This window comes from Coregonus clupeaformis, unplaced genomic scaffold (assembly GCF_020615455.1).
Source record: "Coregonus clupeaformis isolate EN_2021a unplaced genomic scaffold, ASM2061545v1 scaf0351, whole genome shotgun sequence".
NCBI lineage: Eukaryota > Metazoa > Chordata > Actinopteri > Salmoniformes > Salmonidae > Coregonus > Coregonus clupeaformis.
In genome coordinates, this window is record NW_025533806.1 from 267,286 (window position 1) to 411,464 (window position 144,179).

General features: G+C 43.8%; 2 protein-coding genes across 2 annotated transcripts; both read left to right on the forward strand.

Moving 5' to 3' along the window:
- Positions 1-29,475: 29,475 nt before the first annotated feature.
- ahr2 (aryl hydrocarbon receptor 2) lies at positions 29,476-97,194 on the forward strand. The gene is made up of 13 exons (XM_041870286.2): positions 29,476-29,946; positions 37,906-38,093; positions 84,146-84,291; positions 86,982-87,071; positions 88,507-88,630; positions 89,741-89,886; positions 90,149-90,351; positions 91,698-91,807; positions 92,021-92,162; positions 92,263-92,488; positions 92,714-92,925; positions 93,994-95,560; positions 96,013-97,194. Exons 1-13 carry the CDS (start codon positions 29,888-29,890, stop codon positions 96,118-96,120), a joined length of 3,321 nt encoding a protein of 1,106 aa, XP_041726220.2. The 5' UTR covers positions 29,476-29,887; the 3' UTR covers positions 96,121-97,194.
- A 9,522-nt stretch (positions 97,195-106,716) lies between these two features.
- Positions 106,717-142,538, forward strand: ahr1b (aryl hydrocarbon receptor 1b). The gene is made up of 10 exons (XM_045215007.1): positions 106,717-107,391; positions 108,177-108,197; positions 108,322-108,512; positions 130,926-131,041; positions 135,722-135,811; positions 137,767-137,890; positions 138,836-138,969; positions 139,569-139,678; positions 140,592-140,718; positions 142,503-142,538. Exons 1-10 carry the CDS (start codon positions 107,351-107,353, stop codon positions 142,536-142,538), a joined length of 990 nt encoding a protein of 329 aa, XP_045070942.1. The 5' UTR covers positions 106,717-107,350.
- The last annotated feature ends 1,641 nt before the right edge of the window (positions 142,539-144,179 follow it).

Genomic DNA, 144,179 nt, shown 5'->3' on the forward strand with positions numbered 1-144,179 from the left:
AAATTCCCCTTCTTCTTATGCAAGTCTCTGCAACTAATATATTACCATATGATTAAAGAGAACGACCTCGTTTTGCCTGATGAAAACAGTGTCTAATTAGCAATGAAACACTCATTCCAGAGAGGAAGGACTTTTTGTGTCAACAAGGTAACAACAGGGAAGTTTCAAAGGGAAACTGAAAATAGCTGAATCACAAGGGGGTTTGTTCCTTAGACACTGGCCCAGCTAGGTAGAAAGGCTTCCATGTAGTTCAGAGAGGGCATATCAACAGGAATGCCATGATATATGCTTAAAGTATTAACATCCCAAAATACTGTATCGGTGACAAAATGTGGTCAAGTTTATGTTGAAGATGAAGCATGTCTGTTGTTTTATGACATCAAAATGCCATTCGATTAGGTGTGGGTATGTATCAAGCTACACATTTGATACATTTGCATTGTCATGGACTAAATCAGCCAAACTTTTTTCCCTATTAAGAGTTTACATGTACTTGTATACTCAGTCGAAAAATATGATTATTTAACACAACATCTGGGTTCAGGAAACCACGATATAGGGGCACTTCAATAATATGTGTTAATGTGATTTAGCAAAGAAGCTTATGGGTGGTGGGGTTGGAAAGTAATAAAGGGGAATATATATATTTTTTTAAGGATATGTTTGTGTATGAATGTATATGTATGTATGTATGTATGTATATGTATGTATGTGTGTATATGTGTGTATGTATATATGTATATGTATGTATAAAACATGGGGGATTGGAAGTGATGCAGACAATTACATTGATGGAAGTTACAATCTATCTGCAATATTAAGCTGATCTACCCCCCAAAAAAATATATAAAAAAGAAGCTTATGGAGGATTTTCTCTTTTCTATTTTCATCAAGCTAGAGTAGAGCGATGCTATGCCTGAGGGTGCTGCAGGGCAGTTCTGAATGTTTGAGTAGCGCCAGGCAACGCCATGTGGGTTTAATGCAATTCTAACAACCCCAGAAACGTTCCTGCAGAGCTGAGCCAGCAGACTTTCCAAAAAACCATGGTGCCTCTGGGAAATTGTTTTACTCTAATTGTGCATTATTCTTGGTTGGGATGCAAGACAATGCAAGCCAATCTCAAGATCATACACCACCTGATGTACGGGCTGGCAAAGAGCACTTACTTACTAATTCACAAAATAGTCTGGGATTTTGGCCATTTGATTGCAAGTTGAAAGTATTTATTTCCATTTGTCTTTCTAATCAAAGTATGGGACAATTGCTAACCTTTCTCCAAACTGATTTTTCCTTCAATTCTCTAATCAAGTCCAACTTCAAAGCCAGTGACTCAGTGTGTGTTTGAGTGAAGTAGCTTGAGTGATCTGTCTGATTGAGGTAAAGACAATAACGCCATTGAGACATCTATCCAACTGCCGTCCTCACTGACAACATATCAAATCCTATTGATCAGGGGACCAACCATCAGAGAGGAAAACGTTTACATAATGTGTGTCCCAAATGGCACCCTATTTCTTATTTAGTGCACTAGGTTACTTTTGACCAGGGCAATATGGGGGAATAGGGTGCCACTTGGGATCTGGTCGTGACTTCAGCAGGTCCACTGACACCTCTCAAGGAGATGGAAAAACTTTTCTAAATGCCATGGCTTGGCCTATTATTATGTTTTTTTATTATTAGAAATCAAATGACAGTTCAAAAGGCACCCATCATGTTCTCTTACAATTGTATCCCAGCTTTCCTCCTGGCCTTGGTGTGCAGAGAACATAATTTTATATTGCGACAATAAGCCATACTTTGATATGGCCTTGAAGGCATCAACATTAATTAATTTCATTTCAACTGCTCTGTGAAGCTTGAACAATGGCAAACTCAAAGCTGGTGACTTTTCCATCTCTTATCCTACTGTCTACAAAATGGCATAAAATAAAAATAAATGCTATCATTATCCATGGATGAATGTGGCATGCGACTGTATTCACCTAAAGACATCAACGATGAAAGGTGCAATGTATTGAAAATGCATTGAATTACTTTTGAATAATGTAGCTACCTCACTCTCTTTGAGTTGTAGCTACTGTAATTCCAGTCAAAGAGGATACAGTACATGGATTAATGAATGACTTGACTTGGAAACCCATGGTACTGTAGTCTGAGTTGTGTGGATTATCTCCCTTGTTAGACAATATGCTAAATCATGGGTATGTCCCAAACAGCACCCAAGAGCTCTAGTCAAAAGTAGTGCACTACAGTATGTACAGGAAATAGGGTGCCATTTGGGATGCAGCGCTGGATGTGGTCAGACAAATGGAAGAAGAATGGGAACAGGAAACTAATTGAATCATCTTGTTAGAATATCCCTATGGCTTAGGCTGTGTCCCAAATGCAACCCTCTTCCCTATTGACCCTGGTCAAAAGTAGTGCACTGTGTAGGGATTAGGGTGCCATTTGGAATGGACAATTTGGAATTCACACTTAAGGTTCTGGGGCTCTTGAGAAAGGAGAGTTTTATGTCATACAGCCGTTATAAAACAAAGAAAAGCTAAACTCCAGCTCGTCCGAGTGTTGTCCTATTCTATTCTTCAGCGAATATCCTACAAGCTATAATGAAGATATAATGTGACTTAGCCCCTGACATGGTAAGCTTCCTAGGAGAAAGGACTTCCATTCCAGACTCAATTACTATTTTCCGCTATGGATATTGAATATTGCAAGATAAGCAGTTCTCGCAAAATTGCGAGCACAAAGTCTGCGCCGGGGTTTATGTAAAGGCTTTTTATGCTTCTGTTCAGAGGTGCATTGGGAAGGTTATGAAGTTAAAAAAAATTGGGGCCAGGGTTACAGGAATAAATAATACAGTACCTGCCTGTGAAGATGGATGCTACATTGTTACAGCCAGGAATAGTTCCTGCACTCAGCACTTCCCCAAAGAGTTGTGAATGTCAAGCCTGCAGAGAGAGGGGATCCCCAACAGAACAGCGTTAGAGAACTGTTAAACCAACTCAGTGTTAAAGCTCAAATCCGCATAAGGTGAAACAGCGCCACTGTTCGCCCCCCAGTGCAGTTGTCATTATTTATGTTTTGTTGATGAAACGGAGGAGAGGAGCATTCAGCATTGTGGTAAAAAAATATGCTCCAGTACATACTCTACATACTCTCCAGTGCAATGATGAGTAATGATATCAGCGGGAGAAAAAACGGTGTTCGTTGTTTGAAGTAACTTCTTTGTTGTTGTAATATCGCAAACGGTCGTGTAGTTTCACCAAGTACGAATTCCAGCTTTAAAACAGTTTTTTTTTAAGAATTCACAAGCTTGTAATTGCAAAACTAGGCAGAAATGAAGAAGAAAAGTGATTCAGAAAAGAGGGAACAAATGGTGTTATTCTTTGAACTGCGTTTAATTAAGTCTGTTCCTTTCTGTTCACTTTGATGAATCATTGTTTCCCTATTAGGCTCACTGTACCAAAGAGAGCTGCATCTCCATAAAACTAAAGGGGACATCATCCCCATTAACAACTGTTGCTAATTTATATACCTAAAGTTTGGTTTTGAAAGATTCATACAACACAGAAACAGTACACTGCCCTCTGATCCCAGAGATCATAATAACCATGTGTCTCACTCCCACTATCCTCCGTGCATTTACCCTCCCTGAGGCAGCTGCCTGCCTGCCTGTTTTCCTGCCTGCATACCTGCCTTCTTGCCTTGCTGCCTGTGTGGCTGGCTGCCTGTACAGATAGCCCAGCAGGAGAGGAGCCAAAGAGTCCATAATTGGAAATAGCCCTGGCTCCTTACCCCCCTCCCTGCCTACCTCTCTGCCTGCCTGCCTGGTGCGCTCAGCAGTAAGAGGTGATATAGGCCTAATCATTATTACTCTATGATAACTGATAAATCATCCTCATATGAACGGTCACTAGGGGAAATTGGCTTTTGTTATTTCACATTTAACTGCATTGCACCTGCAGAAACCCCATCAGCACAGCAAGTCAGCCAGCACTGAATCATCTGCAGGTAGTCTGCTAGGCTATATTGTCATTAACAAACTACTGGAGTTGTGTTTGCGTGTATATGGATGGGTTACTTTGGGTCCTAGAGTATGTTAACTTTTTTTCATGTACTGTAGTTCAATCCTATTTTTGTATTTTTTATTACTGTTTTTTGAATGCAGGTCTCTGTACTTTTATTTTTTTTCGCTGTGTGAGAAGCCAGTTCCGAGTTCCATTAAAGTTGTCTTTCCAGACTTAGTTGTTGTGACAAACTTTCGACCAGATAATTCAGTTCCCTGGGTGCAATTACTCAGTTGACTGCAGGCCCATTTAGATTTAATTAAAAGTGAGAGCCCAGTATCACTTGTCATTGCACCTGACACCCTGTCGTTAACTTTGCAGCTTTGCATTCATTAGAGCAGGCAGTCATTTTGTTACATCTCCTTTAGAATTGCCTAAAGTTGTATCTTATTTACAGCATAATCCTGCCAGACAAATATAGTGCTGTAAATTGTACATCCTTAGGCATGAAAGTAACAAAACTGAGGTGTGTGTGTGTGTTGGCGGAGGCCTTCCAGGTTCCCCGCAGTCATAACACAGTAGGAGCATGGCTGTGTCTTTGCACTGCCAATTATCACTCCGGAAATTCACTAAACAGACTAACTACATCCCTCACACACACACACACACACACCCACACACAGTGTGTGGGGTGATTGATGTGAGAAATCTGCTATAAAGCTTTGTCTCTAATTAGATGGAACAGGAACAATAGATCTCACAAAACATCTTGCTCACCTTACATGGCCTCTGCCATGTTTTGCTTGAAAGGCAGAGGCATCTTCAGCATCTATTCTACACTCTCTTTGAAGACCAGATACATTTCCACTGTCATTTCCGCTGTGGACTGACTCAATGTTACCGGATTGTCAAAATTAAATTGAATTCTTTAGGAGAGATAGCTACAACTCTTCAGGGAAATAGCCAGAGACAATACACTGTCTATAATCTGTAAAAGTCTACAACAGCAATGAATCCAAATGAATAAAGATAGTGCTAAAGTAACTATTCCTAATATTGAGTACATTCCAGTGCTTAATGGTAGACACAGCGCCTTGATGTGTGATCTGCCTTTTTATTAACACTATTTTCCTGTGGACAAAGGGAATTAGGCCACTGACTGGACCAATAGCCTTGTTTGGTATGCAGGTCCACCGGAGGCCCCAAACATAACAATTAATTGGCTCTAGTTCTCCTTTGTGTCAGATCCCACATTTCAACGCTATTAAACCCCATTTTATTAAAGAGCTGCATCTGCGGCATGAGTGAGACTAATTGAAAAGTGGATGAACAAGGAAAGCTATTTTCTCACCTAGAAATGACTACTTTTCATCACACAACAATGCCTTTTTTTCCAATCGAACAAATGGTTCAAGCCTCTGCTCAAACTTCTTAGGGACAGTGAGCCCCATTATCACGTTGGAAGGGTGGATGAATGATGCCTATTTATCCATCATAACATATCATAGGGCTTTCTCTCTTTGTGCTCATTTGCTATTAGATGAGAAAATAATAATTACATAATTTCACACAGACAGGACAAATACAGTATATTGTTAAAGTTTTATTGTTAAAGCCTCTTAATCCTAAAACCTAAGAGTGATTAACATTATTCATACCATAAGATTTAACAATGGAATAAATGCTGTCATGTTAATTACAAGACATTCTTATAAACTGGGAGAATTTGTTATTTTATGTAATGGTTAGCACCAATCAGTGCTGAAAGCCCTGCACTCTCCTGGATAAGGTCTTGAAATGTAAGTCCATTCATAAAAGCAAATCTATTTTTACTTTGCCTTTGACTCAATCCAATGGTCCACCTTCACTACAGGATTAGCAATGAGTTTTATAACTAACCCAAGATTGACCAGAGTTTGTCGTTTCCAATGGGAGCAAATTAATCATAGTGGGCAGAACAGGCAAGGAGGTGGGCAGAGCCAAGCACGAGCTAGTGAGATCTTATTGGCGCGTTCTAGCAATTATTTGCATATTTCAGTTAGGGAACGCCTACTCTGTGAGGTGCGCGTGTGCACTCTGAACGCCATTATTTTTGAAACTTTGGCAAAGGGTAAAGTCTACAAAATGCAGTCCACTCTGTTTGTTACAGATTTTAGTTTGGAAACTGAAACCTGTATGGAGATCAAATGTTTCATCGATAAGAAAATTAGCAGAATGTCGGCCAAAGTCCATCTCGCTCGATCTTCTCCCACTGCCGGCCACTGGGCTTCCTTCCTCTCATCACCATACTTGGTGTTGAGTGGAAACGCCAACCGGATGCTTCACATTTATACATCCAGTTTAATAAATCTGGCTCATTGTTCTGTGGTATTAGATTTGCTGTGATAGTGAGACACTTCCCTCTTGTGGTGAAAAGGATACAGTAGCGGTATGGAAGTCAAATGTTGTGACTGCGCCACCCTGTTGTAAATTCTAAGTACTGCAATGAGAATACTGGAACACTACTGATCAACATTCATTCAATACAATCACTCCTTATGAAAGTAACGTGTGTTCAACAGAGACGTGACAGTTGGTGATAGGAGTGGTGAAATTACTAGTAAGGAGCATCCTTTTCAGTCAACCTTGACGTTCAGTTTGCATTTTGATGTGCTGTACAGAGGTTAGGTTTAGAGTTGAGGTTAGGTTAGGGAATGTGTTAAGGTTAGGGTTGGAGGGGTTAACAAAGACTCTGGCCATGGTAACCTCTTTGTACATTTGAACTGTAAGTTGTCCCTGTATGAAAAATGTATGCACTCACTAACTGTAAGTCGCTCTGGATAAGAGCGTCTGCTAAATGACAAAAATGTAAATGTAATGACCGTACAGTGAGGGAAAAAAGTATTTGATCCCCTGCTGATTTTGTACGTTTTCCCACTGACAAAGAAATGATCAGTCTATAATTTTAATGGTAGGTTTATTTGAACAGTGAGAGACAGAATAACAACAAAACAATCCAGAAAAACGAATGTCAAAAATGTTATAAATTGATTTGCATTTTAATGAGGGAAAGAAGTATTTGACCCCTCTGCAAAACATGACTTAGTACTTGGTGGCAAAACCCTTGTTGGCAATCACAGAGGTCAGAGGTTTCTTGTAGTTGGCCACCAGGTTTGCACACATCTCAGGAGGGATTTTGTTCCACTCCTCTTTGCAGATCTTCTCCAAGTCATTAAGGTTTCGAGGCTGACGTTTGGCAACTCGAACCTTCAGCTCCCTCCACAGATTTTCTATGGGATTAAGGTCTGGAGACTGGCTAGGCCACTCCAGGACCTTAATGTGCTTCTTCTTGAGCCACTCCTTTGTTGCCTTGGCCGTGTGTTTTGGGTCATTGTCATGCTGGAATACCCATCCACGACCCATTTTCAATGCCCTAGCTGAGGGAAGGAGGTTCTCACCCAAGATTTGACGGTACATGGCCCCGTCCATCGTCCCTTTTATGCGGTGAAGTTGTCCTGTCCCCTTAGCAGAAAAACACCCCCAAAGCATAATCTTTCCACCTCCATGTTTGACGGTGGAGATGGTGTTCTTGGGGTCATAAGCATCATTCCTCCTCCTCCAAACACGGCCGGTTGAGTTGATGCCAAAGAGCTCGATTTTGGTCTCATCTGACCACAACACTTTCACCCAGTTCTCCTCTGAATCATTCAGATGTTCATTGGCAAATTTCAGACGGGCCTGTATATGTGCTTTCTTGAGCAGGGGGACCTTGCGGGCGCTGCAGGATTTCAGTCCTTCACGGCATAGTGTGTTACCAATTGTTTTCTTGGTGTCTATGGTTCCAGCTGCCTTGAGATCATTGACAAGATCCTCCTGTGTAGTTCTGGGCTGATTCCTCACCGTTCTCATGATCATTGCAACTCCACGAGGTGAGATCTTGCATGGAGCCCCAGGCCAAGGGAGATTGACAGTTCTTTTGTGTTTCTTCCATCTGCGAATAATCGCACCAACTGTTGTCACCTTCTCACCAAGCTGCTTGGCGATGGTCTTGTAGCCCATTCCAGCCTTATGTAGGTCTACAATCTTGTCCCTGACATCCTTGGAGAGCTCTTTGGTCTTGGCCATGGTGGAGAGTTTGGAATCTGATTGATTGATTGCTTCTGTGGACAGGTGTATTTTATACAGGTAACAAGCTGAGATTAAGAGCACTCCCTTTAAGAGTGTGCTCCTAATCTCAGATCGTTACCTGTATAAAAGACACCTGGGAGCCAGAAGTCTTTCTGATTGAGAGGGCGTCAAATACTTATTTCCCTCATTAAAATGCAAATCAATGTATAACATTTTTGACATGCGTTTTTCTGGATTTTTTTGTTGTTATTCTGTCTCTCACTGTTCAAATAAACCTACCATTAAAATTATAGACCGATCATTTCTTTGTCAGTGGGCAAACGTACAAAATCAGCAGGGGATCAAATACTTTTTTCCCTCACTGTATATGACCATGCTGAGTATCACTCCCTGACCAAATGTTATAAAGTGCCTGGGGAAGTGAGCGCCTCCACTGTGGGAGATTTATGATATGGATTTATTTTATTATCAAGTAATAAAAGTGGTCTGAACATCTGTTTGATTACTTTTATAAAACAGGGGTGCCAATACTGATGGAGAATTACGAGGCGATAGACTGATTTACTGGACATCAGGATTTACAGCTGACTTGTTGTGAAGGTTGTACACTGGGTGACATACCTCAAAATTCCAAGCATGGCAGTACCAAGTACCTCTAGTAAGCAATGCATAATGGATACCATGCCAAACAAGCAAAAGCAAAAGGCTGTTGTAGGCTCAGAAAAAAGTGTTGGCAGCAAAATACAAAGGACGCTTTATGTTGCTGTTTACCATTGAGCAAAACACAGCAGACCAGTCTAGCCCAATTGAAATCTTACCCTGAATTCAGGGGTATACTCTGCCAATAACAGAGTGGACTAGACTGGCATAGACAGAGGGTTTGTTTCTAGAAATAAGGGTGTTTTGGGTGGGCACATTCTGCTAGTATTGATGAGCAGAGCTGTTGGCAGGCGACTGGTGTGGGCAGGGCCGAAGAGACAGCCAGGGGTTTGAGTTAGCTCAGACGCTCAGACGCTCAGACCGTTCTGTTGGAGGGACGCCAGTGAAATTCTCTGGCCTGCTAGAGGCAAACTATTATGTGAAGAAGAAGAGGGGTCCGGGCCTGCCAAGAGCATAACTTCCCGTTAGAATGGGAGTTAGAGGACCACACACTTAGTTCAATCCCATCAGTCACTAGGAAAACGGATCGATGAAGGAAGAATGGACGATGTGCAGATGTGCTGAGTCACAGGCCATTGTGACATCCCATCCTCTGTCTCAAAACAACAAAGATCCATCTATGTGGTCCAAGCCAGGACAAAGGAAGATTTAAGAGAAGAGGACAGAGTGGAGGACTGGAGGTGTTGGGACGAGGTCAAAAATTCCCTCACTCTGTCTGGACCTAATAAGACAGTTATTGATAACACATTACACACACACACACCAATGGAGGCTCCTCAGAGGAGGAAGGGGAGGACCATCCTTCTCAGTGAATTTCATAAAAATACAAATAGTGAAACAATAATAAAATGTAATCCTTTTTAGATAAAACTATAGTAAATATATTCAAACGTCACCAAATACCTAATTAAAACACACTGTTTTGCAATGGTCTACAGTAATCTCAACAGCACCCTCTAGGGTAGCACCATGGTGTAGTCGGAGGACAGCTATTTTCCATCCTCCTCTGGCTACATTGACTTCAATACAAAACCTAGAAGGCACGTGCTCCACACCCCCTTCCATAGACCTTCCGGAGGACGTCCTCCAACCAATCAAAGCTTTTGCAGTATGAACTAACATGTTGTCCACTCAATCAAAGGATCAGAGAACTAACCTAGTACTACACATGTGTGATTTAGAAGCTTGGTGAGTTGGTGACGTTGTTGGATAGATTGAAAGATTGAGATATTGAATAGTGATAGATTAGCATTTTTAGGATATTATTCAATTCAAATGAGTTTCTTCAAACTACAGGAGACGGAGGAGGTAGATTAATCCTTGCTTGGAATAACACATTCTTAGCACTTCTGTCTAACTGTGTTGTGTTATTGTTTTTTGTCTTCCCAGTCAAATCCTGTCCTACCCTCAGTGGAAGAGTTGAGCTCTCCAACCGCATCCATCCATGATGAGCATGTCCTGCACTGAAACCTAGCCACTGAACACCTCAACCCCTGTCCTGCACTGAAGCCTCTGAGCACCTCAACTCATGTCTTATAACCTCATTCAGTCACTGCTATGATCCCTTCCCAACACTGTGTAAGTAGCCCTTTCATTCCCATTCCCCATACTATTTAACAAAAACTGTCTTTATTAAATCTTTGGGTTAAAATAATTAGTCTTTGACGATTTTTTAAACACGCTTTGTCGTCTCCGTGCGGTCTGCGCTTATACTGTGGGTCTCCCATACTCCTACATTTTCAAGTCACCAGCCTCAACTGACACACATAATCATATTAAACCCCTATACAACCAGAGCCTCCCAGCCTCTGAGGCAGAATAGTTCAGATGTGTTAAATAGCAAATAAAAAGGAGGATTAAAAACGAGTTAATGAAAACATCCAATGAGTTTACTGACCTCTCTCTGTCTGCCCCAATCCCTGCAATCCCCTCTCCACAGGAGCAAAGAACAGCTTTATGAATACCTCCACACACACACACACCGCCAAGTCTTGAGTGAACTGAAACACTACAGGCCAGCTTTACGAATGCCACCAGAAAAAAAGTAGCTAAGTAGCTTAGAATGCAGAAAGCCGTTTAGTGCTCATTGTTATTTCTGGATATTGTGAGAAAAAGTGCCAGAGGCAATTAAGGCCATTGCCCTTGAGTGGCTGTGTGGTCGCTTGTTTTTATGACAAGTCTGAAGCAGTGAAATAGTACATAATGATGTCTGGTTTGAGTAACAAACACACACACACACACACACACACACGCACACACACACACACACACACACACACACACACACACACACACACACACACACACACACACACACACACACACACACACACACACACACACACACAAGTCCTGAGTGAAGTGAAGTGAAACACTACTACTGGACGTCTGATCAGAGGAACGGACCTCACCTGGGTTTGAAAACCTACCAAGTCTGCCAACGCCTATTCCTGTTCAAACAACTTCTCTCTCATTTTCCACCCAGATCATCTTGTCCCAATTTTACACATTACTTGTGATTTCACTTTGAGGTTGGTCCCAGACTGGCAGTTGGTTTTTCTGGGCCAAATAAAACAATAGCCTGATCTGCACTTTGTCAAGTGTAACGCAATAGGGGCAGGGCTTTTTTATTTTTTGTGTGGTGCTAGTGAATTTCTCCACCTAATGTACTGCCTTCAGCAAGCTTATAAAACTTAAAACATTTTGAAGAATTTAACACTAAGAGGGTACAGGTCTAAAATGAAACATAGAGGCCTTTAACTTCTTAAGATGACCCAGAAGATGACTTATTTGACTTATTAGGAACCTTTGGCTCCTATAAGGAGCATAGCAGACCACTGATAAATGTCCTCCATCTCACTCAGTTTTGGGCAAGTTTTTCCAGGTCACACCAGGCCGCTCTCAGTCATTTCTACCTGGATGTCTCTCTATGGGAGAATCTCAATTGCATCCTCCTCGAGTCCTCTCTCATCTCTCCTCGCTTCCTTCTCAAAACCCATTGGAGGAGAAGGTCATAGGGGTGGGACCTCTGGCTTTCTCATCCAATGGGTTGTGAGAAGGAAGCGAGGAGAGAGGATGCGAGGGGTATGCAATTGAGATTCTCTCCAAGCCTTTCTGGGTCAAGAAGATACATCATGAGATACAGAAGACATCTAATTTGGGTTAAAATACAAGTTCAAAAATTTTACTAAAACATTTCACAGCTCTACATGCTTTCAGACAGAAGAAATATCACTGACTCTAGGCTAGTTTATGAAATGTGTTTAATATTAGGGTTATATGAGTGTTTACAGCAGGCTTAGTGCCAAATTAGATTTACAGTACTTTCCATATTCTAAACCTGTTAAAAAGCAATGTAAGTGTTTATTGAGCTAACACTGTACAGCCGAGAATGCATCAAAGGGAAATGTATCCACACCTGAACTACCACCAGAGATACTGGCTGAGAAGAGTTTATCTCTCTCTCTCTCTCTCTCTCTCTCTCTCTCGCTCTCTCTCTGATTCGTTGACTGACAGAGGTTATAAGGCACCTCTGGCCACCTAGAGAGACAGAGGCACGATTCAGTAAACGCCTTCCTCAATTTGTCAAATAGTCGGCAGTAGGCTACATGCCAAGTTCATCTGGGCTAACCCAAATAGCTAGCTACACTCTTAGAAAAAAGGGTTCCAAAAGGGTTCTTCGGCTGTCCCCATATGATAACCTTTTTGGTTCCAGGTAGAACCCTTTTTGGTTCCAAGTAGAACTCTTTTGAGTTTCATGTAGAACCCTCTCCGAAAAAGGGTTCTACCTGGAACCAAAAAGGGTTCTTCAAAAGGTTCTCCTATGGAGACATCCAAAGAACCCTTTTAGGTTCTAGATAGCACCTTTTTTTGTATAATAGCTTGTTAAATAAGAGGCCAAACATTTCATGAAACGTTGTTACATAAAGCATTTCATATTTCTTCTCCATTTTACCAATATTTTGGGATATGTTTTTTTTTCTTGCTCTTACCAGTTAGAGGTTGGCCTCTCCTTGTAAACTTCAGTCAGGTTTTGGGTGATTTCAAATTTGAATTCAGTGATGTCACACAACATCCGGGAATGACCGTCTTTGGCTTTACCTTGAAGACCAGCTCCTAGACGTTGAACTGATGTGCCCAGTGGGTAGCTAGCTCAGCTAGCTTGCTAGCTGTGTTGATGGACGTATACAGAAAGTTAACAAAAAACTGTAAAGTAAGTTAAGGACAGATAAACATTAAACACACAAAGAAATGATTGAAAACATGGTTCTTGTAAGCTGGTAGAGCACGCGTGTCGCCAAGGTAGTGGATCAGGGACCACCCATACACAAAAAATGTATGCACACATGACTGTAAGTCGCTTTGGATAAAAGCGTCTGCTAAATGGCATATTATTATTATTATTATGGTACGAAAAAGTATATGCTTTTGGCTCAGTATATGGAGGGCCAAAACGTATTTCCTCTCAAACATTATCAATATTATGAAATGACCATCAGCCCTTTTAAGAGTAGAGGGTTTTTGTTAAACTGCTATGCAGCTAATCTAGTAGTTCCCCCTTCCTCCTTTTTTTCAGCCCAAATAGTTTCAAAATGCTCATTCTTGGCTAAGTCTATTGCAACCATTATTCAGTATATCTTGCCTCATTAATCTAATATATCCAACCCTTTGAACATTTGAATAAATTGTTGAATGTCCTTTTAAATCACAAGAAGACATATTTCCCATATAGTAAGAGTAGTGATAGAATGTGGGATATCCTAAATCCATTTGTAAATTGACCTCAGAATTTGTTTTGTAATTTAGGCCCACACTGTGCCTCTCTACACATACCCAGCTGGCTTTCATGCCTCTAAGAGGAAAGAGGGAAAAGACTGCCAAGAAAAGCACGGCCTTACCATAATTTGCCTTGAACAATGTGATGGTTGATTAACATTTGACTTTTACAAGACTGTGTGTTGAACAGCGGTCCTATGCGTGTGAGTTTTGGGAAAATATTGACATGAGCAAGTGTTCAGTGATGCAGAGGAGCGAAGGGCCAATGGAAAAGGAACCTGTCATGTTCCCAGGAAAAATATTTCCCAGTCAGCGACCATAATTACATCCACTGAAATGCATGGATGAAGCCAATAGGCATGGAGAGAGAGCGAGAGAGTGCAGGCCTGTAGTGGGGAATTTGCACTTTAACTCACACACCTTATCAGATCAATTTATGCAACTAAAGTAATAATGACGTCCACTGACTAATAGTGAGAATTGAACTTTACATAACGTCGCTGTCTGATAACCGCGTAACTCAATTTTTGCCAATTTTAACTTTTGTATACTTATTGAAAGCATCAACACCCCTCAATGTACTCCGAACATTTCATAACTAGGACCAAGATGTAAAATGTATTCAAAATAGCTTCTGAAGTTTTATAATGATATGTTCGTTAATGGGAAAATATGGTCATTTCTTATTTCCTGAAAGCATTCTGTTTTGGAGATAAGAAGTTTTCATCAGACAGTTACTTGATGAAAACCAAGGTTAAACACCCAAAGGAAACCAAATGTGACATTCTAAGTTGCCTAAGGAAAAAAATAAACATAAAAGGACTAGGCTATATTTCCACATAGGTATAATGTATTTACTGTAAAATATTTTCTACAAGGATGCTGTTATTGTATGCAATAGGAAGTGTCAGCTCCTTGCTTGTCCCGTTGTGTTTTTTGACAGGTACTCAAAGCCACATGGTATAGTGTAGCAGAAAGACTTGCTATGGCATAGTACCACATGCTTGCTACTGTAACACAACCTCAGTTATCAAATCCATCCCCTATCAAACCAACACCAATAATGACAAACTACATCAACAAATATGACAGACAGCCTCGTATACAACAACATTAACATTAATAGGGATCTTTTATCACTCTCTGTTCTGCTTGAAGTGAGTGTTAACTGTTAGGTCTAAAGTGTTTGATTTTTCATTCAGTACAAGGGTATGCATGAGTTCATGGGAAGTCGTCATGTTTATCGTTGTGAGTGTAGCCTGGGCCTCGCTAGGCCCATACTTCATGTCAGCGCTGGGGAACCAGGGAGAAACCAACCGACCGACCGGGGCTCTAATCAACTACAGATGAGTGGAGGGACGGAGCCCGGCCAAAAGCAGAGGAGGCCCCACTCTTCAATAACACTGGAAATAACAGACTGGGGCTGGGAGGCTGTGGATGGCGGGTCCCAATGGGCCAGAGAGGCCTGGCCCATGCTCAGTTCTTCAGCTCCAGCTTCACAGTCTTCTCCTGAAGTCACCAGCTGAGAATGCTGGGACATGGGGCCCCTCGCTTGCGAACACAGTTTTCCGAGGGAAGGGGCTCACTCTACCCACTTAGAGTCAGGCAGCCCGAGCCGAGACAGCCTCAACACCAGGCACTGCTGTTGACTCAACGCAATCACCTCTCCTCTCATGTCCAAGCATGGCTACAGTAGGCCACCATGCAGTGAGGCACTGCAGCACACTCTTATATGAAAATGCAAAGCCGCGGAGGTTAGGGACTTTGACTTTGTGCTGGTCACATATAATACAACCACATGTTTGTGTATACTACTATCCTAACTCAAAAAGAGACAGAATTATTCTGAGCATTTTCTCAAAACAGGTCATTTTGACATGCAAGTAGCACCATTAGAAATAAGTACCGTAGGACTAATGTCCCTCAGATTGCAGATTGCATGCAATACCACATATACACGTATAGACATTAGTCCCACAGAATCAAAACGTTATTGACTTACTGTACAAAAAGGGTATTGATCTGAGTTCTTGTAGATGTGTTACTAAACACACTTAATCACCACACATGTCCATTAAAATGCATGAGGTAAACCCACATAATAGATCCTAAAGTAGTCGGGGGGGGAAAGTGTGGAGTGCAGAAAGCACCCAAACACAAGTGTTCCCCTTTGGAGTGTTCCCATCTGTTGGTCGGGCTGAGGGGGAGATCATTCCTTCATACGTATTTATTTGTGCTGGCTTTTCCAACTTCTGATTATCCATACTGATTACTGGGCTTATGCGAATGAAAAACGAGGCCCTGTTTCTACTGTAGCTGCCAGCGTTGAACAGTAGTCCTACTCTTCAATGGCACTGCTGCTGCTGTATGCTAAGAGAACAAGCATCGTAAGTGACATTTGTAATTTTTTCTCTCTGTAAATATATTTTATGTAGTTACTGTTGATCCTTAAGGGGCCTCCTTAATTGCATTCTTCGTTAGAAACATTTACATGATTCTGTAAGGTGGTGTCCATGCCTTTTGTGCGACCACAACATACAGTATCTGTGTCTATGCTACTTGTCCAGAGTGAGTGGTGGTCATCAGTTGGGAAAACCCAAAGGTTGGGGATCTAGGCCAGACCCAGGTGTCATAAACCCAATGCCCTAGGACCAAAGGTGAGCTGTTTGTCTCCCTCCAAGATCACTGTAGTGCCCCACCTTCTGGATGCCACAGTTAGCAGATGGTCAAGTAGAGGAAAGTAGATGTCTGAAGACTGCTGTCATGGATTATATATTATTCTGTTATTTAAATTCCAACTCTGATCTTGAAAACACTTCCAGTCAGATAAACATGAGAGAAGAACATTCCTCATAAATCATATTATCCTATCTCTCAAAGTTGTGCCAGGCAGGTAGGCGTGATATTCAATATAATGATACATTACACAGCTGAGCTTGGCAGTAAGATCAAGAGGACGGGGCAGGGTGGGAGTTTATTATTTTGGGAACTGGGAAAATAAGATATGCCTATCCCACTGGGCACACACTGGTTGAATCAATTTTGTTTCCATGTAATTTCAATGAAATAGACGTGGAATAGACGTTGAATTGACGTCTGTGCCCAGTGGGATGTTGTTGCCATGAAATTCTGATAGTGATGAAAACTATGCATCTCTTCTTCATAATTCATGCTGTTTGGTCCATGTCAGTCCACCAGAATTTTATGGAGTTGAGTGAAGGAAGAAAGGGGACTTACAAATCAAATCAAATTGTATTGGTCACGTACACATATTTTGCAGATGTTATCGTGGGTGCAGCGAAATGCTTCTAGCTCCACCAGTGCAGTAATATCTAACAATACAAAACAATACACCAAATCCCCAAAATAAAAAGAAAGGAATAAGTTAAGAAATATATAAATATTAGAATGAGCAATGTCAGAGTCTGGAATATAAATATATATATTATATGATGGTGTGTATAGACAGTATGGACAGTATATGAATAGAAAAGGTGTGTACAGCAGTAGTTATGATGAGCCTCGACTAGAACACAGTATATACATAGTGGGTAAAACAGTATGTAAACATTATTAAAGTGACCAGTGTTTAATGACTATGTACATAGGGCAGCAGTCACTAAGGTTCAGGGTAGAGTACCGGGTGCCAGCCGGCTAGTAACAGTGACTAAAGTTCAAGGCAGGGTACTGGGTGGAGGCCGGCTAGTGGTGACTATTTAAAAGTCTGATTGCCTGGAGATAAGGTGAGTCTACTGCCCAGTCTGCACTCCATCAGGTACAAAAAAAATGGTGGTAATATTTTTCAATCTGAAAAGCATGATTACATTCATGTGTTATGTTATGTTACATATCATCACTAGGAATTCCGTGGTTGCCAAGGTGCCGATATGGCAGCCTTGGATGATTACTCCTGTACATGTATCATGTATTAGTTATTCACTGTTTTAAGTGTTGTTGTTTTTTTAAGTGTTTGATTTAGGAAGCTGATTAAGAATATATTACTTTGATCTAGACAATCTGAGAATATATCAGTCTGATTCATGTCATGTTTTGATTCGAATTCTCTCAACAATGACAACCTGCACCTAAATGATTACCAAGGCAAGTTGGATCAATTATAACATATGTGGTATATTCCCCCCTCAATCCAATTCAGAAGATCAATTTATCCAACATGGTGATTTTAACCATGTTGATGTGTCTGGACTATGCTCAGATTACAACAACTTGTTAATATTCCAACTAGACAGAATGCCATCCTTGACTTTGTCATTATCAACCTAGAGGACTTTTATAGTAACCCTTCAACAATGTCACCTTTGGGTCTCAGTGATCATAATATTGTAGTTATCACACCCAAGTCTCATTCTGTCACTAACACAACCAGGAAAGAAGTTATTAAACCAATGAAAGAGTCAAGCATCAGAGCATGTGGTCAGTGGCTTTCCCTCCATAAATGTCCGGAAGTAATAAATGTGGAGAACACACAGGAGAAAACAGACAACTTTCATAACACCCTGAATCACACCATTGCAGCTTACGTCCCAAAATGGGTGGTTAGGATGCATGCACAGGATGAGGATTGGATTTCACCTAGAATCAATGAGCTGATTAAAAGCAGACAGAAAGCCTTCAGTGAAAAAGACTGGCCTTCATGGCACACACTGAGGAACACAACCCAGAGAGAGATCAAGGCAGTAAGATCAACATTCTACCACACCAAAATCCAGAAAAACAAGAGGGAGAACCCAGCCACAGCAGTAAAAAGACGGGCTGGACCCAGACAACCCTTCTGCCATTGCCAATGCTATAAATGACAAGTTTTCCTCTTTCATCACATCATTACCACCACTAAACCTGTCAGACCTACCTGGATTCTTGCCAGCTATGCCACTCCCTACTGTTGAACCATGGGAAATGCATAGGAAACTACTTGCCGTTCCAACCAGAAAAGCCCCAGGTCCTAGCCTCATCAGTGGCAGATTCATCAGGGAATTTGCTGTTGAAATATCCATCCCCCTGATTGACATCTTCAACACCTCCCTGCGTGAAAGAGTGGTTCCACATCAATGGAAGGAGGCAATAGTGATCCCCCTGCTGAAGAGTAATCCACCGAGCATTGACCAGCTACGGTCTGTATCGCTCACGCCACTTCTGGCAAACGTGTGTGATGGTTTTGTTGCTGAATGGGTAACAGGATATCCAAAAGAACATCTCCAACCAACAGTTTGGCTGCCTCAAGTGACACTCAACCACCCACTGCCTTATAAACATGGCAGACCAGCTGTACAGAACAGACACCAGAGGCACCTCCAGCACATGGGTCCTGACAGACTACAGCAAGGCCTTTGGTCTAGTGCATGGCTGCCCAACCCTCTTCCTGGAGATCTACTGTCCTGCAGGTTTTCAGTCCAACCCTAATTTAGCATATCTGATTCAGCTAGTTAAGGTCTTGTTGAGCAGCTAATAAGTAGAATCAGGTGTGTTAAATTAGGGTTGGACTGAAAACCCACAGGACGGTAGATCTCCAGGAAGAGGGTTGGGCAGCCCTGGTCTAGTTGATCACACCATTGCAATGAAACACCTTTTGAAATGATCTGTCCGACCAGAGATCATGCTATGGATTTGTAACTTCCATTCCGGCCGTAGCCAGGTGACAAGATACTATTAGACTCTATCCCAGGCCCAAAAACTCTCCTGTGGCTTCCCCCAGGGCACACGGCTTGGTCCAATTGTAAACTCCTGGCCTTTGTGGATGACCTGAACCTCATTAAATCAAGACACTTCCACCATACAGCAGGGCCTCAACCAACTAGCCGACTGGTAAGAACAAAACAAGATGAAGCTCAACCTAACAAACTGCAAAGTCATGTACACCTGTTTCAGCCACAATCCTGACTCACCTCTGCAATGATCCATCTCCGGCCACACACTTGAGGTGGTGTCCAGTGCCAAAGCGCTCAGTGTGACATTCCAAGCCAACCTAAAATGGGACACACACATCTCCGACATTAACACCAAAGGGAACCGAAGGCTCTTCATGATGAACCATCTTCGCCACTTCAACCTTCCGACCGAAGACCTTCTGACAGTCTATACCTGCTTTGAAGAGACCAGTGCTCGAGTACACCACTCCAGTATGGCACCCAGGTCTCACAGCCTACCAACACCACCAACTTGAGAAGATCCAACTACGTACAACCGAAATCATCATGGGCCCCACCTACACCTCCTACGACTCTGTATGCAATGACCTGGACTTGCCGTCCTTGGAGTCCCGCCGCACCCACCTCTGCAGATCCTTTGCCCAGAAACGTAAAAAAAATTCCAGGATTACAACAAATGGCTGCTTCAGACGGAAGGCCATCTCAGTGGCAGATCTACACGATCCAGTTACAAACTGAACCTTCCCCCTACTCTGACTGACAGATACTACAACAGTCCTATGCCTTACTTTTTGAGACTGCTTAATGCTGCTTAACTGTAATATTGTATACTACATCTGATATTTTTTATTTACTTACTTACGTAGGCCTATGTATGCTGCAATTCAGTTTTTAGCTGCAAATGTTTATAATTCAAAATAAACATTATATATATATACATCGCCAAAAGAGTGGATTCGGCTATTTCAGCCACATCCATTGCTGACAGGTGTATAAAATCGAGCACACAGCCATGCAATCTCCATAGACAAAATTGGCAGTAGAATGGCCCATACTGAAGAGCTAAGCTAAATTTTTGCCCTGCTAGAGCTGCCCCGGTCAACTGTAAGTGCTGTTATTGTGAATTGGAAAAGTCTAGGAGCAACAACGGCTCAGCCGCGAAGTGGTAGGCCACACAAGCTCACAAAATGGGACCGCTGAAGCGCATAGCACGTTAAAATAATCTGTCCTCGGTTGCAACACTCCCTACCGAGTTCCAAAATACCTCTGGAAGCTACAGTTGAAGTCAGAAGTTTACATACACTTAGGTTGGAGTCATTAAAACTTGTTTTTCAACCACTCCACAAATTTCTTGTTAACAAACTATAGTTTTGGCAAGTCGGTTAGGACGTCTACTTTGTGCATGACACAAGTAATTTTTCCAACAATTGTTTACAGACAGATTATTTCACTTATAATTCACTGTATCACAATTCCAGTGGGTCAGAAGATTACATACACTAAGTTGACTGTGCCTTTAAACAGCTTGGAAAATTCCAGAAAATGATGTCATGGCTTTAGAAGCTTCTGATAGGCTAATTGACATAATTTCAGTCAATTGGAGGTGTACCTGTGGATGTATTTCAAGGCCTACCTTCAAACTCAGTGCCTCTTTGCTTGACATCATGGGAAAATCTAAAGAAATCAGCCAAGACCTCAGCAAAAGAATTGTAGACCTCCACAAGTCTGGTTCATCCTTGGGAGTAATTTCCAAACGCCTGAAGGTACCACGTTCATCTGTACAAATAATAGTACGCAAGTATAAACACCATGGGACCATGCAGCCGTCATACCGCTCAGGAAGGAGACGCGTTCTGTCTCCTAGAGATGAACGTACTTTGGTGCGAAAAGTGCAAATCAATCACAGAACAACAGCAAAGGACCTTGTGAAGATGCTGGAGGAAACAGGTATAAAAGTATCTATATCCACAGTAAAACGAGTCCTATATCGACATAACCTGAAAGGCCGCTCAGAAAGGAAGAAGCCACTGCTCCAAAACCGCCATAAAAAAGCCAGACTACGGTTTGCAACTGCACATGGGGACAAAGATCGTACTTTTTGGAGAAATGTCCTCTGGTCTGATGAAACAAAAATAGAACTGTTAATGACCATTGCTATGTTTGGAGGAAAAACGGGAAGGCTTGCAAGCCGAAGAAAACCATCCCAACCGTGAAGCACGGGGGTGGCAGCATCATGCTGTGGAGGTGCTTTGCTGCAGGAGGGACTGGTGCACTTCACAAAATAGATGGCATCATGAGGAAGGAAAATTATGTGGATATATTGAAGCAACATCTCAAGACATCAGTCAGGAAGTTAAAGCTTGGTCGCAAATGGGTCTTCCAAATGGACAATGACCCCAAGCATACTTCCAAAGTAGTGGAAAAATGGCTTAAGGACAACAAAGTCAAGGTATTGGAGTGGCCATCACAAAGCCCTGACCTCAATCCTATAGAAAATGTGTGGACAGAACTGAAAAAGCGTGTGCGAGCAAGGAGGCCTGCAAACCTGACTCAGTTACACCAGCTCTGTCAGGAGGAATGGGCCAAAATTCACCCAACTTATAGTTGGAAGCTTGTGGAAGGCTACTCGAAATGTTTGACCCAAGTTAAACAATTTAAAGGCAATGCTACCAAATACTAATTGAGTGTATGTAAACTTCTGACCCACTGGGAATGTGATGAAAGAAATAAAAGCTGAAAGAAATAATTCTCTCTACTATTATTCTGACATTTCACATTCTTAAAATAAAGTGGTGTTCCTAACTAACCTAAGACAGGGAATTGTTACTAGGATTAAATGTCAGGAATTGTGAAAAACTGAGTTTAAATGTATTTGGCTAAGGTGTATGTAAACTTCCGACTTCAACTGTACATCAGCACAAGAACTGTTCATCGGGAGTTTCATGAAATGGGTTTCCATGGCTGAGCAGCCGCACAAAAGCCTAAGATCAGCATGCATAATGCCAAGCGTCAGCTGGAGTGGTGTAAAGCTCGCCGCCATTGGACTCTGGAGCAGTGGAAATGCTTTCTCTGGAGTGGTGAATCACGCTTCACCATCTGGCAGATTCGACGGCCGAATCTGGTTTTGGCGGCTGCCAGGAAAACTCTACCTGCCCGACTGCATAGTGCCAACTGTACAGTTTGGCGGAGGAGGAATAATGGTCTGGGGCTGTTTTTCATTATTTGGGCTAGGCCCCTTAGTTCCAGTGAAGGGAAATCTTAACGCTACAGCATACAATGACATTCTAGACGATTATGTGCTTCCAACTTGGTGAAGGCCCCTTCCTGTTTCAGCATGACAATGCCCCTGTGCGCAAAGCGAGGTCTATACAGAAATGGTTTGTCGAGATCGGTGTGGAAGAACTTGACTGGCCTGCACAAAGCCCTGACCTCAACCCCATCGAACACCTTTGGGATGAATTGGAACGTCGGCTACGATCCAGGCCTAATTGCCCAACATCAGTGCCCGACCTCACTAATGCTCTTGTGGCTGAATGGAAGCAAGTCCCCGCAGCAATGTTCCAAAATCTAGTGGAAAGCCTTCCCAGAAGAGTGGAGGCTGTTATAGCAGCAAAGGGGCGACCAACTCCATATTAATGCCCATGATTTTGGAATGAGATGTTTGACAAGCAGTGTAGTGTATATGGCCATGTGTATATACACTACCGTTCAAAAGTTTGGGGTCACTTAGAAATGTCCTTGTTTTCGAAAGAAAAGCTATTTTTTTGTCCATTAAAATAACATCAAATTGATCAGAAATACAGTGTATACATTATTAATGTTGTAAATGGCTGTGAAGGGAGTAGTACACAGCGTTGTATGAGATCTTCAGTTTCTTGGCAATTTCTCGCATGGAATAGCCTTCATTTCTCAGAACAAGAATAGGCCGACGAGTTTCAGAAGAAAGTTATTGTTTCTGGCCATTTTGAGCCTGTAATCGAACCCACAATTGCTGATGCTCCAGATACTCAACTAGTCTCAAGAAGGCCAGTTTTATTGCTTCTTTAATCAGCACAACAGTTTTCAGCTGTGCTAACATAATTGCAAAAGGGTTTTCTAATGATCAATTAGCCTTTTAAAATTATAAACTTAGATTAGCAAACACAACGTTCCATTGGAACACAGGACTAATGGTTGCTGATAATGGGCCTCTGTACGCCTATGTAGATATTCCATTAAAAATCAGCCGTTTCCAGCTACAATAGCCATTTACAACATTAACAATGTCTACACTGTATTTCTGATTAATTTGATGTTATTTTAATGGGCAAAAAAATTGCTTTTCTTTCGAAAACAAGGACATTTCTATGTGACCCCAAACTTTTGAACGGTAGTGTATATTCTGTATACATAAATATTTTTCTATTCACTCGTCATTCCAAAGCATCCATAGTGGACGTCAATAGTGGGAGCCTATGAGGTGACCCACGAAAGAGCCTGAACGTGCCACAGCCTTATATCAGTTACCAATGGGGCTTTGTCAGACCTGAGCCTCCCAATCCCCCTCCCAACTCAAAGCACATGTGGAGCTGGCCTCATTCAGTGTGCAGCTCCACTCATCATTAACATGTTCATTTTCTCACACTTGGAGAAAATTGGGCATTAGGAGTGGTGTGGCCCCGGTGGGAGAAGGCTAGCCTGGGCGTCGGCAGTCAACCTGTTATCTACACTCAAACCCAAACTATAAGGTACCCAAACTTACCCCTGGCCTTATACCTGTAGGGTACAGACTGGAGTTTACAGTTAAGTTGGCCCGCCATTTCCCAGTAGGTTGGGCAGCAGAGATATCCCTTAAATCCCAAATCCTATCTCCTATCTCCTTGGCACTGATCTGAGATGACTGGATCCGTGTCCACTTCTACCTACAGGAGACCCAGTGTGTGTAGCCATGATCTACTCACAGGAGTGAAACGTACTGTAGAGCCCTTCCATCTGCAATCTGCACTGTAGAGGACAAATAGCACACCCTGGCCTTACTATTCAAAACATGTCAGCTAGGTAGGCACTTAGGAGTACTCTACCTCACACTGTTTGAATAAATGGTGGTCTTCAGTTTCTGTTGAAAGTATAGAGGCAAGGCTAAAGTGAAGGCTGACTTCAGTGTTTGACGCAAACAAATAGTTTCCTGAGTAGGAATGTACTGGCAAGACTACAGTCCTAAAGCCCACTCAGTACTCTGTATGACAGCGAGCATAACTCACTACCCTCGCCTCCTTTAAAAAGTTCACAGCTAATAATCTCTCATTTTAAGAAAACAAGATGAGAAATGGGACCAATTTGTCTTCCAAAAGGCCAACCGAACGCCCACAAGGGTTAAGTCCCTTCCAATAAACCCAGTTGTGATTCATTGGGCTGGAGAGAGAGAGAGTTAGAGCTGCCATGGAAAAAGCCATGACCAGACGGTAAGGTAAAGTTTATACAATGGCCGGACCGACCAACTCTCCCCCACCCTCCACCCTGTTTTTCACACACACTATGTCGACTACGCCAACATCTGTCCGCAATTACGGGTCTCTCAGAAGACAATCAAATTCAGGATGACTATAAGACCGAAAGAGTGTGTGTGTGTGTGTGTGTGTGTGTGTGTGTGTGTGTGTGTGTGTGTGTGTGTGTGTGTGTGTGTGTGTGTGTGTGTGTGTGTGTGTGTGTGTGTGTGTGTGTGTGTGTGTGTGTGTGTGTGTGTGTGTGTGTGTGTGTGTGTGTGCGCGTATGCATGTGTCGGTCCAGGGTCCAGATCTGGACTGAGTCTCTCTCAGGTTTGGTACTTTAAGGTGGAGATAGTGTGTCCTTCATTTTCAGCATGTTTCATACATCTATACAAGACTGTATAAGCTATTCGTTGAGAGGAACACTGCAAGGTCCACCACCGAGCTGAGTGCAGAGAGTGTGCAATACTTTATGATTTACAGCACCAGAATGATGACATATATCCTCTAAGCATATACTCATAATATATTCAATATTATGTACAATGATACATTACTGTACCCATAAATATAATGATGAGAGTGCAGAGAGACGAAAGAACTTCACTGGAGAGAAGACTTGTATTTCCTTGTAGACTCTTAATTTTCCTCTTCCGCAGATCAAGTGCTTGGCTAGATATGGCTACTCAGATCTGAGTAAAGGGTAAGGGCCACTTCTGGATTTAACAATGGATTTAATCCCTTCCTTTCTCTGGGAACCAGACAACCCCGGACTTCCCCTCTCTGCTTCAAGGAGAGGTAAACACAAACAACTTGTAGCCAATGAAACGATGCCAAATCACAACCTTCTGCAGCCATTTTGATTAGAGGTAAGCTCCTGTAACTGTTCCCAGACCTATGTGATAGTATCAGATTTAGCTAGGTTGTTGTTGTTTTTCCACTAGTGCTGCACCCTTATAAGTACAGCACAAGTTGATGGCTGGACAGGGCGGCCATCCAACAGCTTGAGTTTTGAACTTCGAGCCAGTTCAGTCTTTTGAAGAACCAGTTCAGTGTTTCGTAAAGTGAAGGGCGAGGGCAGAGAAAGACATTATGCTCATTTCAAAACAACGTCATCCACATCAAGTCGTCAGACTAAACTCTAACACTGTCAGAAGGCATCAGTATCAGGAAAACAGCAATGCTGTGAATATGAATAACCATGGTCAGTGATTTTCAGATACACATATAAATGGATTGTGTGGAATGGTCATGGTGCCAAATTCCTCTGCCTCTCTTCTTATAAATTGCCAACCTATCCTACAAGGGTTCTGGTTTTCACCTCTAGGGGCAGAATTCCTTGCGGTAATAAGCCTGTAATGATGGATGTCAGTCAGTAACTGCAGGGTGAGCAGAGGTGACCAGAGGGGGTAGAGAAGCCTCAAATCTATAAAATCAGAGTATTTTTGTTTATTTTTCTGTTTGTGCAACCTAAACTGTCCTTGGTTATGACACTCACAAACAAGTATATCTTAGTCCCTTTATCCCAACAAATACTTTGCAAAGGCAGGTGACATATAAATTGCATTTTATTTTTCCTGAAAGCACATCAGTTTTCTGAAGCGCTATATCATGGATGCAGGTTTAGAAAGATGTCATAATTGAGAAGAATCCAAAATGACACAGCACTCATTTCACTTTATGAAGCTGGTTATAGAACTAAATGCTACCCAGTAAAAGTTCAGTGAGTAACATTTAAAACAGTTTTCAACAGATTTACTAGTGTATTAAAATCACCTCTGCGTGTCTTTTTAAACACTATGGTAGCAATCTTTGATTTGCCATCTAGAACTGGAAAGTAACCACAGTTTCACCCTGTCCCCGCCAAACAATATACATTTCTCTGAATTGTATAACTCTAAATACAGTGTAATTCTTTAATTAGCTCATGTTAAGAGTGCAGTTTTGTTAATGTTGCATGTTTATTTCTTGACATGTCAGATAGAGCTTCTCTTCTGGTTGCATAAACTGAGGTGATAATTCTACCTTGATGATAACCATCTAATTTTATCATACTGCAGCTATTTTAAGAGCATTTTATGAATAATATTTCAGATTGAAGTAGAATTTCAGATCTAAACTCCATCATTTCAATAATAGCGCCGTGCTTCAAATGAATGTCAAAACAGAGAGGGTTCTATAAACTACCTTTGTTCTCACTACAAACAGTAGTTTCTTCATTTTAATTCACACAATTTACACTCCCTCTGCAATCTACATAATTACAGTGCAACCAAGACAACTTCACTAACTAAGGTCTGGGTGTCAGTTTCCTGTATGTTATCCGGCCAGATTTTCTTTATTTCAAGTCAAACTTTTAATTTAATTGGATGTGTTTTCAACCGTAAAAGTAATTTAATGGTGCCAGATGGTGGCATATCATAAATAGCTGCTTACTTGTAACTGGTTTGTTTATAAGCACTAACAACAGTGGCTCTATGGTAACGAAATAGGTTTTCCCATGTCTTAATTTGTTCTTCACTATGGCAGAGACTTTCCCTCCAGTGGCTACGACGGTGATCTCCAACACTTGCTTGGATAGATTACCTTAATTGGCAGCTATGCCAAATGACTTCTGGTGAGTGTTGTTAATAGGGGGAAAACAGACGCAAAAAAACAAGCACAAAATAACCAACTGGTGTTAGTTCTAGAATTGCACTCAATTTAGGCTCTGTGTTTCCATCACTGTATTTCTCAACATACATTTGTCACAATTTTTATTCAATTAAGCTTCAGTGCTACAGTAATGTTGACTGATTTCATGTGTTAAAAGTTTCCATTATAGTGTAAACCCCAATACGTTGCTTCAATTGACAATTGGTCAAATACTTTGTTGATATGTGGATCCACACATAAACAGTGGTTATGAAATATGTAGGAATGCTATGTCATGGCCAGCAGCTGAATATATGAAGCCAAAATACATTGTGATCGACTGATTAATCACCTTGAACAAGAACAGAGAGACCTTTTCAACCCCAATCCTCTATTCAGTGTTTACTGACAGGGAGTAGGAGTAAAGGATGACAGATTAGACAATAATGAAGGGTGTAGAAGTTCACTTGTAACCATGGCCTGTTGTTGCATGGGGACCTACTTTGTGGAGTGTTGAGTAAGTTGATTTTACACATGACATATCACTCCTCTCTGTCAGCCAAGTCAAAGCTGTGAGCTATTCTGTGGTGTGCTTTACTGTCCTTTCTGTGACTGTTTGTTTTTACTGACACTGGTTCAATATGTGTGCTGCAGCTAGTTCATGCTCTGTGGTGAATATGGTCGGTCAGAGGTTGTGTGTGTTTTTCCACTACCTGCCAGACAGCAAGGCCTGGGCGACCCGACCAAACCAATCACAGTCTGGAGTGTCAATGCCACGTGTCAATAAACATTGGCCTCCCTGGCCCAGTCCACATGATTGGTAGTAACACAGTCATGATGCAGTGAGGGGATCTATTTTATTCTATCCTATTCTGTTAGTTTCTATTCTGTGTGATTCTAATCCTGTCTACTGTGTCACCTTGAAGTGGTTGAATCTTTACCAGTAAGTCCCTATTGTCAGTGTTAATCATTCACTTCAGTTTCTCCCAAAAATATAATTATCCAATATTATCATGTACTGGAAATACTGTCCTACTACTAGGATCCACTGGCCAAGCCAAGCCATCACAGAGAAAGAGGGGACTGAATAAAACAAGAAGGCCTTTTATAGTAACCGTCCATAGTTTGCAAGTGTATTTAATGGATTGTGGTTTGGAGAGTTTCAAAAGCCCATGGACATAACAGCATATCTTTCTTGAAATCAACAAAAAACTCTTCAAGACAACACTAGGCAACCATTACCACATTCATCATTGAACTAGAAGCAATAAGTCATCTTTATGGGAAGAGTGTCTGAAAAGCTCCCAGTGTCATAAGATCATGCACAACCACAGTGTAACAGGGTTATGGTAGAGCCCCGCAGCCCGGGAATACCTGGCTATCTATTATTTATTATATTGCATGGGAGACAGTGACTTTGGAAATGTTTTGTTGCCAAAGTTCATGCACTAACATCAAATTATCTGAAACTGTGTACATTAAAAATGTTTGACTCTAGCATTCAAGTATAAAGTTAGAGGCCCAGGACAATAGCCTGCATTTAAATTAAATTTGGTTATTGCACATAGCTCTGAGCACATTCTCCATGATCTCAAAGGTTGCAAACGATTATGTAAGTACAATATGTACAGTATGTCCTCATTGTACATCATAAACAAGTCCACCTTTAAAGGGGAAATCTGCGATTTCTAAACCAATTTTTGAAACGTAAATGAATGATACCATATATACCCATTGATTCTTGTTATAATGTAACTTATAATGCCTCATGAGCTTAATGCAACTGTCGTACCCCATCAGAACCCAAAATATAAGCTTGTTTTACTCTATTGTTTGTCAACAATGTAATTAGAAACAACCACTGTATAACCTCAAAACATGGTTACAACTATAATTTTTATATCATGGATTCTCAGTCCTTGCATCCATAGCTCTGTGCCTCTGTCTATGAATTTCAGAGTGCATACATTTCTCCAGCTACATCCCTCAGCTGTTTGCCAAAACAGTGGCGGGGTCACTGCTTTATTATTGTTTGAATCGCAGATTGCCCTTTTAAATGTATATCTCTCTCTTCTGTGTTATATTTCCTGAAAGCGCTGTGCACCAATAGCGAGCAGCCCCACTGTAACTGCTGCGCGAGCTACAGTGAACCAGCGCTCTGGATTGGTTTGAGTAGCAGAAAAAGCAGCCATTGCGTTCGCGCAACTGGTGTACAGTATGTCAATGCAGTAGGAATGACAGCTTGAAAAAAATGAAAAAAGGACGGAGTCAAATGTGTTCCGATCACGCACGCTATTTCTAGCTGCTGTCTGCTGTGTAGTGTGAAAGGTTTCCCTAAACTTTTATATCAAAAAGCAATTTGGGATGTATCGGTCTGGTCTACCAAGAGGAATAGTTTCTACGCATATTTGGAGCTTCGACTTATGAGACGTTCTGTGCATCGGCGGACTCTGGATATTGACATTATACAGAGCTTTATCTTGTCGTGTTTCTTCGAAATATATCTGCAAGAATAAGAGGGAAACGTATAGGATAGTCTTATTCTATAGACTTTCTTAGTGAGAGATACATCATGTTGGGGAGTACGGCGCAGTACGCAGCTAAGAAACGGAAGAAGCCTGTTCAGAAAATGTAAGCAACTCTGAATATAATTTTCAAGTTAAAAGATACGGCTACGTTGTGTAAGTTATCTTACAGGTCAACCAATGCTACTAAAACCGGTTATAACGACATAAAACAATAAACTAAATGTTCAATTTGAAGGCTATTCTACTATTGTGTGTATAGTAGACTTGTGTAGCCTATCGTGTGGCACTTATTTTCAGTATAGGCTATGGGGTCTGAGCTTCACTAAATCAAGTTACGCAAATAAGACCGATGTGCATGTTCACTACCTTTTGTCATAATTGTATGGGTGAATGCATGACTGCATTTTTACGTTACACATTGTTTGGAGTGTTATGTATCAATCTATAATTGATCATATTAAATTAATAATATTCATATTATGATACTGGTTTTGCGTTAAAGTTGTGCATAAAGTTGGTATAGCTCTGGGTATCTGCAGTGATTCTGCACATGCAACGATGCCAAAATGATTTAGCCTACTGTCTCGTTCCAAACCATTTTCATTAGATTTTTTATCTATACAATCTCCTCTATTTAAATTCCCTGTATTTGCCACAGCAGCCTACTATAAATGCTTCCTCAAGTCTTTAGGGTTACCTTAAGATTGTGTTTTGGTGTGTAGTTATGGGCTGGCATGGAAATGGTCGTCTTGCATTAGTCTTAATCAAGTTGAAAATTGGCTGCGCTTTCACGCAATGCTTACATGGGGAGGGAGAGCAGGGGAAGCTGGGCCGAAATGTTGTAATCTGATAGTCCTGCGTTTTTTAAATCAACTTTTTTGTATTTCTTAATTTTTTCCCTCTGCAAATTAACATATTTCTAACTCACGCAAAGTTACACAGTTGTATTCTCTGGAAAAAAAATTAGTTGAACAAATCGTTTTTTAAAATGTTTTAATGTATCGCAGTATTCAGAACTGTTTGGTCCCGTTGGTCCCAAAATTCCAGTAAAAATCGTCTTTTAGCATATCTGACTTTCATTTATCTGCATGGCCAGCCCTTATATGTACATAAACAGTTGCATTCATGAGTTGTATTGACACATTTCAATACAAAAATAAGGTCAGCCTAAGCAAAATCCTGATAAAAAAATTAATGCTGTATGTACAGAAATTATTTGCTCACTGGGAAATGAATATCGAACTAGTCAGTGACAACTGTGTTGAGTTTGGAGTTTGTGACAGCAACTATGTGAGCATATTACAGTATTATAGACACATGTCCTAGGATTTCCTATGATCTTCTATATAGAAGAACCCCTTACCTTCTAACGACTCTTGTGTAGCTTGTGAGCATCATAAAGCAAAAAATATGTGCGTGTTTGTGAGAGTCTCAGCGTTTCATAGAAAACTTTGAATAGTTTGTAGATCAAACCATTGGTGCTCTACAGACGTTTTTGTATAAAATACCTGCCCCAGGCCCCTTCGGGTTCCACCCTTGTCTCACAAATACCGCTCTAGCTCAGCCCCTGGTAATGAAACAGACGATTCCAATGGTACAAGAAGACTGTAGCTCAAACACACAGTGTTTAAAAGGGGTTAGAAGTCCGAAACGCACCAGCGATACAGTGGGACTCATTGAGTTAATAAGTATGAGTAATTACTTTATTATTACCTACTCATAACCTTACGACCCTATTAGCAAGTATTTTGCTCAACTTTTTACAAGTATTTTCTTTCTCCACTCTCCACACTTTCTACCAGCCCTATATGTAAACATTCTCTTTTCATTGCTCTCTCCCTCTATCACATTTCCAGAAGGTTGGAACAATGGCACAGGGTAACCTGTTGGCCTTTTAAAAATAGAAGATTGATGACATAACCTACAGCGTCTACAGTTCTATAGTGTGAGCTTTTTCTACCTCTACAATGATATCATTGTGTGACTGCTGTGTGCAGACCAGGCCTAGGCTGCGACTCAAACGGCACTCTATTCCGTATATAGTGCACTACTTTTGACCAGGGCTCATAGGGCTCTCTGGTCAAATGTAGTGCACTATATAGGGAATAAGATGACATTTGGGATGCATCGCTAGTGTTTTAGTAGACAACCCTCTGCATATCTTTTTTAAGCATTTTTAGTCATTTAGCAGACGCTCTTATCCAGAGCAACTTACAGTTAGTGCATACATAATTTTTTTCTTTTTCATACCCCCCTGGGAATCGAAACCACAACCCTGGCGTTGCAAACACCATGCTCTACCAACTGAGCTACATCCCCGCCAGCCATTCCCTCCCATGGGACGACGCTGGGCCAATTGTGCACCACCCCATGGGTCTCCCAGTCGCGGCCGGCTACGACAGAGCCTGGATTTGAACCAGGATCTCTAGTGGCACAGCTAGCACTGCGATGCAGTGCCTTAGACCACTGCGCCACTCGGGCGTATGATGCTCAGTCAGCCACTCTCACTAGGTCACTGACTTTTAGTTGTGAATTTTCCGCCAGGAAGAATCCCTTTTAGAACAGAAAATCCATGACTCTTTGTGATTCCTTTGTAAATCAAATGAGAGTGATCCAACAATTCAACAAACATTTCACTTTATCTAAGATACTTATAGACAGACAGACACACAAAGACAGACACACAGACAGATACAGAAAGACAGACACAAAGACAGACACAAAGACAGACACACAGACAGACAGACAGACAGGTTAGACCCTGGCTCTCCAGTCCACACCAGACCCTCTGCCACCCCTCCACCCCTGGCCTGCCACTTGTCAGTGATGTCACATGGCTACATTAACTGTAACGGACCTCACCAGAAGCTCATTACGGGAACACTTGACCCAATGAGCTAGAAGTGACTGGGCTATTTTTGGCAGCAAGGACGTCAATGGATTAATATGACTTTGATGGTGATGACCATGGAGGGTCATGCGTTCACATTCCCACATTTGAAAGCTTTACGTTAAGGGACCCCTATTCCCCATCTACAGGTGTGACTACTACCTTCACCATTACTTCACAGACAGTGTCCTGACTGTTTGGAAAGAATGTTAGACTGTTTTTTTCCTTGTCTTTTTTTTCCTTACCAAACAGTTTGGAAAGAATGTTAGACAGTTTTGATGTACTTATTATTTTAGACATAAAACCTAATCTTATTCAGGGGTTGTTGTTACACTGACTCAGACAAAGTACCTTTGTTTGGGAGTCTGGGAAAGCAGTCTTGCAATAAGATGGTAATACTCTGCCAAAATAGATAACACTACACATCCATTGTTTTAAGAATTTGACTTATGAGTAGGCCTCCTGTAGCTCAGTTGGTAGAGCATGGCGTTTGCAACGCACAGGGTTGTGGGTTCGATTCCCACGGGGGGCCAGTATGAAAAATGTATGCACTCACTAAAAAAACTGTAAGTCGCTCTGGAAAAGAGCGTCTGCTAAAAGACTTAAATGTAAAATGGTGAGAGAGCCAGCGAGGTGGGCAACACGAATGCTGCAGGTCGAGCCATCTGAGTTTAATTCCAGTCTTGTTTTGTTGAGGTGGACCAGAAACAGATGTTCATAGAGTTCTACTGGAGGTTATCAGGGTGGGAATGACCTTACCAGAGCAGGGCTCAATTAGTATTTGTGCACTTTCAAATACTTTAGCTGCCCTTGGTTGAGCTTGCCTGGCGCAAAATAACCAATGGAATAGGCCCAAAAGGGCAAAACCCTGCCCATCTGGCACTCTGTGCAGGCTAAGCCAAATGTTGAAAGTATCTGATGGAAAACAAATACTATTTGAATCCAGGCATGGGCCCTGCTGTTTCCAAACGTGCACAGGCCTCTCTTGTCATGTGTCGGTTATAACACTGAAAATCAGATTACCTAGATCTGGTTCCTCTATCGCTCCTCCTCTGTTCAGCCATTAGGTTGACCTTTGGAAGACTGGCCTGTTTTCTATTTTGGTTCAGATCTAGGCCATTTGGTTTGAACTGTTTATGGAAAGGTTGGACATTTTAATTATGTAAGCCAAAATGCTACAAGAAGCTAGCACTTATCTTATTATAAATACATAAATATGTAAACATCACTGTGTGGTCCTTGCTGTGACTAAGAATACACTAATGTAACATTGAACTACATGCACCCGTATCAAAACATGCTAATGTCACTTGGAATTTGTTATTAACTTGTGATATCACCTGTGCTACAACAATGAAGTTACCTCCGTCTGTGTGAGGAATCCAAGATGGAGTCCAACTGACGGTGGACGGACAGAGATGGTCTGAATGAAGCGCCTATTGTCCCCAAGGCCAGTCTCTGGTGTCGTCACTTTCCCTTGTTTTCGGGGAATGTGTAATTTGGGTCCAAACCTCTGGCTTGAGTTACCGTTGAAATCCCTTCGGGTAAGCCCTTGGTGGTGAAAATACAGTGTTGGGTTACAACAGACCTCCATTTGACAACAATGGCTTGGTTTCTCAAGACAAGGTTCTCCCAAACATTGAACCAGGAAATTCTGAAGTGGGAGAGCTTGTTGGTTTATTAGGACTGGTAAGAGTAGACAATGACACACTATGTTAAAAACATTATAATGTTTAGGGTTTGAAATGTCATCTATTTCTATGAAAATTAATTTCCAAGAAAATGTTTCACACAGTTTTTCTTGGAATAGGTGATTAAATATGATGTACAGTATACTTGACACACAAAGCTAATATTGCCTTGCTTAACAAATGGCTAAAACAACTCTGACCAGCCTAATATAAGCTCTTTGACTTAAGGCCTTTTGTAGTTAGTTGAACATTATAATGGATTAATTATGCTATTTGACAGTTTACAAAGAGAGTTAAGTACATTTCTAAGAATATGCCAGAGAGAGTGTAGTAGCTGTGACCCAAAGGCGCTTGGTGAGACTTACTCTAAGACAAACACCTGGGACACAGAGGCCAGTATTTGTGAGGAATCAAGATGACGTCATACTGCACCAATGACCTGGTTCTTTACTTGAGGTTGAAGATCACATCTGCTTCAGCTACTCTTCAACTATCAAAGGGGATCCAGTCTCTGTTTGTATCTGAAATGACACCATATTCCCTATAGTACGCTACTTTTGATGCTATAGTGCCGGGTTGTCAAACACATTTTCCACACGGGCCACATTTGATCTTCACCAAGATCCCAAAAATTGTTCACAAAAAGCTTATTTCTCTCAAATGTTGTGCACAAATTTGTTTATATCCCTGTTAGTGAGCATTTCTCCTTTGCCAAGATAATCCATCCATCTGACAGGTGTGGCATATCAAGAAGCTGACAGGTGTGGCATATCAAGGGGACAATAAAAGGCCACTCTAAAATGTGCAGTTTTGTCACACAACACAATGCCATAGATGTCTCATGTTTTGAGGGAGCATGCAATTGGCATGCTGACTACAGGAATGTCCACCAGAGCTGTTAACAGAGAATGTAATGTTCATTTCTCTACCATAAGCTGACCTCCCAACATTTTGTAAAAATAATTTGGCAGTACGTCCAACCGGCCTTACAACGGGCCTTACAACCACAGACCACGTGTAACCACGCCAAACCCGGACCTCCACATCCGGCTTCTTCACCTGCGGGATCGTCTGAGACCAGACACCCGGACAGCTGATGAAACTGAGGAGTATTTACAGTATGTCTGTCATAAAGCCCTTTTGTGGGAAAAAACTCATTCTGATTAGCTGGACCTGGCTCCCCAGTGGGTGGGCCTATGCCCTCCCAGGCCCAGCCATGGCTGCGCTCCTGCCCAGTCATGTGAAATCCATATATTAGGGCCTAATTTATTTATTTAAATTGACTGATTTCCTTATATGAACTGTAACTCAGTAAAATCGTTGAAATTGCTGCATGTTGCATTATTTTTGTTCAGTACATTACCGGTCAAAAGTTTTAGAACACCTACTCATTCAACAGTTCTTCTTTATTTTTACTATATTCTACATTGTAGAATAATAGTGAAGACATCAAAACTATGAAATAACACATATGGAATCATGTAGTAACCAAAAAGGTGTTAAACTAATTAAAATATATTTTATATTTGAGATTCTTCAAATAGCCACCCTTTGCCTTGACGGCAGCTTTGCACACTCTTGACATTCTCTCAACCAGCTTCACCTGCAATGCTTTTCCAACATTCTTGAAGGAGTTCCCACATATGCTGAGCACTTGTTGGCTGCTTTTCCTTCACTCTGCAGTCCGACTCATCCCAAACCATCTTAATTTGGTTGAGGTCGGGTGATTGTGGAGGCCAGGTCATCTGATGCAGCACTCCATCACTCTCCGTCTTGGTCAAATAGCCCTTAAACAGCCTAGAGGTGTGTTGGGTCAATATCCTGTTGAAAAACAAATGATAGTCCCACTAAGCCCAAACCAGATAGGATGGCGTATCGCTGCAGAATGGTGTGGTAGCCATGCTGGTTAAGTGTGCCTTGAATTCTAAATAAATCACAGACAGTGTCACCAGTAAAGTACACCCACACCATAACACCATCTCCTCCATGCTTTACAGTGGGAAATACACATGCAGAGATCATCCGTTCACCCACACCGCGTCTCGCAAAGACACGGCGGTTGGAACCAAAAATCTTGTACTCCAGACCAAAGGACATATTTCCACCGGTCTAATGTCCATTGCTCGTGTTTCTTGGCCCAAGCAAGTCTCTTCTTCTTATTGGTGTCCTTTAGTAGTGGTTTCTTTGCAGCAATTCAACCATGAAGGCCTGATTCACACAGTCTCCTCTGAACAGTTGATGTTGAGATGTGTCTGTTACTTGAACTCTGTGAAGCATTTATTTGGGCTGAAATTTCGGAGGCTGGTAACTCTAATGAACTTATCCTCTGCAGCAGAGGTAACTCTGGGTCTTCCATTCCTGTGGCGGTCCTCATGAGAGCCAGGTTCATCATAGCGCTTGATGTTTTTTGCGACTGCACTTGAAGAAACTTTCAAAGTTCTTGAAATGTTCCGTATTGGAGCTGTTCTTGCCATAATATGGACTTGGTCTTTTACCATATAAGGCTATCTGCTGTATACCCCACCCCCTACCTTGTCACAACACAACTGATTGGCTCAAACGCATTATGAAGGAAAGAAATTCCACAAATTAATGTTTAAGAAGGCACACCTGTTAATGGAAATGCATTCAAGGTGACTACCTCATGAAGCTGGTTGAGAGAATGCCAAGAGTGTGCAAAGCTGTCATCAAGGCAAATGGTGGCTATTTGAAGAATCTCAAATATAAAATATATTTTGGTTACTACATGATTCCATATGTGTTATTCCATAGTTTTGATGTCTTCACTATTATTCTACAATGTAGAAAATAGTAAAAATAAAGAAAAACCTTGAATGAGTAGGTGTTCTAAAACGTTTGACCGGTAGTGTATTTCTCTTTTGACACATGTACTATAGGGAATAGGGTGCCATTTTGCACATTTGCAAACTTGAGACATCTCTCTAAAAGACAATTTACTGGGAGGTTTTTGGGTCTGGATCACATTTCATTTTCTGAAGTGGCCCTTTGTATGATTTTCAACAGCTTTAGAGTCTTCTTTAGTGCCAGAATTTACTTCAACAGCAACCCAACAGTGGACAGGGGAATAACCTAAACCAAATAGCACACAGCTAAAATCATAGAGTGGATCCAACTTCATTAAGGACTAAATTGATCAGGCATTTTCACATTACAGTAAAAGGAAACCGGATTCCATGTAAGATATACCAGCACTACTATTCCATTGTCTCCTTTAACAAAGTATTTCTTGCAAGGTGGTTTCATCATCACCAGAGAAACCAGGCTGTGTAGGAGAGACTTGGGCTGCATGTCACACTTTCTACTCTTGTGTGTATTTCTCAGCACCAGTATATCTCAGAAGAGTCTTTTCAACATTAATAGAAAGATCAAGGTCTTGGGTTGAAACGGCGACCATGAACAACCCTGCATCAATTTCAAACCCCCATCATTGAACCGTAACTTATTTTTCTCTCTTTTTCAGTCCTAAACCCCCTTCTACAGATGGCATCAAGTCGAACCCGTCAAAGCGACACAGGGATCGGCTGAACGGAGAGCTGGACAAGTTGACCGGCCTTTTGCCGTTCTCAGAGGATGTACGTGCGAGGCTGGACAAGCTGTCTGTGCTTCGGCTCAGTGTGGGATACCTCAAGGTCAAGAGCTTCTTCAATGGTGAGTGGCACATACTCTGACTTATAGATAAACCAACACTTTAGCTGCCTCATAGGCCACATTGTGGCTAACTCTTACTGCAGAGGCTTCTTTTTTTCCCCCTTATATTCGCCTCGGTTCTCAACTCTCACTACTAGTCTTCCACTCGCTGTCTCTTTCTGCGTCTCTCTCTCTCTCTCTCGCTCTCTCGCTCTTCCTCTCTATTTCTCTCAGGAAACGGTCTATATCTGTGTTACCGTGTTAATGTCACTTTGAGTCTCTGAGGTCGAGTGTTGAGTAGAGGACAGACAGACATATGGTACCTCAGAGTGTCACATGGCCAGACGCAAGCTTCCTTTTCCTGTCGAGTGGCAACACATTGTTCTAAATATCATCACACACCCCTGTCTCCCCACCGCCCGCCCCTCTTAACTGTTCTCCCAAAACAGCAGAGGATGTTCTTTTGGTCGGAGATGTTAGCTAGCACTGCACACACACGCGTGCGCGCACACACACCAGGCAGGATTGACTGTCCTTGCTAGTGTTTCTGCCCCACACAACATTTCCTCACATTGTTCCCGCTCTGTCCAAAATAGCGTTAATTAGAAGCAGACTGCAGCCTCGTTGCAGGCCAGGCCATGACGAGAGCTCACCAACAGATCAGTTAGCTATAAACACTCTGCAACAACAACAAAGGCAAATCAGACAGGGTCCTTTGCATATTGTATGTTTTGGACATAACTTCCTTGGCAACCAGAGGTGTTAATTGTAACGAATGGAGACATGCGTTTATTGCGTTACTAAGTAAACGTCGCCAGGGCGATGGTCATACACAGTGTGAGTAGTCATGAGCTGCAAGCCCCAAAGCGGTTCAGAGATCCCGTTTTGTTTCCATTCTCTTTTGGCACCACAACAACACACACAACAGCAACAGCAGCAGCAGAGCCTCTCACCCTCTCTCTCTTTCTCCCTCCCTCTCTCTCTCTCTCTCTCTCTCTCTCTCTCTCTCTCTCTCTCTCTCTCTCTCTCTCTCTCTCTCTCTCTCTCTCTCTCTCTCTCTCTCTCTCTCTCGCTCCCCTCTCTCTCTCTCTCTCTCTTTCTCCCTCCCTCTCTCTCTCTCTCTCTCTCTCTCTCTCTCTCTCTCTCTCTCTCTCTCTCTCTCTCTCTCTCTCTCTCTCTCTCTCTCTCCCTCTCTCTCTCTCTCTCTCTCTCTCTCTTATGGAGCAACAGAGAGGGTCAGAAGGACAGGGAGGGTGTGTGGAGGGAGTTGGAAGTCAGGCCTTGACCTCTGACTCCACCCACACTCTACTTCCTGTGCAACCCCTTTCCCCCCTTTCCTCCTTCTGTTCCCTCCTTTCCTCCTTCCTCCTCAGCCTGTCTGAAGTTCAAGTTCACAAGCTCCTCCTCCCCTCAAACAAACACAACAGGATCCTAGTATAGTGGTGTATTGTGCTTGCACGGCATGGTCAGAAAATTGATTGTCATGTACAGTATATTAACTTAGACGGAAAATTATTTTGACATTATTAGTTGCTATTAAAGATACTAGAACTTTAGTTCAACTTTATTTTATTCACACATTTCTTAATGATGCAATTTTGGTCATCCTTAAACATGCTGTGGCAGTCACCTCCTCTTGCCCTTTTTGAATTCATGATCATAAAATGCTTTGGTCATGCCTGAGCTATGTGGATATATGGAGGGCTCAGAGTAGGTTGGTGGCTGGATGTTTGGCTCAGGATAAGGAGAAAGAGAGCTCTGTACTCTGAAGTCCAAGCTGGACCTGCTCTCTTGCGTCTTGCCTCAATCATAGGCCACTAAAGGATGATGGGAAGGAGGCCGGCCTAGAGCCGTAAGGCGTCGCAGTTGATGAGAAAAGCCCTAGGGTTGGGTCCCACGCCTCCCATGGCGCTCCACATAAGCAGCACATTGTGCGTTCCCCATGATCGTCAACCTACTGGCCCACCAGACCACAGTTTGCTGTCTCTCCCTGTCTACTGAAAGTACTGTGTTTTATGTCCCCCGGGTGTCTGCTCTCTGCATGGCCCCACTGCTACACAATCTATCTGTTGTCTCATCATAGTGGTGATCTTTAGTGTGTGACCACAGTTCAGAGTAGAAGTGTCAAACAACCATTTCCACACTTGATATCTCTCAAATATCTTCTGATGGAGAATGAATCTGAATATGCAAAACAGCAATATCTACACACACCACACGGTGAATAACAGTGAATGTTAATAGATTTGTCTGGCAGAGCTCACCATGCATTCACCGCTGCAATAATAACAGTGGTCTTTCAAGGCCTTCTTCAGACCATGTGATTCCTATCTCTGTGTTTGACTTGGCTGACACTGTGAAGTAAGGGAGTGTCAGTGATAGTGTGGGAATGGAGGTTTGACACTGTACGACTCTGAACTGGGGTCAGTAAAGTTTTAAGATCACCACCATGAATCCATGTGACTATGGTGAGACAACAGACAGACTCTGTAGCAGTGGGGCCCATGCAGAGTGCAGACACCCGGGCGAGATAAATACTGTGTGTGTGTGTCCGTGTCCGTGTGTACTGTCAGCAGACTGGGATCTAGACGGCCAGTAATGCTGATCATGTAGGATCATTAGATCTATGGTTCCTAACAGTGGTCTGTATTGATGACGATCAACACTTCATCCAGAAAAGAACTCAGAGATAGTCATGACTGTCGACTAAAAATATACTGAAGCACCGCTTTAACTTTATCTGTCACTATAGGCTTGTGTGAGCTCCATCGGTCATCCACCCCACAACACACACAACACACACATCCATCAATCCCTCTGCACCTCCACCCCTGTGCGTTGTCTCCCTGCCTAGCTCTGGCCTTTGTTTCTGTGAAGCCTGTTTATCGTCTCTGGGATCTGAGGCTGCCTGCCTGCTGGGCGTGGAGGGGCAGGTTTGGGGAGGGGATCTCTGGAGCATTGCTGGCTGGCTGCACAACCACAACACGAGGGACTGCTGTCGGAGTCAGCTGGCTTTGCCTAGTAATGGATCTGACATATAGATTATTGGTAGGCTCGACCCCTGTCACATTATAGCTCTACATATTAGAGCAGTGTTTAAAAAACTATGAATAGGACATGTCCCATTATAGCTGTGATATACCTGTAGTGTTCTTCATGTTCCTATGGACCTGCAAGGTGTGCAGGTTTCTGTCCTTGCATAGAACTACTAACATGTCAGATTCAACTCATAATGAGGAGCCTGATCAGTTCCAATTTAGTTGAATTTGTGTTGGATGCTGGGCTAGAAGAAAAGCCTGCACACCTTGTGGGTTCCTAGGAAACAGGATTGAAGAATACTCCTCCATTATGTACAGTCCTATGAAATAAAGCTGGAGCCATGCCTCCCAACTTTATCCCCGCTAGTGATGACATGACCCCTACCCCTCCCCATCCCCCCCTCGCTGTATCCTGTCTTGGGCCTCTGTGGGGATTTCACACAACGTTCATGGCTTTCGCAGATGTTTTTCCAGCATTGGGATTTTGCTTTGGGGAATAGGGAATAGTGCAGGTCGGGTCGCTAGCATGCCCCAACAGAGAGAGGCTGTAAAACAGGCTAAACAAGCTACTGAGACAGTCACCTTTGACCCCTCCATGCTAACCAATCACACATTCTCCTGGGGTCATGGTAAGGTTGCACTGAGGTTGTACTGAGGTTGTACTGATCTTGTAATGAGGTTGTACCTTGGTTGTACTGACGTTGTAATGAGGTTGTAATAAGGTTGGACAATGGCAACTATGTTTCATTTCACTTCCTGTGTGACATACCTTTGGTCTTATTTGTTGTTATGAACTGAAACCTCTTTCAGGTGCTGTTGTTTGTTTTACGAAGTGTTGACAGAGTGACATGGAGCAGCTTGGCACTCAGGGAGGGTGTTGAGTGTTGTGGGTGTTGCTGTTGGTGAGACAGCTACAACACAGGGTTGGACTCAACATTAGTGCATGTATAGGTCAAGCAAAAGGTAGAGTGACAGGGCTGCCATTTTGCTGAAAAACAAATGCTCCCGCTGAGACTAAACACACACTAAACACAAAGTCCTGAAACCAAACAGAACATAATTGGCCAATGTTGGGATAATACAGCTTTTCTTAATCAGTACAGAGAGAAATCATGGGACAGATTCGGTATTTATACAGTTATGATGTCACAGACCCAGGTTAGAGAAATGTACGTTTACATGTTCATACACTCAAATGACTGTAATGCATGTCATCTCAACATTTACCCTGTTTCCCTTTGTTGATTTTGAAGTCCAGTCAAAGATAGCTGCCTGAAGGATGGATGCAATTTGTAAAGTGCATGATCACACACCAGATCAATTTGCATTGTTATTGCCATTCTTTTAGTCTGTCTATGTGACGCCATTGTAACTACAGTGAGTAAGTGGGGTTAGTGAGCGGGATGGCGTCTGGACATGTTCAGTTGGGTAGTGTTTGACATTGTAGACACATTGAGGGCTACGCACACACACACACACACACACACACACACAAATACACACACTGCTCTAGGACATAACATGATGAAATGGAGTAAGGAGAAGTCACAGACACAGAGAGGAATGTTCCCTGTCACCATTACCAGTGACCTCTAACCTCTGACCTCCCAGAACAACCTCACAGGCTCAGACAGGCTCAAGGCTTTGACATGTTGTTGTTGACTACCTAGACACCAGGGTTTCCCAAACTCGGTCCTGGGCCTCACTGGGTGCACGTTTTGGTTTTTTGGCCTAACACTACCCAGCTGATTCAAATAACCAACTCATCATCAAGCTTTGATTATTTGAATCAGCTGTGTAGTGCTAGGGCAAAAAACAAAATGTGTTAGGGAAACCCTGACCTAGGACAGGTGCAGTCAATACAAAGCTTTAGTTCAAATACCTGTTTGAGAGGGATAACAGTCACTGCTAATCTAACTCTATGACCAAATGAGACCCCAGCCTTAGGACTGACGGTGTGTTTGGATGAGTCTTTGTGCTGAGTTTTACCTTAGATGACTAGTACTCTCTCTGTTGCGCCCTCCTACTTCTCTCTTTCTCATTGATTTTCTCCCCCTTTTTTCTTCCCCTCACCCTCTCAACCAGTTCTTTACTGAACAAAGTATGAAAGCAGACCAATACCTGAAGTATCATAATGTGATTTCTGTAACCGATTCAGGCAACAGGAAGACACACCGTCCTTTTTCAGATGAGTAAATATCATAAAGCTATTGTGTGACTCACACTAATAGTGGTTTATGAGCCTATAATATCACAACCTGACTAAAACATTAGTCACTCTGTAACAGCAAACAGTTTAAATCTGTTTTTGAAGAACTAGTCCAGTCACATTAGTTATTTCACTATGATGCATAGTTATAGTGCCGTAGGAATGTCCCTTGGGCACCGCAATAAGAATAACAACAATAGTGATCATATAACCACAGTGATATTACCATCCAACACCCATTTAACACAACGATGTCAAGCCCGGCTTATGATTTACAGCACAATACACACTGAGTAAACAAAGAAAGACATCACGCCAAACTACAACTAGAACGACATGCTCTTTTCCTTTTCTACTACAGGCGTTTCCTTCTCTCTGTTTTCTTCTCTCTGTTTCCTTCTCTCCGTTTTCTTGGGGCACAGTGGGTCTTTAGCGGGTGCTTGGGCATGTTCCTACTTGAGCAGCTAGCTGCTTGCTGCTGTGTTTTGACTGGGGTTGTGCTTCAGAGGGTAGGCCAAGAGTCAGGGCCCTATGCTAGCTGAGATGGCTAAGATGGAGTCCTGCATTGGGTGGGTTTGGAGGACCCGGAAAGAGTGCAGGAGTGGAGTTCAGTGGCTGCCACAGACCAAGTGCCCTGTAAATTTACTCCAGTGTTGCATCATGACCATCTTGATCATCTCACTGGCTTGCTTAGATTGTGCACAGGTTGAACAGGCCCCACTCCACCCCTGCCATTTTATTTTGTTTTATTTTAAGTTCCAACTTATTGAGCAGCGCCCTCTCTGTAATGGCTATCAAACACAAGGCCAAACAGTTCGTACATGGACAATATCTGTGTCTGGTTAGCGTGAGCTCCTCTAGTTTCCAGATGGTGTCAAGGTCCTGTGTTTGAGTTAAGATCAAGTTACATTGCAGGCAAAGTGCCAAGACTGAGGAATCTGCCCCATGCCTACTACACCATATCACAAACCCAGCAGATTCCTCCAGTTAAACCAACTGCTAGCTAGCTCTGAAATACTAGCCCTGTACTGTATTTGAACTAAAAGGACACTGGGGTCTCTACCCATAGTTGGGGTCGAATTTGACAAGAGATTTCTATCTTAAAATGCCCATAATAAAGAGTTATGCATTGTAAGGCATTGCCACGATCTTAAAATGCCCAAAATAAAGAGGTATGCATTGTAGGGCATTGATTGCCACAATGTCCACATATGACATTTTTTAGTAAAAGGTGGTCAGAGATGAGTAAAGGAAGGGATACTGTTAGGGTTAAGGTGTGCATTGAACCAATCACAGAGGTTTAGAGGTTTGTAGAACCAATCGCAGGATGACCACAGGGGTCATAAGGTCAGACAGAGGTCAGCAGCAGTCGAGAAAGGCTGTCTCAATCAGGCCAGGTTAAAGGTCACCATGCAGGACTGGCCCTAATGACCTAGAGCTTTCAATCACATGTTCCTCGTAGAGTTCAAGCCCTGGCCCTTTTCTTTTTCGTGTGTGTGTGTGTGTGCGTGCATGCGTGTGCGTGCATGCGTGTGTGTGTGTGATTGTGTGAGAATGGAATTTCCTTTTCACTTAAGAAATTACTGTTTGAACTTTACAAAGACCATATTGCATCCCAAATAGCACCCTATTCCCTACATAGTGCACTACTTTTGACCAGCCCTGGTCAAAGTAGTGCACTATGTAGGGAATAGGGTGCCATTTGGGACATGGACCATTACGTTAGAATGAATGACTCCAGCCAAAACAAATATTGATGTTCTGACTCCCTCTGAAACAAACTGCCTCTTTTTTCCTATCAACAATGGAGAAGCCGTAGAACTCTCTCTATGGAAGAATAAAATGGGTGAAAAAAAATAGGACCAGGAAAATCAATGCTCGAGGAAGACAATGTCAAAAGTTGCTATTGTAAGTAAAAGAAAAAGGGTATTTCGTAATAGCTCCCACACTAGTTGAAAAGGAGTCGTCAGTTGAGAGTGAAAGTCGAAAGGGGTTCTCATGGAGCAAGCCATGATGACACGACAGGGACAAAGGAATGAAAGTCCCCAAAGAGACTTGTGGGCCTAATCCTGTTTCTTTCTGTAGGTCTACTCCTGTTTCTTTCTGTAGGCCTACTCCTGTTTCTTTCTGTAGGCTTACTCCTGTTTCTTTCTGTAGGCCTAATCCTGTTTCTTTCTGTAGGTCTACTCCTGTTTCTTTCTGTAGGTCTACTCCTGTTTCTTTCTGTAGGCCTACTCCTGTTTCTTTCTGTAGGCCTACTCCTGTTTCTTTCTGTAGGCCTACTCCTGTTTCTTTCTGTAGGCCTACTCCTGTTTCTTTCTGTAGGTCTACTCCTGTTTCTTTCTGTAGGTCTACTCCTGTTTCTTTCTGTAGGCCTACTCCTGTTTCTTTCTGTAGGTCTACTCCTGTTTCTTTCTGTAGGTCTACTCCTGTTTCTTTCTGTAGGTCTACTCCTGTTTCTTTCTGTAGGCCTAATCCTGTTTCTTTCTGTAGGTCTACTCCTGTTTCTTTCTGTAGGCCTACTGCTGTTTCTTTCTGTAGGCCTACTCCTGTTTCTTTCTGTAGGCCTACTCCTGTTTCTTTCTGTAGGCCTACTCCTGTTTCTTTCTGTAGGTCTACTCCTGTTTCTTTCTGTAGGTCTACTCCTGTTTCTTTCTGTAGGTCTACTCCTGTTTCTTTCTGTAGGTCTACTCCTGTTTCATTCTGTAGGTCTACTCCTGTTTCTTTCTGTAGGTCTAATCCTGGCTGCATGATAAGTACAAGAATAGAGAAGCAGGCAATAGGACACTTTGGCCTCCGATTATATAGTGCTCTTTAGCAGACCTACGCCAACCTGAAAGGTATCAGCTGGTTCATTACGTCCAATTGAGTTGTTTTAGGGGGGATATGCCCCTCATCCTACCCAGCATATTAGGCAAAATAATCCACTTGATGCTTTTCCTTATTATTGAGAGATAAGATCGAGATTGATGGGAACAGAGGGAATTAGGGGTTGTGGGGTTTTATAAGGGGAGGGGGGAGGAGGGACTTGGTGAATCATCGCTTCTCATTTCTGATGCATGAGTTCAACTTTTGGCAAGACGAGCCGAAACGGAGAGAAACTTCATCGCTCTGAAGGACAGCTGTTATGTTTTCGCCCTTTCTTATAAACCTCCAGTGTTATTCAGCTGTCACTGAGTCACACACTCAGATACTAACAACCCCACAACAGAAGAGATAGTCAAGAAGGGGAAAAAAACTATTCCTTTATTTTCAATGAATGAAACATCTTCCAGAGAATACACAGGGGATGAATAATAGACTTCTCCTTTTACAATGTGTCGTGTGAACGGTGCGAGTTAACATTAGAAAGACCTCGAAGGACCCCCCCTTCAAGACAAAACTAGTCATTTTGACTCCAACGTTCTAACAGTCTAATAAATACATTTCATATATGCTATCGGAAAAATACTCCTTTGGTTGTGTTTATGAAGGTCTTGGGTATCATTAGAATACGAAACATTTTTATTTCAAAGAACACTATAACATTTTAATTTGTTTATGTTACTGTAGGCTATCTGTTGCCGCATGCTCAAGTGTGGAGCGCATGGAACAGTGGTTATTCTTGGAAAAAGTGATATTGTGAAATAAAGCTCATCTCTTAAATTTTAGAGTTATTTGGCAATGGTAAGTGTTATGGAAACCTCAGAATCTGTTCTTTCTGATACTATATAAAAATCAAAATGTCTTACCAGCATGTGACTCTGTAGGAGGATTTGAAAAAGTAACTTCCTCTTAAAACTGGTTATAACACAAATTCTGTTTGTGATATCGAAATGCTGTCACGCCCTGGCTCTAGGGACTCTTTTATGTTGAGCCAGGGTGTGTAGTGTTTATGTTTTGTGTTCTATGTTCACGATCTAGTTTATGTGTTTCTATGTTGGCCGGGGTGGTTCTCAATCAGAGGCAACGTGAATCAGCTGTTGCTTGTTGTCTCTGATTGGGAACCATACTTAGGCAGCCTATTGTGCACTTGTCTTTTGTGGGATCTTGTTTCCGGAGAGGTTTGTGTTTGTTAACCTTAGGACTTCACGTATCGTTTTGTTGTTTTGTTATTGTTAATAAGTACTCATTAAAAGATGTACGCATATCACGCTGCGCCTTGGTCCGTTGCTTACGACGATCGTGACAAATGCTGTGTGTGTGGGCTTGTATTACTATCCTTGTGGATACCGGAAATCCACAAAAGTCCCCACAAGGATAGTAAAACAAAGACAATTCTACCTTGTGGGACATTTCCCCTGTGTGCGTTTGCACATGCGTCTGTGCTAGTTTATTCGTGCATGTGTGTGTGTGTGTGTGTGTGTGTGCGCTCCTCAGTCAGTTATCAGGGGAAACCTGGTGAACATGTTGAGTAATCCCCTTTATGTATACAGGATGCTCTCTTTGTTCAGACTGAGTGGCTCATAGGAAGTCAGGCTGAATAGGAACGCCTCACTGTGGCCTGTTGCCTGGTGTCTCAGAGCAGCAAGGTGCCTGCTAACCTCTGCTCTAGCCCATCACCCCTGGCTATGATCTAGCTCTGGCTTTCTCCCTGCTCCTCTGGCTGCCGGGGAGAGATGTGGGTTAGATGCAGGATGTTGTATCGTTGTTCAGGGCTGGGCTGGACAAGACTGGATAGGACTGGACTGTGACTTTATCGTTCGGTTAGCGGCAGTTCTAATTGTATCCCTCAGGTGATGACATGCCTCAGGAAGGGAATATCCATTTCCAACCGTCTACTTCCCTGAGTTTGTACAAACAGGGTTAGGGTTAAGGTTAACCCTAACCCTAACCCTAACCCTAACAGTGTGTTCCTATGCACAAGACTGTTGAATAAGAATGTGCATTCGGGTACAGACCTGCCATGATGATTCATAAGAGCAACGATGATCTAGCGTTTTCTCAGTTCCTTCCATGAAGGAAACTCAGGTCATCCTTTATTTGAGATTTAAAGGCCTAATATTTGACAATGTGTCAAGAGCAAACATGAGCCTCGAGCCTGTATGTTCTTCCAATGACACAAAATGGCGGAACAGTTTCACCCACTGTCATGGCACAGATCATTAAACATGTTGCACCAGACTGCACGTATCGCCTGAGTTACTGTATACAGTACACTTCGAGCTCACCTGACATCACATCAAGACACAAGGAAGTGATTTGGTTTAACATCATGGCGGTGGAAAATTACTGGCAGGCATTCCCCGCCCCAAGAGCTATGAATGAACGTTTACATAGGCAGAGCCCCGTGTGGGTTATTAGAATAAAGAGGTGGAGAAGTGGTTATCTGTCTCTCTCTCTTCCATTCTTGCTCTCTCTTTTTCTGTCTTTCTTTCTCTCCCTCATCAAATATTTGCACCTCTTTCACCCTCTTCTGCTTGGCATAAATAACATCTTTGAAGTGAACACACTGAACACTGAAAAACCTGTTGGAGCCGATTACAGAATTCCCTAGTGGAGTGTGCTAGCTGTTTCCTGACATATCCTTAATCTGTGGATTCAAAGTCATAATTCATAGGGAAATGTACTTCTGTGGAAATAAGACAGTATGGTTTTGTTGGGCAAACATAATAGTTTATATTTCACTACCAAGCTTGTGTAAATGTATTGCAGTTACCTGGCCTTGTTACAGTACTACAGTTGAAGTCGGAAGTTTACATACACCTTAGCCAAATACATTTAAACTCAGTTTTTCACAATTCCTAACATTTAATCCTAGTAAAAATTCCCTGTTTTAGGTCAGTTAGGATCACCACTTTATTTTAAGAATGTGAAATATCAGAATAATAGTAGACTCAGTGGGTCAGAAGTTTACGTGCACTCAATTAGTATTTGGTAGTATTGCCTTTAAATTGTTTAACTTGGGTCAAACGTTCCGGGTAGCCTTCCACAAGCTTCCCACAATAAGTTGGGTGAATTTTGGCCTATTCCTCCTGACAGAGCTGGTGTAACTGAGTCAGGTTTGTAGGCCTCCTTGCTCGCACACGCTTTTTCAGTTCTGCCCACACATTTTCTATAGGATTGAGGTCAGGGCTTTGTGATGGCCACTCCAATACCTTGACTTTGTTGTCCTTAAGCCATTTTGCCACTACTTTGGAAGTATGCTTGGGGTCATTGTCCATTTGGAAGACCCCATTTGCGACCAAGCTTTAACTTCCTGACTGATGTCTTGAGATGTTGCTTCAATATATCCACATAACTTTCCTTCCTCATGATGCCATCTATTTTGTGAAGTGCACCAGTCCCTCCTGCAGCAAAGCACCCCCACAGCATGATGCTGCCACCCCTGTGCTTCACCGTTGGGATGGTGTTCTTCGGCTTGCAAGCATCCCCCTTTTTTCTCCAAACATAACGATGGTCATTATGGCCAAACAGTTCTATTTTTGTTTCATCAGACCAGAGGACATTTCACCAAAAAGTACGATCTTTGTCCCCATGTGCAGTTGCAAACTGTAGTCTGGTTTTTTATGGCGGTTTTGGAGCAGTGGCTTCTTCCTTGCTGAGCGGCCTTTCAGGTTATGTCGAAATAGGACTCGTTTTACTGTGGATATAGATACTTTTATACCTGTTTCCTCCAGCATCTTCACAAGGTCCTTTGCTGTTGTTCTGTGATTGATTTGCACTTTTAGTAACCAAAGTACGTTCATCTCTAGGAGACAGAACCCGTCTCCTTCCTCAGAGGTATGACGGCTGCGTGGTCCCATGGTGTTTATACTTGCGTACTATTGTTTGTACAGATGAATGTGGTACCTTCAGGCGTTTGGAAATTGCTCCCAAGGATGAACCAGACTTGTGGAGTTCTACAAATTCTTTTCTGAGGTCTTGGCTGATTTCTTTTGATTTTCACATGATGTCAAGCAAAGAGGCACAAAGAGTTTGAAGGTAGGCCTTGAAATACATCCACAGGTACACCTCCAATTGTCTGAAATGATGTCAATTAGCCTATCAGAAGCTTCTAAAGCCATGACATAATTTTCTGGAATTTTCCAAGGCACAGTCAACTTAGTGTATGTAAACTTCTGACCCACTGGAATTGTGATACAGTGAATTATAAGTGAAAGAATCTGTCTGTAAACAGTTGTTGGAAAATTACTTGTGTCATGCACAAAGTAGATGTCCTAACCAACTTGCCAAAACTATATTTTGTTTACAAGAAATTTGTGGAGTGGTTGAAAAACAAGTTTTAATGACTCCAACCTAAGTGTATGTAAACTTCCGACTTCAACTGTATATCTCTTTTAAAAAGCAGAAATCAGAATTTTGGCTACAATGAGATTTTGAACTGAAAACAACACTTCCCCTTGCAAGAGTTGTGTAAAGCAAGCAAACTTGAGGAAGTAGAGAAAATAACTCCAGCAGCTACAGTTTGTGCAATATATCAAGTGACAGACAGATACTTAGAATGTCCGTTCTGTCAGAGATGTTTGCTTTGGCTCTGGCCATTGCTTCCTCCCTGCTCGGACAGCAGAATCACTCTGGACACCCGGTCATGTCCGCTCTCCACTCTTCCCTTCCTGTCTTTTGCAAACTCTCCCTCTCTCTCTCTCCCCCCCGACCTCCTCAATTTAATGTTCCCTTGAGACCTGGTCATAGTCGTAATGTGTCGTAGTGTTGTGGGGTGGGTTTTATCAGCGCTGCAGTGAGCGAGGCACACAGGAAGAGATAGGGCTCTCTTTCCTCTTGGCAGCCGTGGGTCCCCAGTGGAGGCAGGCTTGCGTGAGAGCAGGGCCCGGGATCTGTCAGCGGAGCTGGGGCTGGAGCTGGGAGGGGGCGAGGAGGGGGGTGGGGTCTCTCAGTCAGTTCTCTTTGCCTCTCAAGGTCTCCTGTATTAGCACTGGGGACACACAGACGAGGTGCCCTTGTCTGTCAGCGAACCTCAAGAACAAGCACACACACACACAGTGCAACACAGGGTGTTGATGTCAGAAATCCAGGAGGCCCTTTTCAGCATGGGTTGTTGGTGTTGCTGGGATGTGGTGGCAGGGAGGGTGGAGTGGGGGGGTGTTCATTTCCAGGGCCCCCTTCTTCTTCTTCCTCATGGACCTGTTGGCTCTCACTGGAGGACGAGGGGTAGAAGTGTACGCCCCCACCCCCATAAAAAACACACACCTAGAGGGAGTGAGAGTGAGAGAGAGAGAGAGAGAGAGAGAGAGAGAGAGAGAGAGAGAGAGAGAGAGAGAGAGAGAGAGAGAGAGAGAGAGAGAGAGGGAGAGAGGGAGAGAGAGAGAGAGGGAGAGAGAGAGAGGGAGAGAGAGAGAGAGAGAGAGAGAGAGAGAGAGAGAGAGAGAGAGAGAGAGAGTGAGAGATATTACAAGTGCCTGCTGAACCAACTCTTCATTATGTCAGTTGTTCTTCTCTCCTATGGGCCTGCAGGATCCAGGACAGACAGACAGGCCTTATTTTAGCTGCTGCGTCGTCGCTCGGCTTGACGCACTGAGCACCACCGCCACCACCTTATCAAATGACAGGGGTCTGGAAGGACAGATCCAGTGGCGGAGAATGAGGCAGGAGTGTCCATGGGCCTGGATGCCTGGCCTTGATGTTGAGACAAACTGTCAGCAACATTTTTTTGCTCACTTACTTTAGCCACTGTTGATTGGTGCAGGCATCCACTGGCTGTCGTTATGGGATGGGACGGTGTGTGTGTGTGGCTGTGGTTACGGGATGATATGTGGATCCAAAAGATTACTCAGGACATCTCCTATAACGAGGCCATTACATTACCCAGTTGCATATCCGATTTATTCTGCGTTTCAAATGACACCCTATTCCCTATGTAGTGCACTGTGTTTTAGTTTATTGGAGATGATTCATCCTTTTCTTTCTCTTTTGATATGAAGATAAAACACGTTTAAACCTTTACACTCATGGGAATCAGCCTATATAGATAGGGCTAAATTGAAAGGTTTCTTACAGAAGAAATATGCATACGCATGGTAGCTATTATAAGGGACCAGTGTGGAGATTATGGGGAAATTATTATCATATGTTTTATGATATGAAATGTGATGTTGACATTTGGACGGTTGTTTGGTTTGCTTGTATGACATCAAAGCGGTATTTATTATCATCTTTAACGTCTCATCTTTCAAAATACATAGAGTCCTCTTAATTTACAGCATGTCCCTTACTCATACAGCAAAACATTAGCAAAAGTTGCCCAATTAGCAGGAGGGATGGGGGCAACTTCCTATCGCGTGCGGTGCTCAAGTTCACAGTGGCTGTCAGTCAAAACCCATACAGAGCTGTGAAGTACAGAGCTCTGACTTATCAGTGCCCAAATCTGCAATTTACCACCCGTATACGGTTAGGAGTGTAAAGGGCTATGACAAGTTGGACAAGAATGAGTGGTACAGGCAGAGAACATGAAGATGTAATGACACATAAGCAGCCAGAGCCATGCCTAGGTAGGCCTGCAGACATGGCATTAGTGTGTGTGTGTGTGTGTGTGTGTGTGTGTGTGTGTGTGTGTGTGTGTGTGTGTGTGTGTGTGTGTGTGTGTGTGTTTCTGCATAACCACTCAAGGTTAACCATTAACCAGGCTAAACCAAAACCCAAACCTTAAACCCTAACCAACAACCATAGCCTCATCTCAACTTCTCTCTCACCCCAGTGGTGAACACCAATCGTCTGTGGTCCCGTGTAGCTCAGTTGGTCGAGCATGACGCTTGTAACACTAATGTACATTAATGATCTGCCTTCTGTCTGTACTGGGTCTGAAGTTCAAATGTATGCAGATGATACAGTGATATATGTGCATGCAAAGAGCAAACAACAAGCTGCACAAGAACTCACTACTGTAATGGTCCAGGTTACAAAGTGGCTCAGTGACTCGTGTTTGCATCTCAATGTGAAAAAAACTGTTTGCATGTTCTTCACAAAGAGGGCAACAGATGCTACTGAGCCAGAAGTCTATGTGTCAGGGGAGAAGCTCCAGGGGGTATCTGATTTTAAGTACCTTGGCATCATACTTGATTCCAACCTCTCTTTTAAAAAGCATGTGAAAAAGGTAATTCAAATAACCAAATTCAACCTAGCTAATTTCCGATTTATACGAAATTGTTTGACTACAGAGGTAGCAAAACTGTACTTCAAATCTATGATACTCCCCCACTTAACATACTGCTTGACTAGTTGGGCCCAAGCTTGCTGTACAACAGTAAGACCTATTCAGTCTGTCTACAAACAGGCTCTCAAAGTGCTTGATAGGAAGCCCAATAGCCATCATCACTGTCACATCCTTAGAAAGCATGAGCTCCTGAGTTGGGAAAATCTTGTGCAATACACCGATGCATGTCTTGTATTCAAGATCCTAAATGGTTTGGCTCACCCTCCACTCAGTATTTTTGTTAAACAGAAAACCCAAACATATGGCAGCAGATCCACAAGGTCTGCCATGAGAGGTGACTGTGTAGTTCCCCTAAGGAAAAGCACCTTTAGTAAATCTGCTTTTTCTGTGAGAGCTTCCCATGTCTGGAATACACTGCCATCAGACACACACAACTGCACCACATATCACATTTTCACAAAATGCTTGAAGACATGGCTAAAGGTCAATCAGATTTGTGAACATGGTCCCTAGCTGTGTGTTGCCGCTTTCCATGTCTGTTGTCTGTAACTTGTGAGGTGTGGAAACACTTTGTTGCTTTTATGAATTTTGTCTTGCTGCTTTTTGTTCTATGTTGCTCTGTCTGTATGCTACGTCTTGCTTGTCCTATGTTGCTATGTCTGTATGCTATGTCTTGTTCTATGTTGTTATTGTCTATATTGTAATTGTTTTTAATAACCTGCCCAGGGACTGCGGTTGAAAATTAGCCGGCTGGCTAAAACCGGCACTTTTACTGAAATGTTGATTAATGTGCACTGTCCCTGTAAAAATAAACTCAAACTCAAACTCAAACTCAAACACCAGGGTTGTGGAATCAATTCCTGCGGGGGACCAGTATGAAAACTTGCTCTGGATAAGAGCATCTGCTAAATAGTGACTCAGCAATAATGTAAATGTCTTCATTTGCAGATTTCCTGCATTGATTAAGACTCCCTACATACAGGATATTTGATTCTCTCTAACTGATATGATCTTTTGAACAAAGACATACACTTACTGTGAACATCTGCCACACACACACACACACACACACACACACTCCGTGCAGGTGCCTTACAGTCAAGCCTACCCTATCATACTGTAACCAGACAGTACGGGGTTAAAGGTGCTTTGCTCCGTTGTGTAGTGATTACACAAACCCTCCATTTTGTAAATGTTTTTGCCTGCGGCGGGCTGGCGGGCGGGCGCGTAGAAGGGCTAGTGCGAACAGTTCTCCAACATGTCTGTGCGGGGAAGGCGCAGGCCCCGCTTTCAAGTACATTCCCAAGTATGTAAACAGGATACCCTGCGCTGCCGGAGAAGAAAGGCATGGAATCATTAAAAGTTAAAAGACAAAACTGGGGCCTAGAAATAAGCAGCATCTCTTCTCTACCTCCCCTCCTATCCTCCCTCATTACCTATTCTGTATTACTACAGGATATTAGATATGTTAGAAATTGCGTAATTCAAATCTGGTATTGGAATAAGAATCAAGAGATCTTCAATCCAAGCTTAATTTATTATATGCAAAATGTATGTATGATAAGTATGAAGGTTCGTATACGGGCTCACTGAAAAACCACGCAGGGCAGACAGAGAACTAAACCATTGTTTACAGGTACTTTCTCAAATACTCTGACAGAGAGTTCCCACCTCTTCTGTTGGCCAATCAGAGTAAAGGACTGAGTGTGGTTTAGACTTTACTCAGCCAATCCGTTGGCGCACGGGTTAGTCCCACCCCTCGGCGCTCCACCGTTCCCAGGCATAAGTTGAACCTGTAGAGTCAGCACTTTTTTGCAGTACCCATGTCCTTGGAAGGTTCACAGATCACAAAGAAGCAGTGTTCGTATCTGTGAGAAATACAAGTCTTATCTATCCTTCCCCTAACGTTCCTTACATGAATCACAGCCTGTTATGTGAAACAATTTATATCAGTATAGTACAAACCTATGCTCCTCATTAATGCATTCCTTCTAAGTTATTCATCACATACAGATCCAATTATGAGAAAAATAGAACCCAACAGATATCAACCCTGTGCTCCTCTTGCAACAGAGTGAAGCTTATTGCTGGTTTTAATTACATTCTGGGTGTATCCCAAATGGCACCCTATTCCCTATATAGTACACTACTTTTGACCAGGGCCCATAGGGCTCTGATCAAAAGTAGTGTACTATATAGGGAATAGGGGGACATTTTGGATGTATCACTGTCTTTTTTTTACTACTAATTCATGCCGCAGCTGAGAGTGGCTGAATCTTCTTGAATCAATAAACGAACAGCTGTTCCACAATTTTAAGCCAGAGTAGAAATATATTTAGCCGCGTGTTTATTTTTAGGGAGAGCAATTTAGAAATACCAAATAAAACCTTTTGGGAATGTGTTATGTGTTGCATTCTTAAAGCAACAGAAATAGATTGCGGACTGGTCCTTGAATACATTTTACTGTACGTCTAAATTGGTGTGAATAGTTGTTATATGCATATGACATGTTGTTAAATATACTGTATGTATGTAATTCATGGATTGGTTAGCATACTGTTTACTTGGTTAGCATACTTTTACTGTATGTCTAGTTTTCTGCTTACACTACGTGTGCATATAGTAAAAATAGGTTCTCTTTTATGCAATGGGCAGCAGTTCCTGGTGAAATGAAACTGGTGTGGTTATCTCTACCCGTGCTGTTGAACACAGTCAATCAGTCACCTCCATAATGTATGGTTTGTTTTCTCTCCAGTCACTTTCTGTATGCAAAAACAAACAGTGCACAGACACAAAGGCGCTGGTAGATATAGATCAGGTCTGTCCTGGATCCTGCAGGCCCATAGGAGAGAAGAACAACTGACATAATGAAGAGTTGGTTCAGCAGGCACTTGTAATCTCTATCTCTCTCTCTCTCTCTCTCTCTCTCTCTCTCTCTCTCTCTCTCTCTCTCTCTCTCTCTCTCTCTCTCTCTCTCTCTCGCTCTCCCTCTCTCTCTCTCTCTCTCTCTCTCTCTCTCTCTCTCTCTCTCTCTCTCTCTCTCTCTCTCTCTCTCTCTTTCTCTCTCTCTCACTCAATTCAATTCAAAGGGCTTTATTGGCATGGGAAACATATGTTTACATTGCCAAAGTAAGTGAAATAGATAATAAACATAAGTGAAATAAACAATTAGAAATGAACAGTAAACATTACACTCAGAAAAGTTTCAAAAGAATAGAGGGAGGGAAGGAGAGAGAGAAAAGTGAGGGAGGGAGGCAGGGGAAGTGGTTAGGGGGAGTCAGGGTACTTTTCTCTGGCTGTGTTGTGAGTGCATCGTCCCCCAAATCCCCATCTCCCCCAACCAATTGGTTCCTTTATCTCTGACTGCACATTGTATACTCTACTTCCCAAAACCCTGCGTGCAAGGAAAAATCTGTAGTCTGGCTCTAGTGGAACTAAATGTTTTCAGATGAAGATAATTTCTCTACTGTATATCAGGCGCGTTTTAATTTCTACTCTCTCCCCTCCCCCTCACCTGTCGCTTCACCCTTCGTTCCTCTATTACTCTTTTTCATTCTTCCTTCTTTTCACCTCACTCTCCTCTCTCTCTCCTTTCTCACTTCCTCTCTCTGCCTCTCTCTCTTCTTCCCTCTAAGCAAAAACAAACATGACTCTTTGGCACAGCCTTGACTGTGGAGGCAAGGCTGTGTCAGAGTAATCTTCCACTTCCAGATGTGCACTCACTGCTCGTTGGGGTTTTATTTCAGTTTAAGATCTAAGCGGTTTCCTCACTGTGTAGTATTTCTCCTCTTATTTTATTTTCCTCTGTTTCGTTTAAAAAGGCTGAATGAATAGAAAGGAACTGCTAGCTATTTCTTATGCTTGGAGACCATACCATCCCATAGAGTAGTCATGTGATCCACTGCCTTATGTAATGTCTCTCCAAGTGATTTAGACTTGTGCAAGTAATGTATTACCACATGTATTTATCCCAATGTAAGGAGGAAAGGCCATTGTGGTCTGACCAAAGACTCTAGTTAATGAGGTACATGTGTGTCCATGGAGACATGGGAGAGTTTCTGTGATCTATGTCTGTTTAACATAGCGGCCTGTGATGCATCATCCTTTGATACGTAACATAACATACAACTTTTTATTGTTTGTCGAATCGGAAATGGATACATGTGGTCTGTTTCATCATCAACCCATTGAGGCGGTTAGAAAATAGAGTAACATTTGATGATATGAATGTAATATTGTTCTCCCAAGTCTTTTGATGAACTAATTGTATATTTTCCTCTTTTTTTATGTCCTTGGTGCTCTCCTTTGGTTCCTTCCATTCTCTGCAACATCAGGTAAGCCTTTGTAAACTAATAACACACACATGCACACACACACTGTCATAGGAGAGGAGAGGAGAGGAGAGGAGAGGAGAGGAGAGGAGAGGAGAGGAGAGGAGAGGAGAGGAGAGGAGAGGAGAGGAGAGGAGAGGAGAGGAGAGGAGAGGAGAGGAGAGGAGGAAGGGGTGAGGCCAGTCATCCAGAAACGTAATAAACATCCCAGCAGCTGCTTCATTAGTCAATAGCCAACGATAATTTTCCATGGCTCCCTCCGCCACCATGGCAACATGTTGTGTGGCGAACACACACACACACACACCCATGCACGCACACGTGCACACACACACACACAGTGTAGTCAGACACGTGGACGCACATCCCCTCTAGTCGCATGCAAAAGCAGTCGGCCACTCAGGTTAAATCTCTATTTGTCTCTCACTCGCTCTCTCTTCTTCTCTCTTTCTCTCGCGTTCCCTTCATATTCCTCTCTCTCTCTCCATCTCTCTGTCTCTCTCTTCCTCTCTCTCGTCCTCTTCCTCTGCTTTCGATTGGATTCATCACTTCAAGGCATCACTTCTTATTTCCATGTTATTGAACTCTGCTCCAACAAGACAAGTATGGGTGGATGGGAGGGTGATTAGGGCCTAGCTGCTAAAACCAGATCACATTCACTTCCTTCTTCCCTGAGAGGAGACCTGGGGGGGAGGTGGGAGGGAGAAAGAACGGGGGAGGAAGAGGAGTATGTGCAGTATGTAGACGACTATTTGCATTCCCACACTGTATTTAAAGCAGGCTGGATTTGAATGTCTGGGAATCTGGAGCAAGAAGTCCTTACAGAGTCCTGTGTGGCTCAGTTGGTAGAGCATGGTGCTTGCAATGTTGTGGGTTCGATTCCTGCTGCGGCCGCTCATATGTGAAACGTGTGCATGCATGACTTTTAAGTCGGTTTGGATAGAAGTGTCTGCTAAATGGCGTACATTATTATTATATGAACGTCTTTCGAAAGGAGAGGAGTGAGATGCCTACACTCTTGTTTTATGTAAACACCTCTACAAACCAGGAAACACGTAGCATTTATCATGATTTATGTCATGGTATACTACAGTCGTGGTCAAAAGTTTTGAGAACGACACAAATACTAATTTTCACAAAGTCTGCTGCCTCAGTTTTGATAATGGCAATTTGCATATACTCCATAATGTCATGAAGAGTGATCAGATGAATTGCAATTAATTGCAAAGTCCCTCTTTGCCATGAAAATGAACTTAATCCCAAAAAAACATTTCCACTGCATTTCAGCCCTGCCACAAAAGGACCAGCTGCCATCATGTCAGTGATTCCTTATCTTGGCCAGGTCACAGTTGTAAATGAGAACTTGTTCTCAACTGGCTTACCTGGTTAAATAAAGGTTAAATAAAAAAATAAAAAAATAAAACATATATATCTCGTTAATACAGGTGAGAGTGTTGATGAGGACAAGGCTGGAGATCCCTCTGTCATGCTGATTGAGTTAGAATATCAGACTGGAAGCTTTAAAAGGAGGGTGGTGCTGGAAATCATTGTTCTTCCTCTGTTTACCATGGTTACCTGCAAGGAAACACGTGCCGTCATCATTGCTTTGCACAAAAAGGGCTTCACAGGCAAGGATATTTCTGCTAGTAAGATTGCACCTAAATCAACCATTTATCGGATCATCAAGAACTTCAAGGAGAGAGGTTCAATTGTTGTTAAGAAGGCGTCAGGGCGCCCAAGAAAGTCCAGCAAGCGCCAGGACCGTCTCCTAAAGTTGATTCAGCTGCGGGATCGGGGCACCACCAGTGCAGAGCTTGCTCAGGAATGGCAGCAGGCATTTGTGAGTGCATCTGCACGCACAGTGAAGCGAAGACTTTTGGAGGATGGCCTGGTGTCAAGAAGGGCAGCAAAGAAGCCACTTCTCTCCAGGAAAAACATCAGGGACAGACTGATATTCTGCAAAAGGTACAGGGATTGGATTGCTGAGGATGGGGGTCAAGTCATTTTCTCTGATGAATCCCCTTTCCGATTGTTTTGGGCATCCGGAAAACACCTTGTCCGGAGAAGACAAGGTGAGCGCTACCATCAGTCCTGTGTCATGCCAATAGTAAAGCATCCTGAGACCATTCCTGTGTGGGATTGCTTCTCAGCCAAGGGAGTGGGCTCACCCACAATTTTGCTTAAGAACACAGCCATGAATAAAGAATGGTACCAACACATCCTCTGAGAGCAACTTCTCCCAACCATCCAAGAACAGTTTGGTGACTACCAATGCCTTTTCCAGCATGATGGAGCACCCTGCCATAAAGCAAAAGTGATAACTACCGTAAGTGGCTCGGGGAACAAAACATCGACATTTTGGGTCCATGTGCCAGGAACCTCCCCAGACCTTAATCCCATTGAGAACTTGTGGTCGATCCTCAAGAGGCGGGTGGACAAACATAAACCCACAAATTCTGACAAACGCCAAGCACTGATTATGCAAGAATGGGCTGCCATCAGTCAGGATGTGGCCCAGAAGTTAATTGACAGCATGCCAGGGCAGATTGCAGAGGTCTAGAAAAAGAAGGGTCAACACTGCAAATATTGACTCTTTGCATAAACTTAATGTAATTGTCAATAAAAGCCTTTGACACTTAGGAAATGCTTGTAATTATACTTCAGTATACCATAGAAACATCTGACAAAACTATCTCATAACACTGAAGCAGCGAACTTTGTGAAGACCAATACTTGTGTCATTATTATTATTATTATTATTATTCTCAAAACGTTTGACCACGACTGTACATGTACTGTGTGTGAGAAAATAAGTACTGGTAAGCATGCTGCTTTTGGAAGATGGAATGTTGTTGGAATAGATTTGGCAAGACCGTTAGCTGTGATTAATGTGTTGTGTACACACACACACACACACACACACAATGTGTTGTGAAATCTGTCACAGTCTGTCTTGTGGTGTTCTTTTACTTTCTCTCACTCCTTCACTCTGCCCTGTAATTAGGCCTGTTTGAGAAGTCGTTAAAGAAAGGCTGCTGATTGGACAACTCAGAGGCAGCTGCTGATCTCCCACTCACTCACCTGTGCATGTGTGTGCGTTACGGCTGGGAATTGACAGGGACCTCACGATATGATATAATCATGATATTTAGGGGCCGACATAAATTGCGATTCTCACGATTTTCATGATTCTATATGTATTATGCGATTCGATACTGCGATTTGATGTTCCAAACATATTGCTCACTGTATGTGGGCTCCCGAGTGGCGCAGTGGTCTAAGGCACTGCATCTCAGTGCTTGAGGCGTCACTACAGACCCCCTGGTTTGATTCCAGGCTGTATCACAACCGGCCGTGATTGGGAGTCCCATAGGGTGGCGCACAATTGGGCCAGCGTTATCCGGGTTTGGCCGGTGTAGGCCGTCATTGTAAATAATAATTTTTTCATAACTGACTTGCCAAGTTAAATAAATGTAAAATTGAAAAAATATGTCTGCTGCAGAGAGACGCGAGAGCATGAAAAAATGAGTTTTGTTCAGTCAGGGAAATAAATCATTAGAGTATTGTATAAGAAAGAGTATGGCACATCATTAGAGTATTGTATAAGAAAGAGTATGGCACATCATTAGAGTATTGTATAAGAAAGAGTATGGCACATCATTAGAGTATTGTATAAGAAAGAGTATGGCACATCATTAGAGTATTGTATAAGAAAGAGTATGGCACATCATTAGAGTATTGTATAAGAAAGAGTATGGCACATCATTAGAGTATTGTATAAGAAAGAGTATGGCACATCATTAGAGTATTGTATAAGAAAGAGTATGGCACATCATTAGAGTATTGTATAAGAAAGAGTATGGCACATCATTAGAGTACTGTATAAGAAAGAGTATGGCACATCATTAGAGTACTGTATAAGAAAATGTGGCATGGGCTGAGGTCTAGAGCATTTCTGATGCGGTGTGATAGGTGTGTAGGTTGGAACATAGTCAGGTGTATGAGTCACTACATCACCAGGGAAAGTCCCTCAGAAGCCCACATGCAGCCACTTCTACCCAGCAGTGTCACTAGAGAGAGTGTCATGCTTACCACAGGGCCAGGCAGTCCCTCTACCCAGCAGTATCACTAGAGAGAGTGGAATGCTTACCACAGGCCCAGCCTGGTACCACATCTTTACCCATCTGCCCCCGCAGCACTTGGCAATACAGCTGAGCACTATGCCCTACTATTACCCTGTCTATTTTCTCTGTTTCACATCCTATTTTTGTGTAATGACCATTTCTGAGAATCCAAATCAGTGACTTCATTGTTTCAGACTTGCAGAGTTGCAAATTGGAAATTGTGCTACTCTGTCTGTGGGAGGTAGGTAGCTTAGTGTTTGACGTGTATGGATTTTCCTCTATGCTGATCAAGGTCTGAAATCACCTACTGACTCACGTCACAGTAAGCACTGTTATCTACACCCACCGCACTGATGGGGACTTTACTTGAACTTTTCCCATGGCAAAAACTAGATAAAGAGTATAACAAATATTTAGAAACTCGCCTGTGAGTGCTAATTTGAAATGCAGTTAGCATGCCCTGAGGTTTACAGTATATGAGCGTACATTTCGGAATGAACCATAGGAGCACAACCTCAATTGGGAAAGCAATAATACCTCACACCTTTTTTATATATAATAACAAACTAGCCACACCTTTTCCTTACTTAACTGTCATGATACAATAACAAAAGTCTCGTCAGCCATGAAAGCCTCTTACAATGTGCTTCAGTGACTTCAAAATGGCCGAAGCTAAAGAAGAGGAAGTACAGTATATGATGAACTGCTTTGTCAGATAAGCATGGGTGACACTGTCCTACACACGCTGCTGCTGCTATATAAACCAAGAGCAGATGGCTATCAAACACGGAAGTGTTGGCACTGCGCAGAGCAGAACCGGTGCAGTTCAGTTAGATCAGTCATTGTGTACTCTTGTTCTCGATTTCACAATCTCCGGAGTAGCTCTGTTGTCCTCAGGGTTTATTAAGGGCTTTTCAATCTCTCTTTCTCTCACGCCCTCACTGTCTAACTCTACTTTCTCTCTTTATCTCTCCCTTTCTCTCTCACTCCCCCCCACCCCCCTCTCACAGTCTCATGAGGACGTGAAATGCGTATTTTGCACAAGCCTCTCTCTCTCTCTCGTCTCAGCCACACAGTGACCTGAAATGTATTTTGCATACTTTGTTTTCATAGCACCAGCGTCCTTCCTGGTCGCGACGCTGAGTGAAACTTCCTGGCACTCTATCAGATGCCAGCTCAAACTCACACCTGGCTGGTGCAGACCTGGGTTCAAAAACGATTCAGTCCTTCTAATACTTTTAGCGTTTGCTCTAGCCTGCCTGGAGCATGTCTGGAGTTCCAGATGGAAGGGGTTTGCAGTTTGGGACTACTCTATTTGTCCATTAAGCCAGGCAAGCTGAATCAAGCACAGATAAAGTATATGAAATAATTTCCAATAGTAGTTGAACCCGGTCTGCTGGTGTACATTGCATACTAGAGTTGAGCTGGGTTATTTGGGGTAGGTTCGGGACAGGAGAAGTACAGTAAAACACACTAACTCTCTGCTCGACCCGCACACCTGTCCAAACAAGGAAATTATTAAGTATATTTATTTACCCTAATAGATTGGCATTTGCATTATTATATGTTCTGTTGCCTGTAACAACCCAGAAAACAAATATACTATTCAAACTAATAGTTTTTAATTTGTGCTGTCCTTTGTGCTGTAGACATGAGGTGAGAGAACCAGTCGTTGGAGCAGGAGAAGGAAGTTGTTGTTGTTGTTGTTGCTGTTGTTGTTTATGTCTCAGCCTGAGACGAAGCAGACTGTTTTGTGCGTGGCTCCAAGGAGGTTTGTAGTCAGCCATGGCAGCAAGAGTCAGGCAGAGGCCTCACGACAGACAGGGGGTTAGAGGGATGGAGGGTTGGCGGTTTGGAGGGTTACCAGACGGTTCGGGGAGCTGAACCAGTGGCAGGCAGGGCAGGGCAGGGCGTGGAGGTGGGAGAGAGAGAAGGAGAGAAGGAGGGAGGGAGTCAACCGAGGTTCCATGTTGCATTCTGGGAACGTCCGTATCATATTAATGGTCTATTCAGTCCCTCCAGCTCCAGAGGCCCAGTAGCTCTCCCAGTCCAAACCACCGGCCCCTAGAGGCCCCAACCACTCGTAACAAACCTCCCCAACCCTTCCCTCCAATCTGTTATTTTCCTTCCACTCTCTGGCTGTGTCCCAAATAGCACCCTGTTTCCTATACAGAGCACTACCGATATGGATCTGGTCAAAAGAAGTGCACTAAATGGGAATAGGGTGCCATTTGGGATGCAGCATCTCTCTCTCTCTCACTGCCTTTCTTTCACATAGTTTTTGCAATATCCAATTTTAGCTGACCACTTCGCCCTCCTTTCCTGACCACTTGGGTCTCCTTTCCTCCTCATTCGCCTTCTCCTGGCCTCTCCCCTCCCCTCATTTCCCCCTTGACTCATAGGAAATAGTAGAGGTTTTAAAAAGGGCGGCAGTATTTTGGCTGGGCCAGCCCACCCGGCGGTTGGCCTGCTCGAGCCCTGCTTTATTACAAAAAAGCCACTTGGAGCTATTGACTGACAGTAATTGGCAGATGCAGTGGCGTTGCGTGTAAAGAGTTTATTTAGCGAGAGTGAGAAAGAAAGAGAAGGTGGGGTGGGGTGGAAAGAGAGGATAGGGTATAGAAAGAGAGTGGTAGTGCAGTAGTAGAGAGAGATAATTTAATGTCACATACACCAAATAGGTGAAGTGAAATGTGTTGTTTTACAGGGTCAGCCATAGTAGTATGGCAACCCTGGAGCAAATTAGGGTGAAGTGCCTTGCTCAAGGGCATATCGAGTTGTTTCACCGTGTCAGCTCGGGTATTCAAACCAGCAACCTTTCGATTACTGTTCTAACCGCTAGGCTACCTGACCTGTTTATGGTGTCAGTAAATCAATGTTGATTCTTATCCAGACAGTCTATACTCTTGACAAACAGCATTTCGACTGTAATCCCTCTAGTCTGCTCCACACTATCATTAACTCATGTGACCTACAGTACCCTCGGGTGCACAACTTGTTGTACTCCAGATCAGATCAGATGGCTGGCATGCCCTGCCCTGCCTGGCGCGACGTTGTTTTGTCTTCCTCATCATACCAGTGTCTCAGTGGGCATGAGAGCATAGCTAACAGCCTTCATTAATGGGCTCTGCCCTGATTAATTCAAGTCACCGCAGAATGGACGGCTTGTTCAGACTCACTGCATCCCTTATGTAAACCATGCTGTACTTTTGGCAAGCACAGCCATTATTGAAGCATTCAACTACCTTTTAAGTGCCTGGCTGGCTGGCACCGTGGCAGAGGCAGAATAGGTGTAGTGGGTGAAGAGGCAAAATAAGGGTGTGGGTGTACAGTTGGGCTCTCTCTCTCTCGCGCGCGCTCATGTGTGGACACGTTTTACTATACTTGTCCTCACAAGAATTATAAACCAACAAAAATCGGACATTTTGCCAGTCCTCACTTGTAAAAAGGCTATTTTAGGCTTAGGGGTTAGGGTTCAAATTAGGGTTCGAATTAGGGTTAGGTTTAGAGTTCGGTTTAGGGTTAGGGGTTAAGGTTTCAAGTTTTATTAGTCGTACGGGATACGAAGCGCTTACTTGTAGGTTCCTCCTCGACAATGCAACAACAATAAGAAATAATAAAAGATAAGAATACGAACTTAATGTAAATGGGGGTAGAATAGAATAAAAATTTTATTCAAATATAATACAATTTATATTCAAATATTTACATGTGTATTGGGGAAGGGGGGATAGCATATAAACTGAGCAGTATAATTATAGTCTGGTAGCAGCAGTTGTGATGTGTGTGTCTGTAAATGTGGGCGTGTGCATGAGTGAGTGCATGTGTGCTAAGGTGCCGGAGAATCAGAGCAGGTGGTCAGTCCAGTTCAAGTGTTCAGCAGTCTGATGGCTTGTAGATAGAAACTGTCTCTGAGCGGAAATGTCTTTGCCCGCGGTAAGGAGAACAGCTCGTGGCTGGGGTGTGTAGGGTTAAGGTTAGGGTAAGGTTTAGGGTTAGGCTTAAGTTTAGGGTTAGGAAAAATAGGATTTTGAATGGGAATCAATTGTCGGTCCCGAAAAAGTCCTCACAAGAATAGTAAGACATAGTTGTGTGTGTGTGTCTGTGCCTACTTGAGTGTGTGCATGCATGCTCGTGCGTGTGTGTGTGTGCCTGTGCCTTAGCATGTGTCTGGTGTTTCTCAGTAATCTTCCCCCTCCCCCTCCCCGCCCACTCCCTCTGAGTCCTGCGGAGATCGGTTTGAAGGCTGAAGCCCCCCAGCTTTGGTTGCCTCTTTCTCATCTCTGTGTGCAGCTGGTGCTACAGCTAGTGTGCGTCCCAAATGGTACCCTATTCCCTATATAGTGCAATACGGTTGACCAGCTTTGGTCAAAAGTAGTGTACTATATATAGGGAAGCTGGTCAAAAGTAGTGCACTATAAAGGGAATAGGGTGCCATTTGGGACGCAGCTCTACAGTATCAGTCAGAAGCCAGCTGCTCTGCTCTGTACTGTAGGAAATCAAGCAGCCCTCAGCACAGAGCAGCACTCCCCTGGCACAGCACCAGCATTTACCTAACCTTATGGAGAAGAATCAAGAAACCGAGCCATGTTTACATAAGCTAAGTGTCTTCAGGCACAAATCCACCATCCACAAGAAAACACTCTTCAGGTTGGAGGTAGAAACGAGACTCGGTGACATAAAATACAAATATTGGTTGCGTCCCAAATGGCACTCTATTCCCTAAATAGTGCAGTGTGCACTACTTTTGACCAGGGGCAATAGGGCTCTGGCAAAAAGTAGTGCACTTTATAGGCAATGAAACATTCTCCTCTTGGCTGGCTGGAAGAAGAAGGGTGTTGCTTGATGCTTCATGCTGTTATATGAGCAGGGCTTGAAGAAAATGGAATCATCTGAGTTCACTGACTGGTTACATGTGAAGTGGTGTGGCCTGTATATGTGAAGCCCAGGGAGAAGTGAGAGATGGATGGATGGATGGCTGGCTGGCTGGGTTAGTGTTGTAATACAAGGTGCTAGTGTGTGTCTTGGTTGGGTTGCAAATAAGAGAGAGAGAGAGAGAGAGAGAGAGAGCGAGAACGAGAGAGAGATTCTGAGATTCTCCATTACCCCCCACCTATTTTTTCTGTCTTTCCACAGTTTTTATGAAGCAGCCAAGTATGAACACTCAGGCCTCAGCCAACTCCTCGAACAATGAGAGGCTTTGTGTCTCTACCTGGTGCTGGCTGGCTGGCTGGCTGGCGGCTAGCTGCCTTCCTCAGCAGAACAGGGAGGAGAAGGAGGGGGAGGTGTGTGTGTGTCTCGTGTTCTGGGGTGTGTGATGACGGGTCAAGGTGTGTGTGTTGGCTGCGAGACGATTTTGTTGAGCTGGCTATAGGAGTGGTAGGTGTGTGTGAGGTGCACGGAAGTTTGGTTGAATAGTGAGCAGTGTGGGTGAACGTGTGTGTCGTGGGAAGGAGTGTGTTTCGAGGTAAAGCGTGTTGCTGCAGTAACGCAGGCTGGGGAGGATGTGTTGACTAGTGGAATTTGTGTTTATTCAGTAGTTACTGCGTGTGTGCAAGCATCTGCGCACGTGTTTGTGTGCTTGTGCACGTGCACATGTATGTGTGTGTACATGTGGGCATGTGTGTGTGTGTGTTGTGGAGTGCAGTGAGTGTTGCGAGGTTGAGTGGGAGCTGTGCTGAGTCTAACAGGGGAGTGAGATTGAGGACAGAGGACATCTCTGCCTGATCCTCTCGTCTTTCCTGCCTTCGCCTTGCGTGAGGAGAAAGTGTGCGAACTTTCAACCCTGGCAGTCGAGGCTGACGTTTTGGGAAGGGAGAGCGGGCGAGAGCACAGATGAGGGGGAACGGAGGGGGACGGCGAGGGGAAGTGGACAAGGGTGTGGGAGGCGGATCAGGGTGAAGTGTTTGGTTACACAAGGATATGGAGTTTGGTAATTAGCATCAGCAGGGAACCAAATGGAGGAGCCCCTTGCCAAGAAAAAGAGTGCTCTCTTATTTCAAGCTGCATTTTCCGCTTTAGTCTGTGGTCGAGTGGGCAGGAGAGAGAGAGAAGGAGAGCGAGAGAGAGACAGAGAGAGAGAGAGAGACAGAGAGAGAGAGAGAGAGAGAGAGACAGACAGAGAGAGAGAGAGAGAGAGAGAGAGAGAGAGAGAGAGAGAGAGAGAGAGAGAGAGAGAGAGAGAGAGAGAGAGAGAGAGGGTGTGTTAGAGGTAGAGAGGCCTAGAAAGTGTGAGACAAGAACGAATGAAAGGCAATGAGGGGAGAAAATACAATTGAGTGATGGTAGAGAGAGAAGAAAAAGAGAGAGAGAGAGAGCGTGAAAAAGTGAAAGAGGGAGTCTGACCTAAGTAGCCTTGCAGTGCAGTGTCGTGCCACGAAATGATTAAGAATAGGAAACGAGCCGCAGTTTAACTCAGCGGCTGCCAGAAACGCGACATTAGAGCTGAAATATGTTCCATTGGCTTATCGAAAGTGTTGAAAGTAAACACTAGATATTAATAGCTTGCCCTGAGATTTCGCCTGAAAAACACCCTTCGACAATGGTTGTTTCTGGGGAAAGGGGGATTGGGGAGACGACTGAGGCAAACACTCTGTGTTTAGCTTTACAAGGTGTGTGTGTTTGGTGTATATAAATGCAACGCTGCTGGGTTTTTCACGCTCAACAGTTTCCCGTGTGTATCAAGAATGGTCCACCAACCAAAGGACATCCAACCAACTTGACACAACTGTGGGAAGGATTGGAGTCAACATGGGCCAGCATCCCTGTGAAACGCTTTCGACACCTTGTAATGTCCATGCCCCCGACGAATTGAGGCTGTTCTGAGGGCAAAATGGGGTGCAACTCAATATTAGGAAGGTGTTCCTAATGTTTTGTTCACTCAGTGTATATATATATACAGTGCCTTCAGAAAGTATTCATACCCCTTGACTTATTCCACATTTTGTTGTGTTACAGCCTAAATTCCAATGGATTAAATAAAATAAAAATCTCACCCATCTACACACAATACCCCATAATGACAAAGTGAAAGCATGTTTTTAGAAATGTTTGCAAATGTATTGAGAATGAAATACAGAAATATCTAATTTACATAAGTATTCACACCCCTGAGTAAATACATGTTAGAATCACCTTTGCCAGTGATTACAGCTGTATGTCTTTCTCGGTAAGTCCCTAAGACCTTTGCACACCTGGATGGTACAATATTTGCACATTATCCTTTATACAATTATTCAGGCTCTGTCAAGTTAGTTCTTGATCATTGCTAGACAGCCATTTTCAAGTCTTGCCATAGATTTTCAAAACTGTAAGTAGGCTACTCAGGAACATTCAATGTCGTCTTGGTAAGCAACTCCAGTGTATATTTGGCTTTGTGTTTTAGGTTATTGTCCTGCTGAAAGGTGAATTTGTCTCTCAGTGTCATTTGGAAAGCAGACTGAACCAGGTTTTCCTCTAGCATTTTTCCTGTACTTAGCTCTATTCCGTTTCTTTTTATCCTAAAAAAAACTCCCTAGTCCTTGCTGATGACAAGCATACCCATAACATGATGCAGCCACCACCATGCTTGAAAATATGAAGAGTGGTACTCAGTGATGTGTTCACCATGCTCAAAGGGATATTCAATGTCTGCTTTTTTACCCTACCAATAGGTGCCCTTCTTTGCGAGGCATTGGATAACCTCCCTGGTCTTTGAGGTTGAATCTGTGTTTGAAATTCACTGCTCGACTGAGGAACCTTACAGATAATTGTATGTGGGGGGTAAAGAGATGAGGTAGTCATTCAAAAATCATGTTAAACACTATTATTGCACACAGAGTGAGTTCATGCAATTTATTATGTGACTTGTTAAGGAGAATTCTACTCCTGAACTTATTTAGGCTTGCCATAACAAAGGAGTTGAATACTTATTGACTCTAGACATTTCAGCTTTTCATTTTTTATTAATTTCTAAACATTTCTAAAAACATAATTCCACTTTGATATTATGGGGTATTGTGTGTAGACCAGTGACACAAAATCTCAATTTAATCAATTTTAAATTCAGGCTGTCCCCCCATTTTTCCTCTCTCTTCACCTCAATCTCCTATGTCCCCTTATCCGTTCCTCACTCCTTCCCTGTCTTTGTATTTCTTCTTCTCCTTCTCTCCCTGTCTCCTTCCCTCCTTCTGAGCTCATCCGTGCATCATCTTTGACACAGGCTGTAGCTTGCTTCTCTCTCTCTGACTGTTGGCTTTGACATCGAAGGCTAATTACGTTGTATCCATCCATTCATTAACGATCCAGACAACAGTATAAACGGACCTCCAGCAATGCCTGTCCATGCAGACAACCATCCCAGTCATCCCAGTCTCTTTGGAGTCTCTCTCTCTTTCTCTGTCTAACGCTCTCTCTCTCTCTCTCTCTCTCTCTCTCTCTCTCTCTCTCTCTCTCTCTCTCTCTCTCTCTCTCTCTCTCTCTCTCTCTCCCCCTCTCTCTCTCTCTCCCTCTCTCTCTCTCTCTCTCTCCCTCTCCCTCTCTCTCTAACTCTTTCTCTGTAGATTAAACAAAAATACTTGTTTGTCAGATGATTCAGATGCTGCTGGCTCCAACCACACTTTAACTCTGCATTTATCTACTTTGCATAAGTGGAGAGCTGGATAGGATCCATGTAGCGGACTATAAAAGGATTTAGGTAATGCGGGTGCCAAGGGGGGCTGTTGGAGAATTAGACTACATATTTGATCATGAACCATTAATTAAACAATGACGAAACTGCAGTACAGTATTGAATCTCACAGTCTCCCACTGCAAAATTCTGCAGCAGACGCGTAGAAGGTGCTACATGCATATTTTTTAAAAATGTTTATTTACTTGTAGTATTTGAAGAATACAGCGTAGCACATTAATCTTTCTCACACTAGACTTGATGAAAACTTAATGGAACCTGGGTGGAAATGTTTTCTATTCCGTCTGTACGGTTTCCTCATAGTTTGTTGTTAGTTACTCACTTCCTTCCCATCCTTTTCAAAACACAACAACATTAACACACTCACCGAGTGGTGAAATGTCAAGGGGAAAAAATGGATAGGAAAACTGTACTCATGTTTACTTAAAGTAAGCCCACAAATTGACTCTACAAGTTTGTATTTCTTTAGCAGCGAGAAGCTAGAAGTTAGCTGCTTCTAGCTCTAGTCTAGCCCATCATTGGGGTGGATGGCAGCATGACTATGTACAAAAAAACAGCGGCCCATATGTGACAGAGCATGGAGACAGGGGAATGTAAACAGAGGGATGTCTCGACCACACTCTGCGCTCTTCTAAACCTTATCTCACTATACACCGGGGTCAAGGGTCAGGGTCAGTTTGTGCAACAGGTTTATGGTGCCCACATAAGCAGATAGAGGTCTACATGGGAGTGTGATGCGAAGATAGTCTCCAAATAAGATAGGATTCCAGTAAATCCAGATATAACGAAGGCCCTTATTGTGATACCAAAATGCAGGACCTCTCGCACACCCTGTCACTCACTCTCTCTCTCTCTCTCTCTCTCTCTCTCTCTCTCTCTCTCTCTCTCTCTCTCTCTCTCTCTCTCTCTCTCTCTCTCTCTCTCTCAGAGAAGTTGTATGTGTTTCCTCTAACAGGAAATAGCTCTGTAAACAGAGTACAGAGGACAGTTCGTCCCATGATCCCTCAGTGTCTCTCTCTTACTTTAAGAGTTTAAAGCTTACTGTAGCCTGTAGGAGACTGATGGTTGATAGATAATGTAGTATTATATAGGTTTGTATTCTGCTTCACGTAGGTTCATAGTTTGGTTCATTAACCTTAGTTTCAATGACTGTTTTAGACTTACTCTAGCCTTAACAGTATAAAGCCCTCAAATTCAAATCTGGACCTTGAAGCCATTTCCACTGCCTTCTTTAAAATTATTCCCCTCTAATCTGGGAATGATTTAGACATGGGACCCCAGGTGGGGGCAATTAATTATCAGGTAGAACAGAAAACTAGCAGGTCTCCGGACCTCCAGGGTAGAATCTGAATACCCCTGATATAGCCTATGGGGAATGTATAATGCCCATGTTGTATAATGTACAGTAGGTTCATATTCTGCTGTGGAACCTTGAATAGCAATGTGCTGTAACTTATGCCTTAGTGTGACCTTTTAGGAACATGCTTGCCGTGACTTCCAGGAAAGTTGCCCCTGTCCCTGTTCTGTACGGGGTGTTGTTTATGGCACCCTCTGTGGGGCTTCAAGGTCCAGATTTGAATTTGAGGGCTTTATACTGTTAAGGCTAGAGTAAATCGCTGTCCCACCTCCTCCATGACAGACCATAGCAGCATCCCAAATAGCACCCTATTCCCTTTATAGTCTATGGGCCCTGGTCAAAAGTAGTGCACTACATAGGGAATAGGGTGCCATTTGGGATGCACCCCGTGTGGCCTAGCCATTTACTGCCATGTCAGACCTCCATGCCACACTACACAGACGTACGAGATACCAGACCCGGTCTCAGGGATGGCTAACTCTGGAGATCCCTTCGATCTCCACTGAGTTAGGTAAATCTGCTTTTGTTTTTTTTGCACCTTACTTGTGGAATAATCTTCAAGGCTCTCTAAAATTGGACCTTTTTATTGAAGAATGTGTTTGTTTTCTATGATTGTGTTTTGCTTTTCGTGCATTGATGTGAATATTGATGTGTATATTAATGTGTATAGTGTACATGTATGTGTATTGATGTGTATACAGGGCTCATCTGTAAAAGAGACCTTGGTCTCAGCATGACTCCCTGTCAAAATACAGTGGACCAGTATTTGGCCTTCTCTTTATGGTTAGTGCATAGTCAGGTGAGACGGAGTGGAAATGATACATTGTCAGGTTTTAGAGAGACCAGGAAGGTTGCCGTCAGATTTGGCCCATGTAAAGACTATGGTGGGATGGAGGAATGGATGGAGGGATTCAAGGAGGGTGTCAGGATAGAATTATTAGGAAGCTGGTCAGACAGGCGGTCAATTTATTGATCTGCTCCAGGCATGGAAGGAACTGCACATCTGTTGGTGGGCTCTAGCGGATGCGTGTGTGTGTGTATCCTAGCATGTGTGCACATGTCCGCGGGCGTGCGTGTGTGTATGTGTGTGATGGGGATAATATACCCTGTGGCGGGGACTACAGGCCAACGTTTAGACTATAGGGATGTGTAGGGACAGACAGGGGAACTGGAGGGTGAAACATGAATGAGGGCCAGAGGGGAGACAGTAATGTTGCTTATTAGCTGTCCTGCACATATTTGCATAAAATGGTATAATGGAAACCCCAAAGAAGGGTAACTTGGGGTGGCGTCTAGAGTGTCCATTTTATTCAGCAAATAGTTCATTGGTATTAGAACAGCTAATATTGAGATATGTAAAGTTGAGATGATCCTATGCTAGCTGACTGCATGGAGTCAGAGCAAGCTAAATAGCCTTTGTGCTTATCTGGGGGCAACTGTAGGAGCTTTATCAAGACGTACACGAACGCATAGATACCTTTTTCAGAATATCTTGCTGTAGGTACAGTATGTTAAGGCATGTTTAGGAAGAACAAGCATGCTAATGGGAATGTATTAAATCATTCGAAGTTACTATTCAAAACAGTTGTGTGAACTGGGCCTGTGTACTGTATTGTACAGTACAAGGGAACCAAGGGGGTCTGTCAGTGCCACTGCTGAAGAGAGAGTGTCGATCTGCAGATAGATACAGCACTGTGCTCCTCCAGAGGTCTGCAAGTTACGACCTGCCCTTAAACAAGAAAGAAAGAGAGCGATAAGAGAGGGAATGAGAGAGGCTGGACGAGGTTGTGCTAGCTGGCCAGACGACGAGGCAGGCAGGGGAAAACAATGGTTCGATTCAGCTCTTAGGTTTAAAGTCTTCAAAAACCCCAGTGAGTGAGTGAATGGGTGTGGGGGAGAAGTTAGGGAGAGATGGGGGAAGGATAGGGGTGGGTCAGAGGGTTTGTAGAGACGGAGAGAGAGAGAGAGAGAGATGAGAGAGAGAGAGAGAGAGAGAGAGAGAGAGAGAGAGAACGAGAACGAGAGACAGAAATAGAGACAGAGAGACAGAGAGAGAGAGAGAGTGAGAGAGAGAGAGAGAGAGAGAGAGAGAGAGAGAGAGAGAGAGAGAGAGAGAGAGAGAGAGAGAGAGAGAGAGAGAGAGGAGAGAGAGAAGAGAGAGAGAGAGAAGAGAGAGAGAGAGAGAGAGAGAGAGAGGGGAGAGAGAGAGAGAGAGAGAGAGAGAGAGAGAGGAGAGAGAGAAGAGAGAGGGAGAGAGAGAGAGGAGAGAGAGAGAGAGAGGAGAGAGAGAGGAGAGGGTGGGGGACTGTAGGTTTGCAGAGGTCTTAAGTGGTTTCTTTTCCTCTACTGTATGTAGAGCGTCTGACGCCAGGAGAAGTTGTAGTGGAGCCTAGAGCCTAGAGGAACCCCTAGCAGCTGAGGAGGCCCCATCGCTTTACCTCTTTACTTTAAAGGCACGAAGGGGGGAGATGTAGAGAGAGATGGAGGGGAGAGATAGGAATTGGGTCTCTTGTTTTATTAGGGGACTGACTGGGGGTTTGCTAGCTGCTTGCCCCAGTCCAGCTGGTTCGAATTAAAGTCATAGGTATTGCTACAGTGCAGTGTGGGATGGATGAAAGAAATTCGGCTGGTTTTCCAGCATCAGAATCTGAACCAGTCCAGTTGAGTTCCCACGGTACTACTACATACAATGGGGAAAAAAGTTATTTAGTCAGCCACCAATTGTGCAAGTTCTCCCACTTAAAAAGATGAGAGAGGCCTGTAATTTTCATCATAGGTACACGTCAAAAATTCCAGAAAATCACATTGTAGGATTTTTTATGAATTTATTTGCATATTATGGTGGAAAATAAGTATTTGGTCAATAACAAAAGTTTCTCAATAGTTTGTTATATACCCTTTGTTGGCAATGACACAGGTCAAACGTTTTCTGTAAGTCTTCACAAGGTTTTCACACACTGTTGCTGGTATTTTGGCCCATTCCTCCATGCAGATCTCCTCTAGAGCAGTGATGTTTTGGGGCTGTCGCTGGGCAACACAGACTTTCAACTCCCTCCAAAGATGTTCTATGGGGTTGAGATCTGGAGACTGGCTAGGCCACTCCAGGACCTTGAAATGCTTCTTACGAAGCCACTCCTTCGTTGCCCGGGCGGTGTGTTTGGGATCATTGTCATGCTGAAAGACCCAGCCACGTTTCATCTTCAATGCCCTTGCTGATGGAAGGAGGTTTTCACTCAAAATCTCACGATACATGGCCCCATTCATTCTTTCCTTTACACGGATCAGTCGTCCTGGTCCCTTTGCAGAAAAACAGCCCCAAAGCATGATGTTTCCACCCCCATGCTTCACAGTAGGTATGGTGTTCTTTGGATGCAACTCATCATTCTTTGTCCTCCAAACACGACGAGTTGAGTTTTTACCAAAAAGTTATATTTTGGTTTCATCTGACCATATGACATTCTCCCAAGCCTCTTCTGGATCATCCAAATGCACTCTAGCAAACTTCAGACGGGCCTGGACATGTACTGGCTTAAGCAGGGGGGACACGTCTGGCACTGCAGGATTTGAGTCCCTGGCGGCGTAGTGTGTTACTGATGGTAGGCTTTGTTACTTTGGTCCCAGCTCTCTGCAGGTCATTCACTAGGTCCCCCCGTGTGGTTCTGGGATTTTTGCTCACCGTTCTTGTGATCATTTTGACCCCACAGGGTGAGATTTTGCGTGGAGCCCCAGATCAAGGGAGATTATCAGTGGTCTTGTATGTCTTCCATTTCCTAATAATTGCTCCCACAGTTGATTTCTTCAAACCAAGCTGCTTGCCTATTGCAGATTCAGTCTTCCCAGCCTGGTGCAGGTCTACAATTTTGTTTCTGGTGTCCTTTGACAGCTCTTTGGTCTTGGCCATAGTGGAGTTTGGAGTGTGACTGTTTGAGGTTGTGGACAGGTGTCTTTTATACTGATAACAAGTTCAAACAGGTGCCATTAATACAGGTAACGAGTGGAGGACAAAGGAGCCTCTTAAAGAAGAAGTTACAGGTCTGTGAGAGCCAGAAATCTTGCTTGTTTGTAGGTGACCAAATACTTATTTTCCACCATAATTTGCAAATAAATTCAATAAAAATCCTACAATGTGATTTTCAGGATTTTTTTTTCTCATTTTGTCTGTCATAGTTGACGTGTACCTATGATGAAAATTACAGGCCTCTCTCCTCTTTTTAAGTGGGAGAACTTGCACAATTGGTGGCTGACTAAATACTTTTTTTCCCCACTGTACCCACAGCCGTTCCCTCTTTCTTTCTTTCCTTCTTCCCCCTCTTCCTCTTTGTTCTCCTCGTGTTTTTTTCCATCCTTGTTTCCTTGTTTCTCCCTAAATCTCAACGGATAAACAGCTCAGGGTTGGCCACAGAGGGTAGAGTCAGGACGACGAGGCAGAGAGAGGGAGGCACCGAGTATTACAGAGGAGGTCCACTGTGCATGCCCCAACACGCCCACAACACAAAGCCTAGCCTACTAAAGCGTCCTCTAGTACACTGTACTTGTCTTACTGTATATCATTCTAACACTCTTTCTAACTCACACACGCACTGTTTTGGAGGTTTTTTGCAAGCGTGAGCTGTTGAAAATTACTTTTGCAATTACAGATTTATCGCCTGAAGGAAAGTTGATCAGGAACTGAAGAGTTTACAAACCAATGTGTGCTTAGCTTAGACACAGAGGAAATCAATCGGCCGTAGACTACATTTTATTTCACGTGTTAACAACCATCTCTAACATAGCTCAGCCTCACAAAGAGAGAAACGGTGGGAAGAAAAAGTGCCCGATGATGTATGTGAAATGGGAGAGTGCATAAAATCTATCTTTAAAATCTATGTTATGTTTTGCTGTAAATCATGTTAAATATAGGAGCTGAGCGCGCTATGAGAGAAACTACAACGTTATGGAACAGGTTCAGAAAAAACTCCAGAGCGGAGTAACGAGCGAGTCGTTATTTAGAAGTACATGTTTCTACATCCCACGCACTGTAACTCTCCTCTCTCTCCCTGAGCTTTAAGCGTACTGTCGGGCAAAACCTCACACACCGCGCACACACACATACACACGTACACAATCCTCTGCCTCATGTTGTGTACAGTACTTCACTTAAACTGGTACGAAAATGACATACAAAAAATATTACGTTGTTGTATTGTCGATTTTCTCTCAGTTTGAGTCAAGAGTCAATAACAGGATACGTACCCTTTGTGTGGGTCTCTCGTTACCCCTGACAGGTCTTGGTACTGTAGTCCACCCACAGTGACTGCTAGGGGCACTATCACACATTTGTTTGCCTATGAAATATATGAAGTTCATTATGTTTAGGGCAGCAAGAGGAGGGAGTCATTAGTGCCAAACACCATTTACACACAAAAAAGAGAGAAAATAAAATACTGGAAAGTGGTGCAGTTTGTTAGCTAATAGGGTTCAGGTGCTGTCAAGGATGCAGTCTCACTCTGCACGCGATGGTCATTAACTAGACGGCCATACAAGAGCAAGAACAGATAGAGGAGGCTGGGCTTCCCTCTCTCTCTCTCTCTCTCTCTCTCTCTCTCTCTCTCTCTCTCTCTCTCTCTCTCTCTCTCTCTCTCTCTCTCTCTCTCTCTCTCTCTCTCTCTCTCTCTCTCTCTCTCTCTCTCTCTCTCTCTCTCTCTCTCTCTATCTCTCTCTCTCTCTCTCTCTGTCTCTCTCTCTCTCTCTCTCTCTCTCTCTCTCTCTCTATCTCTCTCTCTCTCTCCCTCTCTTTTTGCCTCTCTCTCTCCCTCTCTCCCACCCACCTCCCTCTCCCTCTCTTACCCACCTCTCTCTTTTCTCTTTTTACCTCCTCCCACTCTCTCTTCTCCCTCTATTACCCCGTCTCTCTTCCTCTCTCTCCACCTGCTTTCTCTCCCCTCGCTCTCTCTCTCCTCCCTCCCCTCGCTCTCTCTCTCCTCCCTCCCTCGCTCTCTCCTCTAGTGTAAAGGGTATGAATCATGGCTCCATGGCTCTGTCTGGGAAACATCAGCCGTTAAAAGGGGGATGAGCTAGTCACACGGCAGTCGGTGTGTGTTCCTATACTATACACCAGAGGTGGAGGGAGGGAGGGAGGTAGAGGCGTGGTAAAGAGGGAGGTATTTTTTAATATGCCATTTAGAGAGCACAAGCAAGTCATGCGTGCATAATTGATGGGTGGTCCGGGATCGAACCCACTACTGGGAAGCGCCGTAGAGAGGTACAGTACAGTACAACACAGCTGAACTGCACTATAGGTGGCTTGTATGGGGATCTACATGTATGTGTGCAAGTAGACTTTTTGGGGTTGAACATTTCCTCTTCGGTGTGACAGGAAGCCGTTTATCTTGGGTGTCATATTATTGTACCTGTACTGTAGCAGTCCAAGAGAGGCCCTGCTCTGCAGTGATTAGCTGTGCATGCTTTCACAGACACTTCTGTATACTGTTTGAACATCTGCAAGCATATTATATAATTCATACACACAGCCTTTTACCCTTTACATTATTTATTTATTTTTGGTAAATTTTTTAGTCATTTAGCGACTTACAGTTAGTGAGTACATACTTTTTTTTTTTTACAGCCTTTTGCCCTTTAACCTTTTGGCAGGTAGCTCGGACCTGGTCATTCACACGCATACACACGCACGCACACACACACATACACACACACACACACACAAACTACTGTCGCCTAAGCACATCATCAACAAGGCATCCAGAATCGATCAAGCCGTCCTTCCACCGCCTGATGACATTACAGTGAGACAACACTCCAGGGCCAAAGAGAGAGAGTTCGTATGGGTTCCAAATGGCACCCAATTCCTTATATATAATGTACTACTTTTGACCAGAGCTCCATGGGCCCTGGTCAAAAGTAGTGCACTTTATAGGGAAAAGGGTGCCATTTGGAACCCATACGAACTCTCTCTCTTTGGGCCTGGAGTGTTGTCTCACTGTAATGTGATTATTCTGGACGCCTTGTTGATGATGTACACTACATATCCCATTACTGTCACACTGGGATGATATATATATATATAGACCGTGCTCATCCATTAGGTGCCCAGACCATCCCTGGCTCCCTGGCGGTGGGTGGGTAGATTGAATTCACCTTGAAATTAGAGACCTTTTATGGTTCTGTTTGGTCCTACAGGAGACTGACTGGTGGGTTGACCTTCTAATGCTAAAATAATGATGAGACTAGACTGCTGCCCTCCGCCAAGTGTGGACAGCTGTGGTCGGCGGACCGGCTGTCTGCCCTGGGGTGTTTTGGTGGGGGTGGGGGGGGTGTGTGTGTGTGTGTGTGCGTCTCTGTTTTACACTCGACTCTCTCTTCGTCACTAGGTTGAGTAGCGATGACTTGAACGTGAGAGAGCCAACTTGAAGGGATATGTTGGCATTCCACTAGTATTGGAAACATTCAAAAGAGAATATAAATGGAATATTTTGTTTTGAAGTAAATGAAGAGAAAGAGATGCGTATCATCAAACGAAGTGCCATAGCAAAGTACATAGATGGTGTATGATGGTCAGTGACAGGCAATCATTAGGAAAGAGCAACTGGAGCTAGATGACTCCAAAGCCTCTAATCATAGGCTACTCTCCATAATATTCACTGGCAGCAGTAGGAATGTCATTTGAATGGTAATTCAGTCCTGATCGATTGAGTTCCGCGGGCCGGGCAGAGTTCTGCTGTACAGTCCTATGCTGACCAAACCACTTCAGACCGTTCTCATTTCTAGACTCTGTGACTCCCGTCCATTTCCAGCTCTCTGGGCTACAGTCAGCCAGTCAGTCAGGAGAGAATAGAGGAATGTGGTATTGCTGTTGCTGCTATCTGACCAGCCAAGTGGCAATTTTGCGGCCTTGTCTGTTTTCCTCGTTTGGCCTCCCCTCTGCGGAGGCCTGTGTGTGTGTGTGTTGTGTGTGTGTGTGGGCGTGCATGTGTGTGTGGACTGGGCTGAGCCAGCCCTCCAGTCATTCCTTTGCTGTGTAGTCAGAGCTTCACGTCAGTGTCGAGGTTAACCCCACAGACCGAGGGACCAGGCCGCAGATGTTCTGATAGGGAAGTCGAAGCACGTTGATTGGTTAAACCCTGTGAACTGTTCCAAGGGTTTGGTTTGGTCTCTGTGCTCCAGTAACAGCAGCAGGATACGGAGCAGCCAGACACAGCTAGTCCTTCCAGGGCTGGCTCCCTTTACGTGGGACAGGCAACTGCTATACTGGAGTTCTGGGCCCGTATTCATAAAGTGTCTCAGAGTAAGAGAGCTTTTATAGGATCCGGTCCTCCCTGTCCATATAATTGTATTCATTATGATCTAAAAGGCTACATTTATCCTATATCAGCACTCTGACGCTGAGCCTCTGTAAATATGAACCCTGGCCCATATTCTCTCTAGTTGGTTCGCTGAATTAAACATTGGTCTCCCTGGTCCACTGTTCACATGTCAGCTATACATGCATGTATATAATGCATATGCCATTTAGCAGAAATGTTTATCCATCCAAAGTGACTTAGTCATGCATGCATACATACATTTTACGTACAGTGCTCCCAGGAATCGAAACACTATTCTGGCATTGCAAGCGCCATGCTCTACCAACTGAGCTATAGGACCACAGTCATGACCCAGTGATGAGCCCTCATTGTCAGCCCAAATAGAAACACCGTCTTCTCTTCCTCCCGTAGTCATTATAAGAACAAACATGGGAAAGTAACCATACCGCATAGCCACATACTGTACATGTCTGCCAAACCATGAAACTGTGCTCTCTCTCTTCCTCTCGTCCCTCTCTCTCTCTCTATCTCTCTCTCGCTCTCCATCCTAACCCTGATGTATGCTACGTAGTTAAGTACTCGGCAATTTACTGGGCCATATCGATAAGCCGTCGTCCTTTTAAGTGGTTTGCCTTTGGCTTTGCATTTCCCCCCAAATTATCTCCCAACATCTGTGTCCTGTGGGAAAGGTATTTTGGGTTTTTGTTGCTGGAAAGAAACACTGTTGTTTTTGTTCTTCTCTCTCTCTCTCTCTCTCTCTCTCTCTCTCTCTCTCTCTCTCTCTCTCTCTCTCTCTCTCTCTCTCTCTCTCTCTCTCTCTCTCTCTCTCTCTCTCTCTCTCTCTCTCTCTCTCTCTCTCTCTCTCTCTCTCTCTCTCTCTCGATTTCTCTCCCTCTCTTTGTGATACAGAGGGCTTGATAACGGCTGAGGATCCAGAAATAGCATTAGCTGCTGCCTGTAGCTCACAACACACACAGGAAATGACTGGGCGCCCCACCCAGCCTGCAGCCGACTGTACCTCAGGGGCAGAGCTTGCTCCAGGCTAGCCTATACAGCAACCATACACTCCAGCTAGCGCCGATGTAGGCTATAGCAGTCAGCCACATGCTCTCAGGCCATACCTCAGAGCCAGGGTTAGCTCTGTACTATAGCCTAATGTTTGCCTGGCTACCCATACTCCTTACACGCCCACAGACATTAGTTTCTTCTCCGTGTTGAGTCTGGATCTGAGTACCTTCCCGATTCCTTCACCGAATGCGAACACATTCAGGGCCGTGTGATTGGTCCAGAAACCGATGGCTTAGGCTAGAGCCAGAACACACGTGGGTAAAGCGGTGGTTTGAAAATTAGTAATTGGCTTTGATACTCTGATTGGTTTGAGACGATCCAATCGCTGTTGCCTTTGTTTTGTACAACACCCCTCGCGCCCCTCGTCACCACGAACTACTAAAGTATGTAGCGAACGACAGAGCAGCGTAAGAATTTAGTGTGAATTGTCAGGCTAGCCTAATGTAGCCTACAGCAGCCACTCGCTCTAGCTAGCTCTGGGCTAGCCAATGTACAGCAGCCACACACTCACATTCCAATTGGGAAATGTCTAACTTATAGCAAGGTACTATGAGCGTCACTTATCTCTGTGATTGGAGGAATTTGTGTTGGAGAAGCAGCCCCCATCAAGCCTTCTGACAGGACCAACCAGCCCTGCAGACCCAGTCCAAGCTGTAGTTCAGGCTGAACAACATGCTTTATTGATTTAAGATCTGTGGTGAAGGAAGAGAAAGCCCCTGGCTCGTTCGGCCCTCATCAGAAGTGGCTGAGCACAGTGGGTGTGTTGTGTCGAGCCGGGTATGAGGGCCGAGGGGAGGCTGAGAGTGGGAACAAGGAGGCTCTTGTTCTGGTCTGGAGCTACAGACGGGAAAGGGGAAGGGGAGAGAGGGGAAGGACTAGAGCCCTAGGGTTCAGTCTGGACTGCAGTCTGGAGTATGATGGAGTCAGTCACAGCCCATGTCCAGACAGTCACAATCCAGAGCCCAGAGAAAGACGGTGAGAGTAGACTCTCGCCAGTGTGTCCGACTCCAGTATGTACGGCTATTTGTCACTGTCTGTCTCCTCGATTTGTTTGTCTCCTTCCCTCTCACTCTGTCTTTGTCTGTCTGTCTGCCTCTCTCAATTCAATTTCAATTTCAATTTAAGGGCTTTATTGGCATGGGAAACGTGTGTTAACATTGCCAAAGCAAGTGAAGTAGATTGTAAACAAAAGTGAAATAAACAATAAATATTAACAATAAACATTACACTCAGAAGTTTCAAAAGAATAAAGACATTTCAAATGTCATATTATGTATATATACAGTGTTGTAACAATGTGCAAATAGTTAAAGTACAAATGGGAAAATAAATAAACATAAATGGGTTGTATTTACAATGGTGTTTGTTCTTCACTGGTTGCCCTTTTCTTGTGGCAACAGGTCACAAATCTTGCAGCTGTCTCTCTCTCTCTCTCTCTCTCTCTCTCTCTCTCTCTCTCTCTCTCTCTCTCTCTCTTCCTCTCTCTATCTCTCTGCCTCTCTCTCTCTTCCCCTCTCTCTCTCTCTCTCTCTCTCTCTCTCTCTCTCTCTCTCTCTCTCTCTCTCTCTCTCTCTCTCTCTCTCTCTCTCTCTCTCTCTGCCTCTCTCTCTCTCTCTCTCTCTCTGCCTCTTTCTCTCTATCTCGCGCTCTCTGCCTCTCTCTCTCTTCCTCTTTCTCTCTCTCTGCCTCTCTGCCTCTCTGCCTCTCTCTCTCTCTCTGCCTCTCTCTCTCTCTGCCTCTCTCTCTCTCTCTCTCTCTCTCTCTCTCTCTCTCTCTCTCTCTCTCTCTCTCTCTCTCTCTCTCTCTCTCTCTCTCTGCCTCTCTCTCTCTCTCTCTCTCTCTCTCTCTCTCTCTCTCTCTCTCTCTCTCTCTTTCGATTCTGACCTAATTTAAGAAGTCCACCTTTGAGATATTAGACTAATGGACAGAAATAGTCGCCGCTCATCCGGCAATTCTGAAAACAATTGGCTTTGTCTGCTGCTCTGCTTTTAGTGGACGCAAACATAGATTAGAGGCCTGGCTGTGGACATCTGGAGTATTTCTCAAGTCTCCAGTTGAAGCATATGATGTACACACCCGCACTTAGTCCCCTATAAGCCTTGCTCTCTGTCAGGGCTTCTTCTGGGGATGAAAACAAATGAACAAGGGAAGGAGAAAATGGAGTTAGACAAATGGGGAGGTAGATCTTATAATCCCATCTATTAAGTCTGGAGTCAAAGTTAAGTCCCAAATGAGCCCAAAGCCAATCCTGGCTGACACACAGACACATGCAAGCAAGCGCATGCACACACACAAAGACACACACACCATATGTTCTACTATCCTTGTGGGGACCTACAATTGATTTCTAACCCCTAACCCTAACCTTAACTCCAACTTTAAATCCTAACCCCTAACCCTAACCCTCATTCTAACCCATACCCTAATTGTAACCCTAAACCAAACCCCTAAGCTTAAAAAGCCTTTTTCCTCGTGGGGACTATCCTTTACTATCCTTGTGATGACTTTTGGGGATTTCCGGTACCGACGAGGATAGTAATACAAGCCCAGACACACACACATACAAACACACACACACACACACACACATACAAACACACACACACACACACACATACACACACACAGCCACACACAGCAACAACAGCAGGGGTTGGAGAGAATGAAGGAGAGCTGCCTTAGGGGCTGGAGTTTAGTCTGTTGGCTTGGAAGAAGAAGAAAAAAGAAGAAGAAGATTGTTACAGAGTTACAGACGTTAGCAGAGAGCATGTCAACAAAATCTTTGAGAAGTGAGTTCCATGCTGCGTTCTCCCACTGTCCGCCGCATATTGCTTTCAGGTTTGTGTGCCGGTGTGAAGTTATGTTTCTCTTTCTGTTCTGTTTTGCAGCGACCATGAAGAAAGGCAGTCCAGGGTGGGGGGTGGAGAGAGCGCTGGGGTTCGGAGGGAATGGACAGATCCCTCTAGCGAAGACCACAACCACTACAACCTCTGTGGATGGGGTCAAGTTCTCCGAGGGAAACCTTCTGCTCCAGGTATACAGTGTGTGTACTGTCTGTCTGTCTGCCTGTCTGTCTGTCTCTCCCCGCCAGCCCGAGGCCTCTTTCTCCCTCTGGTGTTTACCTGAGGAAGTTTAGCTGACGTGAGGGGCAAGCACCAACCTGTCCCCCAGCTCACACACACTATATGATGCCTCTCATACCCATCTACATGTAAACAAAACAACCTCACTCCTTCCCCTCCAGTTATACGAAAAGCAATTTGTTTTACGTCGTGACATGACCGAAGCTCCTCCACCTCACCGAGAGTGGGATTAGGGATTACTGTCTCACGTCATCAGCCTATATATCATGCATACTGTATTCCATAGATATAGAACCCCTGTATACAGTCTCGAACAAATATGCTCGATTATAAACACTTTGATATTTCAACAACCTCCATATAACCTCTCATACATGTATATTCAATGCCACCAAAGGAGGAAAAAATAAGTGCATTCAACCACTTGTGTATGCACACAAATGGAGTCATCCTCTTGGAGTAAACACCCAGATTCCCTCCCCTCCTGACTAAATCCTGAGTTTGACGCTCTCATTTCATTACCCATGGGCAATGCCTCTGACAGTGCTGTCCCATTTCTCAGTGGGGGCTAATGCTAGTAGTGTTAGCGTGCTGTCCCATTTCTCAGTGAGGGCTATGCTAGTCCTCATTAGCATTAGCTTTAGTGCTAAAGATAACCATCGCCATCTCCAGGGAGGTCTCACCACTGACCACACACAGCCCTATTCTCTCCAGTAGGGACTGGTCTAATGGAGGATGGCGCTAGACTGATTTATGACTGATTCTCAGCGTTGATAGTTTGGTAATGCTGGGAAGTTTGTAGTTTTGTCTTGACTGTCTTCCTCAGTCTCTGTCCTGGTGACTGCAGTAATTCCCCACAGGGAACAAACGCAGCTCTTATGAGACACAATTGTGTGTGTGTGTTTTTTTTTGTGTGTGTGTAGGCCTAGACACCAGACAAAGACTCATGGGGGCAGTTGTTTCACTGTGTTTCACTATGTGGTTGATTCACCAGGCAAAAAACTTGTTCAGTGCAATCTGGGAGCATATATCATGAAGATGTTACAAACTACGTTATCGTCTTGTTGTCCTGTAGTCTTTCTCAGGAAATAATTAGAGTAGGTCTGTTAGAATCACTAACTATTACCCTCAAACACACACACAGTGGTGTAAAGTACTTGTTACATTTTGAATGCTTAGCAGGATAGGAAAATTGTCCAATTCACACACTTATCAAGAGAACATCCCTGGTCATCCCTACTGCCTCTGATCTGGTGAACACAAATGCTTCATTTGTAAATGATGTCTGAGTGTTGGAATGTGCCCATGGCTATCCGTATTTGTTGAAATAAAATGTATGTATTGTGCCGTCTGGTTTGTTTAATATAAGCAATTTGAAATGACTTAGACTTTTACTTTTGATACTTAAGGATATTTAAAACCAAATACTTTAGACTTTTACTCAAGTAGTTGTTTACTGGTTGACTTTCACTTTTACTTGAGTCATTTTCTATTAAGGTATCTTTACTTTTACTCAACTTTGACAATTGGGTACTTTTTCCACCACTGCGCAGACACACAAATACTTTTGCATGGATTCCTAAACCTGGTAGCTAATGTCTGTGTGTTAAATGCTGAAAATTTGCAGCAGCTTCCAGTAAATCCAGATATAACAAAGGCCCTTTATTGTGAAACCAAAATGCAGGACCTCTCGCACACCCTGTCTCTCTCTCTCTCTCTCTCTCTCTCTCTCTCTCTCTCTCTCTCTCTCTCTCTCTCTCTCTCTCTCTCTCTCTCTCTCTCTCTCTCTCTCTCTCTCTCTCTCTCTCTCTCTCTCTCTCTCTCTCTCTCTCTCTCAATTCAATTCAATTCAATTTCAATTTAAGGGCTTTATTGGCATGGGAAACGTATGTTAACATTGCCAAAGCAAGTGAAGTAGATAGTAAACAAAAGTGAAATAAACAATAAATATTAACAGTAAACATTACACTCAGAAGTTCCAAAATAATAAAGACATTTCAAATGTCAAATTATGTAGATATACAATGTTCTCTCTCTCTCTCTCTCGCTCTCTCTCTCTCTCTCTCTCTCTCTCTCTCTCTCTCTCTCTCTCTCTCTCTCTCTCTCTCTCTCACACACACACACTCACACTCACACTCTCTGGTGGTCTATTGTTTACAGGGTCCAGGATCCTGTGCGTGACAAGAAGCTATATTCCCCCCCGCTCCGTTCTATTGTCACGTTTAACACCTGAACAAAGGCATGGCTAATTACATGGGATGTTTACCCAAACCTGAACACACACACCTACATACACACACACACACACACACACACACACACACACACACACACACACACACACACACACCATGGCTACTTCTCCCTCCTTCAACTGTATGCACAGCCGACCAGATTTCCCCCTCTAATTTAATTTGAATCCTTTATTGCCCCTTATCATTCACTACGTCATGGAATTAATAATTATTTATTTCAGTTTAAGTCTATTTGCCCATCTTTATGTTGAATAACTAAGTGTGTCTTGTTTGACGTATGAAGTATGAACATATGTTAAGTTCATAATAATATAATACTATTAAGTTCATAAATAGCAAGTTCATAGTGTGCATTTTTGTCTGACTGTGCCTCTCTGTGTCTCTAGGCCCTGAATGGCTTTGTGCTGGTGGTCACGGCGGAGGGATACGTGTTCTACTCCTCTCCTACTGTTCAGGACTACCTAGGCTTCCACCAGGTGAAATAGGGCCTTTTGACACACACTGACTGACACACAGACAGTGTACCCACATTATGCATATACTGTTTATAAATGTGTTATGAACGGGTTATTCAGGTGTTATGAAGACCCTATGTAGGTACCATTCAAGTCACCTCATTGCAGCCGTATCACCTAGCTAGCTGATGGCATCCTACATGTTAGCTTATAGCAGCTCATATCAACTACCTAGCTAACTACGCCATCATATGTACACTAAAGAGAAATGTCAATATTGGCACAGCTGAATAATTTGCTGGCCAGCTGACCTTGTTGGACATTCTAATGTGACGCCTGAACTTTAACAGTAATCTGTCAAAAAGCCTAGTATCCCCATAGCATATCAGTCATAACTGAGGAAGCAAGGCTATAATCGGAAGCAGAAGTGCGTAGAGTTGAGATTCATATGCCCCTTCATATGCTCCTTTATACAGACCACATTTAAATGGATGTGTTTATAAGTCAGAAGTTCATCGGCAAACAAACTCCAAACTCTCGTTCCGTGCACACACACATCATTCCCAGAGAGAGACCTTGACTGAGGCCAAGAGTTTTAGGAAGCCTAAGGGAGAAAGAGGAAAGAGAGAGAGCATCTAAACACACGCGCTCGTCTCACACAGCTCTCTCAGTCAGAACTACGTTCCCTGCATTTCTTCATTGCGGAGCGATTAATGGATCGAAGGGAAGAAGAAAACACATGAGTCATGTGTTCTGGGAATAATACAGTGTAGCGTGACTGCCGCTTGGCATTTTGGTCCCAGAAGCACTGCTTGCCCTCTGTGCAAGACGATGCATGAACCCGGGTCATTGGCCCATACACACACTTACAGTACACACACATATACACTCTCACAGCCAGGGGTGAACGTACGGCGTCCCGGCAAAATTCTATGATTCGGCCCATAAGCGCGTGCACACATAGGAGGTGTTGTACTGGGAAGAAATTACATCTACGTTCACCCCTGCTTACAGTACATACTCACTCATACACACACACGGTGCATGGCCGGGTCACTAGCCTAAAGACAGAGGTTACACTGCAGGAGAGAGGCTCTAATGAATATGTTGATGACTCATGCTCCAAACACCAACACACGCACACACGTACGCACAGAGAGTCCTCTTGGAATATGGGGGTTGTTTGTGCCTCTGCACCTGGTGAGCTTTGCTCTTTAACGAGAGATGCACAACCCATCCCATTCTTTTCCTCTTCCCACAAAACACTGAATGAAGCAGACATTATTATTTGGGCTTCCAAACCACTAGAGGGCAGCACCTGTTAGTTCTAATTCCCAGGAGACATTTGGAAATGACTGAATCTCATGCACTTCATATAGTCCTCTCTAGTCTGTACTGTAGTTACTGTATATCATCTTTTACACTCTTGTCTCCCTCTTTGACCTGTCTCCCACAGTCAGACGTGGTCCACCAGAGTGTGTTTGAGTTGATCCACACTGACGACAGGGCCTTGTTCAGACGTCAGCTCCACTTCGCCCTAAACCCCAACCAGTTTGATACAGAGCCAGGGAAAACAGAGAGTGAGTAATACACTATTACTATTGGGCGGCAGGTAGCTTAGTGGTTAAGAGCGTTGTGCCAGTCACCGAAAGGTCGCTGGTTCTAATCCCCAAGCCGACTAGGTGAAAAATCTGTCGATGTGCCCTTGAGCAAGGCACTTAACCCTAATTGCTCCTGTAAGTCGCTCTGGATAAGAGCGTCTGCTAAATAACCAATTATTTATAATTATTACTATGTTAGTACACTAGTCTGCTATGTTAGTACACTAGTCTGCTATGTTAGCACACTAGTCTGCTATGTTAGTACACTAGTCTGCTATGTTAGTACACTAGTCTGCTATGTTAGTACACTAGTCTGCTATGTTAGTACACTACTCTGCTATGTTAGTACACTAGTCTGCTATGTTAGTACACTAGTCTGCTATGTTAGCACACTAGTCTGCTATGTTAGTACACTAGTCTGCTATGTTAGTACACTAGTCTGCTATGTTAGTACACTAGTCTGCTATGTTAGTACACTAGTCTGCTATGTTAGTACACTAGTCTGCTATGTTAGTACACTAGTCTGCTATGTTAGTACACTAGTCTGCTATGTTAGTACACTAGTCTGCTATGTTAGTACTCACCCTGGTTTTCGATTGCCTATGCCAGGGTTGTCGAACTCATTCCACGGCGGGCCGAATGTCTGCGGGTTTTGGGTTTTTCCTTTCAATGAAGACCTAGACATCCAGGTGAGGGGAGTTCCTTACTAATTAGTGACCTCAATTCAGCAATCAGGTACAAGGGTGGAGTAAAAACCCACAGACACTCGGCCCTCCGTGGAATGAGTTTGACACGTGGCCTAAGCCAACATTTGTGGAAAGATTTGATATTGCTTGAAAAAAGTTATTCAGCTAACTGTTGTATAGTTAGCTGAATAACTGGTAGCCTGGCTGTTAAGAGCATTGGGCCAGTAACCGCAAGGTCGTTGGTTCGTATCCCAGAGCCACCTTGGTGGAAAATCTGCCGATGTGCCATTGAGCAAGGCACTTAACCCTAATTGCTCCTGTAAGTCGCTCTGTATTAGAGCATCTAATAAATGACTAAAATATAAAAGATATATAAATATACTTGTAACTGTGTGTACTGTAGGCCTGCAGCCTACCAACAGCAGTGACATCACAAGCAACATAGTGAGCTACGACCCGCAGCACATTCCCCCTGAGAACTCTTCCTTCCTGGAGAGGAGCTTCGTCTGTCGCTTCCGCTGTCTCCTGGACAACTCCTCTGGCTTCCTGGTACAGTAAACTAACAGTCCAAGCTCACACGACAAGAGGCCTAACTTCTACAGATTAACTTTGTATTAGTAACTTAGTAGTAGTGGTTAAAATATGACTTTTGCCTCAACAGAATGAGACAATTTAAGAAAAACTAAAACAGTACAATATATATATAAGACTTACCTTAATGTAGTTTTAATTATGATTTCTGTTTATCCTCATGTGATCACACAGATTGAGAAGTCCTTTCCTCCTTATTTTGTTATGTCTTCAACTACAGGCCCTGAACTTCCATGGGCGTCTGAAGTACCTCCATGGCCAGAACAAGATGTCAGACGGTGGAACCATGGACCACCCCCAGCTGGCCCTGTTCGTGGTGGCTACCCCCATCCAAACCCCCTCTATCCTGGAGATCAGGACCAAGACACTCATCTTCCAGACCAAACACAAGCTGGACTTCACCCCCATGAACGTTGATACAAGGTAACACTCCCATCCAGTGTTATTAAAAGTATGTGGACACCCCTTCAACTTTGTGGATTCGGCAATTTCAGCCACACCCGTTGCTGACAGGTGTATAAAATCGAGCACACAGCCATGCAATCTCCATAGACAAACATTGGCAGTAGAATGGTCTGTACTGAAGGGCTCAGTGACACCGTCATAGGATGCCACTTTACCAACAAGTCAGTTCGTCACATTTCTGCCCTGCTAAAGCTGCCCCGGTCAACAGTAAGTGCTGTTATTGTGAAGTGGAAACGTCTAGGAGCAACAGCGGCTCAGCCGTGAAGTGGTAGCCCACACAAGCTCACAGAACAGGACCGCCGAGTGCTGAAGCACGTAGCGCGTAAAAATCATCTGTCCTCGGCTGCAACACTCACTACCGAGTTCCAAACTGCCTCTGGAAGTAACGTCAGCACAAGAACTGTTCGTCGGGAGCTTCATCAAAAGGGTTTCCATGGCCGAGCAGCCGCACACGAGCCTAAGCTCGCCGCCATTGGACTCTGAAGCAGTGGAAAGGCGTTCTCTGGAGTGATGGATCATGCTTTACCATCTGGCAGTCCGACGGATGAATCTGGGTTTGGCGGATGCCAGGAGAACGCTACCTGCCCCAATACATAGTGCCAACTGTAAAGTTTGGTGGAGGAGGAATAATGGTCTGGGGCTGTTTTTCATGGTTCAGGCTCCTTAGTTCCAGTGAAGGGTAATCTTAATGCTACAGCATACAATGACATTCTAGACGATTCTGTGCTTCCAACTTTGTGACAACAGCTTGGGGAAAGCCCTTTCCTGTTTCAGCATGACAATGCCCCCGTGCACAAAGTGAGGTCAATACAGAAATGGTTTGCCAAGATCGATGTGGAAGAACTTCACTGGCCTGCACAAAGCCCTGACCTCAACCCCATCGAACACCTTTGGGATGAATTGGAACGCCGACTGCGAGCCAGGCCTAATTGCCCAACATTAGTGCCCGACCTTACTAATGCTCGTGTGGCTGAATGGAAGCAAGTCCGCGCAGCAATGTTTCAACATCTAGTGGAAAGCCTACCCAGAAGAGTGGAGGCTGTTATAGCAGCAAAGGGTGGACCATATTAATGCCCATGATTTTGGAATTAGATGTTCGACGAGCAGGTGTCCACATACTTTTGGCCACGTAGTGTATTTATAACTTAAAGATAATGTTAATCCTTTGTGTGTGTTATAGCATTTATATTAATTTCTAAATCATTTATAAGCATTTGTAATGACTTATTCATAAACGTTATTATGAATTGTAAAAAAAAAAAAAAATTCTAATGTTATTCCTCCTGTGTGTTATTGTGTCTCAGAGGGAAGGTGGTTCTGGGCTACACTGAGCTGGAGTTGTGTGTGAGAGGCTCTGGATACCAGTTCATTCACGCTGCTGACATGATGTACTGTGCCGACAACCATGTCAGAAGTAAGTAGTTATCACGTTTCCAAATCAATATTACAACTTTCCTCTTTGAATGTATGAATTAACTAACGAATGAATGAATGGATTCATGAATGAATAACTGAACTAACGAATGGATTAAAGAATGAATGAAATAAACAAACTAATGAGTTCTCCATATTTGCTGTACCCAACCCTACTGTTGACAGTTTCCTTGTGTCTGTTTCCCTCCTTAAGTGATAAAGACAGGTGAGAGTGGTCTGACAGTGTTCAGGCTCCTGGCCAAGACTGGTGTGTGGGTCTGGGTACAGGCTAATGCCAGGCTGGTCTACAAGGGAGGGAGGCCTGACTTCATCATGGCCAGACAGAGACCGTTATCGTGAGTAGAGTCATCATCTGGACATCAAATCCAAGATTACTCTGCGCTGTGCTCTACTGTACTCTATTTTATTCTAACACTCTCCTTTTTATTCCTCAAGAAATGAGGAGGGTGAGGAGCAGCTTCGCCAGCGGAGACTCCAGCTGCCCTTTAACTTTGCCACTGGGGAGGCTATTCTCTACGAGGTGGGCCCCTCTCTGGACATAGCTGACATTCCAACCCAGAGCAAGGGCCCTAAGGTCAGGAAGATGGCCGAAGAAATGGCCCTGGACCCTGACTCCCTGCTGGGCTCCATGCTGAAGCAGGACCAGGCCGTCTACATGCAGGTACAGCAATTTACTCTGTTTTACCGTATTCCCTATATTATGCATTACTTTTGACCAGGGCCAATAGGTCTCTGGTCAAAAGTAGTGTACTATGTAGGGAATAGGTTGCCATTTTGGACACAGACAATGTAAGGGATGGGTCGCTAAGGATGAATTGACACGAAAATAAAAATTAATTTATTCATGTATTTATTCATTCATTTATTCAATCATTCATCCATGCAGACCAGCCCCAGCGAGCCCTCCAGCGAGCTCCCCAACCCTCTGGAGCTGTGCTCCTGGGAAGACCAGGCCTTCAGAGACAGCCACGCTCTGGCCAATGTGCCTGGTGATTCCTGGCAGTCCCAGACCCACACAATGCCCAAGCCGGACGTGAGCGTCCAGGACATGATGGAAACACTGCAGCAGATCATCGGGGACAACAGCCTGTGTTCCAGGTTTGACTTCTACTATAATATAAATCATATAAATTAATAAAAAACAATAGTAGATTATAAAATCTAACAACACTATCATGACTAGCAAAAATGTTTTGCGTGTCAGAGTGCAGTATTTATTTAGTTTCATAGCACAAACATTTGTTAGCACGTTTCTCACACTGGCTTTAGCCACGGAGGGAGCAGGCCTGCCCAGGCAAGTGCAGGGGGGTTGCCTAGCAACACGTCCCTGGGGGGAGTCAACATCTGCATAGCGCTACAAATTTGTAAAGTTGTTCAGACCAAACAGCTAACGTGACAGCTAAAATGGCTTTGAAAAAATATGATTTCAGCTAATAGGAAGACGTATATAACAGAATAACTGCATTGTAGTGTTCACTAATCATAAACTATTTACACATAATGGAAGTATGGGTACATTTACATTTTAGTCATTTAGCAGACGCTCTTATCCAGAGCGACTTACAGTTAGTGCATACATTTTTTATTTAATTTTTTCATACTGGTCGTCCGTGGGAAACGAACCCACAACCCTGGCGTTGCAAACGCCATGATATACCAACTGAGCTACATGGGACAAAACTTACTCAATCATTATTTCTTCAACTAGATGCATCATCATATTTTTCTCCCCAAATGATAACCTAAAATATTTCTAATTACTAATGAGTAAAAGTGTAGTAGTCTTAGTGTAATTATTTGTGATTAAATATGTGATCTAACTGCCCCACAGTCCAAAATAAGGTTGATCAGACCAGATATTTTAATATATTGAACTTTGACTATATTTCACCACTTCACTTAAGTTAAATGTTTAAACTTCTTGCACTACCACAAAAATACTTTAAAAGAGCTGAAGCAAGTCACACAATTTTTTTAAATGGAAAATTACCATATATTTTTTATTATTTATTATATCTATTAAAAAATATATATGTGAAGCGCATTGTATTGTATTGTATTGCTATACTGTAGCTTGTATGAAATGTGCTATACAAATAAAGTTGGATTTGATGTAATTGCAGCCTGGAAGTGGACCTTAACTGATCTTATCTTATCTTGTTGCAGCCTGGATGTGGACCCCATAGAGCTGAAGGACTGGGAGAACACTCTGCTGAAGATGAGCTCCAGCAACTGTGAGATGTCCGAGGACCTGGATGACATCTTCAACCACGACATCCTGTCATATGTGGAGGAACATCTCTTAAAGGAGAACGGAGGACTCAAGATGCCCGAGCAGCTGGACTCACTGCTGGGGTCCATCAGTGTCAACAATCCAATCCTGGAGGTACCAGAGTGCCTTACAAATGTCAACCTGCAGGGGAATACCATGATGCCTGGAGGAAAGGGCTTCAACTGGGGGGTTGATCCCCAGCAGAACCAGTTGCTCGGGATGGGAGGCCCGAGTGCGGCTGAAACAGGGAGTAAAATTCAGGGCATGTTGAAGCTGACACACATGGGCCCTCAGATGGGATTGAACGGCCCCACACTCCAGCAGGCTTCCTCCAGCAACACCTATGCCCAGTCCCTTGGAAAGAACCTGGGCCTGCAGAGCAACGCTAACCCTCTGGCCTTTAACCCTGCCCTGGCTGGCTCCTGTGCCCAGGTGCGGCAGAACCAAACCAAGGGTAGGCAGCAAGGCCTCCAGGCCTCTCAGATCCTGTCCAGCCCTGGTAAAGGGCTGGCGTCTTATTCCCTGAGACAACAGATACAGCCAGGCCTTGCCAATCAGAGCTCTGCCACTCAGCTCATCCCCACTCCTATAGGTCTGCCAATCCAGAGCCAGCTGCAGGGGCGGGGCATGAATGATCAGCTAATGAGATTCCAGGAACAGAGCTCCATAAGCCAATCAGATCCCTTTGCAGTGCCCGGTCAGGAAACCATGTGGATGCCCTTACCCTGCTCCATGCCCAAATCCAACATGGTGGAAACCTTTGCCCAGAATATTTCAAATCAACAACAAGACGTCATTCTAGATCCCAACCCGGCTAGCTGCCTACAAGGACACTTTTCCCTGCAGACCCAGAACAGTCTGAATCAGGGACAGTCTTACCAGCAACAGCAGCAGCAGCAAATGCTGCCCACGATGTTACCCCAACAAAATGGACACCAAAACAATGTAATGGGCAGCTTTTATAATAACCAGGTGTCTGACTTCCAAATAGCTCCCCAACTCCCCATCCCTGGGCTCCAGGCCCAGCCACAACAGAACTCTCAGGCCCAGAACTATAACAGGGCTCAAACAACATCAGGCCAGTACAGGCCTCAAAAGACCTCTGCTGTCGTCGCCCCTCCTCTCGTCTCTTCCAACAGCTGCATGTTCAGCAGCACCAACCCCCCCCTGGTTCCTGTCAACGGGGTCCGTTTCACCCCCAACACGGCCCTTGGTTCCCTGGTACCATCCTCCTGTCAGAGGGCCACGGCCCCCCTCCACGACCAGAGTCCCTCCCAGGCCTCCTGCTACTTCCAGAGGAACACCAGCGGGCCCATCGTGGGGTCCTCGACAATCCCACAGGATGACACCGACATCAGCCCTCTGTCCTGTCAGGTGGGGCCTGGTCTAACCCCTGGGGGCCTCACACCAGACAGCCTGCTGGTCCAGCAGCAGTACCTCAACAGCAACGGGCAGACACAGGTAATACAGGAACCAGTACTTTAATTTAACCTTTATTTTAACAGATTGTCCCATTGAGGTAAAAATACCAATTTTTCAAGGGATGCTTGTTTCATTATTACAACCAGATTACAACGTTTGTAATTGCACCAGTATTTAGGGTTTTACTAGTAGGATAGTTATTATGAGCCACGAGGGGGCCTTTGGGATGAATGTACAGTATCTGTTTCATATTTGTCTTTGACGTATGTTGAAGCATTTAGAGCCAATTACTCTGTTGTATGTACTTGTACACAAATTTGAAGATTTTCTTTGTCCATTGTTGGTGGTTTCTTTGAGAAGGGTATAATGAGGATTTTAAAAGCACTCAAACAAGTTAGTATGCTGTGGGTTGCATGCATTACATCCTCCCCTTGTCTTTGTGATCTGTTGTGGCTAACTTCTTCCTAATTGGTCCATTATTTACTATCCAGGTCACAAACTGTCCAATGGAGGAAAACATATCGTTCCAGTTCCCGTCCCTGCCCAATGGAACCACATACTTCTCAGAGAACAATCAAACCAACTGTTGCGACTTCTAGAAGGTTCTACAAGGTAGGAGGAACCCGCCTTTTCCGCGGCTGAATGTAATTTGTTGAGACACTGATGTGTAGCCCTCGTCGCTAAACAAACAGACACACGGACACAGACAGACTCACACAGCCAGGTGCCTTTGGGGATTCTACCACCACCATGCCTTACTTCACCAAGGAGACTAGGAGACTGGCCAAGATGGCTTCCTTCGTTTCTCTTCTATGCGTCTCAAATCCTATGTTTGGATACAAGATACAGAGCGTTTGGACCAGAGGGCCGTGTGGCTCCTTTTTCTTCTGCAACCAGACTGACTGTCACTGGAGCTCCTCCTTGACTTGCTTTCACCTTGGGTGTGCATGCCCTGGTCCAAAGTAGTGCACTATATAGGGAATAGAGTGCCATTTGGGTCATACACTCACGTCTGGTCGGTTTGGAGGAAAGACAGAATATATTTATTGGTTGTTTTGAATTGTACCACGTTTTAATTGTGGCTCATTGTGCCTCTGATATAAAAGAATTGCCAGAATAGTTTTGGAAAGGAAAGACTAAAGATGATGACATAAGCAGTAATAGGGAAAAAGAGATAAGACGTTGAATGAGATTACTGGGATTACTTTTACGTTTTTTTTAAATTCCCTAAATGCATATGAATATATAGGATCAAGCCAAATTCCAAAAGGAAAGGTGAGAAAGTCGATGCCAGAGTAGCCTGATTAATTCATTACAGTATGACTATAAGGGCAAGAAGAAGAGCATTTGCATTTGGAAAATGCTAAATATGTTGGCATATGATAGTATGGACAGGATGTATGAATGGTATACAGTTTAAACTGCATCAAATGTTTATTTTGATAGTGAAAAAAGCTATTCCCCAGCAATCACAGTACTTCAATGGCTTGAATGAATGTGGAGTAAAGAATTAAAGTTTTTTTAATAAAAACTATTTCCCTTGTGATGGCCTTTGAGACTTGCCACATATTCTTGCATCACAAACCATGCTCCATTTTGATATATCCTATTATTACAACAATATATGTTAATCAGAATGTGATGACAACAACAACAACAAATGTATTTACTCAGCTTTGTTTTGTTTTTTGAAAAAATGCGTATTTTGTATTTTTGTAAGCATTTAATCAAAATTATATATATATAATTGAGCCAGTTTAGTCTTTTCTGTTATTTTGTGAAGTGTCCCACTGGGCACACACTGGTTGCATAAACGTTGGTTCCACATCATTTCAAAGAAATTATGTTGAACCAACTTGGAATAAACGTTGAATTGATGTCTGTGCCCAGTGGGATTCCTGTGTACCTGCAGTTTTATTTGCTTCTATTTTGCTTCTATTGATAGAAAACACCCAAGAAGGAGATGTGCCTTGGTAAAGTATTCATACAGAAATGCATCAGATAGTTTAAGTGCCTCATTTGCATAAATATGCAGAAGAGAAACCGATTAACCAATCATGGAAAAGCATATAATCACCAGTCAATTTGAAAAGAAAAAGTAGAGCCACTGTTCAAACTGCATTGTTGATATGCTCTCCTATGCCTATGTGGGAATATCGTTCACTTTACTTTCATTTCTTTGATTCATTATTTTATTGCCCTGCAGTTCTACAGCGAAATAATACAGTATTGGCAGCTACAGATTCAGAATGATCAATGATCCAATTCAATATGGTTTATTCAATGTATTCTACGGGGATCGGGTGCTTTCAAAAATCGTACAAAAATACAGAACCTATAATGAACACTGTAAGTGTCCATATAGTATATTATTCAGTATTCTTGTCTGCATGCTTCTGCACAATGTAGGCACTATAACTATTGCACTGAGGCCAAGGCACCTTTCTATATGCAGTATCATTTGAATGTGTACATACCATTTTTTCATTTGTAATTTTCAAAGTCTTGTGGCCTTTATAAGATTCACTCTTATTATGATACACTATTTTATACATATGTTTTCTGCACACAGAACAGTTAATGTCTGTAAAACCTTTTTTGACCTGTTTCCTCTGAACAGTATTTATAAATATACACCTTGTGGCTTTTGTTGTCGTTGTTGTTCTGCCTCTAACAATGTATCAGCCATGGCGCTTACGTCTCAATTGTTGTATTTCATCTCCACATTATTAAAGAGGTTTAATGACTTTACACAGGTTTGTCTGTTCTTATCAGAATCTGAGTCACCTTTATTCGTCAAGTACATTTACATGTATCAGGAATTTGACCTGGTGAAATGTATGTTGTTTTTTGGAAATGTGTATTTATTGGTTTTCACAACATTCAATAAATCTTTAATGTGATGTTCAATAATGACATTTTTAGAAGCAGCGCAAATAAATAAATAAATAATGTATACAGAATGGTAAACAAAACCATACAACGTATAGATATATCACTCTTACTGTATGTATTATACCATACCATAACACTTGAATATGAATATATCAACACATCCTTCTAGATCAGGGATCATCAACTAGATTCAGCGTCGCCAATTCTTTCTTTAGCGGATGGTCAGGGGTCCGGAATAATAAAAAAATAAAACTGTAGACTGCAAATTGACCGTAAGAAGCCTAAACAGATATAGTATTTGACTAAAACATAATCATTTCAAACCTTGATTACATTTGGGAACATTGTCCTGCGTAGGGTGCCATCTTTCGGGTGGGATGTTAAAACGGGTGTCCTGGCTCTGTGGTCATTCAAAATCCCATGATGCTTATTGTAAGAATAGGGGTATTCACCCCGGTGTCAAGGCTACATTCCCAACCTGGCCACATTCCATCATGGCCACCTAATCATCCCCCTCATTCCTAATTGGCATACCAACATTGATTAACAATGACCAGGGTTCATTAAAGAATGTCAACTAATAACTTAAGGCGCCTTTTTCATATCTTATCCGAAGCAAGACAGTCAGATGAACCCGCAGTTGTAGTATCACTTGATGCAGAGAAAGCCTTTGATCGTGTTGAATGGGAGTATCTCTTCAAGGTTTTGGAGCATTTTAATTTTGGTACATATTTCAGTAACTGTGTTAAGCTTTTATATGACAGACCAAAAGCCAGAGTGAGCACGAATGAAATGGTGTCTGCTCTGCTTCCCTATTGGTCGTAGTACGAGATGAGGGTGTCCTCTTTCCCACATGCTGTTTGCTTTGGTTTTGGAACCACTGACTCAAAAGATTAGAGAGAACACTTGCATCACAGGATTTTCAGTGGGAGATATAGTGCACAAGATTTCTTTGTACACTGATGATCTCTTAGTATTTCTCACAAAACCAGACATATCACTGAGGGCCCTGTTGAATATGATTGATTCTTTCAGTACTTTCTCTGGTAATAAAATTAACTGGTCTAAGAGTGAGGTCCTTCCAACATCTAAAGCAAATCCACCAGCGTTGGGGTCATATCTACCATTTCAGGTCAAGTCCAAAGTTAAATATTTGGGAATTGTGATTGATGGAGATTTGAATAATTTATACAAACTAAATTACACTCCATTGATGGAGAAGACTGGTAAAGACCTGTCCAATTGGATTACCCTATCCATGTCTCTTATAGGAATAATTAATGTCATAAAGATGCATGTACTATCCAGGTTAATGTATCTGTTTCAATCCATACCAACTGAGATCCCCAAGTCATTCTTCAGCAAATATAATTCACTGGTGGACAAATTCCTATGGAATAATAAGGTTGCAAGAATTAAGAGAAGCCCTCTGAACTTGTCATATGAAGAGGGAGGATTGGTCCTACCAGACCCTCAGCTATATCTCTGGGCTGCTCAGATTAGACCACTATTTCACTGGTTTAATGAGAATAACCCTCCTACATGGACTCAGATTGAAGGGCATATTCTAAAAGTACAAGATACAGTATGTAATATGTTCAATATTGCTTTACTCCCAAGAATATTAAGACGTTTACTGGAAACACCATTCTTAGTCAATCTGTAAAGGTATGGAATGATGTTCATCGATATATGGGGCAGGATACTTATTTTTCCCCCTATATCCCAATTACACTCAATACTACACTTACAACAGGTCTGGGAGACCAAGTTTATACTTTTGACTCATCTGTCAACAGAATCTTTTTCCAAGTGTCTTGATGAACATCCAGGTGCTTCCAGGTACTTTTTGGCAAACTTCAGTCAACTTTTTGGATGAGATGGGTCCCATTATATCTGGCAAAAACCAAACACTGCATTCCACATTAAGAACCTCATACCAACGGTCAAGCATGGTGGTGGTAGTGTGATGGTTTGGGGATGCTTTGCTGCCTCAGGACCTGGACAACTTGCCTTAATAACAGGAACCAGGAATTCTGCTCAATCAGATAAGTCTACAGGAGAATGTCAGGCCATCCGTCTGTGAGCTGAAGCTGAAGTGCAGCTCGGTCATGCAGCAAGATAATGATCCAAAACACACAATCAAGTCTACATGAAAATGGTAAAATTAATAATAAGTAAAATAAGTATCTTTTTTTTTTGTTTTTTGTTTTTGTAAACTCGGGTTCCCTTTATCTTATATTAGATTTTGGTTGAAGATCTGATAGCATTCAGTATCGAAAATATGCAAACATAGAGAAAATCCGAACGCGGACAAATACTTTTTCACGGCACTGTAGCTTATTAACAGAATTTCCCAAATGTACCACAACAAGGGTGAAAAAGAAATGGGAGAGGGATCTTGGGACCCAGATCACAGAAGATCAATGGTCTGACATTAATGAGCAATCCCAGAGAGTACACAAGATGCAAGCTTTGTCAGTACAAATGAATTCATGGAGCTTATCTTACACCTGAAAGAATAAACCTCTTTAAAAAGGACTTGTCCCAACACTGCCCTCGCTGTGTTGGGACAGGTCTCTATTACAGAGACAGGTTCTCTATTACACAGGACATAGGCCTGCTCTGAACTCGAACAGTGGCAGCTGGAGATTGAAAGTAGTTTACACGAGGTCCTTCATACGGAAGTACATCTGACTTCCATGATGACGAATTAAGAATTTATTTAGCTTAGCTATGACTGAGGCCAAAATATGTATCACTTTTAAGTGGAACCATGAGGATCCTCTCAATATCACTCGATGGATTAATGAGGTCAGTTCTTGTATGCCACTAGAAAAACATTAACGTATGATATGCGAGGTAGCCCACAGTGCTTTCGTAAAACGTGGGATTCCTGGATAGAATACAGTACATAGAGTCATTATAAACATTTGATCATTGTTGGGTGTATGGTGTGTGATTTGAGGTAACATCTTGAACAGGGCACCCGAACTGGCGGTCCGCGGGTGGTTTTATTTGGTCCCCCAAGTTTTCTGTTATTGAATTTTAATTGTTGGACTTAAAAGACTGTAAAAACACCAGGAAATCAGCTCCAAGTGATTTTAATTGTAAAGTATTCCCTTGCATATTAGAGAGACATACAGTGAGGGAAAAAGTATTTGATCCCCTGCTGATTTTGTACGTTTGCCCACTGACAAAGAAATGATCAGTGTATAATTTTAATGGTAGGTTTATTTGAACAGTGAGAGACAGAATAACAACAAAAACATCCAGAAAAACGCATGTAAAAAAATTTATAAATTGATTTGCATTTTAATGAGGGAAATAAGTATTTGACCCCTCTGCAAAACATGACTTAGTACTTGGTGGCAAAACCCTTGTTGGCAATCACAGAGGTCAGACGTTTCTTGTATTTGGCCACCAGGTTTGCACACATCTCAGGAGGGATTTTGTCCCACTCCTCTTTGCAGATCTTCTCCAAGTCATTAAGGTTTCGAAGCTGACGTTTGGCAACTCGAACCTTGACCTCCCTCCACAGATTTTCTATGGGATTAAGGTCTGGAGACTGGCTAGGCCACTCCAGGACCTTAATGTGCTTCTTCTTGAGCCACTCCTTTGTTGCCTTGGCCGTGTGTTTTGGGTCATTGTCATGCTGGAATACCCATCCATGACCCATTTTCAATGCCCTGGCTGAAGGAAGGAGGTTCTCACCCAAGATTTGATGGTACATGGCCCCGTCCATCGTCCCTTTGATGCGGTGAAGTTGTCCTGTCCCCTTAGCAGAAAAACACCCCCAAAGCATAATGTTTCCACCTCCATGTTTGACGGTGGGGATGGTGTTCTTGGGGTCATAGGCAGCATTCTTCCTCCTCCAAACACGGCAAGTTGAGTTGATGCCAAAGAGCTCGATTTTGGTCTCATCTGACCACAACACTTTCACCCAGTTCTCCTCTGAATCATTCCGATGTTCATTGGCAAACTTCAGACGGGCTTGTATATGTGCTTTCTTGAGCAGGGGGACCTTGCGGGCGCTGCAGGATTACAGTCCTTCACGGCGTAGTGTGTTACCAATTGTTTTCTTAGTGACTATGGTCCCAGTTGCCTTGAGATCATTGACAATATCTTCCCGTGTAGTTCTGGGCTGATTACTCACTGTTCTCATGATCATTGCAACTCCACGAGGTGAGATCTTGCATGGAGCCCCAGGCCGAGGGAGACTGACAGTTATTTTGTGTTTCTTCCATTTGCGAATAATCGCACCAACTGTTGTCACCTTCTCACCAAGCTGCTTGGCGATGGTCTTGTAGCCCATTCCAGCCTTGTGTAGGTCTACAATCTTGTCCCTGACATCCTTGGAGAGCTCTTTGGTCTTGGCCATGGTGGAGAGTTTGGAATCTGATTGATTGATTGCTTCTGTGGACAGGTCTCTTTTATACAGGTAACAAACTGAGATTAGGAGCACTCCCTTTAAGAGTGTGCTCGTAATCTCAGCTCGTTACCTGTAAAAAAGACACCTGGGAGCCAGAAATCTTTCTGATTGAGAGGGGGTCAAATATTTCCCTCATTAAAATGCAAATCAATTTATAACATTTTTGACATGCGTTTTTCTGGATTATTTTGTTGTTGTTATTCTGTCTCTCACTGTTCAAATAAACCTACCATTAAAATTATAGACTGATCATTTCTTTGTCAGTGGGCAAACGTACAAAATCAGCAGGGGATCAAATACTTTTTTCCCTCACTGTATATCTCCCACTGAAAATCCTGTGATGCAAGAGTTCTCTCTAATCTTTTGAGTCAGTGGTTCCAAAACCAAAGCAAACAGCATGTGGGAAAGAGGACACCCTCATCTCGTACTACGACCAATAGGGAAGCAGAGCAGACACCATTTCATTCGTGCTCACTCTGGCTTTTGGTCTGTCATATAAAAGCTTAACACAGTTACTGAAATATGTACCAAAATTAAAATGCTCCAAAACCTTGAAGAGATACTCCCATTCAACACGATCAAAGGCTTTCTCTGCATCAAGTGATACTACAACTGCGGGTTCATCTGACTGTCTTGCTTCGGATAAGATATGAAAAAGGCGCCTTAAGTTATTAGTTGACATTCTTTAATGAACCCTGGTCATTGTTAATCAATGTTGGTAGGTACCCTTCTAGCCTGAATGTGATGGCTTTAGCAATCAATTTCAAATCAACATTAATTAATGAGATTGGGCAATAATAAGATGGCATAGTGGGGTCTTTTTCCGGTTTACAGATCAATGAAATCAAGGCCTCTTGTAGAGTTGGAGGCATCCCACCCTTGTCAATAATATGTTGATACATTTCTATTAATGGATGTATTAATTGTTGTTGAATGTTTTGGTAAAATTCTATAGTGAAACCATCTAGCCCTGGGGCTTTTCCTGACTGAAGGCTCATGAGTGCCCTCAGTATTTCCCCTTTGTTTATTGGCTAATAAATTCTTATCTGTCTCCGATAGCTTGGGCAGTTTTAGTGACTTCAGGAAGAGTTATGATTTTTGGGCTGCATTCTCACTCTATGATGTATACAACTGTTGGTAAAAGTCTTTAAAGCTATTATTTTTCTCCTGTGGGTTGCATCTCAGCATAGAGTCTGGTTTCTTTACTTGTTGAATACTGGAATCAGACGTTTGTTTTTTAAATTGCCATGCCAGAGGTTTGTGCCTTTTATCTCCCAATTCATAGTAACGTTGCCTTGTTCTCAATAAGGCTTTCTCTACCTTGTAAGTGTTTGAGACATAATATTGGGTTCTTTTCTTGGTAAGAGCTTTGTATAGTCCTGCAGTTCTGCTACGAAAATACTCTTTCTCCAGTTGTTTAATTTCAGATTCTAAATTTTCCAGATGCTTACAAGACTCCTTTTCACCCTAGAGGTGAATGATATTATCTGTCCTCTCAGGTGTGCCTGAGGGCCCTCATGATGTAATTCCCACAGGACAGGAGAGGGAGAAGTCTGAGTATTTATTTCCAATAATTATTTTATCTGTAAAGAACTACATTTTTCAAAGAGGTATGTTATGTTATGCTATGTTATATGCTACGCTACGTTATGCTATGTTACTTTATACTATGTTATGTTTTCTGTAAAAGTAGAAGTAGTAGTTTGCCCCAGCCACTTATGAAACGGTTTTATGTCATATTCATTTTCGTCACTAGAGGGAGCATACTCACATAACATTACCACAAGCCCTCTGGTGTCACACAAAAGAGAGATAATATCATGTTTGCACACAACTCACTTTATGGTAATTCTGGACTGAAACAGGAAATATGTTTTTTGGGCTATTCAAGAGTAACTTTTTTTCTTTAGCTCTGGAGAAAATACAAGAAAGAAAGAAAAAAACCGTTTAGAAGGTTTTGAAGTTTCATTTTCTCACCTGAGGAAAGGTCCTCATGGACAGAAGTCTAATTATTTTAGTAATAGAAGGCCATACCAAAAATGAGGAAATCAAGATAAATAAAGCTCTGAAAGGTTTTCCAACTTCACCAAATATATAAACTCAGCAATAAAAGAAACGTCCCTTTTTCAGGACCCTGTCTTTCAAAGATAATTCGTAAAAATTCAAATAACTTCACAGATCTTCATTGTAAAGGGTTTAAACACTGTTTCCCATGCTTGTTCAATGAACCATAAACAATTCATGAACATGCACCTGTGGAACGGTCGTTAAGACACTAACAGCTTACAGACGGTAGGCAATTAAGGTCACAGTTATGAAAACTTAGGACACTAAAGTGGCCTCTCTACTGACTCTGAAAAACACCAAAAGAAAGATGCCCAGTGTCCCTGCTCATCTGCGTGAACGTGCCTTAGGCATGCTGCAAGGAGGCATGAGGACTGCAGATGTGTCCAGGTGTCCGTACTGTGAGACGCCTAAGACAGCGCTACAGGAAGACAGGACGGACAGCTGATCGTCCTCGCAGTGGCAGACCACATGTAACAACACCTGCACAGGATCAGTACATCCGAACATCACACCTGTGGGACAGGTACAGGATGGCAACAACAACTGCCCGAGTTACACCAGGAACTCACAATCCCTCCATCAGTGCTCAGACTGTCTGCAAAAGGTTGAGAGGGGCTGGACTGAGGGCTTGTAGGCCTGTTGTAAGGCAGGTTCTCACCAGACATCAGCGGCAACAACGTCGCCTATAGTCACAAACCCACCGTCGCTGGACCAGATAGGACTGGCAAAAAGTGCTCTTCACTGACATGTCGCGGTTTTCTCTCACTAGGGGTGATGGTCGGATTCACGTTTATCGTCGAAGGAATGAGCGTTACACCGAGGCCTGTACATTTACATTTACATTTACGTCATTTAGCAGACGCTCTTATCCAGAGCGACTTACAAATAGAGCGGGATCGATTTGGAGGTGGAGGGTCCGTCATGGTCTGGGGCAGTGTGTCACAGCATCATCGGACTGAGCTTGTTGTCATTGCAGGCAATCTCAACGCTGTGCGTTACAGGGAAGACATCCTCCTCCCTCATGTGGTACCCTTCCTGCAGGCTCATCCTGACATGACCCTCCAGTGTGACAATGCCACCAGCCATACTGCTCGTTCTGTGCGTGATTTCCTGCAAGACAGGAATGTCAGTGTTCTGCCATGGCCAGCGAAAGAGCCCATTGAGCACGTCTGGGACCTGTTGGATCGGAGGGTGAGGGCTAGGGCCATTCCCCCCCAGAAATGTCCGGGAACTTGCAGGTGCCTTGGTGGAAGAGTGGGGTAACATCTCACAGCAAGAACTGGCAAATCTGGTGCAGTCCATGAGGAGGAGATGCACTGCAGTACTTAATGCAGCTGGTGGCCACACCAGATACTGACTGTTACTTTTGATTTTGAACCCCCCCCCCTTTGTTCAGGGACACATTATTTCATTTCTGTTAGTCACATGTCTGTGGAACTTGTTCAGTTTATGTCTCAGTTGTTGAATCTTGTTATGTTCATACAAATATTTACACATGTTAAGTTTGCTGAAAATAAATGCAGTTGACAGTGAGAGGATGTTCCTTTTTTTGCTGAGTTTAATTACATAGCCTAATAGACACCCAACTTTTAAAATAGTTGACAAGTTGTGCCAGTGACCAAATTGACCCTTGAGCTCATTTTATTTCTGTTCATTGCATGCGCCTTCTAACCTGAGGCCTAATCCTTGCGCGCGCCCTCTAACTCAAGTCCTCTGATTCGCGCGCCTCCACCTCTGATCCTTGCGCGCTCTTGCACAAATCTGTGCCGGTTGCCTGGTCAGTCCAGTCCAATGCGTGTACCCCGGCCTAACTGGGTTGTGAGGGGGGTTGTGGGCTCAAATTGAGAGAGCGCTTTAGCTGCTCGTGCCACAAGAGGAGATTGCAAAGATGCGTTAGCGAAAAAGCTGCAACATATTTCAATGTCGTTATTATTTCCCTTCTATTTTTTTCACTAATGTTAACTTTGTATCGTATCGAATAATGACATGGACTTTGCGTGATGAGGAAGGCATTTAATATCGGATGTCAACAGCATTTTACCCACCGGTTAAACACCGCGGAAGGGATGCACTTGCTGCCACTTTTTGACGAATGTCAATTTAGCATTGCTTATTTGTTGGAAAACTGTATTTCATTGTGATACGGCGTTTAGTTGCATGCAATAGCATTTATATAATCGTTGTCAGTATTTGTTTGTAGGCTTAATGATTTGGACCGCCTGACAAACATCAACGTCATTGATGTAGGACAAGAGGACTGATGCATCGGTGCATTGTTTGATCCATTCTTGAAAACAGTGTTCCGTCTGGACAAGATCTGGGGATGAGTAGATAGGCTATTAGACAACCATTCCCGGGTTTATGTAGGTCGGCTCGGTCTTCACTTAACATTGAATAATTAGGCTATAGCGCAGACTACTAGTAAAGCCTCAACCATGTATGCTGGACGGAAAAGAAGAAAACCGGTGCAAAGAGGGTAAGTGACAGTGTTTTGAATGTTCCATTGGCTTGCATAATGAACTAAAATGGCCCACCTTAACGTTGTTATTATTTTAATTATTTGATATGAGTCAACGCTACATGACATGATAGTCACTCACGATCCATCCAAATAGCATGTATATATCTTCAATATTCTTTAGTGCAGACAGTTTTGGATATATATATTATAAGCAGTATGTTTATCCTAGATAATATATTGTGTCAGGATAATAATGCATAATGTTATGCATAATGTCCTAAATAAAAATAACTCTACACATCATTTGACTCATAATCATGATGAGGTCAAATGGTTGAAGTGATGTTCAATTCAGATGGAGAGAGATGATGATTCAATTTGATTAATTTCGAATCCAAACGAACCCATGCCAGTGCTCCGGGCACAGGTGCAAGGCGGGCAGTGCTCGTGCTCATCATTCTCATTGGCCTTTTGTATTTATTTTAGTTTCAGTATTTTTCATAGTTCAGTGTGCCCTTATTGTATCGTGTGAAACGTTCAAGTAGTTGTAACTTGACTATTTATATTTTTTTCACACTGCATTTACAATGTTATTATTGCTTATCTAAAACTGGTTAAAAAATAAGCTGAAAATGAACGAAAATAATAATAAAGCTTATAAGGAAATAAGAACATTATTATAATAATATTATTGTTAATAGTATTGTTATTAGTATAATTATTGATATGATGATTAATTATTATTACAATTATATTACTATTATCAATACCAATATTTAATTATATTATTTATCATTCAGCATCGAAGTGAAAGACCAAAAGTGAGTACCGAGAGGCAATATGTCCACTGTTTACCTTCTTATCAACATTGAGAGAATTAGCCTACTGGCTTCATTATTTCCTCTGTGAATCCCTAATAAACCCCATGTCTCTGCTCCTGCTCAGAGAGAAAAAGACAGCTCCATCTGAAGGGACCAAGTCTAACCCATCAAAGCGCCACCGGGACCGTCTGAACTCTGAGTTGGATCGTCTGGCCTGTCTACTGCCCTTCCCAGAAGAGGTCACCTCCAGCTTGGATAAACTCTCTATTTTACGGCTCAGTGTGAGCTACCTGAGGACTAAGAACTTCTTCTCAGGTGAGTGTGTGTGTCTGTCTGTGTGTGTGTGTATGTGTGTGTGTGTGTGTGTGTGTGTGTGTGTGTGTGTGTGTGTGTGTGTGTGTGTGTGTGTGTGTGTGTGTGTGTGTGTGTGTGTGTGTGTGTGTGTGTGTGTGTGTGTGTGTGTGTACGTACATTTAGAGGTGTGATGGTCATTCGGACAGACGGTTGTGTATGCAGGTGCACTGATTGGGATGCTGTGGTTGGCTGCAGGTAACTGTGTGGAGGTTTTAAGCTTAGGATATGCACTGTAGTGACATACATACGACCAGTTATTTGGAGATTTCCTTAAAATTAAATAAAATATAATTATTATATATTATAATGTTTTTTTTTGATGGACTCTGTGCTGAAAATAATGTATTAGATTGTATTGTCCAATTCCTTCTAAATGTATTAAATATTTGTGTTATCTTTTATTTATTTTTTATTTCACCTTTATTTAACCAGGTAAACCAGTTGAGAACAAGTTCTCATTTACAACTGCGACCTGGCCAAGATAAAGCAAAGCAGTGCGATAAAAACAACAACACAGAGTTACATATGGGGTAAAACAAAACAAAAATCAAAAATACAACAGAAATACAATTAATATACAGTGATGCGAATTTAGCAAGTTATGGAGGTAAGGCAATAAAATAGGCTATAGTGCAAAATAATTGCAATTTAGTATTAACACTGGAATGAGATGTGCAAGAGATGATGTGCAAATAGAGATACTGGGGGTACAGATGAGCAAAATAAATAACAATATGGGGATGAGGTAGTTGGGCGGGCTAATTTCAGATGGGCTGTGTACAGGTGCAGTGATCGGTAAGGTGCTCTGACAACTGATGCTTAAAGTTAGTGAGGGGAGATAAGTGTCTCCAGCTTCAGAGATTTTTGCAATTTGTTCCAGTCATTGTGCAGCAGAGAACTGGAAGGAATTGCGGCCAGGAGGTGTTGGCTTTGGGGATGACCAGTGAGATATACCCGCTGGAGCGCTGGACTACGGGTGGGTGTTGCTATGGTGACCAGTGAGCTAAGATAAGGCGGATTTGCCTAGCAGTGATTTATAGATGGCCTGGAGCCGTGGGTTTGGCGACGAATATGTAGTGAGGACCAGCCAACAAGAGCGTAACAGGTCACAGTGGTGGGTTGCTATGGGGCTTTGGAGACAAAACGGATGGCACTGTGATAGACAACATCCAATTTCTGAGTAGAGTGTTGAGGCTATTTTGTAAATGACATCGCCGAAGTCAAGGATCGGTAGGATAGTCAGTTTTACGAGGGGCATGTTTGGCAGCATGAGTGAAGGAGGCTTTGTTGCGAAATAGGAAACCGATTCTAGATTTAACTTTGGATTGGAGATTCTTAATGTGAGTCTGGAAAGGAGAGTTTACAGTCTAACCAGACACCTAGATATTTGTAGTTGTCCACGTACTCTAGGTCAGACCCGTCTAGAGTAGTGATTCTAGTCGGGTGGGCGGGTGCAAGCAGCGTTCGGTTGAAGAGCATGCATTTAGTTTTACTAGTGTTTAAGAGCAGTTGGAGGCTACTGAAGGAGTGTTGTATGGAATTGAAGCTCGTTTGGAGGTTTGTTAACACAGTGTCCAATGAAGGGCCAGATGTATACAAAAATGGTGTCGTCTGCGTAGATGGATCTGAGAGTCACCAGCAGCAAGAGCGACATCATTGATATGCACGGAGAAGAGAGTTGGCCCAAGAATTGAACCCTGTGGCACCCCCATAGAGACTGCCATAGGTCCAGACAACAGGCCCTCCGATTTGACACATTGAACTCTATCTGAGAAGTAGTTGGTGAACCAGGCGGGGCAGAGTCATTTGAGAAACCAAGGCTATTTAGTCTGCCAATAAGAATCCGGTGGTTGACAGAGTCGAAGCCTCGGCCAGGTCAATGACGGCTGCACAGTACTGTCTATTATCGATCGCGGTTATAATATCATTTAGGACCTTGAGTGTGGCTGAAGTGCACCCCATGACCAGCTCGGAAACCGGATTGCATAGCGGAGAAGGTGCGGTGGGATTCGAAATGGTTGGTGATCTGTTTGTTGAAGGCTTTCAAAAAACTTTTTGAAAGGCAGGCAGGATGTATATGGGTCTGTAACAGTTTGGATCTAGAGTGTCACCCCCTTTGAAGAGGGGGATGACCGCGGCAGCTTTCCAATCTCTGGGGATCTCAGACGTCTGAGATCTTGGCAAGGCCTTTCTAAGAAATGTTGCAACACTGCATCCTTTCACATTTTCTTCTCGAGACACACCACATAAAGACAATACTGAACTACTCAATAAGATAATCAATGACATAGAAACAATTATTTTGATCCACTTTCAATATGTCAGAATCACACCCTTACCGTCCTTCCTGTCTTAGGATGATGCTGCAGTGCAGGCGCTGAGTTCTGAGTTCTGGTGGTGGTGATGCATCGTGCATAATTGAAAGGAAATGAATTTAAATCATTTATAAAATGGAGGGAGGAAAATGTTTGTTTTAGACAGTCGATTTTAAAAATGGCTGTTGAGGTGAGTCGAATGGAAACAGTGGGCATGACCTGACTCTGCTGTGGGTAAGAGCTGTGTTGAAGATGCTGCATGGGGAATGGAAAGTGCATAGCTGGGGAGGAGAGGAGAGGAGAGGAGAGGAGAGGAGAGGAGAGGAGAGAGAGGGGAGGAGAGGGAGAGGAGAGAGGAGAGGAGGAGGGAGAGGAGAGGAGAGGGGGAGGAGAGGGAGGAGAGGAGAGGGAGAGGGAGGAGGGAGAGGAGAGGAGAGGAGAGGAGAGGAGAGGAGAGGAGGAAAGGGCATGGTTGACATTGCTTAGGGGACTATCTTCAGGGCACACCAGAACAAAGCACAAATATTGTGGAATATGTTTCACCTCAATGACTGCTGGACTTTACTACCCAATTTGTATGGTTTTAAGAGATATCATCTGAAAACATAAATAACATCACATACAGTTTCCCTCCATCTATTTGGAAATGGAAGGGAGATTGGAGGTTTGCGTTTGGATCAGCGTGTGTCTGTGGAGACAATAACAGTGTTAATATTCGAGAGGACTCCACTAGGAGGTATTTGAATGAAAATACCAGGAGCAGAGACTCCCAGGACAGGTAGAGAGATTAACCAAGCAGAAGTCCCTTTCTTCCTTCCCATCCACCACACTGCTTAACCGGAGGAGAGGAAGAAGGAGGAGAGAAGGACTAAAGGGCCTCCATTACGTTTTTTCCTATGATCAACAATACGAACATGTATGAACATCTCTGTAAGTTGCTTTGGATAAAAGTGGCTGCTTAATGACATATATTATAATAATAATAATAATAATAATAATAATAATATGCCATTTAGCAGACGCTTTTATCCAAAGCGACTTACAGTCATGTGCGCATACATTTTTACGTATGGGTGGTCCCGGGGATCGAACCCACTACCCTGGCGTTACAAGCGCCATGCTCTACCAATTGAGCTACAGAGTACCACATATTATATATTATGTTACACAATATTAAATGTAAATGGAGAAACTGTGTTTCATTAAATGGATTGAATACTTAATATTTTATAACTGCATTATATCAGCAGCAATGTAAATTAACATAAATAATGTAACCCTTGAAGGAAAAATACAAATCTGAACACATTTTAATAAATCATGGCTAGCTACAATAGAACCCTAGTTACATAAAATAGCTGTGGGTCTTCCTGAATTCAATGGCACCATTTTGCACCATTTCACCCAAACTGCTGTACCAGTGTACCACTATAGATTAGGGTAAAACATGTGTATAACACTCTTGTGTAGCCTTTGCAGTGAACCATTTATGTGAAAATAGTACAAATAATATTTGATGTGCAGAGATTAGGTATGTTATGTTTTACAGGCTTTTAGTGAATCACTTGTGTGATTTTTGAATTGTAGTTTAGCAACATGTCAGCATAGCTCTTTAGATTTAACTGGCAACTGATACGTCATCACAGCATTTGTGCTGTGCAGTAAGATGGCTGAAGATTCTGGGGAATGGAATGTGCCGTGGCTACGTTTTTATAGGTTTTGACCAATGGGAGCTTGACTGATGTACAGTAGCTTCGTACTGTACATAATTTAATATTGGTAGATCATTAGTTCCATGGTTGTCCACTGTGCCCTGGGTCTGACAGAGATTGTTAATGAGTCTGACCATTTGGAGATATTCAGTGTGGCACTGGACCACACATAGAGCCATCTTTACAGGGTTTTGTCACAGAGAAGGAGTGATCATCAGAGAGAGAGAGAGAGGGAGGGGAGAGAGGGAGTGGGAAAGACAGGAAGGGTGGGTGTGGGGGTATGGGTATGGGTAACATAAGGATGGAAACAATTAAGCCAGACCTTAAAGCCTGACTTATTTGAGTTTTTTGGTCATGTTTTGCTAATGTCATGGTAATAGTTTTGTGTGGCTCAGTTGGTGGAGCATGGCACTTGCAACGCCAGGGTTGTGGGTTCGATTCCCACGGGGCAACCAGTATGAAAATGTATGCACTCACTACTGTAAGTCACTCTGGATAAGAGCGTCTGATAAATTACTCAAATGTAAATGTTACGCTATAACATGACTCGGATAAACTGTTTCCAGATGTGCATCTTAGTCCCAACAATCATTCATATGGTGACAATTGAATATTCTGTCAAGACCGGTTTACAAAGAAATGTTCACACACTAAGGGCTCTATTTTCATCTGGCTCTAAGCAGGCGCAAGTGTCAAACGCACGTTAGTTTTCAATTTCGTCATCACTGGCGCACTGGCATTTTCCAGCCCTAACGCCAGGTTTGGCAATTTACCAGTCTAACATCAGCTCGCTTGCGCTGAGGTGGGAGGGGTGGCAATATTTGAGGTGTGTCCTTGTAAACAATTGTTTTCCCACAATTTCATTTCATTTGATAAAAAACCAAACATAGCCTACCCTCCCCTTAATCAAGGCTGGTTTAGCAACATCGCATAGGTGCATCTTTTTTATCCTGGCCATTAGCCATGTAGCCTATGAATAAAGGGGTTTTCAATGGTCTACTGGAGGTTTTTGCCCTCATGCTTTTTCATTATTCACAATGCACATGCCTGCATAATTAATTTTGCTTATACAGTAGGCTATCCATCCACATTATCAAAGAGCGCCCCTCGTCCGATTACCAAAGACACACTACTCCAAACTATTCAGCCCTCCATAGCAACGGCTGTATTTTTTTACAATCTGCCTCAAACATAGGCAACGTACAATTGACAGGAGCCTAGTATTTGTATAGACGTGCAAATGTTATGCTTAAAGACATTTAGGCCTAAGTAGGCCTAAGTGTGCACACAGTGCCATGAAATGCTATCCAATTTAGAAATATTGTGGTGTTTTAAAAAACAGATTGTTTGCTATTTCATATTAAGCCCTCCGCCACCCTTACCCTAATCCTAGGCTACTAAGGCTGGTTCAACAGCGATGCATCTCGTATTTTTTATCCTGGCCTTGCAAAGTAGCCTATCCATAAAAGGTGTTTAATGCTTTATTTGTCAGAGTGCCTTGAATTGAAAATATACTGCACATCCTAAAACATGCACACATATACCTACCTGCATGCTTCATTTAGCTTGTTCAAGAATCCGTCCCCATTACCAAAGAGCGCATCTCATCGGGTTACCAAAGACGCGCTCCTCCAAACGTATTTAAATTATTCAGTCCTATAATGCAGTATCAACGTTAGGCCTAGGCTATATTTTGCTTATTGAGAACATGCCTCACGCATACAATACAATTTACGGGAGCCTAGTATTTTTTATTTGAGGAGAAGTGCGATGCGTAAAGACATTACAACAATGTTGACTGCCAACACTTCAAACATAGGCTATTGAGCAAACACAGTTTTCTGTAGCCTATGCTATTTAATAAACTGTAGTATCAATCCACAATGGACCAGGACGAGAATATTCCGTGCCCCCAGCTGAATTGAAGTTGACGACAACGCAAAGACGTCAATAACCTACAGAACTTGAGACAAACGCATGCAGTATTAAGCCATGGAACGCCTTGATTGGCCAGTGAGTGGCCAAGCCCTTGTCACACCTACAACTTATTTATTCATCAAAACCCAGCCCTTTCGCGCCACTGCCAGCTACTGTAATCATAATTCCGGGTGTGAAAATAGCTAAAATATTACTGACACACCCACCGAACCTATAGCGCTATTGCCAGCACTTAGATTGACCATTGTGTTAGGTTTGTTAAAATAGAGCCCTAAAAGTTGTATATTGGTAGACTGTAAATTATTACATAATAATGATTTACAAATACATTTCAGATGGATATACTAAGTAAATAGGAGAAGATATTTTGAACTCATTTATCAACTGTTGTACCTTCCGTATTGAATGTTCTTAGTAATTTGAAAGAGGGGTTGAGATTGCGTTATACTGAAGCAAAGGCTACAACTGGAAATGATTTAGGCCCTGACTGCAGATTATTGTAATAGTATGTGTGTATGTGTGTGTGTGTGTGTGTGTATGTGTGTATGTGTGTGTGTGTGTGTGTGTGTGTGTGTGTGTGTGTGTGTGTGTGTGTGTGTGTGTGTGTGATCACTGTCCAGCTGTTTTCAAACACTGGACGTATACTGCCGCACAACCCTGTAACCCTGCTACTTTCTCTCAAACTATCTTTTCCATTTTCATTTAGAGAAAATGACTTAATTTTGTAATGCAATACTGATTGTTACTTTGCAGCTGGGTGTTTGATCATAGTCTTGGGGTTTTTGTTGGCATTTTATCTTGGTAGAGCTTCTGCATGTTTCCGTTCTGCTGCCACATGACAGTATGCAGGACTGACGGCAGCTTAAAAAAGATGGAAAACGTTGATTAACAAAGTTAGAGTGGAGAAACAGAAGATCTGTTTATAAACTGATCATTTACTCATAATCAACCATTATGTCATAGTTTGTTCACCATTGATAAACTTGATAAACTGTTCAAGTGTTACCCAATATAAAACTCTGCAGCGGTTCCGTTTCAATTTGCCCACCTGCTTCTGTTGATTGTTAACTTACCATTTGATTTAGATACATTTTTAAAAACATTTTAGTCATTTAGCAGACGCTCTTATCCAGAGCGACTTACAGTTAGTGAGTGCATACATTTTCATACTGGCCCCCCGTGGGAAACGAACCCACAACCCTGGCGTTGCAAGCGCCATGCTCTACCAGCTGAGCTACAGGGGACACTATCACTAACAACCAGTGGTTTTTTCATAAAGAGTATTCCATCTTTTTGATGTCTTTCCAACTAGAGGAGATGAGGTGATGAGGTGATGTTGTTGTTGTATTTCCTGGTTGCCTCGTGCCGTCACACTAACCCTGTCACCCCCGGCTGTGTCTGCCTCCTCTCTAAGCTCTAAGAGTGTATCACCATGTTTCCTCTATACACTCTTTTGTAAAGGCCTCACTCAGACCGTTGCCATGGTTGTCTCGCTCACAAAGGATGGATTCTCGACTCAACATGGGTTGCAAATGTGCCTGACTGTCTTAAGACAGCTTACGGCACAGCCTTGGCTTTGTGTTGAGTTACAACGATAGCTAAACCTCAGTGGCCAGAGGAGAGTAGATCTGTTGTCTAGATCTGGTGTGTTTTGCCTCAGATCGTCTTCTCTTTTTACATCCATGGTTCGATTGATTTGAAGTCTCAACCATGACGGTTCCATATCATTTGGTAAATTAACTCCCAGTGATTTTGCATGGATAGAGAAGGAGGCCCTGTGCTAACTAGCTTATGACTGGTCCATGATGAATTGACGAGAGTCAAGTAATGGATGAGGACATTGTGGACCACACAGAGCCAGAGAACCAGACAGAGATTTGTCTGAAACTGGTTAAAAAGCCAAAACAAGTGGGTGACTAGAGAGCAAAAACTAACAAAGAAACCATACTAGAAAGTTCAGTTCCAGGACTTGAATATTAAAGAAATATAGCTTTTATAAATGTAATATTGTGAAACAGTTCTTCTCATAACTGAGCCACAAAATAAAATGTATATTTTGTTTTTCAATGTCTTACTACCAACTTACTGTCATTACAATGAGCTGAAAATGAGCATTTGAGGATGAAAGTATTTTGGAATAAAAACAATAGGGTTAATCCACTTAAAGAGGGTTTATATTCATTTGAAAAGGAAAAGAAGAGTGGGAAGGGGGTGAAAAACCCAGCAGGGCATCAGAAGCAAACCTTGTGGACACAAAAGGGACAGTATTGTGCTGCTATGTCAAGGTAGCCAGCCAGGAATACATTGGTCTTAAAAGGTCAATTTGGTTTGATTACCAGTGTACCTTCCCATCAACTTACCTATTTTCTCATGGTTCAACCTACTGTAGTGCCCAGTGCTATTAGAGAGAGAGAGAGAATGGGATTCAGTAGATGAAGAAGAAACTGAACTAATAGTCTCTCTCTCTCTCTCTCTCTCTCTCTCTCTCTCTCTCTCTCTCTCTCTCTCTCTCTCTCTCTCTCTCTCTCTCTCTCTCTCTCTCTCTCTCTCTCTCTCTCTCTCACTCTCCAAATTCCTGCTCTTTACCTTACACAAACAGTCTGTCAACAAGCTTTTCTTAATTCCTGTAAAAACTGACTGGTATGCCTGATCCCGTAGAATGCATTCCTGCTAATTAGGTGTGTGTATGTGTGTGTGTGTGTGCGTGTGTGTGTGTGTACAAAGCACTGTCGTTATGTTCCATCAATGAACCCCCTCACACACACAGACACACACCTTGCTCTAGCCACAGGCCTCCATATTTTCACAACAATGGCCATGTTTATTTTGGCTGAGCCCGACCCCAGTGCCCCGTCCCTCCCCAGTGTGTGTGTGTGTGCATGCGTGCCAGTGTGTTTGTCTGTGTGTGTGGGTGTGTGGGTGTGTGTGTGTGTGTGTGTGAGGTGTGTGTGTGTGTGTGTGTGTGTGTGTTGAACTGAGTTCAGCCCCGGCTCAGCCCCGGCCCTGATCAGTCAGGCCGTCTTGTGCAGGGAGTAGAGGAAAACAGACCCCTGCCAACACAGCTTACAGTTCTCTTAATTGCTTTGCCAAATTTGAAGTCAACTTTGAGCATGATGACAATTTTAGCCAGAGAGAGGCTTACTGTAGATTTGAAATAGAGACATGATGACCTACATTTTCCCTCCTCCTTCTCCATCTCTCTCCTCCTGTTAGCACTAGTCACAGCTGTCTCTCCATCTCTCTCCCCTCTCTATCTATCTCTGTCTCTCTCTGTCTCTCTCTGTCTCTCTCTGTCTCTCTCTCTCTCTCTCTCTCTCTCTCTCTCTCTCTCTCTCTCTCTCTCTCTCTCTCTCTCTCTCTCTCTCTCTCTCTCTCTCTCTCTCTCTCTCACTCTCTCTCTCTTCCATGACTTGTGAGACAGTAGAATAACTAGAGACAGTGTTGGGACAAAGAGTCTCTTATCTGAGCAAGAACCCGTCCCAGCCATGGTACCCAATATTAAGGCCAGGGAATTGTCGATCATTGTGTGTCAGTTACACATTTTTCTGCTTTAAGTGGCAATTAATGCTCATTAAAATCTGATGGAGTGGGGACTGTTCCAGTGCTAAATCCCAGCTCTGCTGCTGAGCTGTCACAAGGCATTGCAGTCTCCTGATAGTTATCCACTACTCTGAGAGCGCTCCAATAAAAACTAAAGGGAAAACAGTCTCCACAAAACGAAATGGAGAGGGAAAGTGCTGTGACAAAAGCTTTATGCTACTGAAATTCAATCTTACCGTTGTTTAAAAAATGGTAATATGACATTTTGTGACATTAATTTGGCCTAGCGTGTTCTTTTGACCTCTTATTATCAGAGTTTGTTCATGTAATGTTTTTTTTATTTGGTCATCCAGTGGGTTGTGTTTGCTTTCAGCTGAGATGCTGCTGACTTAATTGTTGGACCAATTAACATTTTACATGCACCCTCAGCCTTCTCCAGAGTATTGCCAGGCCACCGAAGGTCCTTCTTAACCAGGTCCCAGATTCAAGTCAAGCCAAGTTAATTTGTCATATCCACAGGATACACATGGTGTACACAGTACAATGAAATGCTGACTTGGAGGCTCTCAATAATGTGACAACAAGAATAGAAAAAAAGAAGTAATAAAGTATACACATATTTTTATATAAGTATAAATACAAGGAAGGCACTCAACACATTTACAGTACAGTATTTACATGTGTGTCGGGAAGGGGGATATGGAGAGCAAAGTGTTTAAATTGTGCAGTTTAGCAATAATAAATAGAAGTCTTAATAGCAGCAGTCGTGATGTGTGTGTAGTGTGAATGTGTGTATGTGTGTGTGTGTGTGTACACGTGCCAGAAATGCAAAGCACTAGGAAGGAGAGCTGGGGGGAGGGAGAGCGAAGGCTGTACAAATCCACACTGACAGATTCACTGCTACCTGGGCCTTATTGGTCATGTCAATGTTTGCATTGTCTTAGACTGACACATAACTGCTTATGGCAGACATGTAGTAGGGCCAAATACCGTACGTCTCGGTGTATGTGTGTGTGAGTGCATGTGCGCTAAGGTGCGGAGAGTCAGTGCAAACGGTCAGTTCAAGTGTTTAGCAGTCTGATGGCTTGATACCGTCTGCCAGACAGTAAAGGAGTGAACAGTCCGTGGCTGGGGTGTGTGGGGTCCCTGATAATGTTGTGGGTCTTCCTTAGACAATGCTTTGAATAGATGTCCAATATGGGTGGGAACACGTTCCCAGTGATGGACTAATTTATGCGACTATTTCCCACCTGATCCCTGTCACTGTGTGTTTATCGGACCCTCCTAAACTAAAGGATATTTCTCTTCATTTTTTTCAGTTTATTGTATTTACTCCCATAAACATTTCACACATTGTCCACATTAGCAATATTTAATTTCTTCTGCTTTTCAACTATCGTATGACATATGGTGTTACCCAACCCACATGTACTATATATTGTATACTGTAGGCCTACAAAGCTTATAGAGTTGACTGAAATTGACACGGGGCAGAATGGTGGTATACATTGATGGGAGTCACTGCTACGGACGGTTACAGAGTATAAACAGCTTTATTTAATCAAGAGGCATATTGATGTTTGTCTTTTGTAATTAGTGTGTAATAAAACCAGCAGACAAACAGGAGATCCATACATTTGTCCGGTTGGTGCCAGGGCCTCTCTCTCTCCCAGCTGGGCTACTCCAACTGTGCCTACCCTGCCCCCTCTGGCCACCCAATGACGCATGTGTGAGTGTGTGTGCCCTCCCCTCTCTGCCACCCCATGAAACAGTGAGAACCCATGTCAGTGCTGCCAGTTGGCTTGCTACAGTATTGTCGCCCTGTAGGCAACATCAAACAGGATCAGGGCCCCCATGCAGTATGTGTGTATGTGTGTGTGTATGTGTGTGTGTGTATGTGTGTGTGTGTGTATGTGTGTGTGCGTGTGTGTTGTTGCCCTGTAGGCTACATCATCCAGCATCAGCTAGCATCAGACACTCCTAGTGGAACTGCAATTGCCGATGCATCAGTTCTTGGAAGTGTTTTGTTGTTAATGAGGAAGTGTTGTTGATGACGAGTGGTGCACAGCGCTGAGGTTTGGCTCAGCTGGATTCAAACTAACTGCTGGATTCAAAGCTGGTATTCCCTTACTCTACATAGTGACTTTTTACACACAAGAAAACAAAGTTATGTGTTCTTGTTTTACAGTATGAACGTGTACGGTAAGGCTAGTCTTCCAGACTGTACTTCCATTTAGGTTTAAAAAGCAGTTCTAACTTAGCATGTCTTCAGCTCTGTCTTACCATTTCAGAATCAGCTTCCTTCTGTTACAGACATTAGGAAGAGAGGCTCATGGTGTCGAGCTGCTAAGCATGGGTCGTAAAATCCCCCGGCTCACCCAAACTGGATTATCCCCATATTCAGGTATGGGGTGTAATTTGGGAGCTAGCCCTGTCAGCCAGGGATTCATTGAGTCCAAGGAGGTTGAACAGTACAGCATGGCTATATGCTTGGAGTGGATAACCTTGGCAATGAGAGTCATCAACAAACCACTGTAAGCCAATTTACAGCTCATTGCAGCATCAAAATGTATTCCAGGTATTCCAGGAAGAGGAAGGAGTCCTCTTAGCCAGCCACATAGTCCTTTCCTACTGTACTTTGTTATGTTCTACAGTACTCAACTGTCCTGATCGGCTCAGCTGATTAAAACCATATTATAAACTGGGTGGTTCGAGCCCTGAATGCTGATTGGCTGATAGCCGTGGTATATGACGGGTATGACAAAACATTTATTTTGACTGTTCTAATTACGTTGGTAACCAGTTTATAATAGCAATAATGCACCTCGGGGGATTTTGGTATATGGCCAATGTACCACGGCTAAGGGCTGTATCCAGGCAATCCACGTTACGTCGTGCTTAAGAACAGCCCTTAGCCGTGGTATATTGGCCATATAACACACCCCCTTGGGCCTTATTGCTTAATTATACAACAATAGTAGCATTGCTTGTTGTGACCATAATACAGTGGTACTGTGATCATGTTAGCGGTCTGTTGTTGCAGCACAGCTGTCCTCACCCTCAGAAAAACAAGATGCTTTCAGACAGTCTGGAAGAGGAAGAGAATATAATAGTATATTTTAATATCCCTTTGGGAAACGCTTTGCAACAAAGTATGTGCTTTTAAAGACAGAATCACGAAGAAGTACCGGGGGGAAAAAAAGAAACAAATAACAGATTTTCTCGCTCAAGAGACCTACTACCTTTTCATAAAATAAACATCCTTATTTTAATCAAGTTGACAGCATCAAGGACATGTCACAGTATATGTTGTTTTTAAAGTGTTGTTTATACAGATAGACAGCGGGATCTGGCAGGAAGTCAAACACACTTGTTTATTACTCTCTTAGGACATCTTGCTTCTTCAAGGTTTCTTTCTGGACCATTTCTTTTGGAAGCCATGTGTGCTCTTTCCTCTCAGTTGAACGCCATCATGATTCATTGATTGATTTATTCAGTCGAGTGTGGTGGAGGCTATTCAACTGGGAGGTCTCCCTCTCTCTTTAAGCTTTCAGTATGGCCTTGGGTAGTCAGTCAGTCACAAAAGCACTTCACACAGATGTTGAGAGTCTTTGAAAACAAATCATAATATTGTACCTTGTAACCTTTGTATTGTTTTCCATTAAAAATGAAGACTCTGTGTACTTGGTGGTTGTTTGCGATAGACAACAAGAGTGTAATTGTAGTGGTCTAGTGGTTCTTCGGTACGGGATTCAGTCCGAACGAGCTTTGTCGACAATGCACCTTTTAAAGGCAATGTTCCCGCGTTCTTGGTAAACGCTGCTTATGTCAGCTCAATGGGAAATGACCTTTAAATGGTACGTAGCAGACAAAATGTGATCCGATTGGATCCTGGCCGAAGTTGTATTGTAGTTGTATTTGGCTGCAGGTACTCTAGCGGTTAGAGCGTTGGGCCAGTAACCAAAAGGTCACTGGTTTGAATCTGTTGATGTGCCATTGAGTAAGGCACTTAACCCTAATTGCTCCTGTAAGTCGCTCTGGAAAAGAGGGTCTGCTAAATGACGTAAATGTAAAATGCTGTATTTACGCTGTGGTGTCATTACTTCCCTTTATGGGCATCCAAACACCACTGTTTCCAGAATAGGCCATCTGCTCTGCTGTGATCTGAGAGCAGGCAGATTAGGGCTTACGTAACACTACATCGCTTTTCAGTTCATGTTATTATCATCCTAGTGTGTGTGTGTGTGTGTGTGTGTGTGTGTGTGTGTGTGTGTGTGTGTGTGTGTGCTGTAGCAGTACATACTGCTCTCTTCAGATGTTGTTTATGCTAGCGGTTAATTCATTTATTTATGCTAATAGTTTGTTTATGCTAGTGGTTGTGTTTTCTAATATAAAGGATGGTTTGGGTGGGGAAGGGCTTGTGAGTGTTGTGCTAAGCTACACCTGTTCTATTTTTAGTTCCTGATCCGGAGCCTCCCTGGTGTGTGTAGAGGGTTAAGTCCATCCTCCCCACTCAGAGAGGCACTGATCTCCCAGTAGAATGGAGAGTGGAAGTCGCCTGGGTCTGTTTGTGCTATCATTCCACTCCTTGCCACTCCTTGTTTGGCATGACAACCAGTGGCAAGGAGTGGAATGATAGCACAAAAACTGGTACCCAGGCTAGAGTGGAAGCCCTGTAAAGCAGCTTTCTAGTGCAGTGTCGTAGTACAGCGTTAAAGTAGCCTGGTCCCAGATCTGTTTGTGCTGTATAACCAACTCCCATGGTCATGTTTGGCATGACAGTGACCATAGCAGTTGGCAAGGCAGCACTAACAGATCTGGGACCAGCCTGTAACGTTGGAGTAACGTTGTATTATCGTTGTAGTAACATTGTAGTAATGTTGTAATAACGTTGTATAGTGTTGTGTCCCAGGCAGCATCTCTCTCTCTATCCTCTACTGCACCTGCTCAGCCAATCATGAAATCCATGTGCTATGTTGCATGGAATACTAGCTGTATAATTACCATGTTTGATTTGAATTATACCAAAATTCACATCATGCCATTAGCATAGAATTACCTTAATCACATCATAATAATGTTACTCATTACCAAGCTAAATACAGGGCCATATAACGTGATTCAAAGCATTTAGCATGTAATTGTGCTGCACAGCATGACAGAGATATCATGAGGCTAAAATACGAATATGTCCGGTTCCAGCATCTCACTGACAGAAGGGAAATAGCCTAACATGAATGCAACTGTCAGTCAATATTGTACCATTTCCGTTCAGTCCTGGAGTAGTGCATTTAGATTTATACAGAGTTTACAACTAGATAGTCAAGCCCTATGCTTGGGGCTTGAACATTTACATTTTAGTCATATAGCAGACGCTCTTATCCAGAGCGACTTACAGTTAGTGAGTGAATACATTTTCATACTGGCCCCCCGTGGGAATCGAACCCACAACCCTGGCGTTGCAAGCGCCATGCTCTACCAACTGAGCTACAGGGGACACTATCACTAACAACCAGTGGTGTAGTGGTGGGTAAACGCACGCAACCTTTTTTTGCAGAAAAAAATGCATTGAAAATATAGGGAGGGTTACTTTACTCACCGTGAACAGCAATCAGCGTTTTCCCACCTATGTTTTCCCTCTACGTCACTGCTAACAACCTAAGATTAGGTTGAATGTTCTCTCCCCTACAGTTAGAGATGGGGTTTAGCAGGAGGATTTGGTGAACTCAACTGGGATTGACCTCATCTCTTTGGGCCATTAGCTACATACGTATTTCACACGTCCCATTGGTGTCTCTTGGCCCATGGTGTGGTGGTGGGCAGTTCACCCCTTCCCCTGTGTGTGTGTGTGTGTGTGTGTGTGTGTGTGTGTGTGTGTGTGTGTGTGTGTGTGTGTGTGTGTGTGTGTGTGTGTGTGTGTGTGTGTGTGTGTGTGTGTGTGTGTGTGTGTGTGTGTGTGTGTGTGTGTGTGTGCGTGTGTGTGTGTTAACTTTGTGCAGCAACACAAACACACACCCCCACCCCTTTTCCCAGTGTGAGCTCTAGCTGTTTCCCCCCACACACAGACACACACACACACAGAGACACAGACAGACACACACACACACACACAGAGACACATACAGACACACACAGACACACACACCTTTCTGGGTCATTTTCATTCATGATTCATCAGTCCTAATGCTGGACTCAGGAATCGGGGGGTCTGGGTTGGGAGGGGTGCATGTGTGTCCCCAACACAAGCTGTCACATTTAACGGGTCACTGTTTTGTCACACATACACACTCAATTGGTGATGTGCACTTTGTGGGAAGGGGGAGGACAGGGTAAAGGAGGGAAGAGGGGTCTCAGAGAAAGAGAGTGAGAGCTAACTGTAAATTGATTCATTTGTGTTCATGGTTGAACTTGTAGCTATCTGTGACAGTATTTAGTAGAGTAGTTCACCAGGTTCATTCAGAGAGCTTTAAAATAGTACAGCGCAGTAACCATTTACATTAGTACAGTAACCATCTTTAAAATAGTACAGCGCAGTAACTGTTTACATTAGTACAGTAACCATCTTTAAAATAGTACAGCGCAGTAACCATTTACATTAGTACAGTAACCATCTTTAAAATAGTACAGCGCAGTAACTGTTTACATTAGTACAGTAACCATCTTTAAAATAGTACAGCGCAGTAACTGTTTACATTAGTACAGTAACCATCTTTAAAATAGTACAGCGCAGTAACTGTTTACATTAGTACAGTAACCATCTTTAAAATAGTACAGCGCAGTAACTGTTTACATTAGTACAGTAACCATCTTTAATATAGTACAGCACAGTAACTGTTTACATTAGTACAGTAACCATCTTTACGGTTAGTCACAGAGTGCATGGGTATGCTCTCAACCACACAGACATATATTTACAACAGTACAATTCCGTTTGCTGTTACAGTACACAGTACAGTAGCCATTTATCCCCAGTGCACTCAGCCACAGAGTCACAGCCAGAGGTAGGGAGGTTAGAGAATGCTGGTAGTGGCCCGCCCCGATGGAGTTGGTCATCTGTACACTGGGGCTGAGGAACTTTTTAAAATGTATTTAACTAGGCAAGTCAGTTAAGAACAAATTCTTATTTACAATGACGGCCTACCCCGGCCAAACCCTCCCCTAACCCGGACGACGCTGGGCCAATTGTGCACCGCCCTATAGGACTCCCGATCACGGCCGGTTGTGATACAGCCTGGATCGAACCCGGGTCTGTAGTGACGCCTCTAGCACTGCAAAGCAGTGCCTTAGACCACTGCACCACTGACACACTGAGCTCCTATTCTGATGTTTATATTGCTTGTTGGCTGCCACCACTCTCTCCATTATGAGTACAGGAAGTGTGTGTTCAGTAAGTGGGCAGCAGGCAGACTTGATCTACGGAGTCTAAAGCACTTTCTGTTTCCTAGGCGCCCCGGGCGTTGTGTGTGTCACAGGCATCTGCTGCTGTGGTGTCATCAACACGTGACGCGATGCACAAATAGGCCCTGGTGTTAATGTTTGATGGCTCTCCCGGCTCTCCCCTCAGCAGCAGCATCAGCAGCCTGTGTGGTTCCACTACACTGCACTCTCTCTCAGAGAAAGCTCTCATCGCTCCCCTGTTCATTCATTTAGACAGGTGTGATGTAATGGCGCTTGCCGTCAAGCTACAGTAGCTATAGCTAACGTTATAATGGATTCTCTCATATCTGGGCTGTTGATTTCTGGGGCTAAGTACGTAGAATATTCGGCAAGCACCTGGTTAATTATGAGCATTCCAGAATCCAGTTGATCTCTATGTTGGATGAAATAGTTGATTGTGTTGGAGAGATGGTATAGAGATGAGTTCCATAAGCCAGGGTTCTAATTGAAACCCATTCTGTTCTGTCCAGAAAAGCAACAAGCAGACGATTCTTCTTCTTTTTCAGAAAACCACCGCTACGCTATTTGCACCAGCGTGTTAATTCATGTTTTATAAGGATGATCCGACCGCCCATTTTCACCCAATTGATGTTCAGCCTCTCTTCCACGTGCTCAAAGGCTTACGATGTAGACAACGACCCATGATGCAGCAGTGACAAGAAAAACAACAACCGAGACGACGACTCTAGATTTCAGGTGGCTAGGGAAACGAAAAGGAAAGCCGCACACTAGGCTAGGGAAACAGCCCTGCTAGCTAGGAATACTCTTCCTAGTTGGCAGGATAGGAAGAGAGAGGAAAAGAGAGTGAGAGGAAGGGAGACTGGTCACGTAATGTATGTCAAAAGACCACAATGACTACTGCTTCATCGTGGAGATGAGATACAGCTCCGTATTCGTGAGAGCAACGTTGGGTGTGTGAGAGAGAGGGAGAGAGCATGTTTTTAATCCCAAGCTGACAGACAGAGGCACTAGACCCTTAGTATTAGTAGAGCTTAGTATTTCTATTTTGCACTCCAGTCACTGTAAACCTGCATTTCCATTTTATACCGTACAGGGAATGCCATTTTTATCATTTCAAATCATTCTTACTCGTTTCTACAATGAGTTTCAGGGGATCTCTGCATGCAAGGTGAAACGATTAGTATCTCTGTTTTGCCCTCCAGTCACAGAGACTCTGTTGGGGTCCTGAGAAGTACGTTGGTTGCGTGCTGGCCGCCTGGCCTTTTAGCCCTGTCACTGGTGGAATCCAGCTAAGGCCATGGGAAAGAGGCCACAGAACTCCCACAATGCCTTTGAAGGAACAGATAGATGTAGACAAGGCAGAAAGCCTTAAATCTCTTTCCAATGCCTCCCCTTGCCTTTTAACGTTTAAACTTCTCCATTTGTCTCCGTCAAAACAGAGCCAAATCTTTCTCATTGAGGAGCAGGGGAACATTGTTTGGTCATTTATGAATTAAACTGTTAGAATGCCTTTTTAGAATTTTAACGGATGAAACAGAGCTGAAACTTGTTTCTGTCAAGTTTAACTTATTATATTCACCAAACCGAAAAGGAATGCTTATTTTTATTCCTTTGCAGATACTTCCCAGTAGATTAGTTTATATCATTGCCAAGCAGAAGGGTTTAGTGGGTCTGAGTATGAATCTGGGTCTGATTCTGAGTCTGGGTCTGAGTCTGGGTCTGGGTCTGGGTCTGAGTCTGGGTCTGGGTCTGGGTCTGGGTCTGGGTCTGAGTCTGGGTCTGGGTCTGGGTCTGAGTCTCAGTCTGGGTCTGGGTCTGGGTCAGACACCCAGCACATTGACCCCCACTACTGAGTCCTAGGATGGTGGGTGGGTTGACCTTGTGATCCCTCTATTGTCCCCTCTAGCCTCACCCCCCAGCCCCCTCAATCAAGTCCTCCTCCAGATCACTATAGACCTGTATGTTGGTCATTTAGGGCATTATGTCCACATGCTGTTCAGGGGTCAGGGAGTTGTATAGGGGTCAGAGGTCAGGGGTGTTACAACTCAAACTTCATTTTCTACATTTGAGCAGTAGCCTACATCCAATATGACATGTTCATTTAGATTTCTGATATTTGGTTCTCAGTGCTATATGGTCAGGAGTGTGTGTTTAATGGTATTGCCATATTGTAGGGCCAGGCTACCTCCCCACTGGTTTGAGCCTGTGATCCAGACTGTGGTCCATGTGGGATGTGGAGGGGCTACTGTGGGTAGAGTGTCCTAGTTAGTTCTCCGGTGAGGGCAGACTGAGGCTCCAGAGTGATGCGCATACACACACACACACGCGCACACACACACACACACACACACACACACACACACACACACACACACACACACACACACACAGGACAGACTGAGGCTCCAGAGTGATGCTCCAGCTTTAGAGGTGCTGTGGAGATGTCACACCTGTTGGTGACCTTTATCTCACCGTACAACACTAATGCCTTTTCCACATCTCACACAAGTGAAAAAAGCCCGGTCCCGCCTGTCCTTCACTTTTCTCTCTTTCATTCCCTCTCTTCTCTCTCTCTCTCTCTCTCTCTCTCTCTCTCTCTCTCTCTCTCTCTCTCTCTCTCTCTCTCTCTCTCTCTCTGTTTCTCTCACTCTCTCTCTGTTTCTCTCACTCTCTCTCCCTCTCTCTTTTTCTCTTTCTCTTTTCAAAGGTCAGATCACTCACTTCCCATACTGCACTGCAACTCCCAGCTCCCAGGAGGACACAGGAAGTTCTGTTTTGTTCTGCAAGTGCAGCAGTCTTTCAAACCCAAACCTCTGGTACCTCCATCATTTAATATTTTAGTCATTTAGCAGACACTCTTATCCAGAGCGACTTACAGTTAGTGAGTGCATACATTTTCATACTGGCCCCCCGTGGGAAACGAACCCACAACCCTGGCGTTGCAAGCACCATGCTCTACCATCCATTCTCCCTAGACCATTGTTGATGTTGTTGTCTGCTCTAAAATGCTATACAGTTGTAACTATTGGTCAATAGCAGTGTAAAATTGCGTAGTATTGTTGTGTCCGAGATTTTCTAAAGCATATTCAGTATACTAATAATTCAGAATATTTTATCCCAGTGTTTTATTGTAAGACTTTAGCTCTTTTAATTCCCACATCTCCTCCTTCTCTGTCTCCCCCTATCTCAATGGTAGTCTCCTCCTTCTCTGTCTCCCCCTATCCCCTCCATGGTAGTCTCCTACTTCTCTGTCTCCCCCTATCTCAATGGTAGTCTCCTCTTCTCTGTCTCCCCCTATCTCAATGGTAGTCTCCTCTTCTCTGTCTCCCCCTATCTCAATGATAGTGTCCTCCTTCTCTGTCTCCCCCTATCCCCTCCATGGTAGTCTCCTCTTCTCTGTCTCCCCCTATCTCAATGATAGTCTCCTCCTTCTCTGTCTCCCCCTATCCCCTCCATGGTAGTCTCCTCCTTCTCTGTCTCCCCCTATCCCCTCCATGGTAGTCTCCTCCTTCTCTGTCTCCCCCTATCCCCTCCATGGTAGTCTCCTCCTTCTCTGTCTCCCCCTATCCCCTCCATGGTAGTCTCCTCCTTCTCTGTCTCCCCCTATCCCCTCCATGGTAATCTCCTCCTTCTCTGTCTCCCCCTATCTCCTCCATGGTAGTCTCCTCCTTCTCTGTCTCCCCCTATCTCCTCCATGGTAGTCTCCTCCTTCTCTGTCTCCCCCTATCCCCTCCATGGTAGTCTCCTCCTTCTCTGTCTCCCCCTATCCCCTCCATGGTAGTCTCCTCCTTCTCTGTCTCCCCCTATCTCCTCCATGGTAGTCTCCTCCTTCTCTGTCTCCCCCTATCTCCTCCATGGTAGTCTCCTCCTTCTCTGTCTCCCCCTATCTCCTCCATGGTAATCTCCTCCTTCTCTGTCTCCCCCTATCTCCTCCATGGTAATCTCCTCCTTCTCTGTCTCCCCCTATCTCCTCCATGGTAGTCTCCTCCTTCTCTGTTTCCCCCTATCTCAATGGTAGTCTCTACCTTCTCTGTCTCCCCCTATCTCCTCCATGGTAGTCTCCTCCTTCTCTGTCTCCCCCTATCCCCTCCATGGTCTTCTCCTCCTTCTGTCCAGGCCAATGTTGTCTGCCTCACTGGATCATCCTCCTCTCATAATGAGCGTTTGCAAACACATCAGTAGTACCTAAAACTAACATGGGCTCAGTCAGAGCAGACATGAGCCATTAGCACAACTACAGAGAGCCAGAATAGACAGCAGCATGCGCTAGACTAGGCTAAAGACAGCACCCCGCAATGCCTCCTGGGAAAACCTGTAATGCTGCCATTTGCTGACAGAACCCAGATCAGCCTTTAAATGGTTTAATTCCCCCTTTAACTGTTTAAAGTTTTGATTATCAATGCTATATGATCGGTTTCATATTTGTGGTGGTGGATTCCGTTTGTTGTTGCGAGTCATTTGAATGAGCCTTTTCAGAGATAGTGTTTAATGAATTGTTAATGAGCTAGGGGCCTGTCATGCTTGTGGGTGGTGTGCTATGTAATAAAGCACTCTGACATTCACAGCAGTTCTCTGTAAACATTATTCCAAAGACTTAAGCGCTCTCTCTCTCTCTCTCTCTCTCTCTCTCTCTCTCTCTCTCTCTCTCTCTCTCTCTCTCTCTCTCTCTCTCTCTCTCTCTCTCTCTCTCTCTCTCTCTCTCTCTCTCTCAGTTCAATTCTATTCAATTTAAGGGCTTTATTGGCATGGGAAACATATGTTTACATTGCCAAAGCAAGTGAAATAGATAATAAACAAAAGTGAAATAAACAATAAAAAATGAACAGTAAACATTATTCCAAAAGAATAAAGACATTTCAAATGTCATATTATGTCTATATACAGTGTTGTAACGATGTGCAAATAGTTAAAGTACAAAAGGGAAAATAAATAAACATAAATATGGGTTGTATTTAGAATGGTGTTTGTTCTTCACTGGTTGCCCTTTTCTTGTGGCAACAGGTCACAAATCTTGCTGCTGTGATTGCACACTGTGGTATTTCACCCAATAGATATGGGAGTTTATCAAAATTTGATTTGTTTTCGAATTCTTTGTGGGTCTGTGTAATCTGAGGGAAATATGTGTCTCTAATATGGTCATACATTTGGCAGGAGGTTAGGAAGTGCAGCTTCCACTTCATTTTGTGGGTTGTAGGCAAATAGCCTGTCTTCTCTGAGAGCCGGGTCTGCCTACGACGGCCTTTCTCAATAGCAAGGCTATGCTCACTGCGTCTGTACATAGTCAAAGCTTTTCTTAATTTTGGGTCAGTCACAGTGGTCAGGTATTCTGCCACTGTGTACTCTCTGTTTATCTCTCTCTCTCTTCTCTCTCTACCTCTGTCTACCTCTCTCTCCCCTCTCTCCTTCTCTCTCTCTCTCTCTCTCTCTCTCTCTCTCTCTCTCTCTCTCCCTGTTTCTCTCTCACTCCATAGTTGCCCTGAAGACCCACGCTTGCAAGGGGTTGAAGGCCAATGGTGGTAACCATGACAACAGCAAGACAGCGGGATTGGTGGATGGCTGGATGCCCGAGGGTGAACTCCTATTGCAGGTTGGTGGGCAGGCTCCAGGTGCAGGGCACACACGACAAGCAGTGTGACACCCCAGCTGGCGCCTGCACTACACCGTACATTCTGTGCACTGTAACTGGATCAGAACATGTTCAAATCATTGCATCAGAATGTTCCACATGGCCACTCATTATGTCAAGGAATACTATGAACTATCTTTCAACACACACACATGCACCCACATACACACACATCTATACACACACCACCACCTGCAGCCCAGGCACATCTAGTCTACTCCCCTCTACTCCAAACTGACCAGTAGACATAAGAAGGAGTGAACAAGACTACTCATGCTGTGAAGCTCATCTCATCTAGCGTGTCTCGCTTCAGATCAGGGCTGCTTTTATAGAGCACGCTGCCTGCCTGCCACAGTGCATCGCTACATGTCTTAGCATTTCCCCAAACTTTTTGGGCTTCTGTTCTGTCCTTTAAGCATGCCAACAGCCTGGAGAGAGAGAGAGAGAGTGAGAGAGAGAGAGAGAGAGAGAGAGAGAGAGAGAGAGAGAGAGAGAGAGAGAGAGAGAGAGAGAGAGAGAGAGAGAGAGACAGAGAGAAAGAGAGAGAGAGAGAGAGATAGGGTGAGAGAGAGAGAGAGATAGAAGAGAGAGAGAGAGAGAGAGAGAGAGAGAGAGAGAGAGAGAGAGAGAGAGAGATAGTGTGTGTGCGAGAGAGAGAGAGAGAGAGAGAGAGAGATGGCTGAAGTGAGCAGTGCTTAGATAGAAAGCTTTCACAGGCAGGCACAGAGAGAGAGCCTTGATAGAGAGGCAGGTGAGACAGGAGACTGCAGGGCTCTCACACACAGCAGGCACAACATGGCAGACATGGAAAGTCTCTCTTGTAGCGGGAGTGCACCACATGGGGACAAACATAGATATATATAATGATAGTGTTCTAATTCTATTTCTATGAGGGAAAGTTAAGTACTGCTGGTTTTGACAAACAGACGCCATGTCTTGCAGCATTTAGAGATTGTCAGAGAGAGAGACCACCCACAGGGTGAGAGATACCCTTCGCTAACATGTTGACCACCCTCCTTGATGGTTATTGGCACACTCTAGAAAGAAAAGGTTCTACCAAGCCTGCTGAGACCAGCTGATCAGCTTCCTTCCAACTGTAATTACAGTAATTAGTTTGGACTCATTTAGAGAAGCTACAAAAGTTACATCAGAAAACATTCCATGCCCATGCCATTGCCTACTTTGGTGCCCTCATTCATCCCCCAGCTCTTAAAGAGACAGTGCTCTATTCTGTCCTGCACTTACAGTGTTCTATTTGCCCCTGCACTTAAAGAGACAGTGCTCTATTCTGTCCTGCACTTACAGTGTTCTATTTGCCCCTGCACTTAAAGGGACAGTGCCCTATTTGGCCCTGAACTTAAAGGAATAGTGCTCTATTCTGCCCTGTTCTTTGGGACTGTATCAACAGTTAATTAATCAAACAAATACCAAAATATAGTTTTTGAGTGGAAGTCTCCTTTAAAGGGACAGGGCTCTATATTCTGCCCTGCTCTGTGCTCTGTACTGGATGTTCAGTCAGGGGAGATGTGATCTGCTTCATCTGCAGCCCCCCCCCTGTTGTGCCATCATGCAGAATCACACCGTGCCAGAAAAGTCAACACAGAATCTCTTAAGACAGGCTGAGCTACAGAGAGAGGGAGGGAATAGGGAGGGAGGGAGGGAGGGAGGGAGAGCGAGAGAGGGAAGGAGGGAGGGAGGGAGGGAGGGAGGGAGGGAGGGAGAGAGAGAGAGAGAGAGAGAGAGAGAGAGAGAGAGAGAGAGAGAGAGAGAGAGAGAGAGAGAGAGAGAGAGAGAGAGAGAGAGTTTGTGAAGGACGGAGAGAGAGGCATTGAGGAGGGGAGGAAATGAGGGGAAATTGTATTTGAGAGAGAAAGAGAATAGTAAATGGAGTGAGAGAGAAAGAAATAGAGGGGGAAAGAGAGAGAGAGATGCTAAATGAAGGTGAGGTCCTTATTCATGACATTGCTGTTGAGAGGGCCGGAAAGAGAAGGGAGGAGAAGAGATGGGGGAAGCAGAGGATAGGGGGAAGCAGAGGAAAGGAGAGGCTATTTCTGACCAGGCCTGGCTGTCTTGCTGTGTTCCATTTCAGACACTTGGTCATGAATTATAGAGTGACTGTGAGGACATCCATTATTGAAAAGGGCGGTAAAATAAGAGCAGAAAGGTGTTATTTGATATTCTCCATATAGCCTAATGTACTTTACCTTTTTTAGTCCACGTCATTCAGGTTATTTTTTCAGGTGATCCAAATATAATTCCATAAGCATTTGAAGTTCACCCGCAGAACTAAAGGCATGGGAGACATAAATGTATGAACCAATATCTGTGCATACCAAAAAGAAAACAACTGATTGTACAAAAAATGTATACACCCTGCTGTGTTCCCTGTGGCCTGCCAACGTTTGGCCTGCCAGTCTGTGCCAGTGTTTGCCCTGTCAGCCTGTGCCAGTGTTTGCCCTGCCAGTCTGTGCCAGTGTTTGCCCTGCCAGTTTGTGCCAGTGTTTGGACTGCCATACTGAGCCAGTGTTCGCCCTGCCAGTCTGTGCCAGTGTTTGCCCTGCCAGTTTGTGCCAGTGTTTGGACTGCCATACTGAGCCAGTGTTTGCCCTGCCAGTCTGTGCCAGTGTTTGCCCTGCCAGTTTGTGCCAGTGTTTGGCCTGCCATACTGAGCCAGTGTTTGCCCTGCCAGTCTGTGCCAGTGTTTGGCCTGCCAGTCTGTGCCAGTGTTTGCTGTCACTGTCAGGGGGCGTACATCCAGACCAGATAACATACAGGCTAGGAAAACAAACAACTAGCTTTGCCATGTTGCAGACTGGAACAGGCTTGCTCTCTCTCGCTGATCTTTCATTCAGTCTCTTTCCCTCTTTCCATTCCCCGCCCTCTATCAGTCCTCTTGTCCTGTTTTTTTCTCTCACTCCATCTCTCTCTTTTTCGTATCCATCTCTCTTTCTATCTCCCTTCATCCTTCCTTCCTCTCTCATGTTCTTTTCTCTCTCTCCGTTCTCACTGCGTCTCTCACATCCCCTTCCACTCTGTGTTTTGTTCTGTCTGCTGACGGCTGCTGTAACTACAGCAGGCAGCGTTCTTTCAATCTGGACAAGTGCATGATGTCCACAGCCTCATGAAATATAAAAAATACATTTTTGATCAAGATGTTTGGTGACTGCCCAAGTCCCTGACCCCCCCAGGGAGGGGGCTGTGTGTTCTTCAGCTAGACAGATGAATCTAAATATTTATACAGAGAGCCTGAACACTGCTCTGCTTTCTGAGTGTTTGTGTACAGTTTGGAGGCGTCGGGCCACAGAGATAGAACTAGGAAGTGGAGGATTTGGCTGCTGAGTAGAGAAGGAAGGACTTATAGATGGCCTGGGGTGGCAGTGGTGGTGGCAGCTTCTGGATATTTTTAGAGAGAGCGTAGGCCTACATAATAAAGAAGAAACTGTATGAGCCGGCAGCTGCGAGGCTCCTCAGGATCCCATGGATGTCAGGGTTTCAGACAGGACTAGGAGCCTTCAGGTTTAAAGACAGAAAAAAAGGCAGGCCAGGACAAGCAGTTTGTGGCCCTTGAGTTCATTATAGCTTACCCAGACAAAAGCTAAGTAGTACACTACACAGCGCTTACTGGGGGAATATGATATTGGGTCTGCCAGGTAGAATTTGAATCATATAGCTATTTACTTGCTAAAGGGATGGAATCATCCAACTTGATATTATCTAGGTTATGTTTCTCTGTGTGCCATCCATGGGAAAATGACTTAATGAAGATAATGACCATGTATGCTAGGCTATGAGGCTATGGTTTCCATCCACTGCAGATTTTGTAATGGGGTTCTCATTGCTGACATGTTGGAAATGAATATGAGTATTAGAGGATGTAAGTGTCAGGACAGCTGCCCTGTAGTGCCATCGGTTGGTTTAGGGAACGTGTACACGCATACACGCATACACACCTAGATCTAACAGAGCGACAGAACAACGAATTTGCCCCTGAGCATTGTGGGGGAGATGGAATAACAAAGTGTGAGACACTGTATGGTTCTGTGACCACCCCCCCTTCCTCCCTTTCTCCCTCTCCCTCACCTCCTCCCCCTCTTCCTCCCCTCCTCCCCCTCTCCAGCCTGTCTTTGTGTTCAGGTGACACGTCCTCAGAGTGGGGCCGCTTGCCTCTCCTCTCCTCCACAGCCTGAGGTGGTGTCATGCCCCCGTTTGCAGTTTCTCTTTTTGTTGCCCTCTGTTTCCCTCCTCTGTTTCCCCCCTCCGTTTCCCCCTCTCTCTCAGTTGTGTCTGTCAGAATAGACCAGGTTTGATAGGACCTCCTGTCCTCAGGAATCTGGCTGTCTGCACACTGTAGTCAGTCCTGCTGTTTTATACATGCTTGGTGTTGGCAGTCAAATGCAAAACACACCAAATGGCACAAATGTATCACTATAATATGGGTTGTCACTGTCATATCTGTCTTCTCGTGATGGATACCAAACACAATCATTCAAAAGCTGTTATTCATTTGCGTCAGTCTTTGCTATGTCCTCTTTGTCTAGCCAAAAGAATTGCACTCTCTAACGGCTTTGACAACAGTGAGCCGAGGGGACATTCCCTAACTAAATAACTTCCTGTCTGTTGTGACTTGTTCTCTCTCCTCAGGCCCTTAATGGTTTTGTCCTGGTCATCACTGCAGAGGGGGTCATATTCTACTCCTCTCACACCATTCAGGATTACCTGGGATTCCACCAAGTAAGTCTCTGCTGCTGATCACAGGGCTTGCAGCCACTCAAACCCACTGGCATACACACCATACACACCATAACACACACACACACACACACACACACACACACACACACACGGCAGAGAGAGGAGGATTGGGCCTGCCTACAGAGCCACAGTATGGTGCAGAGGGAGTCTGGAGGAGGTTAGATCAACCCTGGCCTAGGCCAAGACAGATGGACAAGGCTTTACATGACCCTGCCCTCATTCTATTTATGGAATGACCCAGGGAGTACTGGGACACTGACTGATGTACAGTACTAAACAGTGGGCGTTCCTCATTCCTCAGTAGGCCTATCTCACCTCATCAAAGAAGTGCTTAGTACGACTGTTCCTGGAGAGCTATTCAACCCTGTTCCTGGAGATCTATTCAACCCTGTTCCTGGAGAGCCTAAGTCCTACAGGTTTTTGTGTCAAACCAAATCTAGCGCACCTGTTTCTAATAATTAGCTAGTTGAGAAGCTGAATCAAGTTAGTTACAACTGGGGTTGGAGTGAAAACCTACAGGAGGGTATCTCTCCAGGAACAGGGTTGGAGTGAAAACCTACAGGAGGGTATCTCTCCAGTAACAGGGTTGGAGTGAAAACCTACAGGAGGGTATCTCTCCAATAACAGGGTTGGAGAGCCCTGCCCCTTCTCTGCCCCAACAATTGCAGCCAGAATGAAGGTGAATACAAATATGCCAACCTTCACCCAACACCGCCTTGAGTCCTTTCCTGCCCTTTTGCCCCCTCCGTTCCCTAGTCTTGCCCTCTGATACCCAGCCCTGCTCTGTGCACTTTAGTCTGCTTGATTCAGGATTTCCACTGGATAAGAGTTTGAAAAGAGCTGATCTATAGCATATTTAGCCACATACCTCTATAAGCATACATACTGTCTGTCCTACCTTGTTTAATTGATTTAACCCCCAGCAGCTGATTAACCTCTCTAATAGCCTTATTTATTCAGGTTGGATCAGTTTTTTATAACATTCATGTTTGCGTACACAGTTGGGCTAAGCTGTATTAGCAATTAATAACCCCCTAAAGGTCTCTCTTTTTCTCTTTCCTTCTCTCTCTCTCTCTCTCTCTCTCTCTCTCTCTCTCTCTCTCTCTCTCTCTCTCTCTCACTCTCTTTCTCCCTTTCCTTCTCTCTCTTTCTCTCTCTCTTTCCTTCTCTCTCTCTCTCTTTCCTTCCTTCACTCACTCTCTCTCTCATTCCTTCCTTCCTTCACTCTCTCACTCTCTCTTTCCTTCCTCTCTCTCTCCCTCTAGCGCTCGCTTTCTTTCTCTCTGTGTTCATCAGTGGAGGCTGGTGAGGGGAGGACGGCTCATAATAATGGCTGGAAAGGAGCGGATGGAATGGCATCAAATGTATTCGATGCCATTCCCTTTATTCCGCTCCAGCCATTACCACGAGCCCGTCCTCCCCAATTTAGGTGCCACCAACCTCCTGTGGTGTTCATACTGCTGTAACTACAAGCTGCTGTAGAATAAATGTTCCCACAGTGTGAACCACACCTCTCAGGCCTTGTTTCATTTCAACAACCATCACGTCACATCTACAGCACTAACTGAAATCCTTTTGGATGTGGCTGCCTGTTGTGGAGCTGTGTGTATGGTAATGAGAAGTAGCACTGAGATGCTAGTGTGATATGGAACCTCAGGCTGTGCTGTGCCCATGTCACCACTCTTTGTGTCCATGTCACCACTCTCTGTGTCCATGTCACCAACTCTCTGAGGTGGTCCAGCTGATGCTCTAAGCTGGACTCCTCACTGCAAGCGCACAAAACAAGGGGTCTAGTGTGTGTGTGTGTGTGTGTATGCACATCATCTTACTGATTTTACAGGAGTGAATTCAGTTGTGTTTCGATTATTTTTCAGTCCTATGTGTTGGTACACGTGACCGTTCTAAAGACCTCTCTTTTTCTCTCCTTGTTCCAGACGGATGTGATGCACCAGAGTGTGTTTGATCTGATCCACACTGAGGACCAGCAGGAGTTTAGGAGGAACCTACACTGGGCTCTCAACCCTCCGGCCGTGTCCCAGCAGGTGGAGTCACCCCCAGGTCAGTCTTACACTGCGTCTCACTGTCTACCCCCTTTTATGCCGGGCAGACCCATTTTCACAGAGCTGTCCAAAGCCACTGTGTGCCTTTCACATTACTAGCTAGCGATGTATGTTTGATGCTTTGTTGCAAATTTACAGATGGCATACATACAGTATATATGCCGTACTGAATTTGAACTTGTGGAAGGGGCTGAGGTGAACAACTAGCAGAAAAAACAAAACATAAAAAGTAGATGTCAGTTTGATGCTTTGTTTCAGTATGGTAGTTAGTTGTTGTGAAGTCTTCTTTTAACTTTAAAGTTACACATACATGGACAGATGTTCACAACTAGCATGAAAACATGATCAAACAAAGAACTGAAATGAGTCAGCCTGAAGTCACTGAGACCCAATGGGTTAACTTTTCCCTAAAAACAGCTGACCCCAATTTCCCCAGCTGAGCTCTGTACTGAGAGCGGGAACTAGATGAGAGAGAGAGAGAGAGAGAGAGAGAGAGAGAGATAGAGAGAGAGAGAGAGAGAGAGAGAGAGAGAGAGAGAGAGAGAGAGAGAGAGAGAGAGAGAGAGAGAGAGAGAGCGAGAGAGGAGGAGAGAGAGTAGAGAAGATGGATAGAGGGATGTGACCTTTATCAGGCACTCCATGACTTGCAGGGTAAATGTTAGAACACACACAGCTGTCTGTTTTAATTAGGCCGGGGTTATAGCTAGCTACTATAGCGTTACCGTGGTCCCCGTACTTTAGAACAGGCACGGAATGGAGAGAGGGAGGGACAGACTGGAGCTACACACACACACACACATGCACATACACACACACACCAAACATAACCCAGGAGCATCTGAACCCTGTTAAACTCTGTTGAACAGACATATTAATAGACCACAAATGAAGTAGCCATTGAATATAGTGATTTGACTGTCCTTGTCCTGATTCTATTCCGCAGATGGAAAGCCAGTCCCCAGCTCATCCCTGGTGACCTATAACCCCGACCAGCTGCCTCCAGAGAACTCCTCCTTCCTGGAGAGGAGCTTCGTCTGCCGCTTCCGCTGTCTCCTCGACAACTCCTCTGGCTTCCTGGTTCGTAACCAATCATATTCCTCCTCTCTCAACCTCATACACACAGGAGTAATGGAGACTGACATGTCTCCTTTTAGGAAGATTATTCTTGCAATGATGTTTGAGCTCATGTTCGAGATTTGCCCTCCATTGAAGACAGCCATTGTTGGACTTATGGTCTGTGTATGCATGGATATAAGGGAGAAGGCGTGTAAGTGCCTGTGCGTGCGAGTGTCCTTACTTCCGTGTGTATTGCACTCTTGCGTGCGTGCGTACGTCTACAAGTGTGTGTGTGTCAGATCACACCTCGAGACATCAGCTTTATTAGAAGAGAGTGTTCCTGCCGACTGTGCCACTGTGACTGTGTCCCATGACTGTACTGAGGGAAGCTGAGCCCTACAAGATCAAAGGCCTGGGAATACCCAGCCACTTCTAGTCTGGCCCCTGGCCTGGGGTGTCCCGACTCCCGCCAAAGAGCTCCAGAGGCAGGCACTTTACAGGGCTACCAGGGCTACTGTACCTCTCCCCCTCCTCTTATCCCAGGGCTACCCTCCACTACTGACTCCTGAACTACTGAATCCCCCCTACCCTATGCCCCCCCTCCTATCCTCCCTCTGCAGAACTCTGAGCATTCTACTTTCCAGGGCTACCTCCCCCATTCAGACCCCTACCTCCCACTACCTCTGCCCCCCCCCCACCCCATCCCCCCTCTCCTCAGAAGCCCAGTAGTGTGAGGCCAAAGGATGCTATTTTCTCCCAGCTAGAAAATACAGGGCTACCGTTCACTCCTGACTCCTGCACCCCCCCACCCCCTCACCCCCACCCTCCTTTCCTCCCCTAACTCCCCCTTCTATCCCCACCCACTCCTCTCCCCCTACCCTCCCCTTCCTACCCCTACCATCCTCTTTCTCCACTTCTCCATCAGCAGCCCAGCACTCTGAGGCCAAAGGAGACTATTTTCTCCCAGCTACAGTAGCTAGAAAGCCATAGAGAGCCTATTAGCTTGGTCAGCGTGGTGTCGTGCTACTTCAGACCACGGCGGGATCAGAAGCCCCTACCCACCCTCAGTAATCCGTCTTAAAGAGCCACAGGGTCGTGGGGAAAAGGGCTTTAATCTGAGGAGAGTACCCAGAGAGGAATTTGCTTAGTCAGAGTAGCTAGAGGACTCCCAAAGGGCTCAACCTTCTCCTCAGACTCTATAAAGGGCTGTGCTGAGAGAGAGAGAGAGAGAGAGAGAGAGAGAGAGAGAGAGAGAGAGAGAGAGAGAGAGAGAGAGAGAGAGAGAGAGAGAGAGAGAGAGAGAGAGAGAGAGAGAGAGAGAGAGAGAGAGAGAGAGAGAGAGAGAGAGAGAGAGAGAGAGAGAGAGAGAGCGAGAGAGAGAGAGAGAAGAGGGCAGAGCCAGAGCACATTGACTGGGTTAGAACACAGTAACATACAAGTAAACGTATTGCTGTAAGGGCCTACAGTATAGTCCATGTGCAGTCAGTATAGCAGCTGTGAGTGATATCTGCCTGTGCTTGCTGGCATGCAGGGCTCATGGTGGTGGTGTGCGTGTGTCATAATGGGCCCTCCTGCCTGGTGAGCACAAGGGGGGAGACCGTGGCATGACCCGCTCGCCCCCTCCTCTCCTCCACTCCTCCTAGCCTCTCCATCTCACCAGTACAGAGCGTGACCATGCAGAGTAGCGGGAGGCTGGAGGCAGGGGATGGGAGGAGAGGGGAAGAGGAGAGTAAGATCGGGGTACTTCCCAACTCTGTGGAGGTCATTTGCGTGAGCAGTAAGTCCAGGGTCTGCCTCGGACTAATTTCCATAGCTTTGTTTTGGTAATCCTATTGCTATTTGAGGGTAGATTCTTGACATCATTGCAACTCGCCTTATGTCCAGCAGAATAAATTATCAAGTGCTAGGGGGAGATGGGAGTAGAGGGCCGTGAGACCCACTGCACCATACTGGCCTCACACGAGAGGATACGGGCCGAGAGGAGAGGAGGAGGAGAAATAGGAAAAAGGAGAGGAGGGGTGGAGAGAGTTAGGGAGAGGAGGAAGTGGGGGGAGTTAGGGAGAGGAGGAGGTGGGGAGAGTTAGGGAGAGGAGGAGGTGGGGAGAGTTAGGGAGAGGAGGAGGTGGGGGAGAGTTAGGGGAGAGGAGGAGGTGGGGGAGAGTTAGGGAGAGGAGGAGGTGGGGAGAGTTAGGGAGAGGAGGAGGTGGAGAGAGTTAGGGAGAGGAGGAGGTGGGGGAGAGTTAGGGAGAGGAGGAGGTGGGGAGAGTTAGGGAGAGGAGGAGGTGGGGAGAGTTAGGGAGAGGAGGAGGTGGGGAGAGTTAGGGAGAGGAGGAGGAGGTGGGGAGAGTTAGGGAGAGGAGGAGGTGGAGAGAGTTAGGGAGAGGAGGAGGTGGAGAGAGTTAGGGAGAGGAGGAGGTGGGGAGAGTTAGGGAGAGGAGGAGGTGGGGAGAGTTAGGGAGAGGAGGAGGTGGAGAGAGTTAGGGAGAGGAGGAGGTGGGGAGAGTTAGGGAGAGGAGGAGGTGGGGAGAGTTAGGGAGAGGAGGAGGTGGGGAGAGTTAGGGAGAGGAGGAGGTGGGGAGAGTTAGGGAGAGGAGGAGGTGGGGAGAGTTAGGGAGAGGAGGAGGTGGGGAGAGTTAGGGAGAGGAGGAGGTGGGGAGAGTTAGGGAGAGGAGGAGGTGGGGAGAGTTAGGGAGAGGAGGAGGTGGGGAGAGTTAGGGAGAGGAGGAGGTGGGGAGAGTTAGGGAGAGGAGGAGGTGGGGAGAGTTAGGGAGAGGAGGAGGTGGGGAGAGTTAGGGAGAGGAGGAGGTGGGGAGAGTTAGGGAGAGGAGGAGGTGGAGAGAGTTAGGGAGAGGAGGAGGTGGGGAGAGTTAGGGAGAGGAGGAGGTGGGGGAGAGTTAGGGAGAGGAGGAGGTGGAGAGAGTTAGGGAGAGGAGGAGGTGGAGAGAGTTAGGGAGAGGAGGAGGTGGAGAGAGTTAGGGAGAGGAGGAGGTGTGGAGAGTCAGGTAGAGGAGGAGGTGGAGAGAGTTAGGGAGAGGAGGAGGTGGAGAGAGTTAGGGAGAGGAGGAGGTGGAGAGAGTTAGGGAGAGGAGGAGGTGGAGAGAGTTAGGGAGAGGAGGAGGTGGATAGAGTTAGGGAGAGGAGGAGGTGGAGAGAGTTAGGGAGAGGAGGAGGTGTGGAGAGTCAGATAGAGGAGGAGGTGGAGAGAGTTAGGGAGAGGAGGAGGTGGAGAGAGTTAGGGTGAGGAGGAGGTGGAGAGAGTTAGGGAGAGGAGGAGGTGGAGTGAGTTAGGTAGAGGAGGAGGGGAAAGAGGAGAAGGAGGAAGGAGGACGAGGCACAACTTAAACTCACCAAGAAGAAGAAAGAAATGAATTCCACCAATTACCGTTCTCATAAACTTAGTGTACCATTTTTATCTAATCTTTGAATTGTTAATGTAATCACTACATAGGACATACAGTACATTACAGTACTTTGGTTACATTACAGTACTTTGGTGTGTTTTATCCCTTCCTTGCATGTTCTCTAATCTTCAATGACTTCCTTCTCCCCTCAAGGCCCCCTCAGCCTTGTACAAGCTGCGTCCCAAATGACACCCTATTCCCTATATAGTGCACAACTTTTGACCACTGCCCTATAAACCCTTGTCAAAATCAGTGTACTAAATTGGGAATAGGGTGCCATTTAGGACGCAATCCAAGTCTCATCTGTGGTCATCAATTCCATTCTAAACATCATGTTCCTATTATATGATGGTTATTACATACAGCATGTTGTATTTTATCTGACTGAAGTAGAAGGATAATGAACAAGTTAATTGAATAATTTTGCTTTTCCTCATTCTACTGAGGTACTGGGGAGTCTAATTACATTCACCCTCTAGCATTCAACTGTAATAGAAAATAAAAGAGATGCATGTGCATTAATGTTAATGTTCTTTTGTTCCTTACTTGTTTTTATATTGGACAATATTCAACATCACGTTGTTCATTATAATAATGCCTGTTGTCTAGATCTTAAACACACAAGTCCTTGCACGGTTTTTGTTGTTGTTAGAATCCATCAACTAGTACGCCATGAAATCTTAGAAGGCTACCGTTTGGCTCAGGAAAAATCTATTTCTTCCTGTGAGAATTTCTTGCTTCGACATTCACTCATGTGCGATGTTATCTGAATAAAGATTGCACTGGAGACTGACTTTGAGCAGAAGACACAACACCATCAATATTCCAGTAGGAGATTCAAGCTGTCACACAAATCAAGCTCAAAGAATTATGCTTTTGCTGGTTTGACAGTTGCATGTCCCAGTGAATTGACACACATACAGTAGTTTCACTAGTTCATCCTGGTCGTCTGTGCTGTAGTCTCTCGTGACACACTGTTAGCTGACAAGAGCATGCAATATTTGTTTCTGGTTCCATGATCATTTGTAACCTAGTAGTAGCAAGTCCTTCATTATATAAACAAAAGGTATGTTCCCCAACCAGAACCAAATATTGCGTGCTGGCCATTTAAATGAGAGACTAGATCATTTGTACTGCTTTAGTAGCATTCTATTCAACTACAGCCCTTCATTACATAAACAGAAGGTCCAGCATCTTCCTAACCTGAAGGTACAGAATGTTCCTAATCTACAGTTTAAGCAGAAATCCACAGGACAGGCGTGAACTCTAAAATACCGTCCCAGTGCACCTCGTGCACCTCAACTCTCAGTAAGTCCTGATGTTTTAACAGGGTCAGAAGAAGTTCCCTTTCATTAGCTCCATGACACTCATCACTGTCAGGAGAGGGACTGATGTGTTACCGTGGAAACACGCCACGGAGAAGGAACAGAACATAACATAGCTCTCTAAGTATCTTCTCCGATCCGTCCTGTCCTGTCCTGTCATGTCACACAAAGAGCTCAGAGCGAGCCTGACACTGACATGTCGTGCACGTCACATGTGGGTTACTTACAATGAATGCAAATAAGCCTCTCTGCCCCCCCAGCGAACCGTGCGACCTGTGTGCTCTGCTGTTCTTTGTTGTTTGTCATCAAGGTGTACCACGCATCTACGTGATGGAGATAGATGGATGGTTCTACTGTAGTGTAGTGTGTGTATGTGCGTGTGTGTGTGTTTAATGTAATGTAATGTAATGTAGTTCTACACCGTCCCTCTGGGGCTCAGGCAGGCAGGGGCAGAGGAGGGTCTGAAAGTTTTATCAGTGCGAAAGCCACATGCAAAGGCTTCTCT

What these genes read in the sequence shown, in the direction of transcription:
- ahr2 (XM_041870286.2), top strand. Translation starts at nt 29,888, where the DNA reads ATGTTGGGGAGTACGGCGCAGTACGCAGCTAAGAAACGGAAGAAGCCT. An exon ending in AAGAAGCCTGTTCAGAAAAT is followed by an intron (nt 29,947 to 37,905) that starts GTAAGCAACTCT and finishes TCTCTTTTTCAG; the next exon opens with TCCTAAACCCCCTTCTACAG. An exon ending in ACCAGGCCGTCTACATGCAG is followed by an intron (nt 92,489 to 92,713) that starts GTACAGCAATTT and finishes TCATCCATGCAG; the next exon opens with ACCAGCCCCAGCGAGCCCTC.
- ahr1b (XM_045215007.1), top strand. Translation starts at nt 107,351, where the DNA reads ATGTATGCTGGACGGAAAAGAAGAAAACCGGTGCAAAGAGG. An exon ending in ATCGAAGTGAAAGACCAAAA is followed by an intron (nt 108,198 to 108,321) that starts GTGAGTACCGAG and finishes GCTCCTGCTCAG; the next exon opens with AGAGAAAAAGACAGCTCCAT. An exon ending in GACTAAGAACTTCTTCTCAG is followed by an intron (nt 108,513 to 130,925) that starts GTGAGTGTGTGT and finishes CTCACTCCATAG; the next exon opens with TTGCCCTGAAGACCCACGCT.